This window comes from Cnephaeus nilssonii (assembly GCF_951640355.1).
Source record: "Cnephaeus nilssonii genome assembly, chromosome: 13".
Lineage (NCBI taxonomy): Eukaryota > Metazoa > Chordata > Mammalia > Chiroptera > Vespertilionidae > Cnephaeus > Cnephaeus nilssonii.
The window spans coordinates 79959761-80102498 of record NC_137084.1 but is presented as its reverse complement, the minus strand read 5'-3'; the positions used below and the strand labels follow the sequence as shown (position 1 = coordinate 80102498).

General features: G+C 51.8%; 2 pseudogenes across 2 annotated transcripts; both read right to left on the bottom strand.

Annotated features, from left to right (window-relative positions):
- Positions 1-849: 849 nt before the first annotated feature.
- Positions 850-2248, bottom strand: LOC307110219 (methyltransferase-like protein 25B; annotated as a pseudogene). The gene has a single exon. The product of its transcript is annotated as a methyltransferase-like protein 25B (transcript).
- Positions 2249-22281: 20033 nt separating this feature from the next.
- LOC307110218 (polypeptide N-acetylgalactosaminyltransferase 11-like) lies at positions 22282-118435 on the bottom strand (annotated as a pseudogene). Its single transcript has 3 exons — positions 118343-118435; positions 50198-50289; positions 22282-22824 (listed from the first exon to the last, which is right to left on the bottom strand). The product of its transcript is annotated as a polypeptide N-acetylgalactosaminyltransferase 11-like (transcript).
- Positions 118436-142738: the final 24303 nt, after the last annotated feature.

Sequence of the window (142738 nt, the reverse complement as noted above, 5' to 3'; positions counted from 1 at the left end):
TTTTGTTTTCTGATAAATATAGTTAAAGTCACTAATTTTCCGTAAGTCTTACTTTAGACGTGTGCCATAAATTTTGACATGTAGTGCTTTTATTGTCATTTAGTTCTAAGGAATTTGTAACTTTCCCTATGGTTTCCTCTTTAATACAAGTGCTTTAAGTAGCTTGGATATTCAGTTTCTATACATTTGGGATTAATAAAAACCTGTCTTTTTGTTATCAATTTCTATTTTGTTTACAGTATTTAGAAATGGTTGAATCATCACCCTTTGTAGCCTAGTTCATAGTAGGCTTTTAAAAAAGATTTTAATTTTTTAATAAGTTAAAATAAGCTTTTACATAATCCTATATAATAAAAGGGTAATTAATATGCAAATAGACTGAACAGTGGAATGACCGGTCGCTATGACACGCACTGACCACCAGGGGGCAGATGCTCAATGCAGGAGCTACCCCCTGGTGGTCAGTGCGCTCCCACAGCGGGGAGCGCCGCTCAGCCAGAAGCCAGGCTCACAGCTCACGGCTGGCGAGCGCAGTGGCGGTGGTGGGAGCCTCTCCCGCCTCTGTGGCAGCTCTAAGCTGTCAGTTGGACATCCCCTGAGGGCTCCCGGACTGTGAGAGGGCACAGGCTGGGCTGAAGGCCCCCCCCCCAAGTGCACAAATCTCGTGCACCGGGTCTCTAGTATTACATAACACATGGAGGGAGAGAAAGAGTACGAAGCTGAAGGTCTGTGGGACACCATGATTCCAGGGAGGATGCAGGATGCTGCTTCTCTGGGTGAGGAGCACAGACTCTGCCACCCACTGTGGCACCTGGGTGGTTTCAGATGGGGTCCAAGATGCACCTTTCCTCAGAGTGGATCAGCATCTTCAGTCTCCAGAACAGAGACCAAAACCGAGTTTCTGGGAGGAAGTTCAGGGCTGAAGATGGGCAGGAGCTCAGAATGGAAGCCCTGCTCCTGAAGGTACAGCAGCCAGTCCAGTAGAATCAGTGTCTCCACCAGTGGGGCCAGCAATAGGGCCAGGCTGAAGAAAGCTACCACACTGGTCTCCTGGGCCTGGTGGGCCTACAGAGCAGCCAGATTCAGTGGCAGCTGGGGATCCAGCCCCACCTGCTATGGCCCCCGCTGCACATAGTCTTCGATCTTGAGCTCATGGACCCTGGGGATCCCCGAATGCCTGGCCAATGGAGCTTGGGCTGGACATGCCGGATGACCGTCTCTGGTGCTGCCAGGTAGCAGTGGGTTTGGATGCCAGGGCCTGCTTTCTATAGCCTCTCGGCACTTCCTCTAGGGCATGGCGGGCCCCTCCCGCAGCCTGTAGGACAGTTCATAGCCAGGCAGCGCAGCCACCCACTGACTCAGTGGGTAGCCACCAGGGTCACTCAACTTCATGTAGTAGCAGCCCACTGAGGCCAGAGCCACCACCTCAGAGCAGGAGGAGAAATGCTTCAGCAAGGTGACACTCAGGTTCCCGCAGGCATGGAGGCCTGTCAGCAGCAAGCAGGCCTCACCCCGAGGTGAGGTCTCCAGCGGAAACAGAACCTCCTCACACAGGGTCCTGGGGTCTGCCCACTGAACCACATGGTGTGGGGAGCAGTGAGAGTGAATTTGTACCACCTGTGGGTTCCTCTTCTCCTCTTTCCAGAGCGTGCAGGAGCTCCTGGCCCAGGTGCTGGGCTCTCTCCACCAGTCTCTGATCCCCTTCGATACTCTTCACCTTCAGCCTTAGCGCCAGAGACATGAAGCGGAGGAGATGGCCCTGGCCTGAGCCTTCATGCACAACCTGGGTGCAGCCTGTGCAGTCACTCAGCCTTTTCACCAGCTCTCCCAGCTGCTGGATCTCATGCTACTTCTTGGGCCTGACGTGTTTTCCGAAACGTCAGGCCCAACTTGGAGCTTTAAGTCAGCAGCTCTGGCTGGGGTTCTCCCGAAACTCTGAGGGGGTGTCGGTAAAGGCCAAGGTGTAGGCTGTGGACTTCAGGGCCAGCAGGGTGAGTGGCCACACTGACCTGTACCTGACCATGTCCCCTTCCCCAGGCATCCCCAGCAGCCATGTGGCCAGCTGTGGTGGGTTCAGTCCATCCAATGCTTCCCACCGTGAGCAAGGGAGTGTGCCCCACAGGTTGTCTGTAAGAAATTCGATGATGTAGGCATCCAGGATGGAACGGTAGAGACAGGACACAGGTGAGATCCATAGCTAGCTGCCTCCTCTCCTCCGGAGAGAGGCCCCGGGGGAAACGCCTGGCATCGGGTCCAGTCGGTGGTGCCTGGAGGGAGAACACGGTGAGGAGGGAAGCAGGATCAGCACCACGTGGATCCAGGACCCTGGCTGGGCTCAGCTCTGCAGGCGGGACGAGAAGAAAGCACTCTGCCTTGGCCCAAGATGCTCCATAGTAGGTTTTTAAAAAATGTCCCCAGGTGAGCTAACAATAATAAACACTCCTCATGCTTTGGTTGTAAATCCTTATTCTATCTTAGTTCAAGGTATCAATTGTATGATTCAGATCTACTTGCTTATTTTGTCTTCTTAATATGTAAATCTCTGAGAGGGTATGTGAAATTACTTCAGTATAGTTTTTGATGTATCTCTATCCCCCCATAATATTAGTTGTTGCTTGATAATCTTTGAGTTTCTGTTATTAAACACACATATATTCATTATCCCATGGTCCTTGGGTCTTCCTGATCTATTGTTCTTTACAGTTTATAACATTCTTCTTTGTCCCTTGTAGTTTTCTTTTTGGCCTGGCCTAAAAATAAAACTGTGGTTTATTTTTCCATGGAACATCTTTTCTGTTTGTATTGTTAGGTAGTCAACGAAAACCCAAAATATCAGTGTCCCAAACAAGGTAGAAGTTTATTTCATTAAAGTCCTGAAGAAGCCTAGGGTTGGTGCTGCTTAAATATGATAGTTTATTTCTTCTTTTTTTTGTTAATCCTCATCCAAGGATATTTTTTCCATTGATTTTTTAGAGAGAGTGGAGGGGAGGAAGGGTAGGGGGGTGCGGAGAGAGAGAGAGAGAGAGAGAGAGAGAGAGAGAGAGAGAGAGAAAGAGAAATATTGATGTGAGAGAGACACATTGATCAGTTGCCCCCTGCACATGTCCTGACCAACCAGGGTAGGGCATCAAACCTGCAACCAAGGTACGTGCCCTTGACGGGGAATCGAACCCTCGACCCTTTAGTATGTAGGCTGATGCTCTAACCATTGAGGAACACCAGCCAGAGCAGGTTTTTTTTCTTCTTAATTCAACATAGCCAGACAAGAGCTGCTATGGCAGCTTCGTAAAGTTCTTAGGGATCTAGTGTCCTTCCACCTTATCCTTCCACAATCCCTAACTTACACCTCTTGTCCTCATGATTTGGTAAGAAGGAAAGAGGAAGAGAAAGGAGAAGAGCATGCCCCTTTCTTTAAGAATGTTTTCTGGAAGTTGAACAGATCATTACCATTTACATTCCATGGTTGGGACTTCATCCCAGGCCACTCCTACAGCAAGGGAGGTTAGGAAATGTAGTCTTTATTCCAGGAAGCCACATGTTTAGCCAAAAATTGTTGTATCATATTGAAGAAGGGAAGAATGAATGTAATTGGCACTTATCCATCTATGCCATATGATCTTTTTATTTTTCAATTTTCTGTAGATTTTGCTTTTTTTCAATTGAAATTTTTATGGAGATAATTGTAGATTCATATCCTATCTAATAATAGAGTAATATGCAAATTAACCATCACTCCACGACAAATGGCAGCCCCCATAGCCAGAAGATGGCGGCGCCCAGTCATCTCAGCCCCGCTGCTGGAGTGTCTGGCCTGTCTGACCAACAAACAGAGGCCGGAGAGCAGGGCATGGCGGCTTCCTAAGCACGGCAGCAGGGAAGCCCCAGGCCCTGCAGACAGAGCCCGGAGAGCAGGGCTTGGAGGCTTCTGCGGAAGTGGGGAAGCCCCAGGCCCTGCAAACAGAGCTGGGACAGCAGGGCATGTTGGCTTCCTAAGCGTGGCAGCGGGGAAGCCCCAGGCCCTGCAAACAGAGCCCAGAGAGCAGGACATGGGGAGTGGGCCTAAGCCATCAGTAGGACATCCCCTGAGAGCTCCTGGATTGTAGAGGGTGCAGGTTGGGCTGAGGGACCCCTGTGCATGAATTTCACGCACCGGGCCTCTAGTGTATTATAAAAAACTAGAGGCCCAGTGCACGAAATTCGTGCATGGGTAGGGTCCCAAGCCTGGCCAGCAATCAGGGACGATCTGTGGGGTGACCAGTGGGGCAATCAGGGGGCCCCTGCTGGCACCCGCCTTGGCCAGCCTGGCGCCGCCCGCTTGCTGGCCCTCCTTCCTGCTGCAGCTGCAGCCGGTCACCTGCCTCTGTGGGGCAACTGGTGGGGTGATCAGGGGAGGGGGGCAGTACCAGCCTGCTCGTCGGCTGACCCTGTCCCCTGATTGCCCCGCCACCACCAGTTGCCTCCCTCTGTGGGGTGACCGGTGGGGCAATCGGGGGTGGGGGGGCCCGCTGGCACCCGCCTTGGCTGGCTTGGGGCCTGCGGGCTGGGGCAGCTCCTGCATTGAGTGTCTGCCCCCTGATGGTCAGTGTGCATCATAGTGACCGGTCTTTCTGCCAGTCATTCCGCTGTTTGATTGATTTGCATATTAGGCTTTTATTATATAGGATAATATGGAGAGATCCTATATACACTTTAACCAGTTTCCCCTATTGGTAACATTTTGCAAAACTATCTTATACTATCACAACCAACATATTGACATCGATGCAATCCACCAATCTTACTCCTTATTCAGATTTCTTTAGTTTTACTCATACTTATTTGTGTCTCTGTGTGTGCATGCATGCGTGTGAGCATGCAGTTCATTCTTTGTGTATGGGGAGAGAGAGAGAGAGAGGAAGAGAGAGAGAGAGAGAGAGAGAGAGAGAGAGAGAGAGAAACAGAGAGAGAGAGAGAGGAAGAGAAACATCAATGTGAGTTCTTTACAAATGTTTAGTTATTTACAAATCCATCATGTATGCAGGTTTGTGCATCCATGACCACAGTCAAGATGCTGAAGAGTTCTATCACCTTGTTGCCCTTCTGTAACCACATCTATCTCCACTCTCCCTCCCCCGGCATCCCTCATCCCTGCAACTGCTAAGCTGTCACTGAAAACATGTTATGTAAATGAATCATATATATGTAAATATTTTGGGATTGACTTTTTTCACTTTGTATAATTTCCTGGAGATTTACCCAAGCTGTTGCTGTATTCATGGTTCATTGCTGAGCACTGTTTCATGATATGTGTGCACTGAGTTTGTTTAACCACCCATCTATTTAAGGACAGCTGAATGGATTCCAGTGTTTGGCTATGACAATAAAAGCTGCTATGACCACTCATGCACATGTTTTTGTGTGAACATAAATTTTTATTTCTCTGGACTAAATGCCCAAGAGTAGAATCTCAGGGTTGTATGCATGTTTAGTCTCATAGGAGATGGTTACATTCCCATCAGCCGCGTATGAGGGATCCACATCTTCGCCAGCACTTATGTTGCTCCGGTTTTTTATTTTAGTCATTATGAGTGGTGTACAGTGATATCTGATTGTGGTTTTAATTTGCATTTCTGTGATGGCTAATAATTCTGAACATGTTTTCATGTGAGTATTTACCATCTGTTGGCCTCTTTAGTGAATGTTTGTCCATGTCATTTGCCCACTTTCTAATCCTGCATGTGTGTGCGTGTGTGCACACGAGTGTATTTTCTGTTTTGGGAGTTCTTTACTTGTCATTTGTTGGATATGTGGTTTATAAATATTCCTCTGTCTGTAGCTTGTCTTTTCATGATCGTCACATGGACTTCCACAGAGAAAATGTTTTCATATTTAGGTAGTCCAATTTATCAAATTTTCCTTTTATGGACTGTGCTTTTGATATAAAATCTAAGAACTCTTTAACCTAGTCCCAGAACCAGGTGATTTTCTCCTACTTTTATTTTTTTCTAGAAGTGTTCTAGTTTTACACTGTAAATCCATTTTGAGTTAATTACTGTCTAAATTGTGAAGTTTAGTTCAAGGTTCACTTTTTGCTTATGGATGTCCAATTACTCCTGCATCGTTTGGTGAGAAAGCTATACTTCCTCCACTGAATTGTTTTTGCTCCTTTGTTAACCAGTTGAATATATTTGTGTCAGTCTATTCCTGGGTTATCTATTACGTTCCATTGATCTGTGTGTTTATCCTTCTGCCAATACCACTTTGTCTTGATTACTAGTAAGCTTCAATATCACACAGACTGATTTCTCCCACTTGATTCATCTTTGTCAAAATTGTTTTAGCTATTCAAGGCTGTGCTTTTCTGTATACAGTTTAGAATAAGATTGTTTACTGTGATGATTAATTTTATGTGTCACCTTGACTGGGCCACAGGGTACCCAGATATTTGATTAAACATTATTCTGGGTGTGTCTGTATTGTGGGTGTTTTGGATGAGATTAACATTTGAATTCCTAGACTGAGTAAAGCAGATTGGCTTTATCCAATCCATTTAAGGCTGACTAGAACAAGAAGACTGAGTGAGTGAGAATTGTTTTTCTCTCTGCTGGAGGGTCTCGAGTTGGGACATCAGTCTTCTCTTGTCTTTGGACTCAGACTCAGACTGGAGCTATACTATTGAATTTCCAGCTTTTTATTTTCTTTATTGATTTCAGAGAGGAAGGGAGAGGGAGAGAGAGATAGAAACATCAATGATGAGAGAGAATCATTGATCTGCTGCCTCCTGCATGCCACCTACTGGGGATCGAGCCCACAACCAGGCATGTGCCCTTGACCGAATTGAACCAGGGCCCCTTCAGTCCACAGGCCAACACTCTATCCACTGAGCCAAACCAGTTAGGGCTGAATTACCAATATTTCTAACTGAAGCTCTTAGGGCTTCCCAGCATCCACTCTCAAATTAATCTCTCTCTCTCTCTCTCTCTCTCTCTCTCTCTCTCTCTCTCACACACACACACACACACACACACACACACACACACACACACACACACTGGTTCTATGTTGGCATTTTGATGGGAATTGCATTAAACCTACAGATCAGTTTGGGGAGAATTGGTATCTTTAATATGTTGAATCTTCCAATCTATGAACATGGTATGTCTTTCCAGTTATTGGGTCTTATTTGATTTATTTCATCAGCATTTTGTCATTTTCAGGATATGTATCATGTGCATCTTTTGTTAAGTTTATACCTAAATATTTCATTTTCTTTGGATGATTGTAAATGGTTGTGCTTTTAATTTATATTTCTGCATGCTCATTGTTAGTGTATAGAAATGTGATTGATTTTTGTGTGTTTGATCTTTTATCCTGAAACCTTGCTGAACTCACTTATTAGTTCTAGGAATCTTTTTTCTATAGATACCTTGGGCTTTTCTTTATTTCTTTTACATCAGTGTGCTTTTTGCTTCTTTCTTGATCTTGCCTAATTGCAGTGGCTGGAAAATACAATATTATGATGAATAAGAGTAATGATAGTGGACATCTTTCCTTATTCCTTCTCTTAGGAGAAAAGCATCCAGTCATCCATTAGTGTGATGCCAGCTGAAGGTTCTTTGTAGATGCTCGTTATCAAGTTGAGGCAATTGCCTTCTATTTCTAAATTGCGAAGAATTTTTATAATAAATGGGTGTTGGCCTTAGTCAAATGCTTTTTCTGCATCAATTGATAGAACCAAATGATTTTTTCTTTGTTCGGTTATTGATATGGTGGACTACATTGATTTTTGATGTTGAACCAACCTTGTCATGAATATATTCCACTGTCATGATGTATAATTCTTTTTATACATTGTTGGATTCAGTTTGCCATTTTGTTGAGGATTTTTTTCATCTGAGTTCATGAGAGATACTGGTCTGTAGTTTTCCTTTGTTGTACTGTCTTTGTCTGGTTTTGTTATCGGGGCAATACTGGCATCATAAAATGAGTCAGAAATTTCCCCTCTTCTGTGTTTGGAAGACACTGTAAAAATGGTGTTAAATATTTACATGAATTCTCCAAATTTCAGGAGCTCAAATATCAGATGGTGTGATAATTTTGACCATCAAATATCTTACCTTATAATAGAGAAATATGCAAATTGACCGCACCTCCGCTATGCCCACGATTGGGCCGGCAGGAGGCTGGGGGTGGGACTCCAGGTGGCATATCAGCCGTTGAGAAGATCAAGATGGCGGTGCCCAGTGGCCGGGCCCATGCCGCCGCTCCCGGGGGTGCCTGGGGCTATAGGCACCCCGGGGGGTGTGGCCAGGCCCATGCCGCCGCTCCCCGGGGTGCCTGGGGCGATCAGCACCCGGGGGGCGTGGCCGGGCGATCGGCACCCGGGGGGACTTGGCCGGACCCATGCCGCCACTCCCCGGGGTGCCTGGGGCGATCAGCACCCCGGGGGGCGTGGCCGGGCGATCGGCACCCCGGGGGGGCGTGGCCGGACCCATGCCGCCGCTTCCCGGGGTGCCTGGGGCGATCAGCACCCCGGGGGGGCGTGGCCGGGTGATCGGCACCCGGGGGGCGTGGCCGGACCCATGCCGCCACTCCCCGGGGTGCCTGGGGCCATCGGCACCCCGGGGGGGCGTGGCCGGACCCATGCCGCCACTCCCTGGGGGTGCCTGGGGCGATCGACACCCGGGGGGCGTGGCCGGGCCCATGCCGCTGCTCCCGGGGGTTCCGGGGGTCGATCGGCCACCTGGGGGGGCTTGGCCGTGCCCATCCCGCCCCTCCCGCCACTCCCAGGGGTCCCAGGGGCCGAGGCTTTCCGGGCCTTGGGCACCAGCGGGGATCCTGCACCGATCGCAGGAAACCACTGGGGGTCGGCTCCTGTGATCGGTAGCAGGGACGCTGGGTGCGGCGAGCCCAAGGCCAGGAAAGCCTGGGGCGGAGGCTTTCCCGGCCTTGGGCACCAGTGGGCAGCCTGCAAGGATGGCAGGAAACCACTGGGGGTCGGCTCCTGCGATCCTTAGCAAGGATGTTGGGTGCCGCCGAGCCCAAGGCCACCGCCCGGGGCCAAGCCCCGACCCTGAAAAAGGCAGAAGGCGGTGGCCACAGCCAAGGCCTGGGTCCCTGGTGCCGGCAGAAAACTGGTGCAGGCAGCCAGGTGAATGAAGGTCTATTGCACGAATCTTCGTGCAAACGGGCTACTAGTGATTTATAAAACTCATGAGGAAAGAATAATCTTTTGTATGTACCAATATTTCTGGCCCCCCCATCCTTGTTCTTCCTTCCTTCCTGATAATCCAGGATTCTTTCTTTTGTAAATTTCTGTTTAATGACATTTCTTTAGTTAATCTCGAAGTGTGGGTCTGGAGTCTGGTAGCAACAAATTCGTTTTGTTTTCCTTTGTGTGAAATATATTTATTTTGCCTTCATCCCTGAAGAATACTTTCCCCTGGATATAGACTTCGCACTTGGTAGGTCATTTCTTTCAGCGCTAGACACCCCTCTGGCCTCCATGCTTTCACATGAAAAATCTGCTGTTAGTTGAATTGGTATTTCCATATGGGCAATGTGTCATTCCTCTCTGGCTGCTTTCAAGATTTTAAGTATGTCTTCGGTTTTCAGAAGTTTAATTATGAAGTTTCTTGGCATAAGTTTCGTTGAGTTTATTCTGTTTGGGGTATGCTCAGCTTCTTGAGTCTATGGGTTTGTAACTTTGGCCATACTTGTTTGAAGAGTTTTCAGCCATTATTATTATTACTTTTTTTTTGAATACTGTTTCAGCTGCACTCCCTTCCTCATCTTACTTTGGGACTCTGATTATGTGAATGTTAAATCTTTTGTATTACCCCTGAGGCTCTGTTCATTTTTTCAAATTATATTTCTCTCTGTTGTTCAGACTTGGTAAAATCTGTTATTTTGTCCTCAAGTTTACGGATTTTATCCTCCATCATCTCTACTATACTATTGAGCATATCCAGTGAGGTTTTAAAAACAAAATTTCTGTAATTGCATGGTTTTATTCTATAATGCCAATTGTTTCTTTTTATTTTCATCACTTCAATCTTTGCTAAAATTTTCTATTTTTTTCATTTGTTTCAAAAGAATTTGTAATTAATCATGGAAGCATTTTTATCATAGCTTCTTTAAAAAATGATCCTGTCAGATAATGCCAACATTTGATTCATCTTAGTGTTAGTATAGTTGATTGCCTTTTCTCATTTGAACTGTGATTTTTAAATCTTGGTATGGCAGGTGATTTTTGAACTGTTTCCTAGACATTGTATATGTTAGAGGATGCAGGCTTCTCTTTAAACTCTTTAAACTGAGCAGGTAGTCACCCTGTTTTTCAGCACACAGATCCTGGCCTACATTTGTGGGTGGTTATTGCAATGGAGTAAGGTTTTCAGGACCTTTCCTGGTTATTTTGGTCTGCTCAGTGCATCTGGTCCAGGCTCCTGATGCCTGAGGGGGTGGAAGGATTTCCCAGGCTGGACCCAGGATGCCTCTCAGTGGGGTTGGGGGAGCTCAGGCCAGCAGGAAAGAATTTCCCAGGCTGCTTATTATTGGGGTGACTCCCCACCCATCACCCTGCTGGTGGTGCTGCAGTGACCTGATGTTGTCAGAGGAACTCCTGTTTGATTGGGGGAAGGAATGAGCCTAGCAGGCTGCTCTCTCTTGCTGGTTGGAGTGTAGGTGATGGTGGGTCTGGGTACCTTCTTCTGTTGGACGGGAGACATAAGATGCCCTGCTGCTTGCTCCTCTGGTTTCGGGGCCACAAACCAGTTTGCCTTCTTGACTCATTTCAGTTTTCCTTTGGTTGCATCTGGCATCATTTCCAGAGTTTTAGTTGCATTTGGTGGGGGAGGAACAGAGAAATGGGTCTACACCATTTTATCCAGACGGGAAAGCTAAATTTTGTTTAAATATATCTGTTATAGAAAATATATTACTGCGTTTTGCTCTTTAAGAAAATTCACTGCATATATGATTCCTTATCCTTGTTATGATTTTTATTTATTTATTTTAATACTTCCTGCTATTTTATGTCATGTCTTTTTAATTTCCTACCCCTCCCTTTTATGCCTTTCATTAACTTGAGTAAGTTTTCTTTTCCTGGCTTCAAAGATGTTACTATTCCCCTCACAGAGGATTATGCATTCTGCCCTTTGTGGCGTAACTTGCAGCGTTTCCCTGTGAGCTGATTATACTTTTGACCTCATGAATGTAAGGAATGGCCTGAGATTTGCTTGACAAATAAATAAAAAAATCTGTCCATGATCTGAGCAGAAGCTTTAGCATCTTGTGGTTCCTCTATCGCACCTTTCTCTCAACCTGAGGCTGAGATAAGACCCACTTCCTCAGCTGGGGGCTGGGACGAGAAGGTGTGTAACACACACCTGCACTGGCTGGCCTGCAGCCCACATCTGCTCAGAAATAAACCTCTGCTGTCCCACGCCACTGACGTGGGCTTGCTTGTTACTGTAGATGAACCTCACAAAAGCCGGTTAATCGAAGGTAATTCATTCTATTTTAAATTCTTTTCCTGGTGGTTGCCTTACCTCTGATGATCTTTTTTACTTCAATTTTGAAATAAATCTCTGTTTTTCTCTTCCCCTCAATATGGACCTCAACATATACCTCTCACTGTCATGATTCTCACCTTGTCCCACCATGTTAGGTTTGTGTAAAAACCTTAGTTCTAGATTGTTGTGGGCACACTCTTGTTTTTGATTCCCACTTTCTTCTTGTTTACCCGTATACTTCCCAGCATACTCCTTAATTTATGTTTCTTCTTGCCAGAGTACTTCCTCCAAGAGTTTTCCACAAGGAATATACTGAGGTCTCACCTGCCTGGTACTACCCTTATTTTGATCTTATATTTAAATATAGGTGACTTGGATATAAACCCTGGGTGTGAAGGTTTTCTTTTTCCTGAAACACTGAGTGTATTACTGTTATATTTTACAACTCTTTATCCCTTTATGATACCATTTCACATTAATCTAATTTACAGTTTGTCTATTTGTTCTTTAGCTGAATCCATTCTTCTATCCAACCCATCTATTGAGTTATTTCAACTATGATGTTTTTCACACTGAAATTCCCAATAGCCTCTTCTTTATAAATGTGTGTTCCCACTTCATGCACCAATAGCCTCCCTTATCTCTTAGAGAATCATTATTATAATTACTTTTAATTCTTGTTCTCTCTAGCTTTTTAATTGTTTTGCCTGCTATAGTTTCTTATCCTTTTTAAGAAGAAGAGTTGTACTCATTAGCTATTTCATTGTTTTCCTCTGTGACCCTGTATTCCTCAGAGGCATCAGCCATCTTGGCGGTTACACACACTGAGCGGGAGATGAATCTCAGGCTCCAGCTTGTGCCCCTCCAGTTGGACAAATCACCTCAGTGTCCAGCCAGTGTCCGACCATTGACCATGAACCACCACCATCCCCTTCCCTATTGGTGACCTTGACCCCTACTAGGAACCTCCCTTAGGAGGTGTGTGTGTGTGTGTGTGTGTGTGTGTGTGTGTGTGTGTTTGGAGGGCATCAAGTTCTGAGTGGTCTGGGTACCTATATCCTCACCCTGGTCCTCACTCTATCTGTGCTTCAGCTCCACCTGGATGTAACTGCTGAAGGCCCAGCCTGGCGTACACTGCCCCATGGTGATGACTGAGCAGAGGTCTCCTTCCCAGGGCAATGTAGGGCTCTTCTCCTGCTTCTCATGTCCTCTACATTACATTCTTTTATTTAAAATTTAATCTTTATTGTTGAAAGTATTACATATGTCCCCTACCCCGCCCCCCCCCCCCCCCCCCCCCGTTGACCTCTTTTAGCCTGCCTCCCCTCCAGGCCTTTACTACCCTATTGTTTGTGTTCTTTGGTTGATCTCTTCCAACCCCCTCCCCCGCCCCCGCGTCCCCCCCCCCCCCCCGCGCTTCCCTGTGAGGTTCCACAGTCTGTTCTATGTTTCTATGTCTCTGGACCTATTTTGTTCATCAGTTTATTTTGTTCATTAGATTCCACATATGAATGAGATCATGTGATACTTGTCTTTCTCTGACTGGCTTATTTCACTTAGTATGATACTCTCCAGGTCCCTCCATGCTGTCTCAAAGGGTAAGAGATCCTTCTTTTTTACTGCTGCATAGTATTCCATGGTATAAATGTCCCACAGCTTTTTTATCCACTCGTCTACTTTTGGGCACTTGGACTGTTTCAGATCTTACCTATTGTAAATTGTGCTGATATGATCATAGGGGTGCATACATTCTTTCTAATTGGTGTTTCTGTTTTCTTGGGATATAGTCCTAGACGTGGGATCACTGGGTCAAATGGCAATTCCATATTTAATTTGTTGAGGAAACTCCTTACTGTTTTCCATAATGGCTGCACCAGTCTAAATTCCCACCAGCAGTGCACGAGGACGAGGGTTCCTTTTTCTCCACATCCTCACCAATACTTATTTGTTGATTTGTTAATGATAGTTATTCTGAGGGATGTGAGGTGGTACCTCATTATCATTTTAATTTGTATCTCTCTGATGATCAGTGACTTTGAGCATTTTTTCATGTCTTTTGGCCATCTGTATGTCCACTTTGGAGAAGTGTCTATGTAGGTCTTCTGCCCATTTTTTGATTGGATTGTTTGTCTTCTTTTTGTTAAGTTGTATGAGTTCCTTATATATTTTGGTTATTAACCCTTTATCAGATGCATCAGTGACAAATATGTTCTTCCATACAGTTCTCCCATTTATTTTGTTGATGATTTCTTTTGCTGTGCAGAAGCTTTTTATTTAGATGCAGTCCCATTTGTTTATTTTCTCCTTAGTTTCCTTTGCCCTAGGAGATGTAGCTGTAAACATATTGCTACGAGAGATGTCTGAGATTTTACTGCCTATGGTTTCTTCTAGGATTTTATGGTTTCATGACTTACATTTAAGTCTTTCATCCATTTTGAGGTTATTCTTGTGTATAGTGTAAGTTGGTGGTCTAGTTTCATTTTTTTTGCATGTATCTGTTCAATTTTTCCAACACCATATATAGAAGAGACCCTCTTGACTCTATTGTATGATTTTGCCTCCTTTGTCAAATATTAATTGAGCGTAATGGCTGAGGTAAATTTCTGGGCTCACTTTTCTGTTCCATTGATCTATATGCCTATTCTTGTGCCATAACCAGGCTGTTTTGTTTATAGTGGCTTTGTAGTACAACTTGATATCTGGTATTGTGATCCCTCCAACTTTGTTCTTCTTTCTCAAGATTGCTGTGGTTATATGGGGTCTATTTGGTTCCATATAAATTTTTGGAGTATTTGTTCTAGATCTGTGAAATATGCCATTAGTATTTGAATAGGGATTGCATTGAATCTTCTACCATACAATCTTGTCTGCATTTCTCTCTTTTGTCTCTGTGAAGTCCTCAGGATTAGGTTTGGAGGAGGAAGCCATTGATCCTTGATTGTTCACTCCCTTTCTGCAAATGGGAAGTTGGCACTATAACTTTCCTTTCTATCCCCATAAAACTGTCAGTTGATTTCTCAACAGAAACATTTCAGGCCAGAAGGGATTGGCAACCAAGACTATTCTACCAAGCCAGGCTCTCATTTAAAATTGAAGAAAAAATAAAGAGCTTTCCAGACAAAATTATGTAAAGGAGTTCACTACCACCAAACCAGTATTGCAAGAATAAAATGGCAAAAAGTACATACCTATAAATAACCACTTTAAATGTAAATGGATTAAATGCTCCAATCAAAAGCCATAGGGTAGCTAAATGGATAAGAAAATGAGACCCATATATATGCTATGGGTCTACAGGAGACCAACTCAGAACGAAAGACACACACAGACTGAAAGTAAAAGATTAAAAAAAAGTATTTCATGCAATGGAAACAAACATACAAAAAAGCTGGGATAGCAATACTTACATCATACAAATTAGACTTTAAAGCAAAGTATAATAAGAGACAAACAAGGCCTTCACCAGTGTGGCTCAGTTGGTTGAGCATCATCCTGTGCACCAAAAACCCACCGGCTCGATTCCCAGTTGGGGCCCATGCCCAGGTTGTGGGCTTAGTCCCTGGTTGGGGTGCATGCAGGAGGCAACCGATTGATGTCTCTCTCTCACATTGATGCTTCTCTCTCTCTCTCTCTCTCCCTTCCCCCCTCTCTCTAAAATAAATAAAAACATATTAAAAATAGACAAAATGATAAAGAGATTGATTCAACAAGGGGCTATAGTCCTTGTAAACATTTATGTACTCAACATGGGAGCACCTAAATTTATAAAGCAAATCTTGATAGACATAAAGGGAGAGATCAACAGTAATATAGTATTAGTAAGGGACTTTAACACCCCATTGACACCAATGCCTAGATCCTCCAGACAGAAAATCAACAAGAAAACAGTGACCTTAAATGAAACACTAGGCCAGATGTATTTAATTGATATTTTCAGAGCATTTCACCCCAAAGCTGCAGGACGTACACTTTTTCCAAGAGCACAGAATACATCTTCTAGGATAGATCACATGTTAGGACACAAAACAAGTCTCAACAAATTTAACATGATTGAAATTATATCAAGCATCTTTTCTGACCACAATGGTATGAAACTAGAAATCAATTAAAAGAAAAAACTGAAAAGCACATAAACACAGGGAGGCTAAATATCATGTTACTATACATTGAATAGGCTAACAATGAGATCAAGGAAGAAACCAAAAGATACCTTGAGACAAATAAAAGTGAAAATACAACAACCCCAAATTTATGGGGCACAGAGAAAGTAGTCGTAAGAGGGAAATTCATAACATTACAGACTTACCTCAAGAAACAAGAAAAATCTCAAATAAACAATCTAATCTTACACCTAAAGAAACTAGAAAAAGAAAAAAAAATCAAGAAAAGCCCAAAGTGAGTATAAGAAAGGAAATAATAAAGATCAAAGCAGAAATAAACAAAATAAATTCTAAAAAACAATATAACAGACCAATGAAACAAAAAACTGCAACTTTGAAAAAATAAAGGTTGATAAACCTTTAGTAAGACTCATCAAGAAAAAAAGAGAGAGGATCAAAATAAATAAAATCAGAAATGAAAGATGAGAAGTAACAAGATACCACAGAAATACAAAGGATTATATGAAAATATTATGAACAACTATATGCCAAAAGATTGGACAACCTGGAATAAATAAATAAATATCTAGAAACATACAAACTTCCAAGACTGAATCAAGAAGAAACAGAAAATCTGAACAGAACGATTACAACTAATGAAATCAAAGCAGTAATTTAAAAATATCACAACAAACAAAAGCCCTGGACTGATGGCTTCACAGGTGAACTTTACCAAACATTCAAAGAAGAAATAATACTTAGCCTTCTCAAATTATTCTGAAAAATTCAAGAGGAGGGAAAACTCTCAAGCCCATTTTATGAGGGTAGCATTATTCTAATTTCAAAATCAGATAAAGACACTACCAAGAAAGAAAATTATAAGCCAATATTCCTGATGAACATAGATGCAAAAATCCTCAACAAAATATTAGCAAACCAAATTCAGTAATACATTAAAAATATCATACCATGATCAAGTGGGATTCATTACAGAATGCAACTTTGATTCAATATCCATGAATCAATTAACATGATACCACATAAACAAAGTGAAGGATAAAAATCCTATGATCACATATATTGATGCAGAAAAAGCATTTAACAAAAATCCAGCATCCATCCTTTATAATAAAAGCATAATATGCAAATTGACTGAACGGTGGAATGACCGGTCTGCAGGGCGTGGGGCCGGCGAGCAGGCAGCACCAGGCCAGCCAAGGCGCATGCCCGCAGGCAGAGGGAGGGGACAGCAAGGGGGAGGGTGGCAATGACCAAGGGTGGCAGAGAGGTGATGGGGGGTGCTGGGCTGCCACTCACCGGCCAGCGCTGTCCCCTGATTGGCCCGCCCAGTTGCCTCCTGAAGAGGGAGGCCACTGATGACAGTAGTGGCGGGGCAATGTGGGGCAGCACTGGCTGCTTGCCGGCCAGCACTGTCCCCAGATCGGCCCGCTGGGGTTACCTCCCTCAGAGGGAGGCCAGACTGCGGCTTAGGCCCATTCCCTGCGGGCTGAGGGACCCCCCCCCTCTACACCCCCCAGTGCACAAATTTTTGTTCACTGGACCTCTAGTTTATGATAAAGACTCTCAGCAAAGTTGGAATAGAGGGAACATTCCTCAGCATAATAAAGGACATCTGTGACAAACCCATAGCTAAGATCATACTTAATGTAGAGAAAGTATAGCATTTCCCTTAGAGAAAGAATAAGACAGGGATGTCCACTTTTAACCACTTTTATTCAATATAGCACTGGGCATCCTAGCCACAGCAATCAGACAAGGAGAAGAAATAAAAGGCATCTAAATTGGAAAGGAAGAAGTAAGACTGTAATTATTTGCAGATGACATGGCACTGTATATAAAGAACCCTAAAGATTCCACCAGAAATCTATTAGAACTGATAAATTAATTCAATAAAGTAGCAGGATACAGCCAAGAACGGTTTGGCTCAGAGGATGGAGCGTCGGCCTGCGGACTGGAGGGTCCCAGGTTCGATTCCGGTCAAGGACATGTGCCTTGGTTGTGGGCGCATCCCCGGTGGGGGGTGTGCAGGAGGCAGCTGATTGATGTTTCTAACTCTCTCTCTCTCCCTTTCTCTCTGTAAAAAATCAATAAAATATATTAAAAAAAAGTAGCAGGATACAAAATAAACATTCAGAAGTCAGTTGCATGTTTATACATCAATAATGACATCAGAAAGGATAACTAAGAAAACAATCCCACTTACAATTGTTTAAAAAATAAATTACCTAGGAATAAAGTTAACCAAGGAGGTAAAAGGCCTGTATTAGAAAAATTATAAGACATTGAAGATTGAAACTGAAGAATATGCAAATATATGGAAGTGTATATCATGTTCATGGATAGGAAGAATGAACATCATTAAAATGTCCATACTACCCAAAACAATCTATAGAGTCAATGCAATTCCTATTAAAACACAATGGTGTATTTTACATAACTAGATAAAATAATTCAAAAATTTATATGGAACCACAAAAAATAGCTTAATCAATCTCGAGAAAGAAGAAGAAAGTTGGAGGTATCACACTACCTGATATTAAACTATACTATAAGGCTATAGTATTTAAAACAGAATGTACTGGCATAAAAACAGACATATAGATTAATGAAACATAATAGAGAGCCCAGAAATAAACCCATGCCTATATGGTCAATTAATATTTGACAAAGGAGGCAAGAACATACAATGGTATAAAGACAGTTTATTCAATAAGTGGTGCTGGAAAAATTGGACAGATACATGCAAAATTAAAACTAGACCACATTCTTACACCATATACAAGAATAAACTGAAAATGGATTGAAGACTTAAATATAAGATTTGAAACCATAAAACTCATAGGAGAAAACATAGGCAGTGAAATCTCTGATATTTTTCTTAACAATATTTTTTCCGATATATCTCCTCAGGCTAAGGAAACAAAAGAAAAAATAATAAACAAATTGGACTACATCAAACTAAAAACTTTTTGCACAGCAAAGGAAACCATCAATGAAATGTGGTTTAGTTTTAATTTTGCATGTATCTGTCCAATTTTTCCAGCACCACTTATTGAATAAACTGTCTTTATACCATTGTATGTTCTTGCCTCCTTTGTCAAAAAGACAACTCACTGAATGGAAGATGATATTCACTAATGATATATCCAATATGGGGTTAATGTAAAAATTTGTAAAGAACTCATACAACTCAACACTAAAAATCAAACAATCCAATTAAAAAATTGGCAGAGGACCTGAAAAGATACTTCTCCAAAGAGGACATAATGGATGGCCAATAGACATATGAAAAGATGCTCAGCATAACAAATCATCAGAGCAATGGAAATTAAGATATCACCTCATAGCTGTCAGAATGGCTATCCTATCTAATAAAAGAGTAATATGCAAATTGACTGTCACTCCAACACACAAGATGGCTGTCCCCATGTGGACACAAGATGGCCGCCACAAGATGGCCGGTAGGGGAGGGCAGTTGGGAGGGACCAGGCCAGCAAGGAAGGGCAGTTGGGGGCGACCAGGCCTGCAGGGGAGGACAGTTGGGGGGGACCAGGCCTGCAGGGGAGAACAGTTAGGGGTGACCGGGCCAGCAGGGGAGGGCAGTCACAGGGGACCATGCCTGCAGGGGAGGACAGTTGGGGGGGACCAGGCCTGCAGGGGAGAACAGTTAGGGGTGACCAGGTCAGCAGGGGAGGGCAGTCTTAGGGGACCAGGCCTGCAGGGGAGGGCAGTTAGGGGTGACCAGGCCGGTAGGGGAGGGCAGTTAGGGGAAATTGGGCTGCCAGGGGAGCAGTTAGGCATCGATCAGGCTGACAGAGGAATGGTTAGGGGGTGATCAGATTGGCAGGCAGAAGCAGTGAGAGGCAATCAGGCAGGCAGGTGAGCGGTTGGGAGCCAGCAGTCCTGGATTGTGAGAGGGATATCTGACTGCCCATTTAGTTCCGATCCCGGTGGGATTGGGGCTAAAAAACGGGCAGTCGGACATTCCTTGAGGGGTCCTAGATTGGAGAGGGTGCAGGCTTGGCTGAGACACACACACACACACACACACACACACACACACACACACCCATGCACGAATTTCGTGCACCAGGCCTCTAGTAAATTAATAAACAAAATAGAAACAGACTCATAGATACAGAGAATAGACTAGAGGGGAGGAGAATTGAGAGTTGGGTAAAAAAGGTGAAGGAATTAAAAAGTACAAATTTGTAGTCACAAAGTATTCCCAGTGATATTAATATCATCATAGGTAATAACATCAATAATACTGTACTAACTATGTATGGTTCAAGTGGGTGCTGGAAATATCGGGGGACCACCCTCTAAAAGCATATGATTGTCTAATTACTATGCTGTACATCTGACACTAATACAAAATAACATTGAATGTTAACTCTATTTGAAAAAAAAGATTTATTGAGCACCTATTAGGCACTGTTTGGATGCAAGAGATACCACCAGGAGTAGGACTTTAAGATGCTGCCTGATGGAGCTGACAGTCTAGGGTGGGGATTGCAGAGCCATGCTGTGTTGAGGGCCCGGGAGCAGATCCTATTCCTCGGGTAAGCACGGGCCAGAGTCCTCCTGGGGAGCTTAGTTTCTAGAGGAGAAACATCTTGAACTATAGCCTCAAGGAGCCTCGAAGTGCAGGCAGGGCGTACATCTGGGCTGTTTGTCAGTACCTTTCAGTATGGAAGGTGTTGCCACTGCACACAGAACCCCTGACTGACCAAACAGAATTTCCTAGGCCCAGACTGAGAGTGGGGGAGCCATCGACTTGATGGGCACATGGTGGCCCAGTGCTCTGGTTCCCTAGATATGTGGGCTTACGAGGTCAAGGCAGCTTCTGGATCTCAGTACATTCTTGCCCTGGTCTGCATCTGTCCAGAAACTAGATGGGTCAGAGCCTACAGGTGGAGAGTATCAGGGCTTCTATCTTGAGAGAAGAGGGCCCCAAGATGGCAGAGCCCTTACCCTCCATGGGATAGAGGGCCTGTCCTGGGCCCCAGCCCTCCCCAATGGTCCACATACTGACAGCCACTGTGACTGCTATAGGCTGAATGTTTGTGTCTCCTCCAACCCCCAAATTCTAAGTGCTGATATGTTAAAATATCCCCAAGTGATAGTATTTGGAGGTGGGACCTTTGGAGTGATTAGGTCACGAGGATGAAGCCCTCATGAATGGGATTAATGGCCTTTTAAGAAACCCCAGACAGCTCCCCTGGCCCTCTGCCATGTGAGGACAGAGAAAGAACAAGAAGTGGGTCGTCACCGGACACTGAGTCTGCTGGCATCTTGGACCCCCAGCCCTGGAACCGTGAAACATAAACTTACGTTGTTTGTAAGCTGCCCACTCTACAGTAGTTTGTTATAACATCCTGAAGGGACTAAGATAGTGACCTTGGGCAAGTCTCTTCACCTCTTTATCTCTCAGTTTTCTTTTTGAGCCTCAAATTCAATGACCAACTGTGGGGACCTCTCCAGTCCTGAGATTATAGCAGAGACCCCCAACTTCACCCTCCCCGACCCCCCTTCTCCATCTCCGGAGCCAGGGGTGGAGCCCTCTGCACACCTTTGGTGTGACATGTGATTGACAAGTGCAATCTTAAGCCCCAGCTTCCACACTCACCCTTCCTGCTGCTGATGCGCAGCTCAGAGTGGGTTGAGTGCCAAGTCAAGTAATCAGGAGGTAATAGCCTGGTATCGGATGAGCCCCCAGGGCTGGCAGCCGAGCCTGGAAAACTCCATCCCCATGCTGCCTGTGCCATTCACAATCAGGAAAATAATCGCATAAAGCAGGCTGGCTCGGATCATACCCAGCCTGACATGCACAGTGTAGGAATTGCTGGCACCCTGGTCTGATGTGGTTATTAGGACCCTGCTTGGAGCTAGGGCTGCCCAGAGTGCCAGGCGTGCTGTGATTCACTTGCCCATGCAATCGGACGCTGTTCCCCACCTGCAGGGAGACTCTCACAGCCTCCTTGCCCAGCACCCCTGCTGCTCCCCTCGGTCTTCCCTGCCACCTGCACTCGTTGCCTCTGTCCTCCCCACGCCCCCCCCCCACCCCCCGTCTGTCCATCCTTGCTGAAATTCTCACGAAGTGCTGATTTTATTGCGACAAGTGGCAGTTCATTTTTTAGGTAAATAATTAAAAGGATCAGTTATTTTAAATGTTGATAGTACCATAATTCATCAAAATAATTTATAATAGTTAACTGCCTCTTAAATATGATCTTATAAATGATGCCTTCTGAAGCTAAAAGTCATGTGGATTCAATCAGTTTGTTTAAAATTAACTGTCTGCTCTGAAATCTCCTAAGAAGGAAATCATGACAAATTCCTGATCAGATAAACACAATTCCATTATTAAAGAGGATTAAAAAGAAGCATGAACTAATTTGAATAGGCCTAGCAATTTCCTGGGTTTTATTCTTCTGTATAAACCTGACTGTTTGTATAAAAACTGTATTCTGGTTTCCTACCGTAAGCAAGAGATTCCTTAACAGCAGCCTAGAAACCATGTTGGTGACACATACTTCATCTGATGCACACTGGGTGCTCCGAGATGGACAGTGTACCTGCTCTCACCTCTGCTAATCTCCCGTGGCATCCCCATAGCAGGACAGGCATGATGAATCACCATTCCAGCCGCGGCGTTCACCCTAACCTTCCAAATGCCATTGCTGAGAGGAGGAGCTATCACAGATTGCCATAGCAACATGGCCGTTGTGACTCAGTGGATCTGCCACTCTCAGGCACTGTCCAACGGACACCTGGGACAGCCGATCACTCTTCCCAAAGGCCCACTGCTGGGATCCTCCTGACCGTGGCACGTCATGAGTCGTGGTGGGTCTGATGATTGAGTTTCCGACATATCCAGGCAATGGAGATTACTTAACACCAGGTCAGACTCTCCATTATATATGTAGATCTGATTTGGGTCACTGAAGTCACATGCCTTAAGCGGTGCCTTCTGACTTGGGTGGCCCTGGGCCACCAGACCTTGCTGGTCTGTAGGTGACAGAGCCTTCCATGTTGAAGGACATTGGGGCATTTTGGCCTCTGTTGATAGAAATGGGTTGCTGGGTTTGGCAGTGGGCCCAGATACCTGCATCTCTGGGCAAATGCTATCCAGATACCACTTAAGTGATTTACAATCTAACTTCTTCCTCAATTCAGCACGCTCACTGACATTTCCATAGCTTCTTGTCCTCAGATCAGATTTTTACAAAACATATATTTTCAATGATTTCAGAGAGGAAGGGAGAGAGAGAGAGAGAAACATCAATGATGAGAGAGAATCATTGATTGGCTGCCTCCTGCATGCCCCCTACTGGGGATCAAGCCCACAACCCGGCTTGTGCCCTTGACTGGAATTGAACCTGGGACCCTTCAATCCACAGGCCGACGCTCTATTCACTGAGCCAAACCGTTAGGACCAGATCAGATCTTAAGGAAAAATACTGCTCCTCCTATTTATCCAACCAAACACATGCCAGCCTCAGGGAGCTCTGTGTCACAGTGTCCTGGCCTTCAGGAGAACCACGTCGCCTTTTCCCAAAAATGTGTCTGACTCCAGAGCAAGGGACCACAAGAGTTTACTCCACACACCCAAATCCGAAAGGAAATGTCTACGTTTTCTCCCCGCAGATTTCCCTGCCACTGTCACACTGCCCAGGTCCACGGAAACAATCCTCCAGCCATTGCAGGTGACTTCACTGGTGCAGTAGCTCCTTCCCGTCCTCTGAGCTCAGAGAGGGGAGCCAGACCCCGTTTGAAGTGCAGCCCCCGCTGACCCTCCGCACACCCCGGGGGAGGAGCTGTGGGCCAGCGTGTCCGCACTGATGTGGCAATCACTGAGCCCAGGACCGCGACTGGTCCTCCCAAGTGGCGGCCAGCCCCTCACAGTGGCTGCCCAGGGGCCCCAGGGCTTCTGCTGCGTGGGCCGTGCCAATCCCTCTTCCTCCAATAATCCCTCATGCTTTGTTTCTTGTTATTTACTTTTTTAGGGAGGTGTTTTTGGACGAATTCACCTAGTTCTCCTTTCAAATCATGGAAGCCACTGTCATCAGCCAGGAGGGTGACTCGTGGAGAAGTGGCTGGTGTGCGGCCCCGGACGCTGTGCGCAGTCCGGAGCGGAGCAGACAAGGCTTTGTTGTAGAAACAGTTAGTAGCCCTGGTGACGGCAGCTCCGTCGGGTAGGACTCCCCGGGGCGCTCCCCGGTCTGCCCATCCTTAGGGGAGCCCAAGCCGTGGCTAATGAGCATGTGGAAGGCATGCTTCTGACACGCAGGTCTCTGAACTCCCGGTCATGTTGGTTAAAAGTCACACCCAACGGAGAGGAGAATTTCCTGCTGCCTTTTTTGCATCTTCAGTCTGATGATCTACCGCATCATCAATCTTGTTTGCTTTGAACTGTAATTCTTTAAAAAATAAATATTTTTATTGATTTCAGAGAGGAAGAGAGAGGGAGAGAGAAATAGAAACATCAGTGATGAAAAAGAAACATTGATCGGCTGCCTCCTACACACCCCACACTGGGGATCGAGCCCACAACCCAGGTATGTGTCCTGACCGGGAATCAAACCGGGACCCCTCAGTCTGCAGGCTGACGCTCTACCCACTAAGCCAAACCAGCTAGGGCTGAACTGCAATTCTAACACTGGACTTGGACCTCGGGTGAGGTGGGGGTAGAATTGTTTGGGGAATTGTCCGTGGAGCCCAGACCCTTGATGGGCACATTCTTAAGTGGCTGAGCCACTTCACTGAAGTTGAAATAAACAGAAGGCAAAGCGGTCCAGCTCGCAGATGCAAAAAGGCATCCATAACAGAAATAGAGAACTTGACGCTTCCCATTATGGACCTCGCAGAGTTGAAGGGCCATTTTCACTTTCCTGGAGCAAAAGCTGCTGGAGCCTTAAACTGGGGCCGGAGGATGGGCGTGAACTGGCTTGAGAGTCAGACACTCCAGGGATGCAGGCGCTGAGGTGGGGACGCTTCTGTGGGCGTTACCTCCAGGAACCCCACCAGGTCTTCAAGGTGAAGGTAAAGATCCCAGAAGACCCTCTGGTGAATCCCGATGCAGCAAGGCAGGATGCCGGCCCTCTGGGACTAGGGCTGTGGTGTCTTCCTCCCACCACAGACCAGGCCCACTCAGCAGGCAGAGCTGGTTTGGAGGAACCGCAGTGCTGGTGACCAGTGACCAGTGGCCTATGTGGTGGCAGCCAGGGTTTTACCCAGGCGGGGTGGAGGTGTGGCTGGTGGGGTGCTCAGAAACCCTGGATGGTGGGGCTGGTGGGGCACCCAGAAACCCCATCAAGCTGAGGAGCAGCACCCTGCGGACCTGATGCTGTCGGGGTGTCTGCTAGGGAAGGGTTTGGGGAAAACCTGGCCACTCCCTTTAATAGGGCTTCCAGGCTGGATTGGGTGCAGGAGTTGGCCCGTACTAGGCTGGTCTTCCTCAGGAACCCTCAAGATTTGGGCCCCCAAGAGTTGCTTGACTCCACCTAGAGTTTTAGGGAACAGAACCCCTTCCTCTCTCTATGCGCCTCTTCTCTCACTCCTCCTAGAACCTCCCTTCCTGGCCTCAGGTCTTCTCAGACTGACATGGATTTTTGAGCGGAGGGATCAGAGTGTTGGCCGCGGGAAGAGAATCTCAGAGACAAATGTGAGCTGCCTACCAAGAACCCTGCACCTCATAGTCCACCAAGTCCTTCTAGGCCAGCTGGCTAGACGCCTGCCTGTGGTTTGGGACAGAGGACTATGTGGTCCTTTCAGACCCAGGTGGGGGAGATGTTCACAGAGAGAAAGGACCCCTGGAGCGGACGTGCAATTTAACAAACACGTGTTAAATACAGGACCTGTTTTGTGCTAAACCAGGGGTGGCACTTAGCTGGATTTGTTCCTCTAACCCTTCGCTGCTTCTTTCCTCATCAGACATCAAAATTGATTATATGCCCGGCTGGAATGGCTCAGTGGTTGAGCATCGACCTATGAACCAGATGAACCAGGAGGTCCTGGTTCGCTTCCCGGTCAGGGCACATGCCCGGTTTTGGGCTCGATCCCCAGTGGGGGACATGCAAGAGCCAGCCCATCAGTGATTCTCTCTCATCATTGATGTTTCTATTTCTCGCTCTCCCTTCCTCTCTGAAATCAATAAAAATATGTTTTAAAAAATTGATTATGGCATTTTTTCCCACTGAGTCAAGAAGTGTCCTCAGAATTCTCCACAGCTTCCAGTGGCCACTGACAATCCATTGGCACTGGCTGGGGAAGTGAAACCTGTTTCCCACCCCCGTCAGGCATTGGGGCAATTGAAAGGTTTCTGTTGAAAGACAGGCTGCTGAGGTGAGAGGTGAGAGCACATTTGGGAAAGGAAGCAGCTGTAGAATGCGAGCTGGAGACTGGGCGGTGTTCATTACACGCACTCGTACACAAGGAACGCCGTCGCTGGGTGTTCCACCTGTGGGCCCACACCCTCTGCTGCAATGAAGGAGGGAGAGGCGATCGGAAACAGGTCCCCAGGCCTCTCCTTCCCCGGGTCTCCAGCTCTCCCACGGGGATGGCCTGTGGGGTGGTGGAGATCAGACGTGAGCTCTGGAAGGCCTACCTGGGACGGGAACTTTGTTCGCCTGTTCTGTGGGTTCCCTGCCAGGCAGGGGAGCATGCCGTGTTGCAGGCCCCTCTAGGAAAGCTTCCTGGGGTAGCTTCCCATCCGTGCACTGTATTTGCCTCCATCTGTGACTCTGGCCACACAGTTTCATTTCCTGATTTCTTCCTGTTGCCAGGAAGCTCTTGACGTACACGATTAGCCGGTGCCCCTAACCCTTTGCACAGGACGAGGCCGAGCCTCCTCTCAGCCCTGGCCAGCGTTTCCTGGTCTCCCAGCTCCTCATTCCCATCCTCTCATCGCCACTCGCCCTCTGAGGAGGGGGTTATGTTAAGGCTGACCATTGGGGAGGCCGTAGGAGTCCCTGGCTGCACGTGGAGCAGGGACCCCTGGCATCAGAATCGGACTCCTTCTTCACCACAAATCTCCTTTTTCTTTGAACCCCCCTTTTTTGGTTCCTGGGTTCATAGCCTCAGGCCCCAGCACTCACAGCCCAGTGCTCTCTGATTCTCTGGGCCAGAGACTACTGGTTGCCCTCCACTAACCATCTCTCACTTCTTCCCAGTGACAACAGAGACACTATCTCCCATCCTCCTTTGCAGCTGGTATTGGCACGTGCCTAAGTTCTGGACAATGCGATGTAAGAGGAAGTGTTCTAAGAGAAGGTGTGAGGGTTCCTTAAAGGGAGCTGCCTCAGAGGGAGATTTCTGCCCTCTCCCCGTTCCTTCCTATTGTTGCTTAAAGGGTACACAGGATGGAAGAAGCTTCAGCAGCTACTTTGGTTAATGAAGTGACCTTGGGGATGGAAAACATATGCTGGGATGGGATGTTAGAACAGAAAGAGAAGACCCCTGGGTTCATGATAAGTCTGGAGCTGCCATGCCCTCCGGGGACTGGCTTCATCCAGGTCTCTTTTAGGTCAAAACACGTTACCTTGGGTTTCTGTTGCATTGGCCACCTAACCCTACACATGCTCGTCTTTGTTTTCCAGCCTCCTAGGGGGTAGTGACTCCAATGGGCTCTTCCTCCAACACACCTCCTGCAGCTCCTGGCTATCTCTCCCCCCCGCCCCCTCCCCACCATGGTTCTGAGCACGTCATTATCCAGTGCAGTCGGAGCTGGGGTTCAGCACAATCTGGCGCTTTTATCTCCTTCCCGCCAGAGAACGCCAGCCAGGCGGCCAGCCGCCCCTTCCTCTCTGGCTCCGGCTTCTCCGCACGCGCGCGGGCTCGTGTCTCCGCCCGTGTCTCCATACCTCAAGCTTTTACGGCTTCTCTGATTTTCCTTGTGGTTTTCTTTTTCCTTCTAATTGTGCGCATTTCAGTCAGCCAGCTTTCCTGTGGTTCTGGATGATGTCCGTTTTGACTTTTAGTTGTGTTTTTGATATTGTTGTGCCCGGCTGTAGGTTAGGTGTTTAACCTATGCCGCCATCTTGGTTTCCCATTATCCAGATCTAATATCTTTGAGAGACCCCATTCTTCTCAATAAAGAACAAACGGCTTCTTCTGGCATCCAAGACCTTCCGTCACCGGGTCTCAACTCACCTTTTTAGTCACATCTCCTGTGTCCTAAGGTTTAGCCAGGTTGAGTCCCTGAATCTCCAGCGACCCCACGCTGCTCTGCCTCTCTTCTGTGGCTCCAGTGGTTCTCCTGCCTGTCAAAACCCTACCCATCCTTCTAGGTCCACCTAAAAGTTGCTTCATCCATGAAGTCTTCCCACTGCCTCTGAGCAAGGAGTGATGGTCTCTCCTCTGTACTCCCATTGTAAGTTGTTTGTGGCTGTCAGTGTTTACCTGATATTATTGCTACCTCTGTTGTTTACCGACTAGGGCCCTTATAGGGCTGGATTAGTCTTGTTCATTCCCAAATTCCCAAAGTAGACTGGCCTAGGATCCACACATAGTAGGTCCTTGGTAAATGTCAGCTTACCATGGTGACCCCCACTTTCTATCTCTGACCTCTGCCAAATCCAGGGCTCATGCAACTGCGCCAAAGTCCTGCCTGAGGTGGGGGCTGGCCCAACCCCGGGATTTGTTCTCAGCTGTCCCTCTCACTGTCACGCAGCCGTTCGTTTGGCACCGGCTGCAGGAAGATTGGATGGGAGGAGGCAGGGCCTGGACCAGCAGACAGACGGTGCTGCTGCCTGAGCAAACAGAGATGTCAGCGTTGATGTGGGGGAGCGGGGCTGCTCGTTAGAGCTGCTAAACTGCTGTCACAGGCTGGCTCCTCTTCAGTGACAGGGTCACCTCTCCCCACCTGGGTCCCCTGCTTGCTCACCACCCCTGTCCTCTCTGCTGACAGCACTGACCTGTCAGGGCGCTGCTCTCACTCACTAATCCAAAGGCCACAGAGCGTCAGGGCCGTCTCCACAGAATACAAGGCCATTTGTCTTTCAGGAGGGATGGCCTCTCTCTCGGGGGACTGCTTACAGCCTCCTGTCACTCTACAACTGCAGTCAGAGGAATCAGGGGAGAGTGCTAGCTTGGGCCAAGCTTGACCTTGGATTTGGGGTGTCTGGAACCTTTTGCACTTGAGGCAATGAGCTCTACCTAAGTGAAGTCTCAATTAAAACAGTAACTCACTACCTGGATGGAGTGTGGCAGGCCACAGAGAGTTGAATCCACATTTGAATCCCACAGGCCTGTAGATTACAGAGATGCTGGTCACTGGGGCCCCGGGGGTGAAGGTGGGTGCGCACCACCAGCTTTGGTGCAGGCAGTTTGCACAGTCACTTTTGGGAAGATATATGTCCTTTGGAACTTTTTCACATTGACCTAATGCAGTAATAAAGCAAGTGAAAGTACACAGCCTTTGAAGTTGAACTACCAGGGTTCAAATCCCAGCTTGGCTAAGTGATAGGTGAACTTGAGTATGTTTCTTAACTTTTCTGGATGCATTTCCTTATCCATAACGTGAGCATTCACAGACCTTGTGCAGATGATACGAGATAATACAGGTAAAGCACATGGAAGAGTTTCCAGTGTGTCGTAAATGCCTAATAAGCTCTGCTTATCCACTAGAATGGAAGCTTCCAGAAGACAGGAATCTTATTCATATCAACCATCTCAATGTGCCTCGTGGGATCTCAATTAACGCTGTGGAGTGAATATATGTTCATCTAGCAGTAAGCTTCAGGATGACTGGACAATACATTTCCCCCTATTCTCCTGGGTCCCACAATATCTACTCTATCACTCTGCATGCAATAGATGCTTAATGACTAATGATACATTTAAGCACAAGGCATCCTGGCAATTCTTAACCAATGACCACATTTAGATTTCTCAATCTTCTGGAGCCACTCTTAGGCTCTGGCTAAGTCACCCCTCCCAGAGCTCAGCAGCTTGACCCAACATAAGGAAGCATGGGAAGGGTCCAGGACTAGATGTTAGGAGACTTGAGTACTATCCTAGATCTTTTTAATATATTTTATTGATTTTTTACAGAGAGGAATGGAGAGGGATAGAGAGTTAGAAACATCGATGAGAGAGAAACATCGATCCTACTGGGAATGTGCCCGCAACCAAGGTACATGCCCTTGACCGGAATCGAACCTGGGACCTTTAAGTCCGCAGGCCGACGCTCTATCCACTGAGCCAAACCGGTTAGGGTTATCCTAGATCTTTAATGATTTCACCATTTGGCGCTGGACAAGTCACCGTCTGTCTCTGAGCCTCAGTTTCCACATGGGTAGCGTGAGAGGTTGGTCGGATGCATTTCCAGATTGACTTAGTGTGAGCCTTATAGCATTCTGATTTTAAGGTGTGGGACTTTTGCCAGGACCTAAGTCTGGGCCCGTGTGTGATTCTGCAATTCCTTTCTCTGGATCAGGGACTCAGGAGCATACTTTCACTTGTGTCCTCAGGGCCAAACCAACATGAAAGTTGGAGGAGGTGTTATGGAGGCAGGGCCACCATCCCTTCGAGCTGACTCTGGATGAGAGGGCCACGGTGGAGAGGTTGAGGGCATTGCTGCAGCCACTGGCTGCCTGGTTGGAATGGTAGTGAGGGTGAATAATAACAAGAGTCCCATTTTCTGAACCACTCAGACCTAATCCCGGGCAGGAAACTCCATAATACCTCTTGGACAGCCCCTTACTCCCAAGAGGAAGCCAATGGTGGAGCATGGAGGGTGGGGCATGTGGGGGACATGATGAAGGGACTAAGAGCCAGCATTGTCAAGGGACCATGTTCTGTGCAGAAGTCTCACTGGAAAAGATCTAGGTGGAGCCCATTGAAAAACCCTCTTTCATCACCTACTGCACCTTGTAGCCCACATAGCACCCTTCAGCCAGCTATGACCTCCCTTTGGTACTGAAGTCTGGAAAACTCTGGAGTCTAAGGCTTTTCTGCCTTTGGAGTCTGTAGAGCAGGCACCCCATTTTCTCAAGTCTAATGGAGTCACCTGCCCCAACACAGTCATGCATGTCTGAGGGTAGGGCAGCTGCTGAAATCTCTGCTCTCCCAGCTCCCAGGGACTTTTGTGTCCTGTGTGATGGGGCAGCTTGGAGCCTGGACATGGCAGGGAGCACCCTGATTGCCAGGGTCAAGCTAAGGCTCTGTTGTGTGACTTTGGGTCATTTACTCTCTAAGACTCAGTTTTATTATTGACTAGAGGCCCGGCGCAGGAAAATTCATGCGGGGGGGGGTCCCTCAGTCTGACCTGTGCCCTCTTGCAGTGTGGGAGCCATCAGTTGGACATCCTTAGTGCTGCCAAGGAGGCGGGAGAGGCTCCTGCCATCACTGCTGCGCTCGCCACCTTCAGCCTGGCTTGTGGCTGAGCGGAGCTCCCCCTGTGGGAGTGCATCTGCCCCTGGTGGTCAGTGCACATCATAGCGCATCATTCAGCCATTAGGGTCAATTTGCATATTACCCTTTTATTATATAGGATAAAATAGGTAGTGTCCTGTTAAGAGCAAATGAAATACAGAGCATGAAAAAGATGTTTCAAGCTGTAAAGTGCTGGGCTTAATAAGAGGTGCAGTCCACCTCCTGGAGGGGGGCCCTCCCTTTGGAGCCATGGGCTCATTCTGACAGAACTTATTGTCTTCCCCAAGCAGCTCCTCCCTCCCTTCTAGAGCTCGTGGTTACAGTCTAATCCACCTAATTGAAAGACTGCTGGAACAGCCAAGGAATTTATCAAAGGGAAAGAGGAGATCCTGGTGCCATTTGGCTCCCTGCACATTTGTCCTTTCAAATCCTTTTACATAATTCCATTTCTGCATTAGAGGCAAGACTGGGGTTTTACATGAGAGGAAGAGACAGGGAGAGGAAAGCAGAGAGCAAGGGATGGGGCCAGATGCTGGGGGAGAGCTGAGGCTGTTGGGGTCTGAGGTTGGACCCATTCGGGGCTGTCTTGGGTGGGAGAGGCCATGGCAATGGCAGGAAGCAGCCAAGACAGGGGAGCACTGCCCAGCTAAGAAGGGAGCTTGCTTAGAAGGTAAGGGGAGGTGATGCCAGGCAATTGCAGCTCTTCTGTCTCTCATGGATGAGGAGGCTCAGACTGCCCTGGAGCCAGCTTTCTCACCTGCCACTCCCTGCACAGAAGTCAGGATAACCCTTGGTACCCATTCTCAAAAGACTATGCCCCAAATGAGGGTGGAGAGGTGGGGATGGTGGTAGAGGCCTGACCAGAAATTCTTCTAGGAGGATCCAACCCAGTCTGACATAGGGAAGACAGAATTTCCAGGGAGGAGACTGAAGGCCATGGACATTAGGAGAGGAACTGGATGGAGGGGAAATGCAGAGTGTGAAAAGGACAGGGCCACACCTACTATATAGTGGATGCTATTTACAAACTAAAAAATTCCATCCCAAAGTAACTCCAGGAGGGGGTTACTGATCTCTCTTTAGGAGAGAAGAAACTGTATGTTGGAGAAATGTGTGTTTCCCAGCCAGCATAGCTCAATGGTTGAGTGTTGACCTATGAACCAGGTCAGGGTTCAATTCCCAGTGGGGGGCGTGCCAGAGGCAACATATGTAATTCTCACAATGACTATTGCGAGTCATTATTCTTACCCCTGTTTACAGAGGTAAGTATTGAAGCTTACCTAGGAAATGTAGATTGTGCCTTTCCCACCTTGATCCACTCTCTGAGGCTCCACGTTCATGGGCCCTATTGTTGGAGGGAGTACTGGTTACACACGAGGAGACTATGCCAACCAAGAAAAACATCAGCACCGTGGACAGGGTCCAAGGACTGCTCAAGACCCAATACTCTAACAGTGATGGCGAACCTATGACACGCGTGTCAGCACTGACACGCGTAGCCATTTCTGATGACACGCGGTCGCTGAGGCGGCCGCATGCCAAGGATGAAACATTTGCTGCTCCTGAGGATGAAACATTTGCGAAATGTTTTTTCCTCAAAGTGACACACTACCCGAGTTATGCTCAGTTTTTTGGCGAAGTTTGACACACCAAGCTCAAAAGGTTGCCCATCACTGTAATCTAATAGATAAGGTGGTGGAATCCAGGGCTATGGCGTGGCATTAGTAATTCTAAGATGATGTAATTTGGGGTACCAATGAACTTGAGCTCACAGACCACCAGGATGGCCTGTGTCTGTTGTATTTGGAGATAGGACTTTTCAAGCAGAAGAGATTAATAAAAGTGTTTCAGAGAGGCTCCAGGCCATCCTACCTTTGAGAGGCTGAGAAAAGCTTTACAGAGCCTATAAATGAAGATATATTAGCCAAGAGGAGATATAGCACAGGTGAGGTACATATTGAAGGGGGGGTGGTGGTGGAATGGGCTGGGAGAGTGCCAGAATAAGACGCCTCTGACTTCTGAGGGGTAGCATGGGAGGTCCTGAGCAGGTCACTGAAGATAGCCTCATAATTTTGCCTTTGGCTGGGACCTGTGTTGGAGTCAGGGTGGGGTGGGAATATTGGTCAGTGAATTCTCCATTACTGAGAAATCTGTTCATGAAAGTGGTCACACAAAGACACATTCACAAAGGGGACACCAGGGGAGAGAGGAAGGCACATGGACACACATAGCACTAATATGCATGGAAATGTATGAAGGACCTGCTTGCACTTTTATCCACACACATGCTGTTGGCTGGCCATCACAGGATGGTACCTGAAGGCCAAGAATGATGATGATGATGACGATGATGATGATGATGACGACTTCCAGCTGGCTAGGTCTTTTGATTTCCTCCTAAAAATTCTGTGAAGTAGAAAATATTCTTGCCATTTCTCAGATGAGAAAACTGAGGCATGAGGAGGGTTAAACAACTTGCCCAAGATTATGCAGGTAGTAGGAGCATAACTGCAACTTGAGGAGTCCAGGTCTTTCAATTTCACGTCAAGAGCCACTTCTGCACCTCAGATGAAGCTGGTGGTCCAGGCAGCCCTGTTCCGTGGGCCCAGGTCAGCTTCTCAGGGCATGGGAGAGTCAGGCCAAGGGGAGTCAATGCAATTGGGAGGGTTTCTCTAAAGCAGTGGTTCTCAACCTTTCTAATGTCGCGACCGTTTAATACAGTTCCTCATGTTGTGGTGACCCCCAACCATAAAATTATTTTCGTTGCTACCTCATAACTGTAATTTTGCTACTGTTATGAATCGTAATGTAAATACCTGTGTTTTCCGATGGTCTTAGGCAACCCTGCTAGCGGTTCTCAACCTGTGGGAAAGGTTGAGAACCACTGCTCTAAAGAGCACAGGCCCTGGAGAAGGTAGACTCAGGCGTGAATATTGCTCATAGCTGTGTGATCTTGGGCAAATTCATCAGCTTCTCTGAGGTGATATTTTTCAGCAGCAAAATGGGATGAACAAAATCCATTCCACAAGTTGTATGAAATAAGAGGAAAAATACAAATGGCTCAAGTCAGTGTGAAGAGTTACAAAGGAGTCTGTCTATCCTGAGTGTCCATGAGGGGTGAGGTCTATCGAACAGGTGGTGGCGAGGGGCAGCAGAGTGTCAGTGGAGGAGAAGTGCAAGGGGACTTCAAAGGGGTTTTCTCAACCTGGGAGCTTGACTTCTTTCAGACCCAAAGGATCTCAGCCCTCGAGAGGCCAAGTAGGACCTCAGGCAGATACCTGTCCGGCTGGAGGCCAGCGCCGGGCAGTGACAGGGCTTGCAGGGGACAGCCTGATGAGGTTTTGTGCCTAGAACCCCAGGTAGGGGAAGAGACACCAGGTTCTCTTGGGGCTCTGCCTGCAGTTTTCTGCCATCAGCAGGCAGGACACAGGCTCCGCATGGGCCCCGGTGCATATGAGGCACCACCTCTTCAAGGTTTAACGTGCTGAAGAGCCATTGGACCCTGACGCGGACAAGTTCTCAGTTGGTAGCTTTGATTATTGTTAAGACTAGGTCACACTTGCTTATTAGCAATTATGCGTGGCCTCTCCAGGGTGCTATGGCTTTCTGCCTTCCTTCCTTTCTTCTCCTGGGGAGGCAGGTTTGCGGTCTGTGGCCTTCAGGTGGCTGGGGAAGCAGCATAGACCACACAGGTGGCCCCCCTGCGGCCCTTGGCGGCCTGGCCTTGCTTAGATCCCAGGGGGCTGCCTGCTTCTTCTCAGAGGGAGGGCGTTCTGGCAGGAACTGGGAGGCTTGGAGGGCTGACTGCTAGCCCAGCTCCCTTCACAGAGCACCTTTGCTCTCATGCCTCATTTCCTTCTGTTGCCATCCCCATTTTACAGCCTTAGAGGGGTAAGCAGCAGTCACCTCTTAGAGAGCCTAGCCGGTGTGCACCCCCTTCCTGCTGAACTGGCCCCTGAAGGCTTGGGCCTGACCTCCATGGAAATACCACATGGCCTCCACCCTCCCCTCCCCTCACTCCATCCCTGTAGCTGCCTGGTCCCATGGAAATACCACATGGCCTCCACCTACCCCTCCCCTCACTCCATCCCTACAGCTGCTGGTCCGGGTGGATTCCTGGCCCACGCTGGGCCACTCAGGGGCTATCTTCGGGAATTGGAGAGTCAGGACACAGTTGGTGGAACGTTGCATCTGGGAGATGATGGAGAACAGGAACTGGGGTGGCCCATTTGAATCATAAAGAAAGCCAGTCTCTAGGGAGAGACATGAGAAATAGATTCACAGAGGCAGGGAGAGGGGGGAGAGAAGGCAAAAGAGGAGAGGGAGGGAGAGGGAGAGAGAGAGGGAGAGGGAGAGAAAAAGAGGGAGCGGGAGAGGGAGAGAGAATGGGAAGCCACGGAAAGACCCAGAATCACCCCTGTCCTTTGCACCACTTCCTTGGGAGTCCTGGCTGTACTGGCTGCCCTCAGGTTCCCAGAGGTAATCTGTGTCCTTTTCTTGCTTGAGAGCTTCCCAGCCCTAAGCCCTTAGCAAGCCCAGCCCTGGAGGTCAGAGGCCAGGGGGCTCCAGTGTCCCTTCAGAGGCCGGGGGCTGGCTAGGCTCCTGGAGAGGGGCAGGTGCAGCTCTGGTTCCAGCTGCAGAAAGGAGAAGGGAGGTGCCCACCACAGACCGCCGCAGTGGCCATTATCCCCTGAGGAACCTTTCGGAAGGACCGGCCCCCCGCCCCCAGCCCAGGAAAGCCTAGCACAGGCGACACTCAGGCAAACGGAGAGGGAGGCACGTGCCGGCAGCCCTGCCTCTGGCCTGGTTTTTAAGAAGGGAAGGGAAAAGTGAACATGAGTAATGGGCCTGGAATGAGGCATACGAGATAACACTGAATAATAACACGTCAAAAACTACAAGATGTATTTTTTTATTTCCCAGTGGAGTTTCCATTGCGCTAATCCATCACTGTAGAGCAGGCGAGATTAGGCTTCCCCCCAAAACCTCTGGGAGATAAATGTGAGTAAATTAGGGTTTATTATATTATTTGGGGCGATATCATTCCAAGTGGGCCCTTATTAAATCACTGCCTCCGGCCGGCTCCGCCCGCCGGCCCGGCCTCGGCACCTGGCTTCCCTCTCCCGCTGAAGCTGCTCTGTGTTTCTGTCTCTCCCGGTTTCCGGGTGGGGGCGGGGTGCCCCCGGCGAGAGCTGCAAGGGAGGCTGAGGCGCTGCTGGGGGGCCTTCCCAGGAGCACAGAAGCACAGACTCCTGCGTTGCAGAGAAGCATGTAAATGGAGGTACCCAGCCTACACCCTCACTTCAGAGCTGGGAAACTGAGGCCCAAGGAGGGAACGCGAGTGTCCTTAGGTCACTCATGGCTGGGGATGGAGTCGAGACTGGCACCCGTGCTGACTCCCAGACCAGTGTGCCCCGGTCTCCCGGGCCAGCAGCAGAAGCGCTGGAATCTCGGGGATCTGCTGGTCCACCGTGGGACCCTCCCGTCACCCAGAGGAGGCAGGACAGATGGTTGGGTGAACTGAGGCGAGTGACTTTCTGAGCCTTTGTCTTTATGCTGAAAGGCTTGCAAGGACTGGGCGGTTTCCAGACGGCGGTTAGCAGTGGCACTCTGTCGGGAACCTTATTGGAAGTCTAATATGTCCCATCGTTAAAGAGGAGCCACCCGGACGGAAGAGGAGGACTGGAGATCGGGAGGCCCTTCCTCAGTTTCCCCCTACCGTTCCCCACCTGGTTTGAAACGAGTGGGCCCAGTTTCAGCTTCTGACCCTGGGTTCACCCTGCGGGGCCCTGGCACCCTCATGGAGTCCTGCTCACTCTCCCAGGACGAATGCCACGTGGCTCCCAGCGCTGAGGCTGCGGGAACTCCGCAAGACCCACCCCTGCCGCCTCGGTCCCGGTGCGATTCCAGGAGCTCAGCCCCGAGGTAAGCACGCGGGTCTCCATTTCCTAGCTGTGTGATCCTGCCAAGTTATTGCTACTCTTTTTAACCTCCGAGTCTTGCTTATCATCTCTAAAATGGGCTAATAATAATTTGAGCTCATAAGGCAGTGAGGTTTAAGTGAAAAAATACATATAAAATAGCCCGGAGCCCAGCATGTGGTGAGTTATTGTTACGGTATGCTTTTCATTATGAACACCTTGGTGTTTTTTAGTGAGGCTTACATAGGACTTATTACAGAATGCAATAGATGCTAACAAATGGATACATGGTAACTGCCATTCTATGAGTTATTATGATAACAGCCACTACGGGGAACCAATTGTGAATACATTCCTGTCCCCACTCTCAAGGGACCTTCAATTCCTGCTCACCCACTGGGACACGGGCACTAATGCTGCCCCCGACTGGGCTCTGGGCTTCAGCGGGGACAGGGGAGCCTGGGCGAGGAAGGCAGGCGCTCAGCACAGGCGTCAGCAAAGGCTTCGGAGAGGAGGCGATTGCTCTTCTCTCGCTGCGCCAATGGCACAAACCACGCAGTGCAGACAGTACCGATGCACGAGAGACAGCGTGCGTGGCCACCTGGTCTGGGGGGCGTGGAGGGGGGGGGCGACGGGAACTGGTGCCCAGTGCGTGCTGGGCTCCTGTGTGGCAAGAAGGGAGGAAGTACAGGGCCAATGTCCGTACCAGTGCTAACCTGAACTTCAGAAATGGCTGCAATGGCAATTCTTGTTATGTGTATTTTACCACAATTTAAAAAATAAAATGGTGAAAAAGCACACAACAAGATCCCATGCACCACGCTTGCTGATGCCCCTGTTCCCGAGGCCAGAGTCTGGCCTGGCGCAGCACCCTCAGGGGGAAGTCTCACAGGGGGCCCTGGGGGAAACCCACTTCTACACTCAGCGGCTATTGGATGCTGTCAGCCTGAGGTCCCTGTTTCCTTGCTGAAGGTTTGCTGGCGGTCGGTCGCTGTGGCTCCCAGAAGCTGCTCTGGGGTCCTCTCCCCTGGGCTCCTGCCACCTTCACCCCTGGTATCAGGGCCAAATCCGGCTCTGCTTCCCTCGCCCCCACTGCCCTCTGTGCCCAGCAGGAGGAGCTCTGCTTTCAAAGGCCGGGTGCTGAGGTCCGCCACCTGCATCGCCTCTTCTCTTAAGGTCACTGATTTGAGACTTCAAGTCCATCTGCCAAGTTCCCCACAGTGGCACCTCGGTTAGAGTTTGAAGGAATGATCGGGGGAGGATCTTGCGGGGTGTTTTAGAACCCTGTCTCCCAGGGGATGTGTTCTTAGACGGGGGGTGGAAGGATAAACAGGATTTCAAAGGGTGAAGAAGGGCATTCCTGGCAGAGAGCCCAGAGTGTGAGATGAGACACGCCCAGGGCTGGACTGAGTGCCTGGGGGTGGGGTGCTGGGCTGGGAGGTGAGGTCAGCCTGGGTGGCCGCATGAGGTGCTGAAGCTCCCCGCTGGCCGGGCGGGGGCGGGGGGACTTTGAAGGTGTTTAGGACAGGAACAACCACCTGGGATGGCTTTGGATGAGACAGAGTGCAAGTGTGTGTGTGTGTGCGCGCGCGCACACACACACACACACACACACACACACACACACACACCTGAGTGCACTCCGGGGACCTCTTTGGACCAGAGCAGTCTGGGAAAAAGCAGAAATGTTCTCCTTTTCCCTGCAGAAGAGGGGTGTGGTTTCTTTCTCCCTTCATCCGTTATTCTCCATCTGTTCATTATAGAGTGCCTACTGTGTGCTAGACCCCTGAAACAGTGCTTCTGAGGACACAGCAGTGAGCAGGATGGGCGTGATCCCTCTCCTCTACGTGCAGCTCAGAGTCTGGAGAGGAGAGAGGAGATGCCTACACAGAGCGGGGTGTAGTGACAGGGGAGACATTGTGTGCTATGGGAGCCCCGAGGGGCCCCTCACTCCAGGGCCTGGTTTGAAGTGGATGGAGCAGGAGCCCCCAAGGGTCAAAGAGTGGGAGAGTGAGGGAGGCCAGTGCAAGGCCCTCCAGGGGGTGCTCGCCCTTTGCCAGGAGGTCCATGCCGGCCTGAAATGCATGATTCTGGGGGGGGGAGGGGGCAAAAGGAGGTACAACACTGTTTGATCAGAGCCTGGCCCCCAGGAGAGAGCTAAGTGTCGCTTTGCTGGCAGCTGCAGCGAAGGGTACGATCATTAGAAGGTGGCATTTCACATGGAAATGGTTTCCATCAGCCAGTGACATTTTCCTGTTCCTTCTGGTCAGGAGACCTTTCAGTGCCACAGACTCAAATGACTCAAGCTCCAAAACTCCCTCCCGCTGGGAAAGAAACCCAGACGAGTCACCCTGGGGTGACATCTGCATTAGCCGCGGTTAAAAAAGCAGATGAACTAGTGGGTACAGCAAGGCCGCAGGGTGTGTGTGAGGTCCCAGAACACAGTGTCTGCGTCCTGTGCAAGCCTCCCCCAAGCCTGGGCCGCTGGGAGGAGGGACTTAGGACTCAAGCCTCTGGGGAAGTTTACAAGGCTCCTCCCTCATAGAGCCCAGAGGATTGTTCTGGGGAGACCCTAGGAAGGAACAGCACTTTCTGAGCGGCCAGGACTGGGTGAACCTCGAAGGTCCTCACTCTCAGGGGATATTCCACCAGAGATACAGAGAACAGTGATGCAGACAAGCACAGAGCAAGTGCCAGGGGCGGGGCCATGGAGGGCCCTTCAGGGATAGGTCAGCTGGGCTGGTCCAAGCTGAGCAAGCAGGGCAGCTCGGGCTATAGGTGGCGGGGGGGAGGGGGTGCACATCGCAGTAGAGAGACCTGGGGAGATGCAGAGGACAGCATCCTGGACCTGAAGTTGCAATCAATGGGCTGCAGTCTGGCTGTGCCACCTCCTAAGCACACACCTTGATGGGAATCTCACATCCGTCCGAACCTCAGTCTTCTTACCCACACAGGAGGAGTCCGGGGATGAAGCTCTGTGTGTGCACTATCTCACTTAACCTTCAGGCACCTCTGTGAGCGAAGTGCTACTGGACTTGCCATTTCACAGATGAGGAAGGTGAGGCTTGGGCCAACTAATTGGTACCTAGCCACACAGCTGGCGCAGGGACTTGGCCTTGTGCTCCGTCTAGCTGTTAAGCCAGGCCTCAGCCACTACTCCACGTTGCCTTCCAGTTCCTGCCAGGCCGTTCCTGCCAGGCCTCGTTCCCAGGATCAATGTGAAGATCTGAAGAGGTCATGACGGCACACACAGTGGAAGGGACCCAGCAAGGTTCCCATGGAGGACACGGCTGTGTGGCCTGGGGCCCAGGACAGCCACTTCTCCGGGCACCACCCCCTCCCCTGCAGCCCTCGCTGGGCCGCTCCTGGGGACCGTGCCGGCTGGTGCCCTCTCTGCCTGCGTCTGCCGCTGCTAAACTTTACACTGGGCTCTGTCATTAGCCCAACAACAAGCTCCCTGTTTGACTAGCCCTGTCCAAATTTGCTTGGCGTGAGCAGGCGCCCATGGTGAGTAAACGGTTCTCTGTTGATATTTGAGCACTAATGAAGAGGCAGCGAGCAGGGCCCATTAATAACTGAGGAGATGATTGTGTTTGCAGAAGGCCTGTATACAGCATGTCAGCCTGCCCAGACGGGCCGCCTCCTTATTGATTTCCCAATAAGCCGCTGCGGCACAGCCCGCGGCATGCTCTGGGCATCCGGGGCCGAGTCTCCCTTCCCTGGGTGCTGCAGCCCCACAGAGGCTCTCAGCCTGGTCTCTGGTGAGAGTGGGGGCTTCATCCATTCTCCCTTGGTTCATTCAACATGCATGGATCGAGCATCTTTTATTCATGGGCTTCCTTACAAGTCCCTATTCTGACCCAGAAACAAAGCCACCCTTGACCTTAACTGGGATCATGGTCCCTGAGACCTCTGGGCAGACACATGGGCAAAAGCTGATTCTGCATGGACCTCTGACCGTCACTATCAGCTGCCCATCAGGACCAATTGCCTGACCTGTGATGGGAGGTGGCCCTCTGGCGGGCCTTTGGGGGCGCCATCTTTCTTCCCATGTTATCCTTTGGCCCTGAAATCCAACAGGCTCAGCTTGAGGATAGAGATGGAGAAGGGCTGCAGGGCAGAGCTGGGGCCCACTCCTTATCCCCACTGGGAACCTTCCAGATCCTGGTTCTGGGAAGATGGCATAGCAGGTCCAGGGCCAGGGCCCCAGGAGGGCTGCCAGGACCCCCAGACAGAGCCTACTGTGGGGGGGATTTCTAGTCTGTCTTGCTGGAATGTCAGGATGACTAAGGCCTATCTGAGGAACCTATAGTCTAGTAGGGGAGGTCGACCAGTGAACAAACAACTGGAGAAAAATGTAATATGTTGAAAAGCATGAGCCAGGGCTGTGGGAGCAGAGAGGGGGGTGCTAGAAGGCAGGGTACTGCACCCCAGAGGAGAGGACATTTGAGTGGGTCCTTTATGGCTGGATAGAGGTTTGTAGAAGCCACGGTGACTGCTCCCACTGGTGGGGGAGGAAAGGAGAAAGTCTGCCATTGACTGTGTCCTGCAAAGAGGCCTGGACTTGTGTCCACTGACCAGAGTAGGTTTTTTGGGGGAGGATTTTGTTAGGCAGGTCCTTGACTTGGAGTTGGGGTGCTGGGGTTGAACCTAGGGTGAGAGGCCCCTAGAAAAACACCTCCTGGACTGGGTGTTGGTGTCCATGGCTCCCCTCCATTAGATTACCCCAGGGAAAGATGGGGGCAGGTGGGGGTGGAGAAGGAGACTCAGGCTCCCAGCAGCCCTGCCATTCGTTCGGAGAAGGAGCCCCATGTCCTGATCTGTAGGATGGAGCAGACAGCACCAGCTTGCCCAGAGGAGAGCAGCCACTGGGCCATAGAGTCAAAAGTGCTTTAAAGAAACAGCGCAGTGCTGAGAGGCGGCCAGGACTCCAGAAAACAGCAGCCCAGGCTTCACACACACCTACACACTGGCTCCTTCCCCACCTCACCTCACCGATCTCCTCTTGCTTCAGCGCTGGGCAGAGCCCACCAGCAGATAACTGAGAGGGAACTGGATTTGCAGGAGCCCAGGGCCAGATTATGATGCTGGAGACCAAGACATGAGCGAGAAGGGTGAGGAAGACGCCTGCGCTCACCCCGAGGAAGCCAGCCTGGCACTGTGTTCCTTCTCCTGGGACGCAGAGGCCCCTGGCAGGGCTGCGGCTTGAGGACCCTCAAACAGGGCCGGAGCTCCTGGGATCAAGGGGGCTGTCGGAGTCCCCTGGGGGGCCTGGAGGAGTTCTGAGGAGCGAGAGTCTAGCCCACGGGGCCTGCTCCCTCAGCCTTTGGTTCTGGCCCAAACTACCTCCCTTCTTCTCTTCCACCGTCTAGTTCCAGAAAGCCCAGCCAGGGGCTGCAGAGGGGCGGCCCTTCTGTGGCCGAAATCCCTCCGTCAGTGGCAGTCTTCGACCCGATTCTGACGGATAGAGGAGGTCCCATTAGCAGTAGTGATCGCCTTCCCACCGCCCTCATGGCCACACTCCTTGTGCTACTTGTCTCTCATTGAGAGCTGGAAGCACCAGCCCACTCCCCCACCAACGCCTGTGCCCTGGCCCGGGTTGGCACCGCAGTGTGAAGTGGAGCCGTGCTGCTTCCATCTGGCCCTTCCCGGGATGGGGCCTTCTCTGTGCTGGGCTCCGGCCTGTATCAGCACCAGGAGCGGGTCTTTGGTAAGAGAGTGCAAAGCGAAAGGGACCCTGTTAGCAACAGTGGTGAGTCTCAGATACGCCATGAGGGGTGGTCAATATCCCGTGGGGGGATGGCTTCCCCCCTCAGCGTTCTCCCTGGGCCCATGTGGCACTGCAGCCCTTTCAGCTCCTTCTCTATGGTTACCCTTTAACGGCGCAACCCCCAAATTTCTGGCATCAAAGTTACTGTCTTTCCCCTCCCCACCCAACTCCTCCTCGTGACTCCCCAGCTTCTCAGAAGGCCGCCCACAGTGCCCGCGCAGCCAAATGGAAACCCTGAAGTTCCTCGGGCACCTGGCACTCTTGCTCTCTCGCTCCTCCCATCTAATCAGGAGCCAGGTGTTTAGATGCCTACAGTTCTGATTTTGGTTATGCTTTGACCCAAACACACTGTGTGGCTCCCCTATGGCTCCCCAGTGAAGTTCAAGCTCCTCAGCTGGGCAGGCCAGGCCTGTGGTCGGCCTCCAGCCTCTCCTCCCAGCTGAGCTTGTTGGTCGCCTTCTCCTGGGACCCACACCGCTTGGCTCAGGCCGCCTCCTCTCCTGGTGGGTCAGGCCACCTTCTCTTGTGTGCTCTGCCCCACCCACTGTCCGTGCTTGGCGGTCTGGCTCAAATATCAGTTCCCTCCATGGGAACAGGAAGAGCTCGCCGCTGACCACTGAGAAGGCTGGGCTGGCAAGCGCCGCTTAGAACACATGCAGATGCACGGGCTTCTGATACTTTCACGTGGGATGAACTTTGCACTCCAGAGCGCAGGCCTTTCCCTGCCGGGGCAGACTTTGCCCCGATGGAGAGAAGAGCAGTGCGGGCTCATGGAAGGCAGGGAGCCCAGGCCACTCTTGGGCTCATCTGGAGAGAGGCAGTAACTGGGAGCCGGAGGGGAGGCAGAGCCGCTCTCACTGCTGTGGAAAGCGCTTCGTGCGGGCCTGCGGTTCCGACGTGAGCCTTGGCTTACAGAAGAGCACAGCCACTGGGAGAGAGGGCGGAGACCGCGGCTGGAGACACAGTGAGCGGCCTCTGCCTCGGGGCTGGAGGAGAGAAAGGGGCTGTGAGGAGCAGGGGGCCATGGCAGAGCCTCCCTCTGCAGAGCCGGATGGGGCGCGGGTGGCAGCGTGGGTGTGGGCACATAAGGCTCAGTGGAAGCAGCGGGCTCTCCCTCTGTCTTTATGTCCGTGTTGTGTGTGTGTGTGTGTGTGTGTGTGTGGGGGGTCGTTCTGGGCTGCTGGGAAGGGATTGGATTCGTCCTGTTTATCCACATGCGCCTGTCCTCCTTACACCGCCCAGGGCGAGGCAGCAATCACTGCCGTTCACCTGCGTCCCCGCCTGGCCCACCTCTAAGTTCCTGAGCCACGGCAGATGCCACGGACAGCTTCAGGGTGCTCAGAAAGCCCGGGCCAGGGCTTCTCCTGAGAAGGTGCAGCGATGTTCCCGTTAGAGATACCCCAGCTGCTCCCAGCTACACCCGACCCCCGCCCCTTCCTCAGAGACACCTCCCGGAGCGGCTCCTCCGCTCCCACTGGCTGCAGTTCAAGCCCCTTACACAGCGCGGGGGCCTCGCCCCGTTACCCTGCTCATCTTCTTAATCGGGTTTGGTGTATGTTCCTCATGTGCCAGGCACTCCAGCCCCGCCAGGCAGCTCCTTGTCCTTGACCGTCCTGCTGCGCTTTTGCAAAGGCTGAGCCCAGCACCCTCTGTCTCACTGGGAACTGCGCCCACGGCCAGAGACCCAGCTCTCAGGTGGCCTTCCTCGCAGCTCTGCTGGCTGCTCTGTCCTGGGGTCTGTCTCGGACACTGTGGGCAGCCTGCCAACCCCCATCTTTGTCTTTACAATCCATGGAGACCCTGCTTGTCTGGCACTCACCCCTCTCCTGCACACGCACACGGTGGCTCCGGGGGAGCGGCTCCCATCACTGAAGTAAGCCCAGTCCCCTGGCCAGCGACTGGGGAGGAACCGGGAGTGCAGTCTGCATTGTCACCAATAAGACGCACAGAGCCAAGGAGCTTCTGAAAACAGGCTGCTTGCTTCTGGAAGACTCTACAGGGAGAGGTCTGCCTTCTTTGTGCACTGCGTGCTGTCAGGTCTGGAGGGATGCCTTGACCCACGGCAGCTCATCTTGTCACCAGACAGGAGAAGTCCAAGCAGGGGCGAGCACAGAGGGGGTCCGCTGGGCGCTGGGACTCCTGCCACACCCCTGAGCCCTGGGGGAGCCAGCTCGGGTCCCTGACCTCTGCTCTTCCTGCCACGCGAACCAGCAGGGCCCTTATGATTGAAGTCATTCTTGCAAAGGGACTTTGTGACTTGCCACAGCATGCTGACTGGTGCAGTTCAATAGGACCCGGACACCCTGTGAGATGGCAGCATATTCCAGACCCGCGGTCCTCCCAGCAGGCTGTGGTGGTCAGGGCTCTGCCCCGGACCCGAGGCCACCAGTGCAGGTGGGAATGAATAAGCGAATGGGTGAACTCCAGGCTCACTCGGTCTTTCTCTGTAGGGTATTCTGCCTTGTAGCCTGTTTTATTATCAGTTCTCTCTCCCTCCAAAAGTGTCAAGTCCTTCACAAGCAGCCTGTCCCCGCTCCCCTCTTGGGGTGGCTGGCATGGGGCAGAGAAGCCCAGGCAGGGGCTTGCTTGCTGCTGTGCAGTGGGCTGGGATCAGCAGGGGTCACAGATCGGGACCCCTGGCTCCCAGGTGGGCACCGCCATGTGCCAGGAGCTGTGCTAAGTATGCAGTGATACATGGCAGACAGCCCCTGCCTTCAGATCTGACTTTCTAGTCAGACAGATACCGGAGGAAACACGGGAGTAGGGTCTAAACCATAGCAACAGTGTGAGCCGCTGCATACACTCGGGGAGCAAGCACACCCACACTTGAAATCAGGTTGCCTGAGAGCATGCCTTCCTGACTAGCAATAAGCCTGGGATTCCTCTCTTGAGGCTCCCCCAGGCCCTCGCACTGCTCAGTGATCCTGGGGGCATCGTGGCCCAAATGGGGTTGCCTTCTTGCCATCACCTGGCGCAGAGAGAGCTGCAGCCTGAGGGCCAGCATGGCTGTGACTGGCTGTGGCTTCTCCTACTGACAGAGCCCACAGGCTCTTGTCCTCTGACCCTAGGCCTCCGCCAGACCATAGTGGAGCCTCAATTTTGGGCTTCAAACCTGCAGCACTCATGGGTCAAACTCATATCTCAGCCATTGCTACCAAAGTGCCAGCTGTGCAAGGCTCTCCGGCCCGGAGGACTTGTGCACCTACACAGGTTTGCCCACACCTGCCCTCTCCTGGGCACTTCTGTGTCCTTGACTCAGGCCGAGGTCACTCACCTGGACACCCTCTTTCCTTAAGATAATTCTACTTTAGGGGCCTGGGTTTGTAGGCCGTTAGTCCAGCCTCAGACCGCCCTGACGCCATTCAACCATCTCCTCCCCAAAGCACTGGCTCCAGGAGTCCAAAGGTGAGACACATTTCGCTAAATCGCTAAAACCAAACCCAACCCCCAAAACACAGGTTTTGTTTTCTATTTCAATCCCTTAAACAATACACTTCTTCTAGCCTCAAGTGACCCTGGGTGGGGCAAAGATCAGCCTTAAAGGGACGCGGCCTATGTAAGGTCAACGAAATTAGTAAAGAGGACGCAAGAGGTCTTTGCAGAGTGGGTGTGTGTGGAGTGAGAGGAAAGCAAAGGAGAGAGGACCGAGGAGCAAGGACTCCCACCCCACCCCAATGTTTATTATGAAAATTGTAAAGTATACAGAGAAGTTGAAAGAAATTTTCAGTGAATACTCAACCCACCTACTCCATCACAAATCTATCTATTCATCCATCCATCCATCCATCCGCTTTACTGATGAACAGCGTAGCGTTTAATTTTTTTTAAACCATAAACTTTACCTATCGTAAGTGTACACGTCACTGAATTTGTATGTTTAAGCAGTTGTGCCACTATTACCACAAGCCTGTGCGCTGTCATCACTGTTCCCACCCAGCACCACGCTGCTTTCAGCCTCTGTGGGTTTAGTGGAAATTTAGTGCAAATAGAATCATATAATAGATGGTCTGTGTGTCTGGCTGATTTTCCTTGGCATAGTGTTTCTGAGGCTCACAAACAGTGGTCTGTCCCTCCCTGTGGCTGAGGCATGGTCCGTTGGCCGGATGTACCACAGTTTGTGCATTCACTGAATGGTGGACATTTGGACTGTGTCCAGTTTGGGGCTGTTATGAATTATTCTGTTGCGAACCTTCCTGTATAAGCCTTTGTGTGCACATGTGTTTTCCTTGCAAGGTTTTAAAGACTAAACAGGAGCTGACGAGGTTGTTAAAGCCGAGGAAAAGATTCCTGGCAGGATGCGTAGTATGCGCAAATGGTCAGAAAATGCAGGCGCCTGGTGTACGCAGGGAGGCGGTAGCTCAGTATTATAGGGAAGGCAAAACAGCAACAACTCTTTTCCTCTACCAATCTGGGGTTCCTTGCCTGGGGACATGAAAATTAGAAAAAAGGTAAGTTAACAAGAGAAAAACAGTTAAAATACACATTGCTCATACACATGGGGTAACTCGGTGATGAGTAACTCAAATGAGGTGGTTAGAACTTGGGCTTATGTAGCATCTTAACAAAATAAAAATTTTTTGTGTGTGTTTAAATAATTCTGTATTGTTGAAAGTATTACGTATGTCCCCCTTTCCCCCACGTTACCTCCCCCTCTGCCCCCCCCCCCCCCGCAGGCCTTCACCTCCCTATTGTGCCCATGGGCCATGCATATATGCACACAAGATCTTTGGTTGATTACCTCCCACCCACCCTCCCTCCCCTGCCTTCCCTCCGAGATTCCGCATTCTTCCATGCTTCCATGTCTCTGGATCCACTCTGTTCGTCAGTTTATTTTGTTACTTAAGTTCCACATATGAGTGAGATTATGTGATATTTGTCTTTCTCTGACTGACTTACTTCACTTAAGAAAGCAATAAATTTGTAGAGAAGTGACAAGACAAAGAACAGGGTTTAGGCTTTTACAGGTGGCCCGCCGTGGGAAGGTAAATAATGGAAGGGAAGGGTTGTTTAGTGAGATTTACTATGTAGATTCCTCTGGTGCCAGCTCTGGGCCGATAAGAGCCGGAGTTGTCTCCTGTGATTAAGCATCATCCTGCCTTCCTGCCGGAGAGGGAGGTGGAGGGTTTGTCCTGTGTCTGTTTTTTTAAAAATTGCCTTCAGCTTAAAGGAATCCTGATGCCACCGTAGCACGTTTTGGGGTAGCACACTCTGAACCCCTTCAGTGCCATGGGGGAGTGTCATAGAGAGGGAGGCAGAGGCTGGACCTCAGAGCCTGGGGCGTTGTGCTGGGGACAGGGTGTTGGATTGTATCTTGACGGCTCTAAGGAACCTCAGCGTTTTATAGGGATCAACATGGTCAGATGCGCTTTGTAGAAGGAGCACAGGCCTGCAGCACTGAGTGAGGGCCAGCCAGGATGGCTTATAGTTATTCGGTGAGAGATAAAAGGCCCTAAACCCGGTTTGGGGTGGAGGTCTATAGGGGGGCGTCAGAAGGGTAGTGGTGGGGGGGGCGGTGAATTGGATAAATTGAGACTCTGTGTTTGTGTGTCCTTGGGGAGAGAAGGCATGGGGTATGGAGAGGACAGCCTAGCAATTCAACCTGCCCACAGCCCCACAGCACCCCGTCTCCAGGGAGGAGGCAGCCCCCAGCCCTCTGGGCGGTGTATGGCTCTCAAGGTTAGCGCCATGGGGGTCAGCGCTGTTTAAATGTTGATGATGGAGACGGTGGGAACAGCTCAGATTTCTAATTAAGATTGAAGAACGTACCTGGCTTACAAGTGGTTCTGAGGAATGTATGATTTGATTAGCCTGTTTTCTCCGGGCACTTTAATTTCTGGATTAGTGAATGGGGCCTCTGACTACAGTGGGGCCACTTGCTCACCATACATGGTTGGAACCTTGCCGGGAATGAGGATGGAGGGGGAGGGGAGGCAGCCAGCGGTGAGGGAGCCCTGACCAGAGTGAGGCTACTTTCTCCCCTTCCTGCACTTCAGAACAAGAGTGAAGGGTGCCCACTGGGGCTAGAAAGTGCCTGTATCCCTGGCTGGTCAGGTGGTTGGGCGCGGTCCCATGCATCAAAAGGTCGCAGGTCCGATTCCAGTCAGGGCACATGCCCAGGTTGTGAGCTCGATCCTCAGTAGAGGCCGGGCAGAAGGCAGCCCATGGATGTTCCCCTCTCGCTCTCTTTCCCTTCCTCTCTCATGACTTTTTAAAAAAAGTGCCCACATATTGACTATCAAACGTGCTCACCTGCATCTCATTTATTTCTATCCAGAGCCACCAAAGGCAGGGCCATCTCACTCCTGAGAGTTGGAGAGGCCTGGTGCCAGGGAAGGTCTCCTTGCCTCTGTCCTTCTCCCAGGCCCCAGGCTGCTTGCTTCTCCCCATTTTACCCATGTCCGCTGGGAATTCAACCAACATTGTTAGCACTGTTTTCGGAATTACGGGGGAGAAAGACACGTGTGGTCTAATCTCTGCTTCCCAGAGGGTGGGTACTCCCCTCTATCCAGCCCCTCCCACCCCATTAGATTTCATCTAATCTTTTCCTGCCTTCGAGGAGGAGGGCGAGGGGCTCAGCCACATCCACGAAAACAACAGGACGTGTCTTTGGGCAAAACTGCTTGTGGATGGATCAATGCTCACTTTAAGGAAAGCAGCAGGAGCAACAGTGTAGGCAAGAGCTGCATGCATTTAAAAGTCTCATCCCAGACACGCTAAGGGTGGGCTGGAGGGACTGCCAGGACCTGGAGAGGGCACCCGGGCTCTGCCTCAGCATTGCTACCAACCAGGGGGGACCCAGGGCATACCCTCCCCCCCCCCCCCCCCCCCCCCCCCCCCGCCGCAACACCTCTGAGCCCCAGTGGCTCGTCAGGGCCTACTGAGATGATGTATATTGCCGCACTTGTAAATGGCAATGAGCTCTGCCCTCCATTCACTGTTACTTTTCTAAGCATCACTGTGGTTATTCCGAGGGAGCAGTGAGGTGTGTCCACTGCGGGGACCCGGGCTTGGCTGCTTCCAGCTGGTTACCTGATGGGAGACCCTTCCCAGCCTGGGCCTTGGAGTCAGCATCCCCAAGAAGATGGGAGAAAGAACTAAATATTCAGCCTGGGTTTCAGACGCCCAGGGCAATATCACTCTGAGCATAAGGCTGAGATCTGCCAGAATCACTGCCTGGTACACCGCCTGGTAAACCCGCTCTGAGTTTGTGTTTGCGCCCAAGAACCTTCAGTCCTGGCCTGGGCCTTGGAGGAGGCAGGGATTGGGCAACAAGGTCTCTAGTCAGTGGGGGCCATGGTTCTTGGGGCAGCCAGGGATTGGGCGGGGGGAGGGGCAGTGGCAGGGGATGGGCAGCAAATCCTGCAAGATTCAGGAAGACATGGCTTAGGGCGGTGGGTGTCAGCACGGAGAACCACTGCACCCCCACCGCGCCCACTCCCTCAGGACTCCTACACCTCAAGACCCACAGCGCCTCCTCAGAGCCCTTCCTGGGCACCCCCGTGCCCTTACCGGAGCGGGATGGGCACATCTGCAGTTAGCTGTGTCTGTGCCTGCTCCTCTTCCTCCCCATCGCTGTCCTCGCGTCCGGACCTCCGGAGGGCCTGGGAGAGGCAGAGCCGGGAGGGGTGGGGCGCACACAGGCGCAGTCCCCGCACCGTCCTCCGCGCGCTCCCTGCTGCGCAGCGCCGGCTGGCCAGGGCCACTGGGGCTCCCGCGCTGGGGAAAGCGTGTTGGGACAGGGCTAAGGGTAATGATCACTTCGGTCGCGTTTTGTCTTCGCAGCGCTTTACAAGCGCCACCTAATTAGCCCGCGGGGAGGAGCGACGCCACCAAAACGCTAGCTCTGTTACCCATTTCTACCCGGCCTGGAGCGCTGCCAGGGCTGGGGGTGGGGGTGGGGGTGGGGTGGACGGGTGCCTTGGCTGAGGCGCCTCCTCCCGATCCTCCCCGCTCCCCACTCCCTGTCTTTCCCGCTCTAGATGGCGAGGACCCCGCGGCGAGTTGGAGTAACTTCACCAATTTCATCCAATCTCCGCGGCGATCACGACGCTGGGCTCTGGGCTCAGAGTGGTTCAGTGACACGTCCAAGACCTCACTGCCCATATGGGGGCGCTGGGATTCAAACCCGGATCCCCGAACCTAAAAGCTCCAGGTTTCACTACCTCCCTGGAGCCTCGCGGTCCCCGAGAGGCGAGGTCGTGGGCAGCGGCGACGGCGGGCGGCGGGCGGCGGGCGGCAGTGCGCGCGCTCCCGGCCAGGCGACACTGTTGCCAACGCAAAGCTCCTCTCTACACCTGAGGCGGGACAGCTGTGCATCAATATTTATTCGGAACTCCGGGGAAACCTGGAAGAAATGTAATTATCTCAGCTCAATCAGTGCGGATTAGCATAACATCCAGTCACCCATCAGACGGAGAGTTTGATTTCGGGGATCAAAGCGCCGCGCTGTAGCCGCTGATTAATCGGGAAGAAGAAGGCGGCGAGAAGAAAGCAGCGCGCGCTCCGCGAGCCACAGCTGGCCCCTGGGGTGCGCGCATTGTGCCAAGTTAACTTTCTGGGCGCTTTCCGCCGTCCACAGCTCTCCAGACCCGCTGCGCCCCTGGAAGGGGGTGCTTGTCTGTCGATTTTCTGCTCCGGGGAGCTGGGTGCTTCGGAGCTGGCTCCATGGAGCCCGGCCCGCCGGGGCGAGGACGGGACGCTCTCCCCTTCTTGTCTCAGGGCCTTGGTTGGCTTTGTTTGCTGTTGATCCTCACCCTAGGGTATTTTTCCATTGATCTTTTAGAGAGCGTGGAAGAGAGAGGGAAAGACAGAGAGAAACATCATAGTTGCCTCCTGCCGGCACAGGCAGGGCCAGGGCAGTGGAGGAGCCTGCAACTGAGGTAAGTGCCCTTGACAGGAACCCACCTGGGACCCTTTGGTCCACGGCGGTTCTTTGGAGGCTGCAGGAGGCTGAGCCCGGAGTGAAATGCCTGCATCAGGCCCTTCCCCAGCCGCTCAGGCCAACCTTCTCCCCTCGCCTGTCCACCTGCTCCTGCCTCACAAAGAAGAGCTCAGGTTTTCTTACCTAGCCTGCTCCTGGAGTCTGTACCTGTGTGCCCCCCGCCCCCCGCCCCCCACTGGGATGTCCTCCTGCCTCTTCCCTTGGCTAACCATTCTGACATCAACTCAGCCCCATGGAGCTGGCCCTGCAAAGCCTGTCCTCTGTGTCCAGTTGTTTCTCAGGACCCAGGGCCCAGCAAGGGGAGCCTCACCAGGCACCTTGGCATCCTGCTGTCCTGGTTTGAATAACCTCCCCCTCCCCCGCCCCCCCCCCCCCCTACAGCAGACTCCACTGCCCACTAGGAGGGCCCCAGGAACCCTGGAGAGACATTTTCTGGGGGATTAGGATGGGCAGCAGGGTTAGATTTCACTGGCGATTCGTGTCCATGTCAAGACTCGGCCTCCTAATTTGTATTGGCTTCCCCCTCCCCACCAGCTGTCCCAAGGGCAGGAACCCCGCTTACCCAGCTCGTGCCCCCCCCTCCCCCCCCCGGACAGTCATTGGCACAAAGCAGCTGTGGATTCTGGCTCTGGCCCTTTACTGACTCTGTTTACTTGACCAAGTCACTTGGCCTCCCAGGAACTCAGCCTGCGCAGCTGCCTAGGTCTTTGTGGCTGTGACGGTCTGTGTTCCGTGATCTTCCTTGGTAGACTGTTCAGCGAAGCCCTCCCAGGCACAGTGCCCCAGTGCCTGACAGAGAACCCTAGAGTCCTAGGGTTGAAGGGGAGCTCCTGGGCCCCTTCCCCATCCTCCTGACAACTAGTCTTCATCATTTGCTGGATGAAGTAGCTGGCCCACTTGGGAGCTTCCCAGCCTGGTGGGGCCAGAGGGCCTGGATGACCCACGTGACGCTCTCTAAGGCTCTCTGGCTGATGGGATGAAGGCAGCAGCCATGGCATCACCGAGGGTGTCTGACTTCTTCCTGTGAGAGCACCGGAGACCCAGGGGAGTGGGCGGGGTTTAAAGCTGAGACATGTACCTATCCATTGGCATTTTTCTCTGCAGTGTAAGCCATTTGAGGGCAGGGACCATCTCTTTTTTATTCTCTACTGTGCCCCAGAATCAAAGCTCAGTGCCTGGCACATAGTAGGTGTTCAATAAATAGACGAGGAATAAATAAAAGAAGAAGGAATAAACGAGGAAGAAAGGAAGGATTAAAGGACTGCCTGCCCTGACAGGGGGCTGTCTTGAGAGTGGGTGGGCATAGGTCCAGGTTAGGGACCGGGAGATTATCTCCATTCCAAATCTCTGCTGTGCAACATCATGAGTTTTCTCTCCCCTTTAATTAAGAACTAAATATAGATCTTAATTAAGACACTGATGAATTTAATTTAGAGTGGCATTCGGGCCTTAACTTGAGAGCTCAATGCCGTGTTTGTATAATGTGGGCTATAAGCTAAATGAGTGCTTGCTTGTTAGCACCATAAGTAATTCCCTGGCAGATCCCTCTGAAGCAGCGCTAACCCCACTCTGCCCTGCCTAGAGGAGGCTCTTGGATGCCCACTGCCCGGCCCCCCTGCATCTGTCTGCATCCCGGGATGGCCCTGTTCTCTCCCGAGCTCTGGCCAGGCCGGAGCCTCCTTTCCCCACTCCAGTGTCTTTGTTCACGCAAGTCCCTCCGCCGGGAGTGCACTTTTCCTCACTTCTCACTCCGAGTGTGTCAGGAGGACTCGTCTCATTCCTTCAAGTTCTAGTGCAAGGGTGTGGGTTTGATGACGACCTCTCTACCATCTTTTCGTGTGTCCTGATCTCCAAGGTCTGAGGTGTGAGCTCCAAACTCCCACAGGGCTTTGTTGATTCCAGCACGTACTTGCCATGCACCATTAATATTTTGTTACCTCCCTGGCCCAAATCGGGTTGTGAGTGCCAAGGACCTGTGCACAGTAGGAAGACACTGTGATTTTGGCTTTCGCCCATGGAGCGCAAGGAGTCAGCCTCCCCATCTCAGTCCCAATGCCAGGCACAGAGCTAGGATGTGGCAGACCCTTCCGGTTCTGCAGGGAGTCAGGGGCTGAATGAAGATGCCTGGCAAGTCTAGTTGTATGTGGAGGGGCAGAGTAGGACCTGGGCCCATTTCATTCATTGTTCAGGCCCCAGTGTGACACCAAGAGGAAGTACTGCATGGTGATTAGGTGCTGCTCTAGGTTCTGATAGCCTGGGGCTGGACTCAGTTACTTCATCTGTAAAACAAGGTTGTTGTGAGGCTAAATGAGATTTTGCCTTTAGTGCAGTATGTGACGCATAATAAGTGCTCAGTAAATGGTAGTATGTCTATGAAGGTGTTTGGCTGCCTCACTAACCTCTTGGAGACTGGGCAGCTTTCAGTGAAATGGAGCAGAATGTATCATTCATACTTTGTACGTGGGAAAATAGGGGTGCGGGGTGACTGGCCTTGCTGGAGCTCCATGCTTTTTGCCCACATTGTCTGTGGCTCAGAACCTTCCTCTCCTCTAAGCTTCTCACCTGTGGAAGGAGGGAGTGGGAGGGGGAGATTTGTAGCCTGGGGTGATTCAGCCCCTGGCTCCTCCCCGTCTTTCCTAGCCTCGCATCAGTGCAACTTCATCACAAGTGTCTAGGGCGCGGGGATTCCGTCCTTCAGCACACGCCCCGGGCTGCCAGGCACACTGCTCGTTCACGTGGCTGTGATTTGAAGAACTGAATTCCTTCCCTGAACCTCAGCACTGCTGTTCCCAGCTCTGAACAATGGCGCCCCTTTTGAAACTTGTAGGTTCAGTTCCCTCCCTCTCTTGCTGTCAGTATGTATTGGCACTGTTCTGTGAGGCTCTAGACCAGGGCTTCTCCACCTCAGGGCTGTTGACGCTTTGGCTCTGATGACCCTTTGCTGTGGGGCTGTCCGGTGCCCGCAGGATGGTTAGCAGCATCCCCGACCTCTACCCACTCGATGCCAGTAGCACCCCTCACCCCAGGTGTGACAACCCAACGTGTCTCCAGACACTGCCGAATGTGCCCCGGGAGGACTTGCCCCAGCTGGGAACCAGCTGTATACTAAGCCCAGGCTGTATTCTAATCACAGGCCGTCCGCAGTATCTTATGTGTCTACCTGCCCAACACTGACTTAGAAACTATTCAAAGGCTCTTTTAATAGACTAAGAAGCAGACTGAGTGGGGGTTCTGGAATCAGGCCTGTTGCCAGCTGGAATGTGAGCACCAACCTCCTTTAACCTCAGTTTCTCACCTGGGATATGTTGATAAGCACACCTCTCTCTCGGGGTTATTGTCAGGTTCTTAGCACAGCTGGACACTTGGTAAGTGGTCACTATATATTAACATGTATATTTTTTAGGTGCGCATCCCGACGCAACCAACATTTTCATGCCTACTGTGCTCCCGCGATAGGAACAGCCGACGTTCGCGAGCACAGTCTCTGCAGGGCACTGTTTACATGCAGGAGCTCATCGGCCCTCAGAGGAGCCCAGGTAGACATGCATTCTTGTTACTCACGGGAACGGAAACACAGCCTTTGATGACCGGCCAGTCAGGTGAGACACGGGGCTGCTAAGCCGAACGTGAGCTCATTGTGACTGTGCGGCGCTGTGGCCCAGGCTCTTCACAGGAGCTTCCACATGCATTTCACTCATGAGCCCATCTCCAGCGACACCTCTTTCTAGAACTGTACCATCCAACTTGGCTCTTCAAATGAAAATGAATTAAAATTAAATTAATTAAAGTGTAAAAGTCAGTCCCTCCACCACACTAGCCCCATTTCAAGTGCACTCAGTAGCTAGTAGCTGTGTGCTGGGCAGCCCACACATAGAACATCCCCTCATGGCAGAGTTCTGCTGGGCAGCACTGTCCTAGGACTGTGGACAGTGAGCTTCTTTCTCTTAAGAGGTTTTTGATGTCCCTTTAGGTGATTGGTGTCCATCGGCACTGTGTCCAGAATTGTACAGTCACTAGAGTATGTTACTCATTTAACATTTATTAAGGCCCTACGATATACTAGTATCTGGAACAGTATTTGGGACTGAAGATATAACCGTAAATAAATAAATAAATAAATAAATAAATAAATAAATAAACACGGTCCATGCTCATACATGTAATTTATCACAGCATTAGATCGTTAACGTGCGGAGCTCAATGCTGTTGTGTGTTATGTGGCCCAGGAGCTGAGTAACTGGGAGAGGTGCTAAATCTGTGCAAGAGCCAATGCCATGGTAGCAGGACAGGGGCAAACGGTTCTCTCAGAGGCGGGTCACGCGATGATCCCTAGAGGCGGGCCTCGGGAACCCGCCCTGAAGGACACTTGGTGAGCCCTGGGCAGGCAGAGGCTGCGTAATGCTCTTTGGGTTTTGGATTTGCTCAAACTCTCTTTGGCCGGAAACTCCCTGTTGCAGGAACTTACACTGAGAAGGCTGAGCTCCGAGGGCGTGTCATCATTGTGTAAAGGAGATGCTAATTGGTAAAGAACTTACGTCCCGGTGAACGCATAGGTGAGCAGAGTGAGTGGGGTAGGAAGTGCAGAGGCAGATATAATATTAGGGTGTCACCTCTGCTTGCACCTCTAGGCCCCAGCATCCTTCTTTCTTGATTCCACTCTGAGCCCTTCCTCCCCCCTCCCTGGGCTCTCACCCCCACTCCCACCATGTGAGCTGACCCTGACCAATTGCCCATCTTCCTACTCCAATTCAACACTCCCCTAGCTCAGAAATTGCTTGGTGATATTGGGAACAATGAGGCCTGACTTTGTTAGTTCAGAGCAAAATGGTTTTCCTTTTTTAAGGGTATTGCATTCCTGGTGATGTATGGACAAGTCAGGAGAGTGGGGATCGGAGGAGAAAGTGAGCTGGGACTGCAGAGCCGCTGGAGCCCGGGGGCTGTTGCTGCTGATGCATGGGCTTGTGGGCCTGCAGAGCAGGCTGGGGCGAGCCTGGCCAGAGGAAAACCCCAGGAGGGATGTAGCCATCTGGGCTGCTGAAGAGCTAGGGGCCGTGGAGAGTGTCTTCTTCCTTGGAGGCAAGAGAGGGATCAGATTTAGCTCCATCATCTTTCTTCTCATCACAGGAGTGAGAGGGCTGGAGTGAGAGGCCCAGAAAGTGCTGGTGGTTTGTCTGGGGCCATACAGCAAGTTATGGCTCTGTCACTAGAACTCAGGGCCTTGTGTGTGTGTGTGTGTGTGTGTGTGTGTGTGTGTGTGTGTGTGTGTAAATCAATAGTTCATTTCTTTTATTGTTGAGCAGTGTTCCATGGTATGTATCTACCACAGGATTTTTAACCATTCACCCAATAATGGACATTTGGGTTATTTCCAGATTTTGGCTAGTATTATTATTTTTAATTAATAGACTTAATTTTTAGAGAATTTTGGCTTTAAAAAAAATGAGTTGAAAGTACAGAGAGCTCCCAGATACCCCCTTTACCCTCCCTTACAGTTTCCTGTATTATTAACATCTTGTATTAGTGTGGCATATTTGTTAAGACTGATGAACCTGTACTGATACACCATTATTAACTAAGGTTTATAGTTTACATTAAGGTTCATTCTTGGCTTTGTATAGACTGTGGGTTTTGATAAACGTGTAATGACATGTATCCACCATTACAGCGTCATCCTATCTAATAAAGAGGGAATATGCAAATTGATCGCCACACCGTAACAAAATGGCTGCACCCACAGCGGATGTAGGGATTCCGTAACACAAGATGGCTGCACCCACAGCAGAGGCTGAGTTCCTGTAACGAGCCTTAACAAGCAATCAGCAGGGATCTGAGGCTGTGCCCCCTGCCTGGTGGGGCTTCACAGGGGACCTCAAGCTGTCCCCCCCACCCACAGGGCTTGACAGGGGACCTAAGGCCACTCCCCCAGCCTGGTGGAGCTTGACAGGGACCTCAAAGCATGCCCCCTGCCCAGGCTGGGGGACCTGAGGCCATGCCCCCCCACCCGGCAGGGCTTGACAGGGGTGGGGCTGGCTGGGTCTGAATCTAGCCCAATGGGGGTGGGGCTGGCCGGGTCTGGATCTTGTGCAATTTTGAGGCGCACGTGGGTGGGCAGGACTTGACTTTGTTTCCCATGGTGTGCCCCAGACTCTGACAGGAAGAAGATTTTCATATACTTTTTACTAATTTTCTTTCATCTCTGACACTTCTATTATAGAGAAAGGGCAAATAGCAATATTAAAATATTTCCTCTAATTAATTCCCTTATAATGTGCATGAATTCCATTCACCAGGCCACTAGCACAGAATAGTTTCACTGCCCTAGAATCCCCTGTGCTCCACCTGTTCACCCCTCCCTCCTAACCTCTGCTGACCAGTGAGCTGTTTACCAGCTCCATGGCTTTTTCATTTGCCTTTTTATAAGGATTTTCTACAAGTCTTCCCTCTTGGATCTCTAGACCAACCATGCCTAGCCATAGCGCCTACTTGGAATCCAGCCCTGTGGGGAGCTGGGTTAGGGGTGTGTGAGCCGCCTGCATATGAATTTGAATTGCTTTCTTTTAAAGACCAGCGATTGCTGGAACTGGCTGATCTGGGCCCATTTCAGTGGTTGAGCTGTGGCCTGAAGGGAGGCCCTATATGGGGGTGAGGGAGCACAGAGAAGGGAGGCAGTGGCCTTGTCAACCGAGAGCTTGGCTCTGGGGCCTTTGCCAGCGCGGGCCCTTGGAGACCCCACGTGCTCAGCTCCTTCACCACGGTGCCTGGCAGCCAGCTGCCAGGCCTTCCCTCCCAGTGCCTCTGGCGCAGCCTGGGGCTGCCTCCTGGCTTGCAGGTTCACTCTGTAAATCCCACTTTCATTTCTAAATAGACAGTAAAATGAGCAATTGATTTTGGGTATTACATAAGTCAGCTGAGGGAAACTTTAATAAAGAAAAGAGCAGAGGGAGGAGTCTGAAGATCTTAAACTTGAAACTACAAAAAGCCCAGCATTTCCAACCCCAATGGAAACAGCTACACACCTGCTATGATCAGAGTCGGTGCAGGTGGCCGGGCCCTCAGCAAAAGCCTGGCCCAGCTGGCCAGGGCGCTGGGCTGCTCTGCGGAGGCTGAGCCCAGGAAAGACGGACCTCCCGCCCTCCTCCGACGGTGGGGCCCAGGGTCACCCCTCGGTTCCTCAAGCCATGAAGCCCCTCCACACTCACACCTTCATCTGGTTCTCAAACTGCCCTTGGAGGCAGACAGGGACTTCAGACAGTCAGGGACACACAGGATGTGGGAGTGGCCGGGACCACTGCGAAGGAGGGAAACTGAGGTGGTGCTGTCAGTGCACAGGGGGGCTGCGCTCAGGTGCTCCAGAGTCCGGCAGTGCCCGCGCCACTGTGTCAGGAGAGGGGAGGGATGCGTGCGGCTTTGCAGGGTGTCTATGGTCAGCATCACCGTCAACACTATCGATGCTCCTGCGCTCTAGACGAGGACACTGAGCGTGGGAGAAGTGGCGCTCCCGGGCCCGGGCCTTTGGATTCCTGATTTGCTGGAATTATCTCATGTTTTCTTCATGCTCCTGCCCATCTAGCTCATTTCCAGCTGGGTGGGCTGTTCAGACCAGGTTATTGGTGTGTGTGCGCGCGTGTGCATGAGTGTGTGTGCATGTGTGCACATGTGTGTGCATGTGTGTGTGTGTGTGTGTGTGTGTGTATGTGTGTTGGGTGAGAAAATCCAAGGATTTGGGGCATAAGTGGTAGGGAGAGGTAACTGAGGCCTGGAGGAGGGGGTGGAAGGTTAGTGAGGAGCTCAGGGACGCTGCTGTTCACTGGCTTCCTGCCTGGGAAGATTCTTATTTAGAACACTAGAAGCCCGGTGCACGAAATTCGTGCACGGCGGGGGGTTGTCCCTCAGCCCAGCCTGTACCCTCTCCAATCTGGGACTCCTGGAGGGCAGTCGGACATCCCTCTCACAATCCAGGACTGCTGGCTCCCAACTGCTTGCCTGCCTGCCTTCCTGATTGCCCCTAACTGCTTCTGCCTGCCAGCCTGATCACCCCCTAACCACTCCGCTGCCAGCCTGGTTGATGCTTAACTGCTCCCCTGCCAGCCTGTTTGCCCCCAACTTCCCTCCTCTGCCAGCCTGGTCACCCCTAACTGCCCTCTCCTGCAGGGTTGATCACCTCCAACTGCCCTCCCTTGCAAGCCTGGTCCCTCACAACTGCCCTCCCTTGCAGGCCGGGTGCCTCCCAACTGCCCTCTCCTGCTGGCCATCTTGTGTCCACATGGGGGCAGCTATATTGTGTGTTGCAGTGATGATCAATCTGTATATTACTCTTTTATTAGATAGGATAGAGGCCTGGTGCACGGGTGGGGGCCAGCTGGTTTGCCCTGAAGGGTGTCACAGATAAGGGTGGGGGTTCCCTTGGGGTGTGGGGCGGCCTGAGCGAGGGGGCCTGTGGTGGTTTGCAGGCCGGCCACGCCCCCTGGCAACCCAAGCAGAGGCCCTGGTATCTGGAATTTATTTTCCTTCTACAATTGAAACTTTGTAGCCTGGAGTGGAGCCAAGCCTGGGGCTCCGGCAGCCATTTCTGTGGCAGTTAATTCACCTTCTACAATTGAAACTTTGTAGCCTTAAGCGGGTGAGCCCTGCCAGGGTGTGTGGAAAGCTTTGCTTCCCCTGTTGCTGCCGGCAACCCTGGCCTGCTCTCTCAAGCTCCATTCTGCCGCCATTTGTTTGAATTTGTTTACCTTCTATAATTGAAACTTTGTAGCTTGAGTAGAGGCTTAGGCCTGCAACGGCTATGGAAAGCTTGGCTTCCTCTGTTACCTGGGAAACCTTGCTCTCTGTGGCTGTAGCCATCTTGGATTGGGGTTAATTTGCATACTTGCCCTGATTGGCTGGTGGGCGTGGCTTGGCTGGTGGGCGTGGCTTATGTAGCGGAGTGATGGTTAATTTGCATATTACCATTTTATTAGAGAGGATATGGCCCCGCACAGCCACACGGACCCGGGTGTGGCCTCTGCACCCGCTTCTCTTAGACGCTGCAGCTCTAGAGCCTGAAGAATGCTGGCAGACAGGCCTGGGAGGCCCACGTCTCTCCCACACCTGCAGTCCTGTGAACAGGACCCAGATGGCTCCTAGGCTGGGCAGGTGAGCTGCCTCCGTGGCCCCTGCGAGTCTAGAACCCTCATCCCATCCTCTGCGCCGAGGCTGGGGCCTGTGGGAAGCGCAGCAGGGAGCGCAGGCAAGGAATGCAGGCTTGGAGTCAGGTTTGGAAAAAGCAGCCTGAGTTGTAGGAGTCAGTGAAGAAGTCACACTTTTGAGATCCTGTCTGTGGGCAGCTGTCCCTGCCCCCGGCTTTCTCTCCCACGCCGCCCCTGGTGGCCTCACTGAGTGAGAGGCTTCTCCCGTGGTGGCCCTGTCGGCTGCTTCTGAGATGGGACTTGGCGAAGGGAAAGATGATGTCGTGCTCCTGGTCTGCCCTGAGGCACCAGGCGCAGGGGCCTGAGAGAGGGACTCCAGCCCTGCGGGCGCCACCCCCTCTGTCTTCCTCCATCTGAGGCCGTGGGGAGCCCTCCGGCTAGCACTCCACCTGCCCACGCGGAGGCCAGGCTGGCTCAGCCTCCTTAGTTTTGAACTGGGAATCTCACCCTGGACCCAGGAAGGCTGCAGTCGTGTATAAAAAATCCCAGTTTTGATCCCCTGGGGTGGACGGGGGGAGGGTCAAAGCTGTGGGGAGATGGGTATAGAACAGACAAAAGATAAGCAATAATTAGGACCGGGCAATTTGACCCTATATCTCTCCCACGTCCCCAACTCTTGCATTTATTCAAGTGACGGAAGGCTAAGCTGCCAGTGGTTGCATCTTGGGAGGGAATGTGAGTGACTCAGAGGAGTCTGCAGCCCCAGGGGCGGAGCAGAGCCATGTGACAGTCACATGCACATCCTGTGAAGTGTGCCTGCCTCTCTGGGAGAGACCGCCACCTCCCGTCACCTCCTGTGCAGCCGGCAAAGTGGGTGGGCACACCCTCCGGAGCTGGCTCTCGCATGGGCTTTGATTTGTCGTGTCTCTTGGCACCGCTTCACGAGGGGTCTTTCTCCCTCTGCCCAAGGGTGTGCCAAGGCTTTAATGCTGCCCTCAGCCTGAGCGCATCCTCAGGTGACTCAGCGCCGACTACAGAGGGCCCAGTCTCAGCACCGGCCCTTGGACAGAGCTGGCATTGAACTCGCGCTGGGACCACGTCAGATCTCTGAGCCTAGAAGCAGGGGGGAATGGGTGCATCCCGTCGTGGCTCCCCGGGTGGTGATAAAGCCCCTTTGGGTTAATCTGGGGGCAGCCTGTAAGGGATGGGTGTGGAGCACAAAGTGTGAGGGCTCCCCCAGACCCAGGACTGAGACCCCCGCATCCCGGATACCAGTGAGTGTTTCTGCATTCCCCACGCACTTGGGAGATGAAAGCGCACCAACAGCCAGCCCCATGGCCCCTGGGACTCACAACTGAAGAAGAGGCTGAATAATGCATGCGGCCAGAGCACTTCAGAGAGGCGCCTGGGGACAGCAGGGGGAGGGGCATGGACAGGCAGTGTGTGTGGGGTGTGTGTGGGGGGAGGGGGGTCCTGGCAGGAGAGAAGACAGGAGCCCTGATGAGGTCTGTGGCTGTGGCCTCCACAGCAGTCAGAGCTGTTGACCACACGGAGAGCTGGCATCTGGACTGGGTGGTAAGCTCTGCCCGTCCCACATCTAACCTTCTGGTGCTGTCCCTAAGGGACCTCCCAAGAAAAGCTACTACAGAGACAGTTTGCGGGGCTGGATTTAGGCTGCAGCCGGGATCCTCGCTGTGAGGAGGCAGCACAGGAGACTTTCCCGGCCTTTAGAGAAGGGCCGGACTCGCCAGAGGGTGGCTATGGGACACGTGACCCCCGGCCAGTGCTGTGGGACAAGGACAGTGGGCATGGGATCCCGCAGGGCATCCCCGTCGGGTCCTTGGTGAGATCCTCTCTTCTCGCGAGGCTGCCCTTTTCATCCACGGGTCAGCTCTGTGGGCATCCACACATGCCACCTGGGGACTTCCCCCTTGTTTCCTGTCAGCTCCACGCGGTGCTTACCCTGTCCGCGTGGCCTAAAGGGGGCAGCAACTCCCTGAACGCCGCCTGCAGAAAGAGGGAGCACACTCTGCATGCTTGCCGTGCGCCTGCTCTTTCCTCGTGGACTCCACAAGGTATGCAGAAATGAGTGTCTCCCCTTTTAAGGAACAAGCTGGGTCCAGAGAGACTGACAATTGGAGGGGGTTCTCATTCTCGTCCTGGGCTCTGAGGGCCTTTCCGTCAGGCTCCCCATTGGGCAGACTCTCAAGTGATGCCCACTGCCCCACCCTACAGCTCTCTCGGGCCCTTCTGAGCAGAAAGTAACAACTAGAGCGCGTTTGAGGCCAGGGAGCTGCCTGCTCCTAGACCTCCTCCCCAGGAGACGCCTTGCAAAGCCAGGCTGACCCAGTGGGGGCCTGCATTGGCCAGGTGAGTGGGACCGTGTGATCGCCCTCCTCCTGGTCTTTCTGCAGGGTGCCTTTCTGGGCTTCACCCTCTGCCAATGCCAAGCGTGCCACCAAAGCAAGTGGGGGACCCCAATCCTTCAGGCAGCGGGCAGCATCCCTGGGCGATGATTGGCTGGGGCCTTCCAGCACACTGCTGCCACGGCATGGTAATCAAATGCCGGCCCAACCAAAGCCCACCCAGCCATATGGCCTTCTGCCCAGAGAAGAGCTGGGCCCTGTCTCCCGCTCCCCGTATAACTGACCCAAAGGAAGGAGGTCGGAGCCCGACTCTGGTCCTGGGGAGCTCGTTTGACAGAAAGCTTTCAGCTTTGGTGGCAGCCGGCTGGGTCTGCCAGAAGGTAGAACATCCTAGAGAGCTTTTCTCTACACACAGGGTACGCTGGCTAGGAGGCGGGGGAGGCGGGGGAGGCGGGGGAGGCGGGGGATGTGGGGGAGGCTAGGGGAGGCAGGGGCAAACCCCATCAACGGAACTTGGCTGAAAGTTCAAGGCCATCTGCCCCACATGTTGCTGGAAACATGCCTACTTTGCTGGCCCACCCCCCGCAGCTCCTCCCCCAGGCTGGTCCCCTGGGACAGCGCCTGAGTCTGACACCCACCTGCCTTGGGTAGGGCGGGCGCCCAGCTGGTCTGCACAGGCCAGAGGCCCCGCTGGGCAAGGCCATGCTAGCACAGCCCTCCATGCTCGGAGATCCCCTTCCACCCAACGCACGTGTCACCACGTCTCACAGCAGGTCTCACTGTCATTCCTGTCTTATTAGTATCCCTGCCCTCAAAGTAGATCAGAGATTCAACTAATTTGCTCATTAGTAAAAGGAAATTAGCCATTTGAGATCTGTTCTAATAAAATTAGCCTGGTGACAAACGCTTTGTTGCCATGTTTATTACATTACCACACTCCTTGCCTTTTAAAGGCCAGAGCAACTCTTCAGGGTATTTTCCAAGCCTCTCTTTTCCTTGCTTTTATTCTTTTTTTCAGGCCTATAGAGATTTTTTTTTCCTTTTCAAGGATAATTGGGAAGGTGGGACCCAAATCCCAGTTCCATTCACACACCCCACAGGCCAGGGACCCTTAGCCTTTGTTCCCTCGCCTACAGTCCCCTCCTCCCCAGCCTCTTGGCTTGGTCCTGCCCCCTATCCCCACCCTTAAAGGTTTCCTATGTTGCTGGTCCTTTAAAAGCCAGCATCTCCCTGCCAAGCACCCTCTCCACCGAGTCCAGCCACAGGCTGGCAGCAGCAGCCCTCTGTCCACTCCCCTAATTGCCAGCTGGGCCTTTCACTCCTTGCTTGGTCTCCCTGCCTCAGAGCCTTCAGCCTTATATTGCAGTTTAAGGCCAACCTGGCTCCACCCAGTCACTTGTTTGTAGTCCTCTGGAATGACCTGTCTGTCTAGAGTGGCCAACTTACCCATTTACTTCTCCTTCTTCTCTTTCCCCTTCCCTTCCCCCTTCCCCTTCCCCTTCTCCTCCCCGCTCCCCCTTCCCTTCCCCCTTCTCCTTCTCCTCCCCCTTCCCTTCCTCCTCATCTTTCCCCTTCCCCTCCTCCTCCTCCTCCTCTTTCTTTTCCTCCTCCTTCCCCTTCCCCTTCCCCTCCTCCTTCTTCTCCTCCTCCTTCCCCTTCCCCATCCCCTTCCCCTCCTCCTTCCCCTTCCCCTTCTCCATCCCCTTTTCCTTCTTCTCCTCCTCCTTCCCCTTCCCCATTCCCCTCCTCCTTCCCCTTCTCTTTCCCCTTCCCCTCCTCTTCCTCCTCCTCCTCCTCCTCCATCCCCTTCCCCTTCCCCTCCTCTTCCTCCTCCTCCTCCTCCATCCCCTTCCCCTTCCCCTCCTCTTCCTCCTCCTCCTCCTCCATCCCCTTCCCCTCCTCCTTCTTCTCCTCCTCCTTCCCCTTCCCCTCCTCCTTCCCCTTCCCCTCCTCTTCCTCCTCCTCCTCCTCCATCCCCTTCCCCTCCTCCTTCTTCTCCTCCTCCTTCCCCTTCCCCTCCTCCTTCTTCTCCTCCTCCTTCCCCTTCCCCTCCTCCTTCTTCTCCTCCTCCTTCCCCTTCCCCTCCTCCTTCCCCTTCCCCTCCTCCTTCTTCTCCTCCTCCTTCCCCTTCCCCTCCTCCTTCCCCTTCCCCTCCTCCTTCTTCTCCTCCTCCTTCCCCTTCCCCTCCTCCTTCCCCTTCCCCTCCTCCTTCTTCTCCTCCTCCTTCCCCTTCCCCTCCTCCTTCCCCTTCCCCTCCTCCTTCTTCTCCTCCTCCTTCCCCTTCCCCTCCTCCTTCCCCTTCCCCTCCTCCTTCTTCTCCTCCTCCTTCCCCTTCCCCTCCTCCTTCCCCTTCCCCTCCTCCTTCTTCTCCTCCTCCTTCCCCTTCCCCTCCTCCTTCTTCTCCTCCTCCTTCCCCTTCCCCTCCTCCTCCTTCCCCTTCTCCTTCCCCTTCCCCTTCCCCTTATTCTTCTCCTCCTCCTTCCCCTTCTTCTTCACCTTCCCCTTCTCCTCCTTCTCCTTCCCCTCCTCCCTGTCCTCCTCCCCTCCCCCTCCTCTCCCCTTCCTCCTCCTCCTCCTCTCCTCCCTCCCCCTCCTCCATCTCCTTCCCCTTCCCCTTCTCCTCTTCCTTTCCTCCTCCTCCTTCTCCTTTTCCTTCTTTAAACATCTTTCACATTTTTATTCATCTTGTAAGCAATACTTTCCTTTGAAATAGTAGAGGCCATACTCTTCTTTAAGCAAAGAAGTTTAAATTTTATTTTGCAATTATAATTTACGTTCAATATTATTTTATCTTAGTTTCAGGTGTATAACATAGTGGTTAGACAAGCACATACTTTACAATGTATTCTCCCCATATTTCCAGCACCCACCTGGCACCATACATGGTTATTACAACATTATTGACTATATTCTCTATGCTGTACCTTATATCCCCATGACTGTTTTGTAATTATCAAATTATACTTCTTAATTACTTCACCTTTTTCACCTATCTACCCAATTCTCCTTCCCTCTGGCAACTACCAGTCTGTTCTCTGTATCTATAAGTCTGTCCTTATTTTGTTTGTTAGTTTATTTTATTCATTAGATTTCACATATAAATGAAATCATATGGCACTTATCTTTCTCTGACTGGTTTATTTCCCTTAGCATAATGCTCTCCAGGTCTATCCATGCTGCCACAAAGGGTAAGATTTCCTCCTTTTTATGGCTAAGTAATATCTCATTGTGTAAATATACCACAACTTTTCACCCCTACTCATCTACTGATGGGCACTTGGGCTGCTTCCAAATCTTGACTATCTATATATATAAAAGGCTAAGTGACGGTTGCATCTGAAACACCCGAACTGATGACCAAACAGGCGGTGTGGGGCGACCAGGCCAGCAGGGGAGTTAGTGAGGGGTGACCAGGCTGGTGGAGGGGGCAGTTGGGGGTGACCACACCAGCGGAGGGGGCAGTAAGGGGTGACCAAGCCAGCAGGGGTGGGCAGTTAGGGGCAACCAGGCCAGCAGGGGAGGCAGTTAGGGGTGATCAGGCAGGCAGGCAGGTGAATAGTTAGGAGCCAGTGGTCCCGGATTGTGAGAGGAATGTCTGACTGCCGGTTCGACCGAGGGGTCCCGGATTGGAGAGGTTGCAGGCTGGGCTGAGGAACCTCCCCCCACAAGCATGAATTTTGTGCACTGGGCCTCTAGTTGTAAATAACACTGCAATGAACAAAGGGGTGCATATATCCTTTTGAATTATCGTTTTGGGTTTCTTTGGATATATTCCCGGAAGTGGAATTGCTGGGTCATAAGGCAGTTCCATTTTTAATTTTTTGAGGCCCCTCTATACTGTTTTTCATAATGGCTGCACCAGTCTGCATTCCCACCAGCAGTGGGAGGGTTCCCTTTTCTCCCCATTTGCTTCTGTCCTTGGCAGTTTGGTGCTTGACTGGCATGAATAGAAAACTCAGGCACATTCCATTATACGTACAAACACGGAGCTGCCTGGAGGGTCCCACATGGGTCTGAGGAGGGGAGGATGGTGGACTGGGAGGAGTGGGAGGATGGTGGGCTGTGGGAGGCAGGGAGGATGGTGGGCTGTGGGAGGCGGGGGGGATGGTGGGCTGTGGGAGGCGGGGGAGGATGGTGGGCTGTGGGAGGTGGGGAGGATGGTGGGCTGTGGGAGGCGGGGGGGATGGTGGGCTGTGGGAGGCGGGGAGGATGGTGGGCTGTGGGAGGCGGGGGGGATGGTGGGCTGTGGGAGGCGGGGGGGGATGGTGGGCTGTGGGAGGTGGGGAGGATGGTGGGCTGTGGGAGGTGGCGGGGGGGCATGGTGGGTTGTGGGAGGTGGGGGGATGGTGGGCTGTGGGAGGTGGGGAGGATGGTGGGCTGTGGGAGGCGGGGGGGGGGGCGGGATGGTGAGCTGTGGGAAGCTCCCAGCTGACCCGGGCACTGTGATTCAGGGGCCAGTGCTCCTCAGCGTGTCCCAGCGCTCTGCTGGCACCTCCTCCAGCAGCATTTCGTACCTGGTGTCATTTTCACAACCGCAGTGAGCAGTTGCTCTGCGCCAGGCAAGGGCATCTCTTCTTTTAACCCGGATGACATCAGGAGGTAGACCAACCCGTTGCTCTCATTAAAGACCAGTGTTTGGAAAGGGTCCGGAGACTGCGCTGCCTGCAGGCTGCGGAGGAAGAATGTGAGCCAGGTGTGTCTCTAACCACTGCACTTGCTGGGTAAATGCTGCCTGCCCGGACCGCGTGGGGTGAGATGGTGGGCTGTGGGAGGTGGGGGTCTGTGAACCAGCATCTCCCACCCTTCCCAGGCTGGGCCCACACCTGGCATGTGGTGAGGGCTCACAAGCCGTTACTGAGGGTTCACAAGGTGGGTAAGGGAGGGACAATCAGGCCGCTCCAACTACCCCAGGAGGCCTGAGGCAGGGGGACCTGGGCTGGTCCAATAGAACCGGAGCACTTTCCCCTCCTTTTGCCTCCAGCAGCCCTCATCCCAGTCTCTCCCTGCCCCTCCCGGCTCCCTCCTCGCCTGATACAAATCACTGGTCAGGCAACAGCGACGGGCTTATCCCACAGGATGTGACTCTGAATATTAGAATGTCAGAAGTGGCTGCATTTGCAATAATTTGCTGTCAGACAGGAAATAAAAGAGGAGTTGCAGTTATTTAATTTGGAGCGTGCACACAGCAGGCTGAGCCTCGGGACTCACTGCTGTCTCCTCGGCAGCCTGGGCATCAATCCCTCAGATTCTCATCCTGGCCACACCTTCCTCCAAACCCTATGTCCCACCCACCCAGCCTTTATTCCCGTCCCCACCCTCCAGGCTCTCCTGCTCCGTGCACTTCCCAAACCCCGACCCCTCACTTGTCTTCAGCTGAGAGTGAAGGCTTGGGGAGCGGTGGTCACCCTCTGAAGGAAGACCCAGACTGACTGCGAGCCAGGTCAGGCCAGGGCTGTGGGCCTGGTCTCGAGGGTCAGGCTGGCTGAAGCTATTGGGAATCCTGAGGCTGCCTAGAATCGACTCCTGTCCAGCCCCAGTCCCTGCTGGTGAATCAGCTCCTGACAGATGGGGTGTGGCTTCCTGGGGAACCGACAGCCCATCCTGGCAAAAGGTGCACTTGCTGTGGAAAGAGGAGACAGTCCTGTAGACTTGTGGGTGCTTCTGTGCTCACACCTGTTTCTGGTCTGTTCCTCCGCTCAGTGCTGCACTCTGCCTGGAGTCACATCAGTCTTGCCCCCAGCGCTGGGTCATCAGGGCGCTGTGGGAAAGGCCTGAAGAGGGACCTGGGTTTCAGTCCTGGCTTTGTGCGCTGGGCTGCTGCTTTACCTCGCTGAGCCTTTCCTGCTTCTTGAGACTGGGACTATAGAATGGCTCACAGACTTGCGAGGGCAGTACACTGGTGGAAGTGTGAGCACTGCGCCCAGCATGAAGTGGGTATAATGCCTCCTCCTTGAGAGGCAGCTCTGAGCTGAGGCTTGCAGGAGCTCTCACCCCAGCACCTTCTGAGCTTCCTAGCTCACTTCCCCAAATCCAAAGCAGAGTAGTGGAGGGGACTTCAAAATTGGGGCCTCTTTTGATTCTTCAAATATTTTTCTGCCCTCTCCTCTCTGTCTCTCCTCTGGGCCTCACATTGCAGGTATGTTGGTACAATTCATGTTGTTCCTCAGGTCTCAGTGAGGCTCTGTTCATTTTCTTCAATAACTTTTCTCTTTGTTATTCAGATTGGGTAATTTCTATTGACTTCAAATTTACTGATTCTTTCTTCTGATATCTCAAATCTGATGTTGAACCCATATAGTGAATTTTTATTTTTGTTACTATAATTTTCAAAACTATAATTCCCATTAGATTCTTTTTCATAGCTTCTATTGCTTTTTTAAAATTCCCTACTTATTAAGTCATTGTCATCATATTCTTTAATTATTTAAACACTAGGGGCCCAGTGCACGAATTCACGCATCTTGAAAGGAACTGTGGGCCGCGAGGCTGCGGTGGGCACAGGGGCGGGTCTCGGCCCATCCTCCGCGCCCCTGCCCAGCCCTTCCCGCCATGGCCCCCAGTCCCCTGTCTGCCGGCAGCCCTGCTCCTGCCACTGTTGTTCCCATGCACTGATGGTGCCGGCCCTGCTCGCACCCACTGACAGTGCAGAGTGATTGGGGCTGGCGCCAGCAGTGGATACAAGCAGGGCCGGCGCTGTCAGTGGAAGCAAGCAGTGGCTGCTGCCCTAATTATCCTTCAGGAGCAGGGGGAGGTGGAGAAGCCCTCAGGGGTGATCGGGGCCAGCAGCCGCCATTTCCACCCACTGACGGTGCTGAGCGATAGGACCAGTGCTGGGCACCGGCAGCAGGTGCGATTGGTGGTTCCGGTGCCAGCTGTGCACACCTGTTCCACCATCCTGCCATAGCCGACACCCGTGATGTTCTGCGCGCACCCCCTGGTGGTCAGCTCACGTCATAGTGACCAGTTGTTCGGTTGTTCTGCCGTTCGGTCTATTTGCTTATTAGGATTTTATATATATAGATAGCTTCTTTTGAGAACCAAGATAGTGGCATAGATAAACACTGGTACTCACAGTCTCCCACAACCACATAAAAACTACAACTAAAATACAGAACAACCATCATTAAGAACCACTTGAAATCTGGCTGAATGGAAGTCCTACAACTAGGGAAATAAAGATGAAAACACATTGAAAAATGGTAAGAGGTGTGGAGACATGGGACGGGCTGCTCCAATACCCATGCCTGGCATTCTATTTTAATCAGGAGGGATATCTCAGCTGCAGAGGCTTCCTGTGAGGAGCAAAGGGTCCCAGTCCCACACCAGACCCCCAGCCCAGGATTCCAGAGCCGGGAAGAAAAGTCCCCATAACTTTAGGCTGTAAAAACCAGCATGGATTATGGCTGAGTGACACAGAGGCTGCTGGAGACCCAGGTGTTCCTCTTAAAGGGCTGGCTCACAAAGTTACATGGATTTGCTCCCTCTGAGTTCCAGCACTGGGGCAGTGCTTGGGAGGAATTCAAGGACAAATGGGGAGGAACTGGACTGTCTGGTATTGGAGCAAGACTTCAGGGGTGGCTTTCTCCCAGACAGGGGTGCTTGCAGGGGTCATTGTTCCTATGCTGAGATCTCCCCCATTGCAGAGCTGATTGGCAGGCATATCTGAGTTTCCATCTGCCTGGCTCACACTGTTCGATCTTCCCTGATGATTCTCTGAGACCCCACCCCATCCAATTTTCAGCCACACCCCAGCTGTATGCAGCAGCTTTACCATATGAATGGCCTGTCCTGGCTCAGGCTTCAGACTTTGCTAAAATCTCTCAAACAGCTGGTGTCAGCATGCCCCATACCAAACACTAAGAGGCCCAAGACCTGGCACTATCTGCTGCCTGCTTTGCTTCACAGCTTGGCCTTGTTTGGACACTTCTAAGGCTAATACAAGTAGCAGTCATCTGCAGATTGTTCTTTAGCTCCTGCCAGTTGGCCCCAGACAGTGGCTGACTTTGCACCTGCCATAAGGCCCCAGAGCCAATGCACCCAGTGGACAGATTCAGACCATTCTAGGTTACAACTCTGCACATCATGAGCTATAGACTCAGTGTGCACCAAAGCCCCACAGAAGCAAGCCCCACTTCAAAGAGTTGTCTCTTTCACAGCAGTTCTGCCACTATAGTCACAGTTGATCCTCACAGCCAATTGGCCTGGAGGTCAATTCCTCCCAGTGATGCCAACATCAATCAAGGCTCAACTACAAGACTGTGCATGCAGCCACTGGGCCCAACAGGACTCCTACTATACAAAGCCACTTTACCAATTCCAGGTGACATGGCAGCTCTACCCAATACATAGAAACAAACACAGGGAAGCCGCCCAAATGTGGAGACACAAAAACATGTCACAAATGAAAGAACAGAAGAAATCTACATAAAAATAATTAAATAAAATGGAAGCAAACAAACTACTAGATGCAGAGTTCAAAACAATGTTTATAAGGATGCTCAAGGATCTTAATAAGAGCTTCAAGGGGCTTAGTGAGAATTTCAAGGGTCTTAATGAGAATTTCAAAAACATGAAAAGGGACCAGTCAGAAATTAAGCATACACTAACTGAAATAAAGAATAATTTACAGGAATTCAACAGTAGAGTAGAGGATTCTGATAATCAAATCAATGATTCGTAATACGAGGAAGCAAAAAACACCCAATCAGAAGAGCAAACAGAAAAAAAATCCAAAAATATGAAGATAGTGTAAGGAACCTCTGGGACAATTTCAAGTGCACCAACATTTGCATTAAGAGGATGCTAGGAGGAGAAGAGAGAAAGAGCAAGATATTGAAGACCTATTTGAAGAAATAATGATAGAAAACTTCTACCTGGTGAAAGAAATAGACTTAAAAGTCCAGGAATTACAGAGAGCCTCAAACAAGAGGAACCCAAAGAGGCCCACACCAAGACACAGCATAATTAAAATGCCAAGGACTAAAGACAAAGAGAGACTCTTAAAAGCTGAAAGAGAAAAGCAGCTAGTTCCCTATGAGAGAGCACTCATACAACTGTCAGCTGATTTCTCAACAGATACTCTGTAGACCAGAGGGAGTGGCAAGAAATATTCAAAAATATTGAAAGTGATGAATAGTAAGGACCTATAACCAAGATTACTCTGCCCAGCAAAGCTATCATTTATCATTGAAGGTCAGATAAAGAGTTTCACAGACAAGAAAAAGCTAAAGGAGTAAATCGCCACCAAACCAGTATTACCTGAAATGTTGAAGGGTATTCTAGGAGAAGAAAAAGAAGAAAAAGAAGAAGGAGGAGGAGGAGGAGGAGGAGGAGGAGAAAGAGGAGGAGGAGGAGGAGGAGAAAGAGGAGGAGGAGGAGGAGGAGGAGGAGGAGGAGGAGGAGGAGGAGGAGGAGCCCTAGCTGACTTGGCTCAGTAGATAAAGCGTCAGCCTGTGGATTGAAGGGTCCCAGGTTCTATTCTGGCCAAGGGCACATCCCCAGTAGGGGCATGCAGGAGGCAGCCAATCAATGATTCTCTCTCATCATTGATATTTCTATCTCTCTCTCCTCCTTTCCTCTCTGAAATCAATAAAGATTAAAAAAAAGAACGCCTTTATATTAAAAGAAGAAGAAAAATATGAACAATAAAATGGCAATATATATATATATATATATATATATATATATATATATATATATCAACAGTTGAATCTAAATATCAAATAAATGAACAAAGAACCTAATGAACAAAATAAACTGATGAATAAAATAGAACCAGAAGCATAGAAACATGGAACAGACTGATGAATCTCAAAGAATTTATATGCATACTAGAGGCCCAGTGCACAAATTTGTGCACCAGTGGGGCCCCTTGGCCTGGCCTGCGGGATTGGGCCAAACCAGCTCTCCAACATCCCCCAAGGGGTCCTGGATTGCGAGAGGGCACAGGCCAGGCCAAGGGACCCCACCAGTGCAAGACTGGGGCCAGGGAGGGATGCGGGAGGTTGGCCAGCAAGGGAGGAACCATGGGAGGGCTCCAGGGTGTGTCTGGCCCATCTCGCTCAGTCCTGATTGGCCGGACCCCAGCAGCAAGCTAACCTACCTGTTGGAGCATCTTCCCCCTGATGGTCAGTGCCCATCATAGCGAGGATTGAGTGGCCTTAGCATATCATTAGCATATTATGCTTTGATTGGTTGAACAGCCAACTGGTCAACCAGACACTTAGCATATTAGGCTTTTATTATATAGGATAGGCATTACCAATGGATACAGGCAATAGGATGGTGAAGGTGTGGGGCAGGGCCGGAACCAGGTGGAGAGGGGTAATGGCAGGTGGGAAGACTAGGGGACATCTGTAATACTCTTAACAATAAAGATTTAGCTTTTTAAAATTCTTTAACCACATTTAGAATAGTTGCTTTGAAGTCTTTATCTGCCAAATCCAATATCTGCACCAACTTAGTGTTGGTTTCTATTGACTGTTTTTTTCTTTCTTGAATATGGATCACTTTCCTGTTTCTTTCTATGTTGCAATATTCTTGCTGAGAATGGGACATTTTAGATAATATGTTGTAAAAACTTTGGATTCTGATTTTTCACTTGTGAGGGTTGTTGTTTCTAGGTATTTTTTAGTAACTTTATCTGGGGAATCTGTCTCCTCAATGATACATGCTGCTAATATCTCTACTCAGTTTTTAAAATAAAAATTTTTATTTTTCAAGCACAGTTGCTATATAATATTATATTAGTTCCAGGAATGCAGCCCAGTGATTAGACATTTATATAACTTACAAAGTAATCGCCCTGATAAATCTAGTACTCACCTGGTGCCATAGATAGTTATTAAAATATTATTGACTATACTAGAGGCTCGTTGCACGAAGATTCGTGCAATAGGCCTTCCTTACCCTGGCTGCCAGCACCGGTTTTCCTCCGGCACCTGGGATCCAGGCCTTCGCTCTCGCCGCAGCGGAGAAGTCAAGCCTCTTCAGTCTTCAGTGTTCGCTCGGGCCGGAGCCTTCAGTCTTCACTCTGCACCTGTGTATGCAAATTAATCCACCAGCTTTGTTGGGTTAATTTGCATACTCAAGCCTGATTGGCTGGTGGGGCATCACGGAGGTATGGTCAATTTGCATATTTCTATTTTATTAGTGTAGATTCCCTATGCAGTAGTTTATATCTCCATGGCTAGTCTGTAACTATCGATTTGTACTTTTTAACCCTTTCACCTTTTTCACCCAACTCCCAACCCCTCTCCCATTTGGCAACCATCAAAATGTTCTCTGTATCTATGAATTTGTTTCTGTTATACTTGTTTATTTATTTGTGTTTTTTTTTTAATTCCACATAAAGTAAAATCATATGGCATTTGTCTTTCTCTGTCTGACTTATTTTACTTAGCACAATAGCTTCTAGGTCCATCCATATTGTTAAAGATGGCAAGATTTTATTCTTTTTTTATGACCGACTCGTATTCCATTGTTTATATGAACCACTCTTTATCCATTCATCTATTCATGGACACTTAAGCTGTTTCCACATTCTGGCTATTGTAAATGCTGCTGCAATAACATATAGATGTATATGTCTTTTCAGATTAATGCATTGAGTTTCCTCAGATAAATAATACCCAGAAGTGAAATTGCTGGATCCTTCTTTGTCTCTTGTTATGCCTTTGTTATAAAGTCTATTTTGCCTGGTATGAGTACTGCTACTCCAGCTATTTTTTGTTGTTTCCATTTTCATGAAATATTCTTTTCCCTTTTTTTCTTTCACTATGTGTATCTTTTGATCTGAAGTGAGTTTCTTGTAAACAGCATATATAAGGGTCTTGTTTGGTTATTCATTCAGCCACTGTATGTCTTTTGATTGGAGCATTTAATCCATTTTCAGTTAAAGTAATTGTTGGTACATATGTATTTCTTGCCATTTTATTATTCATTTTAAAAATCTTTTTTTCTTCTTTTTAAAGAAGAGCATTTAATGTATCTTTTAATACTCATTGGATGGTGATGAACTCCTTTAGCTTTTTCTTTTTTTTTAATATATATTTTTATTGATTTTTTACAGAGAGGAAGGGAGAAGGATAGAAAGCTAGAAACATCGATGAGAGAGAAACATCGACCAGCTGCCTCCTGCACGCCCCCTACCGGGGATGTGCCCGCAACCAATGTACATGCCCTTGACCGGAATCAAACCTGGGACCTTTCAGTCCGCAGACTGATGCTCTATCCACAGAGCCAAACCGGCTATGGCTCTTTTAGCTTTTTCTTGTCTGGAAAGCTTTTATCTGTCATTTGATTCTCAATGATAGCTTTGCTTAGTAGAGTAGTCTTGGTTGTAGGTGCTTGCTTTTCATCACTTTGTTGTTTTGTGTTTGTTGTTTTTTTGAAAGCAGGCTGTCAATTCTTTTTTATTTTTAAGAAAAATGATCTTAAATATAATAATTTTACATGCAATAAACATTAATGTCTCAAGAATAAAAGAATTTTAAGTATAATAATATTACCAAAACTGTACTAACATAGTATTATACCACAAAAGTTGTAGGAAATATTAAAAATCTGCAAATAACAGGATTACTTCTATTATATTCTAGTATATATCCTATCTAATAAAGAGGGAATATGCTAATTGACCCTCACACCATTGCAAAGATGGCGGCACCCACAGCCAATAAGGAGGGAATATGCTAATTGACTGCCATGCCCTCAAAGATGGTGGCACCCACAGCCAATAAGAAGGGGATATGCTAATTGACTGCCATGCCCTCAAAGATGGCGGTGCCCACAGCCAATAAGGAGGGAATATGCTAATTGACTGCCATGCCCTCAAAGATGGTGGTGCCCATAGCCACAAGATGGCAGCTCCCAGTCCCCTCAGCCCCACCAGGGCGGCAGGTGCGCAGCTGCTCCGCATGCCTGCCTCCGAAGTCCCCCAGTCCCCTCAGTCCCCCAGCCACCCAGGGTGGCCTGAGGCTCAGGTAACCAGGGCTGGCCAAGGTTTGCACTGCTGGCAGTGGCAGCAGCAGAGGTGTGATGGGGGTATCGCCTTCCCCTGAGGGGTCCCGGACTGTGAGAGGGTGCAGGCTGGGCTGAGGGACCCCCCCCCCCCCGCTCCAGTGCATGAATTTTCATGCACTGGGCCTCTAGTATATATATTTTTTCCCTCTAGCTCTATTTTTGTTCATCAGTTTAGGTTGTTCATTATATTCCACAAATGAGGGAGATCATATTATATTTATCTTTCTCTGACGGTTATTTCACTTAGCATGATGCTTTTAAAGTCTATGAGTATTTCTACTCCAGCTTTTTTTTTCTTTTCCATTTGCATGGAAATACTTTCCATCCCTTCACTTTCATCCTGTGTGTGTCTTTTGTTTTGAGGTGGGTCTCTTGTAGTTAGCTATAGTTGGGTCATGTTTTTGTATCCATTCAACTATCCTACATTTTTTGATTGGAACATTTAATCATTTTACAATTAGGGTTATTATTGAGAGGTAGTTATTTATAGCCATTTTAATTCTGTATGGATAGGTTTTCCTCTCTGTTTCTTCTTCTCAGCAATCTCTTTAGCATTTCTTGTAATGCTGACTTGGTGGTGATGAACTCCTTTAGCCTTTTTTTTTTTTTTTTGGTCTGGGAAGCTCTTTATTTGACCATCTATTTTGAATGATAGCCTTGCTGGATATAGTAATTTTGGTCTCAGATCCTTGCTTTCCATTAACTTGAATACTTCATGCCATTCTCTTCTGGCCTGTAGAGTTTCTGATGAGAAATCAGATGTCAGCCTTATGGGAACTCCTTTGTAGGTAACAGTTTTCTTTTCTCTTGCTGCCTTTAAGATTCTCTCTTTGTCTTTAATTTTTGGCATTTTAATTATGATATGTCTGGGCGTGGGTCTGTTTGGGTTCTTCTTGTTTGGGGTTCTCTGTGCCTCCTAAACTTGTGTGACTTTTTCCTTTACCAGGTTAGGAAAATTTTCTACCATTATTTCTTCAAACACCTTCTCTATTCCTTTCTCCCTTTCTGCCTCTTCTGGCACACTTACTATTCTAATATTGTTACATTTCACATTGTCCCACACCTCTCTTAAGCTGTCTTCCTGTTTTTTATTTGTTTTTTTTTTCTTTTTGGTTTTCTAATTGAGTGATATGTTCAACTCTGTCTTCTAATTCACTGATTCGATTCTCAGCTTCCCCTAATCTGCTGTGTATTCCTTCCAATGTGTTCTTTATTTGTGTTATGTCATTCTTTATCTCAGACTGTTCTTTTTTCATAGTTACTATAGTTTTTTTCATATTGTTGAACATTTTTAACATCATTACTCTGAACTCTGTTTCAGATAAATTTCTTATCTCTACTTCATTTATCTCTTCTTCTGGAGAATTCACTAGTTCTTTCATTTGGGGGTTGTTTCTTCGTTTCCTCATTTTGGTTGTCTGCTTGGTTTTGTGACTATGTTTTAGGTAGATCCTTTATACCAGGGGTCCTCAAACTTTTTAAACAGGGGGCCAGTTCACTGTCCCTCAGACCATTGGAGGGCTGGACTATAGTTTTAAAAAAACTATGAACAAATTCCTATGCACACTGCACATACCTTATTTTGAAGTAAAAAAACAAAATGGCAAAAACACCCGCATGTGGCCCTTGGGTCGTAGTTTGAGGACGCCTTCTTTATACCTTTCAATCTCTAGTGCAGGACAATGTTAAAGGCTTTTTCTGACTAATTGGATAAGGCAAAGACTCAAAGTCTCCAGAGACCACCTCTGTCTACAGACTAATAGGATTCTGACTTGAATTGCCCCCAAGCAATCATCATTAGGTGTGGTGAAAGTTGTTTTTTTCCCCAACAGGATGGGGCAGTTGCTTCTGTCTGGAGGCTAATTATTAGTTTTAATCTCTTAAGTGGCCTCAGGGCAAGGTGTTTTCCAATAGGGTGTGTCGACTGTCTTTCCCCCAGTGTACGTGGGAAAGATGTCCTCCGCTGTGTAATGGAATGACTCAGCCCAGGAAACTTGGGTTGTCTGCCTTCTGAGCTCTATCCCCTGAGTCCCCAGTCCTGGGTTCTGCTCTCAGAGTTCCAGTCCACTTCACCCTCCCTCTGCCAGAGCACAAGGTGGGTGGCTCCACAGGAAATTTTTGTGCATTGACCCTTTAAGAAGGTGCCAGAACTCTCAGCTGCCACTCCCTGGTAGATAGCACCCCACTGCTTTTCACAGCTAGATGTTATGTGGGTATCCTCCTCAGTTTGGTGCTTTCTGCTGGGGAGCCCAGCTTCAGGATTAGATCCCAGAGTTCCCAGTGGCAACCTCCCACAACTGAGATATCTCTCTGGGACTTCAGTTGCTGTCTGTGGGTGCTTGGCCAGCCCTTTCGTGCCTCTGCCCCTCTTACCAGTCTCTATGCGGTCTCCACCTTCAGTCCTTGGGTATTTTCCATTGTGAATTTTCCATTGATTATTCAAGAAGCCTTTCCGTATTTCAGTTGTAATTCCAGCTTGTTCCTGGGAGCATGTCCATGCAGCATCCTCCTACTCTGCTACCATTTTTAATCCCCACTTTTCATCACTTTGAATATTTCATGCCACTCCCTTCTGGCCTGAAAAGTTTCTCCTGGGATAACAATTGACAGTCTTATGGGAGTCCCTTGTAGGTAACTGACTTCTTTTCTATTACTGCTTTTAAGATTTTCTCTTTGTTTTTAACTTTTGCAATTAAAAAAAATGGTTTATTGTTGAAAGTATTACAGATGTCCCTTTCCCCCCTATTGACACCCTCCATCCCACTCCCATTCCCTCTCCAGGCCTTCATCATACTTTTGCTGGCAATGTGTTATACATATATGCATATAAGTTCTTTAGTTAATCTAACTGCCCCCCCCCCCCATGTCTTGGTGCAGACCTCTTTGATTCATCTTGTTTGGGACTCTCTAGGCTTTCTGTACTTGTGTGCCTATTTCCTTCACCAGATTAGGGAAGTTTTCTGTCATTTTTTAAAAATAGGTTTTCAATTCCTTACTCTCTCTCTGTCTAGCACTTGCATGCTGTGAATGTTGGTATGCTTGTTGTTGTCCCAGAGTATCCTCACACTATCCTCATTTTGTGGGGATGCTTTTTTTTTTTCTTTTTGTTGTTCTGATTGGGTGTTTTCTGCTTTCTTATCTTCCAAAACACTGATTTGATTCTTGGCTTCATCTATTGTTGATTCTTTTTTTCCCCCACTTCTTTTTACTGTTGATTCTTTTTAATGTAACATTTCAGTTATTGTGTTCTTCATTTCTGAATTGTTTTTCTTTTTATGTTTTCTACCTCCATTTTTGTGTTGCCTATATCTTTGTTGAAGTTATTACTGAGATCACTGAGCATCCCTATAATAAGTGTTTTGAACTCTGCATCTAGTAGACTTCTTGTTTCCATTTTTGTTTAGCTCTCTTTTTGGAGTTTCATTCTGTTCTTTCATTTTGGACATATGTGTTTTTTTAATCTCCTCATTTTGGCTGCCTCCCTATGTTTGTTTCTATGTATTAAGTAGAGTAGCTATGTCTTCTTGTCTTGGTAGAGTGGCCTTATGTAGTAGGTGTCCATGGATCTAGTGGCACAGCAACTGTGCCCTCATGAGGGTTGTGTATACTCTCCTGTTACAATTGAGCCTTGATTGCTGTTGGCATGTCAATGGGAGGGATTTACCCCAGGGCAATTGGTTGTGAGGACTGGCTGCAAGAGTGAAAGATATGCTATGCAGAGCAGGACTCGCTTCAGCAGGGCTCTGGTGCCTGATGAGCCTTCCCCTAGAGTGTGCCACTTGTGGAAGTGGTTGGATGGTCTGAAGCTGTCCATTGGTTGCACTGGCTCAGGAGGTGCAGGCTAAGGTCAGCCACCACAGCATGAGCTACAAAGTGATCTGAAGATGGCTGCTACTTGTGCTGAGCTTGTAGGTACCTGGGAGAGTCCAAGCTGGGAGCCACATTTGGTTGTGCTAGTGTTGAACCTGAGGTCACTTAGTAAAAGGTATGGGGCACACTGAGGTCAGATGCTACTTTTTGGGGTTTGTGAACTTTTGAGAGATCTTAGGAAAGTTTGCAGCATGAGCCAAGAGAGGCTGTTTGAATGGAAAAACCACTGGAAATGGCTTGGTGGCCCTGAAAGTTGGGTGAGAAGGGTTTCAGGGAATCACCAGTGCAGGTCAATCAGTGTTAGCCAGATTGATGCCTGCCTGCTTACTCTGTAGGGGTAGGGGTTGTGCTCAGCAAAGAAACAATGGCTTCTGTTAGCACTTCTGTCTGGGAGAAAGCTGCTTCTCTTTCTCTTGCTGGACAATTTAGTTCCTCCCCACTTGACCCTGACAGCTTTCAAGCTGCTGCCCCAGTGCTGGAGCTCAGAGGGAATGAGTCTGAGTAAGTCTAGGCATGGGCCCTCTAAGAGGCATGCCTGGGACTCCAGCACAAACCCCAGTGTTTTTCACAGCCAGAAGTTATGGGGACTTCTCTTCCCGGCACTGGAACCCTGCGCTGAGGGGCCTGGCATGGGGCTGGGACCCCTCACTCCTCAGGGGGGACTTTCACAGTTGAGATATCCTTATTTAATTTTTTATTTGTTCCTCACCCGAGGATATGTTTTTATTGATTTTTGAGAGAGGAAAGGAGAGAGAAATATCGAAGTGAGAGAGAAACATGGATCGGTTGTCTCCTGTATGTTCCCAGACCAGGGATCATACTTCTATCCTAGGTATGTGCCCTGACCAAGAATCAAACCTACAAACTTTTGGTGTGTGGGACAACACTCCAACCAACTGAGCCACTAGACCAGGACCCTCCCAATTTTTAGCTGCCACACATGGGTGTGGGACCAGCCTGTTCCACATCTTCACCCCTTCCACCAGTCTTGATGTGGCTTCTTCTTTATATCCTGAGTTATAGGACTTCTGTTCAGCTGGATTTCAGGTGGTTCTAAATGACAGTTGTTTTGTAGTTTAGTTGTAATTTTGATGTGGTTTTTGGAAGATGTGAGGATTACTTTTACCTACTCTGCCATCTTGATTGGAAGCTGCTCTACTCAGTTAACAATTTTTTTTTTTTTTAATTTTAGCCTGGTTTCCTAAGGGTTGTTTCCTTGTCTGTGTAGCTTGGTGGTTAGCTAGTGATTGGTTAGGGGTGTGTGTAAATACTTTGTGAGAATAAACAAGTAATCTTTTCTGTCAAAGAAGGGAGTTTAGGCAGCCACCATTTTGACTTGCATCTCCCCTGGAGGCCACCATTTTGAAATGGCAAAGGTCAACCCCTTCCTTTAAATTAGCCAATCACGCAAGAGTGTGAGCCTAAGCTCTGTGGCCAATCAAGAGTGAAGGACAGATCACATGCATAAAGAATAAAAGCCAGAGCGGACTGCCTGCCCAGTGTATGTGCTGCTAGACTCTGTGTTAGTACGTACCCTTCTGCAGAAGTAAAGATACTTTCCTTGCTGCCTGGCTCCTGAGTATGCTTTGTGTTCTACCAGGACCCCTGATTTTGGGGGCTTGCCTTATTTCTAGCAACCTCAAGCCAGAAACCTCCATCTTCTTTGTGGATTGTGGGGGCAATTACACAGTTCAGATGGTTTTTATGTCTTCCCTGTTGTGACTTTCTGAGGCCATTCTGTTCTTCCCTGCATATGGGCAGCCTCTCAGGATACCAGGAGGGGATGCTTTTCAGCCTTTGTGGCTCTCATATTTAGGAGATCCTTGTTAAATTTCAGGCTGGTTTGCTGCTCTGCTGCTTGTCCCCATGGTGCTGCAACCTCAGTCCAGCAGGGCAGTGGGCCTTGCCCAGGTGTTTCCCCATTTGTACTGAAAACCACTTGGGATCCTCACCTTCTGCTCCAAAGCAAATTGGCCCTCTCCTGCAGTCAAGGTTCTCATTTACATGGTCAAACCTGCTCAACATAGGTGGGGGTGGGGATGGGAATGGTCCCAGGCAGGATTTTGAACATTCCCACTTATCTTACCACTTATCAGTTTTTCATGCACAAAGGCTTCTTGATTTGTGTTTTCCCTTTGGTTGAGTCACAGAGCCCTGAAATGTTGTTTTTGTTCTTGACTATTTTTTCCCCTAGATTTTGGGAAGAGAATTTGCTGGTCTCTTTAGTCCACCATCATAAAAAATCCTGCATTGATTCTAGAGACCTGTTTTAATCATCATATAGCTTGAGTTCAATTTGCAAGTGATGAAGGACCCTCTACCTTTTCCATGTGTCTCATGAGCTTCTTGAGGCCTTTGATGACCTAACATTTTTTCAACACAAAACCAATATGCATGTCTGTCTTGAGCCATGGCTGCTGTCCCCGAGGTCTTCTCCGTTGTCCCCCTCAGACCAGAGGACCAGCCCCTGCACTAGTTACTTCAAGACTTAGAAACCCTCCCCACGAAAGCCTGTAGTCCATCAGCCCTTCCTGTGTATGCCACTGATGGAAATCGAGGAGGTGGCTTCCATCCAGGACCCCTGAAACTGGAAACCCACTTCCTTATGGAACTTGTCTCATGAGCACTCCTCTTAGAAGAAGAGTATCTGTCCAACTCCTCCCTGGTGGAGGGGACACTGCTCTTGGAAGATTCCTTGGTCTTCACTGTCTGCAGGACCCCACAGTCTTTGAGCAGCAGGCTTTATTCTCCCTATAGAACTTTCTAAAACCATGCTCTAACTTATCATGCTCTTGCTTAAAGCCTTATTGGCTTGGCATTTGCTACTGAATAACTTCTAAATCTTTTAGCCTGGCATGCAAGCTCCTTCATGACCTGGCCTTCACTTGCCTTTCTAGCTTCACTCCTGTCACTGCCCCCACACTCTGTGCTTCAGCCCAGGGAATTATGAACTGCTCTTTGAGCATGCCACACCCATTCACATCTCTGCACCCTTGCCCATGTTCTTGCCTCTGCCTAGAATGCCTTTACTGGTACCCCTTCTCCATCTGGTAAAGTCCTTTCTTCATGACCTAAGTTGTTCACCTTATCTATTGATTTCTCTGGGCAGAGGTGCTGTCCCTGGTCTGGCCTTCCATAGCACTGTGCCCCTGCCTATTTCCATGCTTGCTTCTCTCTAGCCTGTGAGTAAACTGAGGGCAGGGGCTGCCTTCAGCTCATCTTTTTATCCCAGTGTCTGACACAGTGCTTGGCCCATGGTGGGTTCCTAATAAATGTTTGTTGAATGTGAGAATGACCTTTCTGTAGCCTTTTTGCCAGAAATGAGTTCACCTGATGGCACACTGTAGGTTTTGAACTCTTTGGAATACAACTTATAATCTTCTCTAATAAAATGGTAATATGCAAATTAACCATCACTCCACTACATAAGCCACACCCACCAGCCAAGCCACACCCACCAGCCAATCAGGGCGAGTATGCAAATTAACCCAAACCAAGATGGCTACAGCCACAGAGAGCAAGGTTTCCTAGGTAACAGAGCAAGCCAAGCTTTCCATAGCCGTTGCAGGCCTAAGCCTCCACTCAAGCTACAAAGTTTCAATTATAGAAGGTAAACAAATTCAAACAAATGGCGGCAGAATGGAGCTTGAGAGAGCAGGCCAGGGTTGCCGGCGGCAACAGGGGAAGCAAAGCTTTAAAGCACACCCTAGCCGGGCCCACCCGCTTAAGGCAACAAAGTTTCAACTGTAGAAGGTGAATTAACTGCCACAGAGATGGCTGCCGCCCCGGAGGGAACAGCAGGCTTGGCTCTGCTCCAGGCTACAAAGTTTCAATTGTAGAAGGAAAATAAATCCCAGATACCAGGGCCTCCGCTTAGGTTGCCAGGGGGCGTGGCCTGCCTGCAAACCACCACAGGCCCCTCGCTCAGGCCACCCCACGCCCCAAGAGAACCCCACCCTGATCCGGGACACCCTTCAAGGCAAACCAGCTGGCCCCCACCTGTGCACCAGGCCTCTGTCTTATCTAATAAAAGAGTAATATACAGATTGATCATCACTGCAGCACACAATATAGCTGCCCCCATGTGGTCAAAGATCCTGCCCCCATGTGGACACAAGATGGCCACTACAAGATGGCCAGCAGGGGAGGGCAGTTGGGAAGCACCCGGCCTGCAAGGGAGGGCAGTTGAGAGGGACCAGGCTTGCAAGGGAGGGCAATTGGAGGTGATCAACCCTGCAGGAGAGGGCAGTTAGGGGTGACCAGGCTGGCAGAGGAGGGAAGTTGGGGGCAAACAGGCTGGCAGGGGAGCAGTTAAGCATCAACCAGGCTGGCAGTGGAGTGGTTAGGGGGTGATCAGGCTGGCAGGCAGAAGCGGTTAGGGGCAATCAGGAAGGCAGGCAGGCAAGCAGTTGGGAGCCAGCAGTCCTGGATTGTGAGAGGGATGTCCGACTGCCCGTTTAGGCCCGATACCACCAGGATCGGGCCTAAACGGGCAGTCGGACATCCCTCCAGGAGTCCCAGATTGGAGAGGGTACAGGCTGGGTTGAGGGACAACCCCCCGCCGTGCACGAATTTCGTGCACCGGGCTTCTAGTCTGATTATATTCTAAAGTAGGATCTACATGACAGTATTCAATTAAATTCAATTTTTAAAATCATTTTGGGTGGTTTTTAATTATTTAATAGTTATTGTCAGTAGCACTGGAAGACCCCACCCTCCTCAAACTCTGTATTCAGGCTCTAGAATTGCTTACTTTAGTTTTGTCCATCTGTTGTAAATAGCTGTGTTTGGAAATGTCCTCTCCACAACCCCACCTTTGCCCCTTGAGATCAGGGAGCTTGGTATTCATTGCTATCACTGTGGGCTTTTCTGGGACAGTTCGTGTGTGTGAGTGTGTGTGTGTGTGTGTGTGTGTGTGTGTGTGTGTGTGTAGGAACACTTGTGTTTAGGAGGAAGGAACCTCATCAAATGGTATAACATCAGCTTGTTATTTTATTGTTTCTTCTTTGAATAACCACATTTCTGGTGTTGGCAAGTACAAGAAATCAATCCCATAAAGTCCTATCTGAGCTGACGCGGTCCCTTAACTGGGCCCCTTTTTTGATGAAACATGTTCCAGGAGGGAGACTCCAGAACAATCCTGCCCTTGTGAGGGACTTTGGACTCCTAAGTTGACACCCTTAGCTGGAGGGTGGCAGACTGGGAGGGAGCCATGGGACACTGGCTGTGACCCTGCTTCCTAGCCTCCCCTCCAAGCCAGCGGCCCTGGGAGAAATGGTGATGCTGCAGATTACTGCACCTCTGGGTGCATCGATGGGATAAATGAAGGACATCTATTGGGTGTTCAGTTCTCAGAGAATGATTGACAGTGCCCCCTCTGCCGCATGGTGAGCCTTCTCACAGCCCTCCAAGACTCTGTCCTTAGTTCTATGTATGTCTGACTCCCACCAGACTGTGAGCTCCTTGGGGCAGGAACTGTGTCTGATCTATGTTTATATTTCAGTACCTCGCACTCTGCCTGGAATGTAGAATGGGCTCACTAAGGGCTTACTGACTGAGAAGAGGCTTGCGTGGATTGGTTGATAGATACAGTTCTGGTTGGAGGTGGGTCCAGACAAGAGGACCTTGACTCTGTAACATAAGTAGTGCATTGACTCCTGTGTCTGCCTGGTGACCCTCTTACTTGTGAGGATACTAAGATGCCTCATATTCTCTGCTGACCACCGGGCTCCTGTCGTCCTCACAGCAGCTAGGGCTGAGGACAGGGTTCCTGATTGGTCCAGAACTAGGAGTAGGCCTGGTCAGGGTCCCAGCTGGAAGCAGATCATCCGCTCCAGAGGAGTAATTAAAGAGGGGGTCTAGGAAGGGGCGATTGACAGAAGTGTAACCAGGGTTATGGAATCCAACAAGGATGACAAAGCACCCTAAGGCGTAGAGGGGAGCTTAGGTAGAGTTTGCAGGGGAGGGAGCCAGGAATCAGTAGCCCAATTTCTCTTTCCTTCCACCTCCACTCACTTGCCAGTGTTTCCTTGGGTGAACTCAAATGGAAGCCAGAGAGCAGGGAAGTTTGGGTGCTGTAACCCATAGATGTGGGTGTCCTGGGTCGCGTAGCAGGTGGAGAAGGTGCAGCTAGGATTGGGGGAGGGAAATGATGATATGCAGAGCACAGGGATGGGGTGTGCTGAGTGTCAGCTCAGAGAGATGTGGGAGTCCATGGGCCTCACCTGCTACAGAGGCTGCTGGGTTGCAGGTGGGCAGGTGTGTCCTTGAGACTCTGCCCCAGAAATGTAGAACTACATCTACAACTTGTACAGAGCTCATCCATCCTCACCTGGCCTTCCTGGCCTCTGACTCTGTGACCCAGCAGACTTTTCCTCTTTCTCTCTTAGTAAGGACAAGGCAAGAAAGCCAGCTGGCTGTTGATGAAACACCAATAGCCTTGCACTCTCCCAGTCAATACCAGAGTGGAGCGGGAGGCAGTTAGTGGCTTTTTAACCTCCAGGGAGTAGGCTATGCTTTATGCCAGGTAGAGGTAGAGGTCACCTGGCTGGAGACACCGAAGTGCTTCATAAACCAAAAGGTAGTGATTTATGGGTCTTATGAGGTTGGTGGACACTTGCAGAGTTGATGTCTGGGTTTGACTGGGGTTGGGGAGTGGGAGGAGAGGTGATCTGGAGACCCTTGTCCTGAAGAAGTAAGTTTGGAACTGAGGTAGGGAGAGAGGCACCAGGGTTCCAGGGACGGATGGATTTCCTCGGCCCACACCAGGCTTGGCTGTGAGTTCTCAGGTCATAGAGTGAAGGGCTTTGGAGCTTGAAGAACCTTAGTAATGTATGGACAAACCTCCTCATTTTATAGGGGAGTCACTGGGGGTTCATGAATACAATGACTTTCCCAAGGCCACACACCAGCTTGTGAGGTAAGCTCTATCCAGCCTGTTTTATAGCTGAGGAGGTGGAGGCCAAGTAGCTGGCTCCGTCACACAGCCAGTGAGTGGAGAAGCCCAGCCCTGTCCGTCCCCTCCCACCAGACGTGCTGATATAATCTTGCCAGGCCCACCTGGGGCCATCTCATTGTCTCACCCTGGGAGCAGAGCCGGGATTTTTATTTTGACAACGTAAGTCCCGTATCACTAACGGTGGTTGTCTGTCAGAAGGGGCACTGCTCTGTGCTTGGGATGATGCATGAACGTGGGCCTATGGGTCATTGAAGGGAAACATCCTCCTTTCTTCTGCTCAACTGAATTCAATTAGGGTGATTTTCATTAGTCCACCTGGAGGCCTCCATCTCCCTCCCCCCAGGGAGGGAGGCTAATGGGCCAGTCGTATCCCAGGCACCTGAGCCTCCCACCGCATGGCAAGTGGCTGACGCAGTCCCTCCTCATTGTCAGGGGCCCCTAATGTAGAAACACCCTGCTCTCCAAGGAGCAGGAGGAAGTCCTGGATGTGTCCTGCTCTGGGCCCGTGCATGTGCTGGGGTGGCCATGCCTCCCCCTTCCAGTCCTCCCTGGATCCGGGATCTAGGAAGCTCTGAGCTGAAAGAGACCAACCTGCTTTCTAATATCTGAACCCCTGCAACACCCTTTCTCCCCAAACCCTCACCTGGTCTATATGCACATACCCCCAGTGACAGGAAGCTCACTGCTCCTACAACAGAGCGTCTCCAGTGCACTCACATTGGGCACATTTTCTAAGTTATCCTCAGCCATAGGACTGCCGCATGGGTGGTCTGAATCCCATCACTGATGACCTGTAGCTGTGGGTACCCTCATCCGTTCCTCTTCCCAGGGAGTGGGACAGACACGATCGATTTCTGTGTGAGTCGTGGTGTGAACAAGGTTGGAAGCACTGCTGGATGTGCCTGTCCGCCCTGCCTGCTCTGTCCTCAGAGGGCCCAGCTCATCGTTTTCTACAGTTTCCAACGATAGACAATTTATGGGCCACCTGGTCAAGTCCATGTTATAACAGCTCTTTAACTACTGGGTAGTTTGTCTCTGTACCTTCTACAGGCTTAATGTGCCCAATTCCTTCAATATTTCTCTTCTGACATCATCCATCCTCATACTGGTCACCTTCCTGTCTAAATCTCTCTAGAGCAGCAATTCTCAACCTTTTTCATCTCACGGCACACATAAACTAATTTCTAAAATTGTGTGGCACACCAAAAAATATACTATATATTTTGCTGACCTGACCAAAAAAATAGATATAATTTTGATTCATTCACACCGGGTGGCTATTATTGTGTTGGTTGTTGTCATTTTTTTATTTGACAATCTAAGGGAAGAGGGGTCAGTGCATGTTGTCAAAATTCCTGCGGTTTCTCTCGCTGCTCTCTAGAGCATGGACCTGGGGCACACCGGTTCCCTCGCTGCTCTAGAGCACAGACTTGGGGCGCACTGGTTCCCTCGCTGCTCTAGAACACAGACTTGGGGCGCACCAGTTCCCTCACTGCTCTAGAGCACAGACTTGGGGCGCACCAGTTCCCTCGCTGCTCTAGAGCACAGACTTGGGGCACACTGGAGACCTTGCTGCTCTAGAGCACAGACTTGGGGCGCACCAGTTCCCTCGCTGCTCTAGAGCACAGACTTGGGGTGCACCGGTTCCCTCGCTGCTCTAGAACACAGACTTGGGGTGCACCGGTTCCCTCGCTGCTCTAGAGCATGAACCTGGGGCACAACGGTTCCCTCACTGCTCTAGAGCATGAAAAGCATGAAGCCCACTTCCGGGAGGGCTCACCTGCATACACAGACAATCACCCCCTTTATTTGGGACCTGTGTTCCCATGAAAGCAGCCCACACACACCGGCTTGGCTGGCTACCCCCTCACAGAGCCGGCTTCCCACTGTCAGAGCCCTGAGTCCTTTCCATGAGGTCCAGGTCACCTCATCCCAGGCCACCATCCCAGGCCACCATCCAGGCCCCGGAGACGCCTGTGGAGGCCTCAGCGGACTCCGCCCTCTCCCTTAACTAAGGAACCTGCCAGCAAACATTTCCTGAGCGGTCACCAGATGCCTGGCCTTCTGCTGGTTCAAAGGAGACATGGCTTCTGCTCCCAAGAAAAGAGAGGCCGTGAGGGTGAGGTTGGTCATGGGAGTGGCCTGGGAGGCAGTGCCCTCTCTGGCTTTGGCTCCCAGTCCCTTAGCCTGTCCTGCCTTTCTCCTGCTCTCCCTGCTGTCCTGTCCCGCTCATGCAGGCCTACATCCTCTTTTCTCCTTTCCAGTTGCCAGCGGATCCTTCCTTGGCCTTGGTGGTGAGCAGGGTGAGGGGCAGGGGGATGCAAAAATCTAACCAACTCTCACCCGACATCCTCACGCAGGCTGCATTATTTCATCCCAGGCTGGTGGTCAGATGCTAGGGAGAGGGATATTGCTATTGGCCTTCTGATATTCACAGCGTCTGTCCATGGTCCAAGCCGGATTCTGACTGTTGCAGCCATATGCCCTCAGCCAGCTCAGTTTGTTGTGATTCCCTGAGCTTGAGTCAGACAGCGCCAGGTCCTAACCCAGGCTCTTTGCTTGTTAACTGTGTGTCCTCAGGAAAGCGCCTTAGCATCTCCTAGCCTCGGTGTTAAAAATTCTCTACCACGGGGATGTAATTTCCACCTGCCAGAACTGACATGAAACTTAAAAAAGATACCATGTGGCCCAGTGCTTGCATAGTGCCATGCAAGTCGTAAAGAATCAATTGATTAGTTTTAATTGGAATTTTGTACCGATGGTGCAGTAAACACTCTCCAGGGTGAGGAGTCTAAGCAGAGTGGGGGTGAGTTGGAGGTCGGGCGGCAGTGGTGTGGTGTGCGGGCAGCATGGGGCCTGCCTGCCAGGCTGGGGGCTGGGGGGCTCTGAGAGCAGCCGGGGCGCCTGGTGCTTTAGGTCCTGCAGGAGCAGTTGGCTCGCTCGGCTCTCGGCTCCAGTGACACTGCAGGAGAACAGCAGTTGTCAGAGTTGATTTAACGTTGATATTTTTATCACATATCAGGGCCTGGCGCCATGGCAGGAGATGGCAGAAGCAGGATGCTAAATCATTTCTCTAAATAATGAATGCTGCTGGGCTGCCTGGAGGGGGAGCTGGGGAGGCAGGGTCCGCACTCAGTCCCTCATCCCCAGGGGCCGCGCTGACAGCCACACATGGGCTGGCTCCAGGGTGCATGCCTGACCGCAGGGCCCCAGAGGTGGTGGGAGTCCAGGCCAAGGGGAGACAGTCAGGGAAGGGAGCAGAGAGAGACAGGGATCAGACTCAATAAATGTTTATTGATTTGATTTGAAAGGAGAGAAGCCGGGAGGAAAGGGAGGACACACAGGCAGAGGCAGCGCTGAGAGCCCGGCTGAGGCTGGGAGGAGAGAGTGAGGCACAGCTGGAGGAGACAGGAAGGGCAATCCCGGGAACCCGGAGGGAGAGAGAGGGAAGTGGAAAAGACCGAGAGGGATGCGAGGGAGAATGACCCAGATGGAGCTGCCACGGAGAGCAGGAAAAGGGGGTGGGGCCAGGAAAGGAGGAGGGGTGGCAGACATAGGCACTGGAGCAGGCCGAGATGTTGTGGGTTCGGTTCCAGACCAACACCACAGAGTGAGCACTGCAATGAGAGGAGCTGTCACCTATTTGCTGGTGGGTGGTCTGGCCTCCAACTTGTAAAAAATGCAACGGCGGTGAAGCACAATAAAGTGAAGTGCAGTAAGACGAGGTGCCTGCATTAGTCCCCTTCTTCACCGTAATCCAGCAGCCACTCCCTCGGTGACGTCTGAATCTTATTGTCCAGAACGGCCCCGCCCCCACTCGGACATTCTACATCTGCACTTTGACCACAATTTCCCATCCCCCGAGCCCTCTTGCTTAGCTTTTTTCTTCCACTAAGTGTGTTTTTCACCCTCATGGAGGGTCCCTTGCTTTCTTTACCTGCCCTGGCTTCATTCCCTTCCCACCCAGCCGAAATCCTCTGGCTCAGGACTTGGCCACCAGAGCCAAAAGGAGATTTATTATAAGAAATTCACCAACACAATTATGGAGGCTGAGAAGTCCCAAAAGTCACGTCAGGAAGCTGGCGTCTCAGGAGAGCTGACGGTGTAGTTCCATCTTGAAAGCTGGGGGGATCAAGCCCGGGAAGAGCCGGTACTTCCGTGGCAGTCGGCCCGCAGGGAGGAGCAGGGGCCGCCCGGAAGGCCCTGGGCAGGAGGGTGTGGAGGATCAGCCTCTGCTCCAGTCAGCTTCCCGATGCCGGGCCAGGCGCCCCGCCCTGGAGAGCGACTTGCTGGACTCAGTCCACACGTCAAATGTTGAGCGCATCCAAATCACCCGCACAGACACTCAGAATAACGTTTAACCAAATGCCCGGGCACCCCTGGCCCAGTCCATTTGACACATAAAACCACCCGATTGGAAGCACTGGGCTGTCACCCCACCACACTGCTGCGGTCACTGCCACCTGAGTGTCACCAGTGCACGTGAGCTCGGCTCTGGTCCTGCTTGAGCCTCCAGGTCTCCGGGCCTCGCTGACCTCTGCTTCTGGTTTTCATGGCGCGGCTCCTTCCGTTCTCTTCCCACCGCCCTGACTGATTCTCGGTTGTGAGCGCCTCCTCTCCTGTCCCTTCGCTTAGGGCTGGGATGTTTCTCAGGTTCAGTTCTCTGCCTGGTCACTGCTGCGTCACCCCCCCCCCCCCCCCCCCCCAGGTACTTGGTCCCATCCCAGGGCTTCAGTCCTGATCCGCCAGCTGATGGCCCTGGCATCTCCCTCTCCCTCCACCTCCTGTGTATCCTCCTCTTCACTGGGTATCCCCCAGACTTAACTCATAACCCTTCCCGCCACGCCTGCTGCTCCTGTGTTCTGCCCTCAGGGAGTTCGTGGGCAGCACGGGCTGTGGGAGGGCCCGCTGTGCGCCTGGCGCTCTAGGCTCCCACGCCCGCCCTCTGCCTGGCTGCCCGTCAGAAACCCTGGCGCCTGCGTTGACGGCTTTCACTTCCCATCTTCTAAACATGCTGAGTCTGGCCACATGGCCCCTGCAGTCTCTCTAAATACTTCCCCGTCTCTTCATTCCTGTTGCTCCTTAGCTCCCAAATTTACCTCGTTTTCGGCTTTGCCTCCTCTGATCGCTGTCTCTGTTCAGACCAGATGGCTCTTACCTCTCCGTGGCATCAAACCCTTCAGTAGATCCCTTTGCTCTCACGCCCAGTTAGCTGAAGGCTGGCCTCCCTCTGTGCGGCGTGGCCTCTGCTCCCCCCTCCGGCGTCCTCTCTCCTGGTGTGCCCCCACCTGGTCTCTGCTGCATCCAGATGAGACACTTACAGTCCAGGCAGAAAATGCGTCCCCCGCCTGGGCCACCTGCCTCCGCCCCTTCGCCTGGCCACCCTTTCCCAGCGCAGGTAGCATCTTCCAGGTCCCTTTTCTCAAGAAGCCTTTTATCTTCCAAGACCAGTCCAGGAGTTTCACAGCAGAGCCCCCTTGCTTCTCGTCATGGAAACCCCCACAGAGTGACTGCACCCTGCTCCCAAACCGCGCCCCCCCCCCCCATGAGGCTCCTGACAGGCTGGACTGGGATCACTTGTATTCCCAGCCGCACACAGTACCCGGTACAGGGGCGGTATCTAAGGATGTACGTTAAGTGAAAGAGTCAGCAGGGCGGTGAGGCAGGCAATGCATCTAGTGACCAGAGCCCAGCTGGGACCACGATAGACAAGGGCATCCTGACAGGAAGGGCTCGGGGGGTCTGGCCTGCGATGAGGCCGCCAGCAGAGGGGACTGCCTGGCACGTGTTTGGCAGCACCAATGATGTGGCAGCAGGAGTGAGGATTCTGCCAATCATTAGCTATGAATGACTCAAGCCCCTAGTTTTCTCATTTGTTATATGGGGACATGAAGGCCGATCTAGTTAAACTAGAGGCCCAGTGCACGAATTCATCCACCAGTGGGGTCCCTCGGCCTGGCCTGTGGGATCGGGCCAAAACCGGCTCTCCGGCATCCCCTGAGGGGTCCTGAATTGTGAGAAGGTGCAGGCCAGGCCGAGGGACCCCACAGGTGCATGATTGGGACTGGGGAGGGATGCGTGAGGTTGGCCAGCTGGGGAGGGACCACAGGAGGGCTCCAGGGAATGTCCGGCCCATCTCACTCAGTCCTGATTGGCTGGACCCCAGTTGCAAGCTAACCTACCAGTTGGAGCGTCTGCCCCCTGGTGGTCAGTGCATGTCATAGTGAGCTGTTGAGCAGCCTTAGCATATCATTAGCATATTATGCTTTGATTGGTTGAATGGATGACTGGACGACCAGACACTTAGTATATTAAGCTTTTATTATACAGGATTATATAGGACTAGAGGCCCGGTGCATGAAATTTGTGCAAGGGGTGTGTGTGTGTGTGTGTGTGTCCGTCAGCCCAGCCTGCACCCTCTCCAATCTGGGACATCCCTCTCACAATCCAGGACTGCTTGCTCCCAACTGCTCGCCTGCCTGCCTTCCTGATTGCCCCTAACTGCTTCTGCCTGCCAGCATGATCACCCCCTAACCACTCCCCTGCCAGCCTGATTGATGCCTAACTGCTCCCCTGCCAGCCTGATTGCCCTTAACTGCCCTCTTCTGCAGGCCTGGTCACCCCTAACTGCCCTCCCCTGTAGGCCTGGTCCCTCCCAACTGCCCTCCCCTGCAGGCCTGGTCCCCCCTAATTGCTCTCCCCTGCAGTCCTGGTCCCCCCAACTGCCCTCCCCTGTAGGCCCGGTAACCCCCAACTTCCCTCCTCTGCCAGCCTGGTCACCCCTAACTGCCCTCTCCTGCAGGCTTGATCGCCTCCAACTGCCCTTCCTTGCAGGCCAGGTCCCTCCCAACTGCCCTCCACTGCTGGCCATCTTGTGGTGGCCATCTTGTGTCCACATGGGGTCAGCCATAGCCATCTTTGACTACATGGGGCAGCCATCTTGTGTTGGAGTGATGGTCAATTTGCATATTACGCTTTTATTAGATAAGATGAGGTCAGAGTTGTGGAGGGGTCATGTATTTCACAATTGTGAAGAAGGTCTCTTGCACATTCACTAGGGACTTGTGTGAGAGACACCCTTAGACGTGCTCTGCTAGTCATGCCCAGGAACAAAGCAGCTATGCCTGGCCTAGGGCTGGAATCTCAGCTACTTCAAGGCTCCTGGGGCGCCATAGTGGGGAGCAGGCTCAGGGACTCACTCAGCTCCTGCGGCCGGGCCTCCTGTCTGAGCAGACCTTCCCTGCATCCCTTAGGAGGGGAGCATGGCTTGGGGTGGAGAGAGCAGGACAGCCAAGGTGCAGTGGGAGGCCCCACCCAGGGAGCCAGGCAGGCTCCCAAAGCCCCTCCCCAAGGCTGCTTCTTCCTGGACCTGCCTGACCTCCCTTGATCCTGATCCCAGGACCCCAGGTGATCACCTCTGAGCCTGAAGGGGCACCCAACTGTGGGCCAAGAGGCAGTGCTCCTGGAAGGAAGCCCAGGGAGAAAGGAAGAAGCTGGTTTCTGTCCCAGCTCTGCCACCTGCCAGCTCTCTGGCCTGGGCAGCTGCCTGGGGCCTTTTCTGCAGTTCAGGAATGGAGTCTAAACCCCACACAGCCGTGGTGCAGGCCAGAGGAGGGAAGATGTGAAACTCCTCCGTGGGTCATAAATGCTACTCAGATAGTGAGAGTGATGGAGACATGGGCTTGTGAAGGCCTCTATGGGACGAGGGGAGGCTCAGCCGGGCCTGTTTGACTCCTCAGCCCTGTGCCAGGACAGTGGTGGGCTGGTGAGAAAGGATTCCCAAAAGGAGCGTTTCCCTGCTTCGTGTCCTCCAGGGCTAGGGCTTCCTGGAACAGGCCCATGGGAAGGAGGGCTCCTGGCATGATCATGAGTCCCCAGGAGGGACGGTGGGCACCTGGGAAGGTGGCCAGGCTGATGCCAGGGCTTGGCTGTGCCAGTGTCAAACTGGTTGCTTATAGTCAAGTGTTTAAAGCAGTTTACTCGTGGTGCCAACTGTTCTTGGATGATTTTCCCTAAATGTTTTATGTTTAGTGCTCATGCCCAGAGGCAGTTTTATCTGGTGGGAGCCCTTCTGTCAATCTGTCACCACGATGATTAGAGGCAGCAGGAGGAGAGACAGGGACAGAGCGAGAGGAGGAGGAGCCCTGTCCACAGCCGGCTGGTCTGGGCTGCACTCAGTCTGTCGGTCAGGCAGATTGTCCTGTGGTCAGTCCATTGCTTAAACTCCCTGAATGCAGCTGGGCGGGGGTGCCTGAGAAACGGGCTCACATCTTTGCCTTCAGGGCACTTAGGATTGAATGATGGCGCTCTCTCTCTCTCTCTCTCTCTCTCTCTCTCTCTCTCACACACACACACACACACACACACACACACACACACACGGACTCTCACACAGAGGAGGCTCCAGTACAAGCTAACTTTTGCAGTGAGTGGTTCCCTACAGGGCACAATTTGGGGCATTCTGGGAAGATGCTCCACCCTGAACCCTCTCCTCCATGCTATTTCCTGGAACTCCCCCTCCCAGAAGCAGTGACTCTGACTCTCCTCAAATCTCTGGCAGCCCCTCGGAGGCCAGGGAGAGAAGGTGCCTACTCTGGGAGGCAGGCAGGCCTGGCCCCGGCTCCTCTCTCTTGGTTGCAGACTTGAGTGGTGGCACTCGGGGCTCTGAGCCAGGCCTGGTGCAGCTTCTGGATGGACCAGAGGACCGTGACCAAAGGCCAGCATGTAAGCTCCCAAGGCGCAGGCTTGTGTCAGTGTGCGCAGTGCCTAGAACTGTGCCTGGCATTTGTCGGCACAGAGTAAATGTTGGATGGACGGATGGATGGATGGATGGATGGAGACCTTTCAGGATTCCAGAGTCCAGGTTTAACTGTTGAGCAGGCTTTTTGAAAACGCAAATGCCTGGGGGAGAGGCAGGGCCCCGGCTGCCCTGAGTCATGGAATGTGGCCTAGCCTCAAGTTCTACAGGTCCAGGTTAGACTCTCACTCTAACTAAGTCTGTGACCTCGGTTTCCTCATCTGTCCCAAGGCCTCACAAAGTCGTGGTGTGGGTTAAATGTGTAAGAATGGGTACGTGGGGAACGAGAGAAGGCACGCGGACGCTTAAACAGAAGTGGGGCTGGAGAGGAGGAAGCTTAGCCTCAGAGACGGGTGGTGTGAGGCGTGTGGGCTTCCGAACCCCTGGCTGCCTGGGAGCCAGACCCAGCTCTGAGGTCTTCGTCCCATAGTGGGGGATCGGATGCAGCAGGCGGAGGGTGGAGAGAGCAAGCCATTCCTTAATCGGCCCGAGTGCCCCTCCCTGTTACCATCATTCTGCTTCCCTATGTGCACGTTTGCAAAGCCCTCCTTGCCTTCTGACCAAGGATAGACGCTGTAATGACGTGCCATGGAGGAAGGAGGACTATGTGGGGTGTGGTGGGGACGCGTGAGGAGGCTTGCAAAGGGCACGCGGGCCTGCGGAGCACCGGACACAGGTCGCTGAGGATCCGCTTCACCGGGACTCACTGGCTTGAGGCCTGGAAAAGCAGACAACATCGTTCTCCTCAGAGTGCTTTAACCCAGCAGCCACCGCAGCTTCGCAAAAGCGCAAAGAGACTTTCGTGGAAGATGCTCTTTCCCATTTTGCAGGTGAGGAAACCAAGACCAGAGCCCCGAGGGTGAGGTGCACGCAGGCTTGCTTTGTGGATGCCTGCCGCCCCCTGGAAAATGGGGTCTCGGCTGAAGGGACCGTGAAGCTAAAATAAGCAAATGGCCATTTGGGAGCTTTGCTCAACAAGGGCCAATCCTTCCAAGATGGGCGAGGAAGACTGTGGCCAGCAGGGACGGGGCAGTGCAGACACTAGCCTCTGACTCCGTCACCACCGTGGCCGTGGACCGGGGTGGGCCCCGGGGACACTGAGCAGGCGGGGCCAGATGCCGGCAGCTCTGTCCCCAAGTCCAGCTGCCCCAGCTGGTGGCCTGGCAGCAGTGTTGCCAGCAGTGCAGGGCAGGGAGCCCCCCCTGACTCTAGGGTCCCTCTAGCACCTGGGTCCAGGGTCCAGTGTGTGTCCTGCTGCTCACTGCACAAGCCTCTGTGGTGAGCACTCCGGGGGGTCGGGGGGCTGTGCCAGGAAGGGAAGGGGGCTGGACAGAGGAAGGCAAGGCCAGGAAGGGCCTCCTCTGACCAGGACGGTTTGGCTGCTGGATTGTAGGCGACCCCCCGGAAGGGGCAGCGTGTCTGAGAGGTGTTTGTGGAACCCAGTGCACGCTGGCTGGGACCAGCCACATCCTGGGGTCTCGTCCGGTGCAAAATGACAATGTGGGGCCCTCATGCAAGATGATGAAGAATTTCAGCAAGGTGACCCGACTGTTAAACACAGCGCAGGCAGACTCGCTGGGCTCACCTTGGTCTGTGGCTCAGGGTGGGGCAGAGAGCTGCTGGGGTTGGGGGGGGGGGTCCCTCCTCTTTGTGGGGGCTTATATTTGCCCAGCACCAGCACATCCTCAGCTTGGCTGGGGTAGGAAGACTCTGCTTATAGGCCCACCTCCCTGAAGAGGCTGGGGCTTAGACTGGGGGCCGGGGAGTGTGGGTGTCAGCCGGGATGGGGGGGGCTGCCTCTGCTCTGAGCAGCCGCAGGGGGAAGTCGCCCCACTTCCCACCAGCCCTTCCCTCCCCGCTCCAAAGGCAGCACAAGGTAATAGTTTCCGACACATTTCATTGAAATATAATAAAATATTTGCATGGTGTTATTAGATAAATAAGGGTTGACTTGAGGCAGTGCTTGTTGGGAAATGTGATTTGAAAATTCATTTACTATGAAAGAATGTGGACGCTTAAGTTTATGGTAATGGATTGATTGCAGATAGTATCTAATGGCTCCATATAAATCTATTTCAATCACAATATCCGTGGGGTGGTCCTGGCTCCAGAGGTGTAGGGGTGATTGTATGCCCGACCTCTCTTCCGGGCCAGATTAGAATTAATTAATTGCTAGTATCATGACATTACTTTTGTAATTAAGGAGCGCCATCCTTTCCAGTGGCGATGGGAAGGAGAAGTGTTTATTATTGTCTCTGATGAGGCTGGGGAGGAAGAGAAAAGTAACGGCAGGGAGAGCAAACTAGAGAGGGAGACGTGTCATTTCATTCCTCGGGCCTGAGGCTTTCTGTCCTGCCTGCAGAGTGGGGAGCCCGGGTCAGGGGCTGGGCGGGCTGGGCGAGGGCAGAGGCTGGGCTCCTGCCCCTGCAGGAAGGGTCCAGGGCGGCTTGCTGATCCAGGAGACAGAGCGGAGCTGTGGCTCAGAGTGTGGCTGGGGGAGCGGCAGGGGCCAGGGGCCGGGGGGGGGGGGAGAGGGGAGCAGGGACCAAAGGTGGGTCACAGTTGATGAGTCATGACACGCCCCTCCCTCCCTGGATAAGCTGTGAAATCCATTCGTCCTTGGCCCTTGGCAGGGATGAACCCCAGGAGACGCTGTCACTCTGGGGCTGCAGAGGGCCTGCAGGAGGCGGGCAGGAGCGCATTAGGGCCCAGATGCTGGCCTCTTTCCCAGTGCATGGCCCTGGGAGCTTGCTTGTCTCTGCTTTTCCTTTCCTGGGCAGCAAATGGAAATCACTGACTTTGAAACGTGACATTTCCTAATCCGCGGTCGGTGCTGACAGTAGGAGTAGTGTGTGCGGCTATCAGGCCCGGCTGACCACATGTCCCTACTCCTCCCCCAACCCCCACCCCACCCCACGCTGGGCTGCAGGGCCAGGTGAGCCTCCCGGCTTCTCTCCACCCAGTCTTGAGGAGCTGCTGTCCTGGATCCCTTTCCTGGCGTGTGGTGGGGGTGGCAGGGACAGTGGGGGCAGGGGGCAGAGTTTCACCCACCAAAAGCTGTTAGTCTTGTCACCTGAAAGGAGGGAGCAGAAACCAGGACCTGAACAAGGGTGGGGTGTCAGCTCTGTGTGACAAGCGGTGTGAGCCGGGCTGTTCCCACCCCGCTCTGGGCTTTGGAGTGAGAGTATGGCATTAGACTGTTTCTACCCTCCTGCTTCCAGCACTCGCTCACTTTCTCATCTTCGTCAAAGCTCTTTGCTAAACATCAGAGCCCACAGAACCGCAGGAGTTCAGCAGCTGTCCTGGCAGACGGCCCTCAAGCCCCGACCACGATGGGCAGTCTTACAGGGACATGGTCCTCCTTCCTTCCTACAGACGAGGAAACAGCATCAGAGGGCTAGGACTTCCCCACGTGATTAGCTCAGGCAGCTTTGAGCCCAGGCGGTCCAACTCCAGATGCCCTGCCCCTCAGACTTCTGGTCCCATCTCACGTCTGAGTCTGAGCCTTTCTTTCCCACCCCATCTGCACCCGCTGCTGCGCCCATGAACTCTGAGCTGGGCTGCCAGCCCCAGGCTACCCTGGCTGTGTGTGTGGTTTTTACTTTTCCCATCTTGTGGGGAGCAGTCTAGTGTAGCCCTCTGCCCCACAGCCTGGAGCAGGCATTGTGATCTCCAGACCGGCCCTTTGGAGATGTCCCCAGACGCAGGATGCCTGACCCAGATGAGAGCTGCCCATTCCGATGAGGCAGCCCAACAGGAAGGTGCACAGGGGTTTAACCCATTCGCTGGGGTGGCTTTTCCTGAGCTTTATGCTGGAGGCCTCTCGGCTGGGCTTTGAACCAAGAGAGGAAGCAGGGGGAGCCCGGGCCCTGAGTGGGGAGTTAGCCAACGAAAGAGGGAAGCGGGGTGTGCCTGGGAATTGCCTAACCGGGGCCATGGCTGCTCTGGGGTAGAGTTTCTTCCCTCCTCTAGGTCTCAGTTTCCATATCAGTCACTTGGACACCGGGCTGGACTCTGAGATTCAGGTCCCTCGGAAGCTCGAGACCAGTGCATGGAGGAGAGAGGTCCTGCAGGTACGGCCCCCTTCCTCCTCACCCCTCCTTTCCTCTGTGGCCAGCGTTGTCACACCACCTGAAAGCCTAAGAGCATTTTACTTAGGGGGCTGAGGTGTTTGTGGAGGGAACTGGGGCGGGGAGTTGAAGGGCAGTGGTGGCTGTAATGGCAGGAGAAGGGTGTGCACAGTGGCAGGAGAAGGGCGTGCACAGTGGCAGGAGAAGGGCATGCACAGTGGCAGGAGAAGGGTGTGCACAGTGGCAGGAGAAGGGCGTGCACAGTGGCAGGAGAAGGGTGTGCACAGTGGCAGGAGAAGGGTGTGCACAGTGGCAGGAGAAGGGCGTGCACAGTGGCAGGAGAAGGGTGTGTACTGTGGCAGGAGAAGGGCGTGCACTGTGGCAGGAGAAGGGCGTGCACAGTGGCAGGAGAAGGGTGTGTACAGTGGCAGGAGAAGGGTGTGTACAGTGGCAGGAGAAGGGTGTGTACAGTGGCAGGAGAAGGGCGTGCACAGTGGCAGGAGAAGGGCGTGCACAGTGGCAGGAGAAGGGTGTGTACAGTGGCAGGAGAAGGGCGTGAAGGGTGTGTACAGTGGCAGGAGAAGGATGTGTACAGTGGCAGGAGAAGGGTGTGTACCGTGGCAGGAGAAGGGCGTGCACAGTGGCAGGAGAAGGGTGTGTACAGTGGCAGGAGAAGGGCGTGCACAGTGGCAGGAGAAGGGTGTGTACAGTGGCAGGAGAAGGGCGTGCACAGTGGCAGGAGAAGGGCGTGCACAGTGGCAGGAGAAGGGCATGAAGGGTATGTACAGTGGCAGGAGAAGGATGTGTACAGTGGCAGGAGAAGGGCGTGCACAGTGGCAGGAGAAGGGCGTGCACAGTGGCAGGAGAAGGGCGTGCACAGTGGCAGGAGAAGGGCGTGCACAGTGGCAGGAGAAGGGCGTGCACAGTGGCAGGAGAAGGGCGTGCACAGTGGCAGGAGAAGGGCGTGCACAGTGGCAGGAGAAGGGCGTGCACAGTGGCAGGAGAAGGGCGTGCACAGTGGCAGGAGAAGGGCGTGTACAGTGGCAGGAGAAGGGCGTGCACAGTGGCAGGAGAAGGGCGTGCACAGTGGCAGGAGAAGGGCGTGCACAGTGGCAGGAGAAGGGCGTGCACAGTGGCAGGAGAAGGGCGTGTACAGTGGCAGGAGAAGGGCGTGCACAGTGGCAGGAGAAGGGGGTGCACAGTGGCAGGAGAAGGGCGTGTACAGTGGCAGGAGAAGGGCGTGCACAGTGGCAGGAGAAGGGCGTGCACAGTGGCAGGAGAAGGATGTGTACAGTGGCAGGAGAAGGGTGTGTACAGTGGCAGGAGAAGGGTGTGTACAGTGGCAGGAGAAGGGCGTGTACAGTGGCAGGAGAAGGGCGTGCACAGTGGCAGGAGAAGGGCGTGTACAGTGGCAGGAGAAGGGTGTGTACAGTGGCAGGAGAAGGGGGTGCACAGTGGCAGGAGAAGGGCGTGTACAGTGGCAGGAGAAGGGCGTGCACAGTGGCAGGAGAAGGGCGTGCACAGTGGCAGGAGAAGGGTGTGTACAGTGGCAGGAGAAGGGCGTGTACAGTGGCAGGAGAAGGGTGTGTACAGTGGCAGGAGAAGGGCGTGTACAGTGGCAGGAGAAGGGCGTGCACAGTGGCAGGAGAAGGGTGTGTACAGTGGCAGGAGAAGGGCGTGTACAGTGGCAGGAGAAGGATGTGTACAGTGGCAGGAGAAGGGTGTGTTCACAGCCCCGCTCATCCCTCCCTTGCGGGTCTCCAGTGCAGACTGCAGTCAGGCTCCCTGGTCTCTGCTGGAATGGCAGGTCGGGGGCAACATCTGTAGCGCAGGGCCCAGGGCAGGAAGGCAGTTTGGTCCTAGAGTGCCTGACTGGGAAGTGGTCTTTCCCATTGGCGAGTGGAATGGCAACACTCACAGCAAAATCCAAACACCATGAGCTGGGAGAGCCGAGCCCTGAGTGAGGGTGTCCCCCGGGACACGGTCCCACCCCTGCTGTGGGTGTTCACAGCATCTGCTGCTTTCCTCGCCCGCCTCTGCTTCTCCGCTTTGTCTTCTGCTGCTCTGGTTTCTCTCCTTCTTCAGTGGCTCTGCCCCTCCCCGTTTTCTCTCCCCTGCGCCCTCCCACATCTCTGACCTCGGGTGAGCATTCACAACCTCCGCACAGCCACTTGGGCCAGGGAGACCGCCCCTTGGAAACACAATCGAAATGTTTTTATAAATGACCAGCGGAGTTTGAGTGACATGCCCTTCTGAGGCTAAACGATATTACAGTTAAACCTTCGAAAACATGCCCAAGCCAACACCCCTGCCCATTCATGATGCAAATGCCGCCGCCTGCACACACCCTGTCCCCTTCCTGGGCTTCCTCTCTCTTGTCTCTGGGTTGAGCGGAAAGCTCTGGGTGGGCAGCTGGAGCCGGGGGAGAGGCGGGAGGCTGCAGGGTGGGAAGGGCAGCTACCTCCTGGTTTCCCTTTGTTTCCTTTCTTCCCTCTCTTTGGGGGGAGGTGAAGGGGGGGGGCGCAGCGGTGGTGAGGAAATAATGACTCCTCCCTTTTCTCTTCCCCAGCCGCTCTGCGGGGTCTGGCCAGGAGAGGTCAGCCCAGGGCTGGGAGTGAGTGCTCCCTGGAGTGGTGCTCAGCAATCTCTCAGGCCGGTGGCCCGGGACCCTGCAGCCACAGGGTGAGCTGGCTGAGGGGAGGCAGGCCACCTCCGTCCCGGCCCAGGCCCTCTTCTCCAGGGCCTCAGGCCAATGGAGGACATCTTTTCCCTATTGCTGAACCCCCATGACAGCGGGAAAGCGTGAGCAATGTTCTAGACCGGGCATCTCCTCTGCGCCCAGGGGAGGGTTTGGGTTTCATGCAGGTGGAGAGGGGCACAGTGAATTCGGGAGATTGGGGGTAACACCGCCCCGGCCCCCGCCCAGCTGACCTGGTCACGTAGGGGAGACTTTGGTCCTTGTAATCTTCCCTGCACTGGAAGGGCACCAGCAGAATCACTGTGTCCCCGTCCCCTCAGGGAAACAAACACTTTCCGTGAAGGGTGGACGACCTCCCAGACTCTTTGCATTCAGGTGGATCTCAGGGTTTCCTGCTTCGGGCACAGGCATGAGACAAGCATGTGCGCTGGCATGGCCGTAGAACGGGCTCCCACTCCCACGCCCTCCACGCAGGGGCGCCACGAGCGGGGCACAGAGGGAAGAGGGGAAGGGGGTATGGCGCAGGAAGAACCGCTGAGACGAATGGCACCTGGAGCTCCCGGATCTGGTTCTGCCCTGACCCGGGGCATGGGCAGCACATGGCCCTGCTCCCAGGCGTCCTGCTGTGCGTCCTTCCGTGGTCCATCCACTCGGACACGCAGGACCGGGCACGAATTCCAGACTGAACTCGCCCTCCACTCCTGTCTCCCGGCCATGCTGGGCGAGTCCATGGGGTCTGAGTTGATGTTGCCCTGCTGTCCTCTCTGAATTTAGCAGGAGGGCGGGGTGGGAGGGCGGAGGGGGGAGAGTGGTGATGGACGGACACAGTGAGTAGGCAGTGACGGCGGAGACCAGCGCGCTCTCCTTGCCCTGCAGCCTCCCTGGCCTAGACCTTCCTCCCCGTAAGCTCAGCTGGCCCCATTCTGACCGCCTTCCGCAGGTGCTGGTGCCATTCCTGTTCTGACTCCCTCTTGTCAGTCACTTTCTTCCTCGAAAACTTTAAATGTCCAGCCTGGTGCCAACAAACATGTATTGAGCCTCAGCTACGCGCCAGGCATTGAGCTGGGCACAAGGGGGCGGTGCGGGCACAGGAGGCATGGGCCTGCCCTCCTGGAGGTTATAACCTGGGAGGGAAGCGGCTGTGGGTGTGAGGGAGATGGCAGGGGCCACAGGGGCCCAGGGGCAGGTGTGGGTGCGACCGAGGGGCAGACATGCTAGCTGTTTACTAACCCTCCTCCTGCTCCTTCCTGGGCGGAGTGAGACAGCCCGGCCCAGTCTCCCCGGCTGGCCTGGCTGTGTGGTGCGGTCCAGCTCCTCGCCCCTCAGGGCGTTGTCACCAGGCAGCAGCATCAGCATCCCCGGGGCGCTGGCGGGGACCGCCAGTCTCAGGCCCACCGCAGACCCTGCACCCCGTCTCTGGCGCCCAGCCTGGAGCTGCAGGTTCAGTGTGACAAGGAGCCGTCCTTGCCAAGGGCGTGCGAGGGGCAGTGCCATGCTCACGCAGCCCAGCGATGCCCACGGTGCCCTCCTTTTCCTGCTGTCTATTGGCTGCAGCTGCAGGGAATGGAGGAATCATGCCCTGCGGGCTGTGGCAGCGGGCCTCGTGCACCTGGAAAGGCCCTATTTGTTTTGTTTCATTATTTGTTTTCACTTCACCCCATCCTTGTCTCCCTAATGCATACCACGTGTATATCTTATGTATGTATATGTATACATGTGATATAGGCCAAAAAAGTATACTTTTACATTCTGTCTTTTATAATGTATATTATATATCAAAGAGGTACGTATTTTTGGTCTGTTTCTTCCTTTTCGCACTCAGCCCTGTTTTCCACATTAGCTCATGCTGCTGTGTCACACCTGCTCACCACTGGGCGCCCTCTGCATGCTGCTTCTGACGCCCAGTGATGGCCGCCCAGCCGCCTCAGTCCTTGGCTGTGAGGAAGCTTTAAGCACGTCCTCTGGGGGCGCCTGGGGAGGTTTCCGTGCAGGTCACGCCCAGGAGAAAGCTTGGGTTTCCTTAGAGCTGCTGACGCTCCCATCGGCAGTGCCCGCGGGCTGTCTCCCACCTTTTCCGGCACTTGGTGCGAAGGTTCTCTCCTGCTGCCAGGCCGGCGGGTTCGCAGGGCTGCTTCTCTGGCGTTGGCATCTCTCTGACCACTGTGTACATCTCTTCGGTGTGCCCATCACAGGGAAGGAGGAGCTTTGCAGATCCTACCTGCTGTGAGTTACCTAGTCGTGTTTTTTAAAAAAATATGATTTTATTGATTTTTAGTTTTAGAGAAAGAGGAAGGGAGAGGGAGAGAGAGATAGAAACGTTGGTCGGCTGCCCCCTATTGGGGTTTGAGCCTGCAACCCGGGCATGTGCCCTGACCAAGAATCGAACCGTGACCTCTTGACGTTCAACCACTGAGCCACACCGGCTGAGCCTTAGTTGTATTTTTTGCCCTTTCTCAGTTGTGTCTAATTTTTTTCTTGTTGATTTGAACTGCTTCAAACATATATGATATGTACTAGTCTATCCACATTCTCTATTTTAATTGTTGCAACGTCTTCTCCTGGTTGGTCCCCTGCCTGTTAACTCTGTGTTTTGGTTCTGCCAGTGAAAAGAAAACCTCAATTTTATTCTAGTCAAATGCATCATTTCCTCTCTGCCTTGTGGTTTTAGCCTTTAGGGGTCTTATTAAAGAAATCTTGCTACACTTAGGTCACAAAGATATTCTCCTTACATGTTCCCCATCAGCTGGGTGGTTTACGGCTCCCATTCGGGGGGGGGGGGTTCACATTTTTAAAATTTGTTTATTGAATTTTTTGAGGTGACTTTGGTTAATAAAATTGCATCAGTTTCAGGTGTACAATTGCATAATACATCATCTGTATATGAAGTCTCCTTCTGTCACCATTTATCCCCCTTTACTCTCTTCTACCTCCCCCCACCCTCCCTTCCCTGTCAATCACCATACTGTTGTCCATGTCTATGTTTTTTTCTTCTTAATGCCTTCACCTTTTTCACCCAGTCCACCACCCCCTCCCGCCTCCCCTCTGTCAGCTGCCAGTCTGATCTCTGTATCTATGAGTCTGTTTCTATTTTGTTCATTAGATACCACATATGAGTGAAATCATATGGTCTTTCTCTGACTGTCTTATTTCACTTAGGATAATGCCCTCCAGGTTCATTCATGCTGACACAAAAGGTAAGATTTCCTCCTTTCTAATGGCCGAGTAGTATCCACTCATCTACTGATGGGCACTTGGGCTGCTTCAAAATGTTGACTATTGTAAATAATGCTGCAATGGACATAGGAGTGCATATATTCTTTCAAATTAATGCTTCAGGTTTCTTCGGATATAGTCCCAGAGGTGGAACTGCTGGGTCATAAGGCAGTTCCGTTTATGATTTGTTTGAGGAAACTCCATGCTGCTTCCACAGTGGCTGCACCAGTCTGTGTTCCAGGGGGTTCACCTGTATTCCACATTTATCAAAAGAATCTTCTGAACAGTGACATTGTCTCCTAAGAGGAATTCTGTTGCCAGATGTTAAGATAATGCAAAATTATACACTGGTTATAAATACACTTTGCTGGGGAAATTGAGAAGGTGGTGAGGGTGGTGCAAAGACAGACAGATGTACATTCAGATACATATCTCCTATCTTAATAGAAGAAGAAGAAATGCCATATGGATAAAGAAGTTTACTGGGTGGGGGAATGGGTGAAGGAGGTCAGAAGGTACAAGCTTCCAGTTGTAAAATAAGTGAGTCATGGCGGTGCAATGTACAGGACCATAGGTAATAACACTATGCTGCAAACTTAGAGTTGTTAAGAGAGTAGATCTTAAAAGTTCTCATCACAAGAAATAAATTTTGTAACTATGTATAGAAATGGATATTAAGTAGACTTTTTGAGATGATCATTTCACAACATGTTATAGTTCAGGTATGGAATAATCATCTGAAACTAATGTGTTATATGTGAATTATCCTATATAATAAAGAAGTAATATGCAAATTGACCATCACCCCAACACACAAGATGGCCGCCCCCATGTGGATGCAAGATGGCTGCCGCCAGCAGGGGAGGGCAGTTAGAGGAGACCCAGGCCTGCAGGGGAGGGCATTTGGGAGGAACCAGGCCTGCAAGGGAGGGCAGTTAGAGGTGACCAGGCCAGCAGGGGAGGGCAATTAGGGGTGACCAGGCCGGCAGGGGAGGGCAGTTGGGGGCAACCAGGCCTGACGGGGAGGGTAATTAGGGGTGACCAGGCCAGCAGGGGAGGGCAGTTGGGGAGGACCAGGCCTGCAAGGGAGGGCAGTTAGGGGTGACCAGGCCTGCAGGGGAGGGCAGTTAGGGGCAATCGGGCCAGCAGGGGAGGGCAGTTGGGGGTGACTGGGCTGGCAGGGGAGCAGTTAGGCGTCGATCAGGCTTGTAGGGGAGTGGTTAGGGGGTGATCAGGCTGGCGGGCAGGCGAGCGGTTGGGACCCAGCAGTCCTGGATTGTGAGAGGGATCCCAGATTGGAGAGGGTGCAGACTGGGCTGAAGTACCCCCACCCCCGTGCACGAATTTTGTGCACCAGGCCTCTAGTACCTCAATAAAAAAAAAGTGTGCCTGGCTGGTGTGGCTAAGTGGTTGAGTGTCAACCCATGAACTAAGAGGTCATCAGTTTGATTCCTGGTCAGGGCACATGCCCGGGTTGTGGGCTTGATTCCCAGTGTGGGCCATGTAGGAGGCAGCCGATCAATATTTCTACCTCTCCATCCTTCTCCCTTCCTCTCTCTAAATCAATAAAAACATTAAAAAGGAAGTTAACTATAAAAATTAAATAATGAAAAATAGAATAAATATCTGATTTCAGTTTTTAACCTTAAAACTAATGGAAGAAATCATACTCAAACTGGCAGACCTAACTTCATTAAAATGTAAAACTCCTAACTGTCCAAACAGTATAAACAGAATTCAAGGGCAATCAACAAGCTTGGAGACATTTTTTACAAACCTGACAGGAAAAATGTTGTAAGTTTAATAACATGTTCATCAAATCAAGAAAACGCAGTGATACTCTTAAAAAAGAAGGCAGTCGTATCAATAGGCATTTCCCTAAGGAGGAAATCAAATATACAGAAAAATACTCAGATTCATTCATAGTAAACTAAAAACTAAGCAATCCTGCTGGAGTTTTGTCCAGAACGGTGTTGAGTTGGTAGATGACTTTGGAGTAATTTTCTCCATGTATTTAGGTCTTCTGTGTGCTCTTTAACAGTCCACGTGTTTTTCTGTCTAAAAGTCACTTGCACCTTTGGGGAGGTTACTTCCCAGCTACTCTATATTTTTGGTTGTTACTGCGACTGGCACCTGATTTCTGGTTGCGTATTGAGGGCGCTGGCTCCAGCTGCCTGCCTGGAGCAGGAACGGTCCGCTTCTCCTTTCCAGCCGGTGCTGCTCCAGGTGCCAGGTGCATTGCCCAGGTGCGGGAGGCGGCGGGAGAGCCTTCTTACCTGACAATGCAGTCAGAGACATGGGTGGGTCTTATAGTCACCCTAGCTGAGCTAGAACTAAGTTCCCCAGAATTCCTTTCCCTGGATGATTCTGGAGTAGGATTTACCACAAGAGAAAGCTGGGCAAGATTTAGAAGGCAGAGGAGAGCAGTGACCATTATGCTGGAATGGTCACTAGCTGGGCCCAGGTGCCACTGTACCTCACCTACGCTGGTGGCAATCCACTGCCTGCCTCATTGGGCACCCAGATCCCACTGGTGCCCCCTCAGCTTTCTGAGTCCTGGGCCAGGTGTGTGTGTGTGTGTGTGTGTGTGTGTGTGTGTGTGTGTGTGTGCTTGAGTCCTGGGCCAGTGTGTGTGTGTGAGTGTGGGCCAGGTGTGTGTGTGTGTGTGTGTGTGTGTGTGTGTGTGTGTGTGTCTGTAGCCAGGGCTCTAGCTCTTCCGCAGCTGGTCAAGGTTGAGGCAGTGAGAGGCTGGTGCAGGCTCCAATGTGTCCTGGCTCTCCCTTGCTTCATGACCTAGTATAGTGACCTCGGGCCCAACACCAGAGAGGAGCAACAGCCGTCCCCAGTCTTCCTCACCAGCTAACAGCCATGTAAGCTCTAATTCCCCTTCCTCTCAGCAGCTCCACCTGCCTGAGGACTCTCGCACAGAGCTCTGGGCGCTCTGGGTCCAGCAGATGGGAAGCAGACTCCTCTGTGGCTTCCTTACTGGCTCCTCTGTGGCTGCAGCTTCTTCCATGGGCCACCCCTGGCTGTCCTTCCTCCCCAGAGCTCCCCCTTTGTACCCAGTGGGTGTCTGCTTGGTGTTGGAGACCGGCTGCCCTCCCAGGACCTTGTGTGTAGGGCACCGAATGGCTCCAGATGGCTCTCTCCCTTCCACGTGGCTCACTCTCGCCCGGAGAAAGGCAGAAGCATCGTTTGTCCTGACAGTCCTGGCGGTGCAGGCCTCTTCATCCCAGAAGCAGCTCTTCCTCTGCCCCCGAAGCAGCTCCTGGGCCTGCTCTCTGCTCTTTACATCCCGGCTGAAGCTGGATACCAGCTCCCTGCTCCAGCTCCGAGCAAGAGTGCACAGAGCCTCTGGACAAGTTGGCTGCGGCTGGAACATCCTTTGGGTCAACCAGGCGGAGGCGGTGCTGGACCATGCTGAGAGGGCGCCAGTGTGACTGCTGAGCATTGTGCTCAGTGCATAGGCTATCCTTTAAATTCTGACAATAATCCTAGGGACAGTGCTATGAAGTCTCAGGGTAAGAAACTGGCTGGGAGTCAGAAGATCCAGCTAGTGACACCCCATGGAGATCTTATCAAATCATGTTTCTACCATCAGAACCTCCTGAACAACCATTTCTCTATACCCTTTCCTACACAGGGATGTGCACCGTTTTGACCTTTGAACATATGTGAGGCAAAATGGGTCTTAATGTTACCACTTTTGCTTATGACAGGTGAGGGCAACCATCTTTTCCTGTGCTTGAGAGCCAGATCCATTTATTGATTGATTGATTGATGTATTTACTAGTGGCCTGGTGCACAAAATTTGTGCACTCAGGGGATGGGGGGTCCCCCAGCATGGCCTGTGCCCTGTCACAGTGCAGGAGCCCCATGATCCATCACCCCAAAGAGGTAGGCCTGCCCACCCATCAGGGGCTCCTCGATGGATTGCCCCAAAGAGGTAGGCCGGAGCCGGGGGAGGCCTATGGACCTCTGGCACAGGTGCATGGAGGCCTGAGGACCTCTGCATGCCTGCAGACCCCCAGCCGGGCCTGCAGAGAAGGGGCCTCTCCATGTGCCTGTGGACCCCTGGGCTGGTGCAGGGGGATGGGTATGCGAGTCTCACGTCCCAGGGCCCATTGCCGGGGTCGGGCATGTGAGCCTCATGTCTCTGGGCCAGCTCAGGGGGCAGGGACGCGAGCCTCATGTACTGGACCTGTTGCCAGGTTGGAGACACGAGCCTCATGTCTCTGGGCCAGCTCGGGGGGCAGGGACGCAGCCTGCTGATCGGTTGCTACATGACGGCGTCCCGACCAATTTGCATATTATCCTATTATTAGATAGATTTTTGAGAGCCAGATCTTTTTACATGAATGTCTGTTTGTATCATTTGTCCAATTTCTCATTGATTTAACAATCTTCTTTCTCCTTTTGGAAAGGTAACTGTTTATGATATGGTTTTCAAACATTTTTTCTCCCGGTTTATCATCTTTTTGGCTTTGTTTATTCTGTTTTCACCCCACCAGTCAAAAACTAGCTGATTTGATTTTTAAAGGGTTCAATTAATCAACTTTTTACAAAGGAGTCTGGGTTTTTTTTAAAGGTCTACCCTACTCCAAGATTATAACTGTAAAATTCTCCCATTTTTTCCTTGAATTTTATGGTTTCGTTTTGTAAAAATGTATTTTATTCTTCTTGAGTTGATTTAGTATCAGGTGCAAGATAGGAATCCAACTTTTTTTTTTTTTTTTTTTTTTTCACAAACAGCTACCCAGGTGGCTAAATGCCAGTTATTGAAACATTCCGTCTTCGCCCTTTTGAAAGGGGTCTTGGGGTCTCTTCTGTCCCGTTGATTTGCTCCTCTGGACGTGCCACGTCCTGTGGTGCTTTCGTTATTATATCTTGGTCACTTCATATTTTATTTATTTCTAGAGGTGATTATTTCAGAGTCATCTTTTTAGTTAAAAAGATTAAAATTAAACAAAATTAAAAGACAAATCCCAACTCTATTGGTTTTTGAGGGCAAGATTAGATTGAATCTGTGTATTTAACACAAGGGCAGTGTCTGCTTCTGTGATGTGGAATCATCCTATCCAGGCCTTCTCTAGGTGCCTCGTCTTGTTTTCAGGTTTTCATCCTCTTAGATCTGTGCCTCTTGGTTTACTTCTCTGCACCTGATCTTCTGCTGCTATTATACTAGTAAAATGGAGTCTCTTCCATAATATCTTCTAACTGGTTGTTTGTATACATATTTTCACATGTTAATTTTATAACCAGCCAACTTAATAAACTTTGGTGTTGTTTGTAACATTTTTAGTTGATTATTTTGAATTTTCCAAGTAAACAATTACATTAACTAAAAATGATAGTAATTCTATCTTCTCCTTTGCAATTCTCACACCATTGAACAATATAAAATAACAGTGGAGATATTGTATTTCCTGGCTGACTTTAATGAGAATGCTCGTAGTGTTTCCCCATGAATGTGGTTATTGCTTAAACACATCTTTTAGCATATTAAGAACTTATCCACCCATTACTATTTTATACGACACTTTACAAAATCATGCATGGGTGTGAATTTTTCAAATGTCTTTTTAGCCACTGTGAGAATGATCTATGTGATTTTTCTCTTTTGATCTATTAATATAATGAATTATAAAATGATTTTTAAATATTCAATCATTCTTAAATTCCTGGATAAACTCCACGTGCCCATTATTTTCTAATGTGACCCTGATTTCTGTTTTCTAATATTTTTTATAAATTTTGTTGTGATATTCATCAGTGACAGTAGGCTATCGTTTCATTTTGTGCTCTTGGTCAGGTTTTGATTGTTCTGCTATTTCCTTTTTTATCTTCAATCCATTGATTTTATTTTATTTATTTATCTTTAATTACAGTTTACATTCAACATGGTTTTGTACCAGCTTCAGGTGGGTAGCTCAGTGGTCGGGCAATCATATATCCCACCAAGTGCTCTCCCTGTTATCCCGAGCACCCACCTGGCTCCATACATAGTCACCACAACATCATTGACTATATTCCCTATGCTGCACTTTACATCCCCATGTTTCTTACGTACCTGCCCATTTTCAGTCCTTAATCTCTTCCCCTTTTTCACCCATCCCTCCAACACCCTCCCCTCTGGCTATCATTGGTCTGTTCTCTGTGTCTGTTTCAGTTTTATTAGTTTACTAGTAGCCCATTTGCAGGATTCAATCCTGCAAGCGGCCGCTTCAGCCGCGTGCACTGCCGCTGCCGCAGCCGTTGTGGCCACCACACCTGCACCCGCGCCGCTGCCGCCCGCCGCACTCCGCCCCGCCACACTCCACCCCGCCGCGCTCTGCTGCACTCCGCCCCGCCCCGCTCCGCCCCGCCGCGCCCCGCCCGTGCTTTCCCTCTGGCAGCCACCTTGCTTTCTGCTTTTCCTCCTTCTTCCTTCTAAGTTGTCTTCAGTCTTCACTCCTCCCTCCCTCAGCATATGCAAATTAACCGCCATCTTTGTTGGGTAATTTGCATACTCGCCCTGATTGGCTGGTGGGCGTGGCTTTGACTGGTGGGCATGGCTTGGGTGTAGCGAAGGTGCGGTCAATTTGCATATTACTATTTTATAAGGTAAGATTCTGTTCATTAGATTTCTCATATAAGTGAAATCATATGGCATTTGTTTTTCTCTGACTGAGTTATTTCTCTTAACATCATACTCTCTAGGACAATTCATGTTGTTGCAAATGGTAAAATTTTAATCTTTTTATGGCTGAGTAATATTCATTGCATATACTATGTACCGCCATTTTTTTAATCCATTGGTCTATTGATGGGCACTTGGGTTGCTTCCATATCTTGGCTATTGAAAATAATACTGCAGTGAACATAAGGGTGGAATATTCTTCTTAGTGTTTTGGGTTTCTTTGGACAAATACCCAGAAGTGGGATCACTGGGTCATAGGGCAGTTCTATTTTTATTTTTTTTTTTGGGGGGGGGGGGGACTCCATACTATTTTCCACAGTGGCTGCCCCAATTTGCATTCCCACCAACAGTGCATGAGGGTTCCCTTTTCTCCACATCCTTGCCAACTCTTGTTTGTTGACAGGTGTGAGGTGATATCTCATTGTGGTTATTGTTATACTACTTTCCAAAAAAGCATGGTAATTTTTTTTTGTATGTTCTGACAAAGTTTACAAAACATCGGAACTACCTATTTCTTAAAGGCACGTTAAAATTCTTCTGGGACACTCTCTGGGCTTGGTGCTCTTTGATGGGCGGCATCTCTTTGACAATTGTCTTTCATTTTCTATAGCAATTGATCCATTAGGTTGCTTAACTTTACTATGGCTAGTTTTGGCAACTTATATTTTTCTTAAATGTTTCCTTTTATCCACATTCTCAAATTATTTTATATAACGATAAGCAAAACAGTGTCATACTATGTTTTATAAATATATTTTTATTGATTTCAGAGAGAGGAAAGGAAGGGGAGAGAAAGATAAAAACATCAATGATGATAGAGAATTATTGGTCAGCTGCCTCCCGCACACCCCATACTGGGGATCGAACCCATAACCTGGGCATGTACCCTGACCGGGAATCTAACCGTGACCACCTGGTTCATAGGTCGACACTCAACCACTGAGCCACACTGGCCGGGCCATACTATGTTTTAAATCTGATCAGTTTCTATGATTATTTTTCCATTATAATTACTTTGAGTATTTCTGTTTCTTCCCTTTGGTTTAATAATGTTAGTTAATGTTTTATCTCTCCTATTACCTTTATTATTTTAAAAAATAGAATCATATCTTGGATCTATATATATATTAATTGTACAATTTTAAATTAAATTAATTGTTTTCTGCTTTCATATAACTCATGTCTTCCTTCTACTTTCCTTAGTTTTTTTCTAACTTCTTGAGTTGCATGCTTAATTATTTACTTTCATTTTCACTGATGAACATTCTTTTAGCATAGGTCTGACATAGCATAGGTCACTAGGGTTATTTAAAGTTATTTTCCAATTTCAGTTTTGATGTCCTCTTGGTCCCAACTGCTGTTCAAGAGAAAGAATTAGCATTTTTGAGTGAGAAGGATTTTATTTCAAAACTTTAATTTTATTATATTACTAGAAGCCCGGTGCACGAAATTCGTGCACGGCGGGGGGTTGTCCCTCAGCCCAGCCTGTACCCTCTCCAATCTGGGACTCCTGGAGGGATGTCCGACTTCCCGTTTAGGCCTGATCCTGGTGGGATCGGGCCTAAACGGGAAGTCGGACATCCCTCTCACAATCCAGGACTGCTGGCTCCCAACTGCTCGCCTACCTGCCTTCCTGATTGCCCCTAACCGCTTCTGCCTGCAAGCCTGATCACCCCCTAACCACTCCGCTGCCAGCCTGGTTGATGCTTAACTGCTCCCCTGCCAGCCTGTTTGCCCCCAACTTCCCTCCTCTGCCAGCCTGGTCACTCCTAACTGCCCTCTCCTGCAGGGTTGATCACCTCCAACTGCCCTCCCTTGCAAGCCTGGTCCCTCACAACTGCCCTCCCCTGCTGGCCATCTTGTGGTGGCCATCTTGTGTCCACATGGGGGCAGGATCTTCGACCACATGGGGGCAGCTATATTGTGTGTTGCAGTGATGATCAATCTGTATATTACTCTTTTATTAGATAGGATAGAGGCCTGGTGCACGGGTGGGGGCCAGCTGGTTTGCCCTGAAGGGTGTCCCTGATCAGGTGGGGTTCCCTTGGGGCATGGGGCGGCCTGAGCGAGGGGCCTGTGGTGGTTTGCAGGCCGGCCACGCCCCCTGGCAACCCAAGCAGAGGCCCTGGTATCTGGAATTTATTTTCCTTCTACAATTGAAACTTTGTAGCCTGGAGCGGAGCCAAGCCTGCTGCTCCCTCTGGGGCAGCAGCCATTTATGTGGCAGTTAATTCACCTTCTACAATTGAAACTTTGTAGCCTTAAGCGGGTGGGCCCCGCCAGGGTGTGTGGAAAGCTTTGTTTCCCCTGTTGCTGCCGGCAACCCTGGCCTTTTCTCTCAAGCTCCATTCTGCCACCATTTGTTTGAATTTGTTTACCTTCTATAATTGAAACTTTGTAGCTTGAGTGGAGGCTTAGGCCTGCAACGGCTATGGGAAAGCTTGGCTTCCTCTGTTACCTGGGAAACCTTGCTCTCTGTGGCTGTAGCCATCTTGGATGGGGTTAATTTGCATACTCGCCCTGATTGGCTGGTGGGTGTGGCTTGGTTGGTGGGCGTGGCTTATGCAGCGGAGTGATGGTTAATTTGCATATTACCATTTTATTAGAGAGGATAATCTCAGAATAGTATTTGTATGCTCCCTATTTTGGGGAGTACATTGAGGTTGCCCTTGTAGCCAGTATTTTCTGTCTTCAGGGTACTGAAGGTACTGTTTTCAGAGGATCAGTTAGAATAGCTTGGCTAATTTGATTGTTTGCTGTTTGTCTCCTTAGTTATTTTTGTTGGCCTCTGTCTTGGGCAGGGTGGTCACCTGTGACCTCTGACTATGAATACGCTTAATTTCTCCTTGTTTATCCTGCAGTGCGCCTTTAAGGAGGTTGATAGGATGATATTTGAAGCACAATGTTCATAACTGTTATTTGTCCATGGAGATGGAGCCCTTTTACTAGTGTGTCCTCTGCATCTCCGCGCCCTGCCTGGACTTAATCTTCTCAGCTACAAATGTGTCCTCCTTTCTGTCTTTTTGTCTGTGCTTGCATGTTATACTTTGTTCATTCTTTTGTTCTCAACCTCTCTAAGTAGTTGTGTTTTAAGATACATAAGAAATTTAGGCCAGTCTGAGAATAAAAATATTTTAGCCGGTAAATGATCCCATTCACATACATTAATATGACAGATATGCTTGTTCTTAGTTTTTTTTCCTTTTAAATCATGTTTTATGTTCTACTTTCTGGTTTTATTGCTGCTTCATTTGTTTTTAGTCTTTTACTCCATATCCTGTTTTATTTGGTTGTTGTTGTTTTTTTATGTGTGTATTTCTTCTAATAACCTAAAGGCTTTTATTTCCCCCAAGATGTTACCTTTGGGGTAAATATATATTTTTTCTTAATATCTATTAACCACTTTCCCCAAGAATTATAAGATTTCCCCTGAATCCATCCTCTCCCCACCACTTTATTTTAGTTGATTATTTTATCACTAATTTTCATAATGTTTTTCTTTTCTATAACCATAGTTGCCACATTGCTTTAGTCTTGGGCTTAGTCTCAGGTACCTGGGCTTATTGGTGTCACCCAGTTGTTCTACTGTACTTTCTCCCACTCGTCTTTTGATTGGCCTGAAGTTATCCTCTTGTAGATTCTTCAGGCTCAGGAGTTTGATGTTCTCATGTTCTTGCATGTTCATAAATGCTGCCTTTGTACTTAACTGGCAGTCTGCCTAGATATAGCATCTTAGGTCACACTGGTTATTTCTTTGCATCGTATAGCATTGTGGTGATGTCTGAGGCTATCCTGATATTTTTTTCTCTCCCAGTGAGGCAACTTGACCTTTTGGGCTGAGTGTGCCAGAGGATTCTTTGCCTTTGAAATCTTAGATTTGATCATTCATTGCCAGTATTTTCCTGGGACACAATAGACATTTCTAATCTGTAGATTTAGTTCTTTTTTATTTTGAAATTCCTTATAAATCTTATCTTTAAACATCAGTTCTTTTTGTGGGGACATGAATTACATATACATTTGTTTATCATACTGCCATTTTTTCTCTCATCTTTTAAAATGTCCTATTAATTTGTATTTTCTGTCACCATTTTCTATCATGTTTTCTATATAATTTCTTATGTTTTCAATAGTGTCTATGGTTGGTTTTACGTTTTTCTTTCACTTATTTTCTGAGCTCTACCTTTTTATGACTCATATCCTTTGCTTGTCTTGCCATGTATTTTTTCTGAATATCTGGATCCCTTTTGTGCCCTTGGTTTGTAGAAAAAATTGCTTCATTAAGTTAAAAATATTTTCATGATAATATGTTTGCTCATTTTTCCCCTGGCAATATTTTTCTGGTGTTTTTTAAAGAATATATTTTTATTGACTTCAGAGAGGAAGGGAGAGGGATAGAAACATCAATGATGAGAGAGAATCATTGATCACCTGCCTCCTGCACGACCCCTCCTGGAGACTGAGCTCGCAACCTGGGCATGTGCCCTGACCTGGAATTGAACTGTGACCTCCTGTTTCATAGGTCAACACTCAACCATGGGCCGGGGTGAGTGTTTTATCTCCCTATTTCCCCCGGTATTTCTCTCCTTTTTACATTGCAGTATATTCGTTGTATAGTTTCTGTGGTGGTTTCTTTTCGATTATTCATCTCTGAATAAAGCAACTGCTTGTGCCAGCTGTGTGTGAGCTTCTGGAGTGGAGGAGGGGGCACGGCCATGGCGTCGCCGCCAGGACTCGCCTAGGGGGTGGGAGCGTGGGTGAGACGTTTCACGTTGACTTCTCTCGGGCCACCTGACCATGACGCTGCAGATGTGCTCGCGATGTGGAGCCTCACCACCCCCTCCCTGGACCGCTTCCTGCAAACACGGCTTCTGCACATGACTCCTCATCGGGCCGCCTTGCTGCTTCTATTTCATGGTAAATAAGTTCAACCCACATACCTGTCCTTTCCTCCCTAGCAAGTGCTCTTTCTCTGACCCCGGGCTGTGGCCCCCTTGGAGGGCTGGGTTTGCCAGCTCCTGCTGAGGCCTGCACCACAGCGCCTAAGAGGTGTCGGTCTGCACCCAGTCAGGTGCATGGTCTCTGCTTATAGACCTTTGCCAGCTTTGTCTAAGAAGGGGCTTGTTTCTTATTCTCCTTTTGCTTCTAGGTGATTTTCAAGAGAATTATTTTCCTTTTAGAGGGAGAAACACCAACCAGAAGTTCTATAGATGTTTTCTTTATTTCGTGTGGTCTGCTTAGCTCATAGTTTCTGTTTACCCCTAATTTCTGCTTACTCAAAGCACACAAATAATGCTATCACCTCACACCTACTGGTATTTCCATACGTCTTTTTAAATTTTACGGTACTTTTATTACAGATGACTGACACCCCCGGCCCCCTGTATTTTCCTATTCAAACTTCTGAGACGGTTTGACTTGTCCAGTTATAATCATTATTCTTACTTGGATAGAACTTTTTGTCCTCAAAAACAATCCTAGGAAACCTTTGGATTAAGCTCCTTTCACTGGCCAAAGAGCTGTGGATGAAGGGTCTTAAATAACACAGCAGAGAGCACGCGGTCTTGGGCTGTGCTCTCAACAGGAGATATGGGCATGAGGGCTCATGTGGGCCGGCACCGTCCAGACGGTGACCTGGGCTTAGGACTGAGCTGGAGATTGGGGTGGAGCCCCTACAACAGGCCTGGATGAAGTGGGATGTGCTGAGGAGTAGCTCCAGGTGGGATTGGACAGTAGAGGGGGTGGCTGGCTGCATAAGGCTTTAGCATTCAATGCTGAGGAGTTTGGACTTAAACGCATAGGCTGTTGGGAGTCACTGGAAAAGAGAATAGGGCAGACAGAAGGAGGAGAGAAGTAAGCAGGACAGAAGGGCGTCCCCTGCGGGCTAGGTGCAGGCAGCGGGCTCATCACTAACTCCAGCTGGGCACAGCAGCTCCTGCCGCCGGGACATGCTGATCCCGGCGGTTCCATCCGGCAGGGCCACAGTGAAGGAGCTGTGCTTCCCCATGTCGGCTGAGCATCCACAGGCCGGGGTGACACACACACATGATGCGAAGGCCTGCAGAAGGGGTTTCCCGCAGCCCTGGGCCAGGGGCGGAGGGAATAGGCAGGTCCGGATGCCTAGTTGGCTGGCTGTTCCAGGGTTCAAGTCTAAGTGTTTGCCCAGCTGAAATTCTAAGGAGAACCAGACCCAGCTGAAGGCCTCTGGGCCTGGCTCTGCACGCCTCCCGGAGATGAGATGGGAGGCCGGTTCCCAGTGCTCACACAGCGGTGCTTAGGCCTCAGCGCTTCTCCCTCCCCCCTCCTCCTTGCCCTGGGAACTGCCCCGAGAGCAGCAGCTCTCACTGGCTCAGGACCTGGGTGGAACTCAGCTGGGCGGGCAGCTGGGGCGGGCTGGGAGGGCCGGGCTCAGGAGTGAGAACACATAAGGACGCACCACAGGAGGTGAGGCTGGAGGAAGAATCCAGTTAGGAGGCTGTGCCTCTCACCACGGGGGTGCACGTCCCTGGAACTGAGAAGAATGAACTGCAATGGTCCAGAGGCTGGAGAGTCCCGAGACTGGGGTAGTACTGGAAGGGGGACAGGAGGGATGGAGGCAGGGTCCTGTGCTAAAGCAGAGCCATAGAATGCCGCAGGTGCAAACTGCCGTGGGCGAGGCGGGGAGCAGCCAGAGAGGCTGCCTCTGACCCCAGCAGGGAGGGCCCGGGAGCAGGAGGGAGACATGGCAGCACTGCAGAACTGAGCCAGAAAGCAAACTGGTTTGTTGTTCCCGTTTTACTTATTGCAGTAAATGTTTTCTCCTAAGTGACTGATAGGAACACCCCTGACAGGCGAGGGAGTTGCTGATCCGGCTTGGCCTCCAGATCTGAGCATATTAAGACTGCCCCTGGGGTGTGGTCAGTGTAATGGGGGGAGACCTGCTCCTTCTCTCTCACTTCACCCCAAACTCCTCTGGCCTCTCTCTACTCCCACGGCTGTTGTTCCACTCTGCTCTTCTGCAGTCTAGGATTACGGGGGATCGGAGAGGAAAGTACCTTAAAGGCAGTCCAGTTCAACCCTCTTCTTTTACGGAGAGTGACTTTCCCAAAGCCACAGAGAAGGGCCCAGAACGCAGAGCTGACGTTGGCCGGTGTCCTCCCACTCGGCTGACCCTCGCTCCTACCAGGGTGGAGATGTCCTCAGGGTGCATGGCCGGCACCGCATGTGTGTTGCTTTGGAGATGTGCACACCGCGTGTCCCAGGGAGTCCCAGAGATCAGTGTTTTAGAGAAGCCCGTGGTGACCCAGCCTCTGATCCTGTGAGCGTGCGCCACTCTGAGGAAGTCCTTCCGCGGGCCGCTCCCATGCCCATCTCTACTCTCTCCGCACCGCACCTCTCCAAGAAGCGCCTTCCTTTTTTTTTTGGGGGGGGGGGGGTGGCCACTGAAGTCACTGGTCTGACTTGGGCCTCACCACGTCTTGCCCAATCCCAGCAACAACCGCCCTTTTTCTCCAGTCCTGTTACCTGCTGTCCCTCTGTTATGTGTCATATGTGTGCCCCCCCCCTCCATTTGTATGTTGAAGTCCTAGCCCCCAGCACCTCAGCATGTCACTGCATTTGGAAACAGGTTGTTAGGGGAAATTAAGTTAAAATGAGGTCATACAGCTGGGCCCTCATCCAGCTACAGCTGGTGATCTCCTAAGAAGAGGACGCAGGCGGGAACCCTCAGAGCGCCATGCGAGGACACAGGAGGAGGTGGCACATAGCCGAACCCGCTGTTCAGGGCCCACAGAGGAGTCTGGTGTGGCCCCAGCCCGTCCTCATCGGCCTGCCACCTCAGCCTCAGCTCCCGGCACACAAGCACTCTTCTCCAGTATGTAGATGATCTCCTTCTCTGCAGCCCCTCTTTAGACATTTCTCGGAGGAAGACAGCTGGTCTCCTCGACTTTCTAGGGGATAAAGGATACTGTGTGTCCCCTGCCAAGGCACAAATGCCAGCCCCCGTCACTTACTTGAGGATCTGTCTGACGCCCAATTCCTGAGGACTGACAGTTGACCAAACGCAAGCAATACGAGACCTACAGCCTCCCACTTCTGAGGAACAGATTTTGTCTTTTCTAGGGCTGGTAGGATTCTTCTGCCATTGGGTCCCAAACTTTGCTCTCCTAGCTAAGCCCCTATATCAGGCCGCTACAGAAACACCAATAGGCCCCCTCTCCTCACCCTCCCTCGTTCACCAGGCATTTTCTAAGCTCCAGGATGCCCTTCTGGCCTCTCCCCCTCTCTCTCCCGGATATCTCTAAGCCTTTCCAACTATTTACTGATGAAAGACAGGTAATAGCTATGGGGGTCCTCACCCAGCCCCTATGGCCAGCCTTCACCCCCGTAGCCTACCTGTCTAGACAGCTTGATCCCACGGTTCGGGGATGGCAGCCCTGCCTCCGGGCTCTGGCTGCAGCCGCCGCTCTCACCAAGGAGGCCCAGAAGATCTGCCTCCAACAACCCTTACAGGTCTTCTCCACCCATAGGCTACAGGATCTTCTGTCCCACCGATCCTTATCTCTCCTTGCCCCCTCTCACATGCAGGAACTCCATCTCCTGTTCCTCAAGAGTCCTGACATCTCCCTGACCCAGTCCCCAGCCCTGAACCCGGCCACTCTCCTTCCCTCTGCCTCCACCCGACCTGTGGCAATGCACTCCTGCACCGAGGACGTCGAAGCCCTCACTCAACCTCGGGCGGGACTCTCAGATCTTCCTCTCTCTAGTCCTGACTTAACTAAACTACACATACCCTACTGCCCACAATCATCGGGTAAGATCGAGAGGATCTACGGCCTCCTTAAAGACCATCTAACTAAACTCTCTCTCTAGAAATTCGCAGCTCCTGGCCGTACCTCCTGCCCATGGCCCTGACCAGAATTGGGGCTACACCAAGGAGCCCCACCTTCTTACGCCCTTTTGAACTCCTATATGGGAGACCCTTCTTGCTCAACCATCATCTCCCTACTGACCCTCCTCTCCTGGCTACTTATCTTCCATACCTGCCCTTACTCAGGCAACTGTTCCGGGAACACGCTGACAGGTTTCTGCCCAGGCCAGAACCAGCCAACCAAGACTCCCAAGGACCAGCCCTCCAGCTGGGGGACTCAGTCCTCCTCAAAAACCTTACCCCCAGGTTGTATTTCGGCTCCAGGCCCGGGAAAGCAGCAAAACCAGACAAGTGACGCTGTGGCAGCCTCAGAACCAGCTTTTACCTCCCAAGTGACTCAACAGGATCGCTCTCGAGACTTCACCAACCAGTCCCTTGGGGAAATCATGCTGCTGCACCCCTCATCCAGCATGGAAAACACTCCCTGTTTTTCGCTCACTTACCCCATGGATCCTCCCATCATTAGGCCCACTGGTATCTATTCCTTTAATTTTGCTCTTTGGCCCCTGTCTCATGCGCTGTTTCACTAGTTTTTTGCAGATCAGAATGCAGGCGTTCACCAACCAGAAGGTGGGAGAGATCTATCTGGCCTTGAATTCAGATCCTAGAGACACCTATGTCACCAGAATCCTTGAGAAACTGGATAGACGCCCCTGACAACGCCCCCTATCAGCAGGAAATAGCTACGGAAAATGGACCTTCACCCCCTGACCTTGCCCGGACTCTCAATTTCTTTTTAATATCACCAAAAGCCTGGAATAATAGATCCTCCCTTCCCCCAACTGGTGGGCGGAGTATGACATAACCTGCATCTGCCGCCGGGACATCCCCGAGACATTGAACCACCAATGAGCGAGTGCCAAGTGCCCTGGGCCATGCCCTTTCCTGTTCTGCCCTGGGCCCCATCCCTTCTTGTTCCTCCCCTCAAAAGGCGTGTCCACCTCTGCACGTGTTGCTGTCTCCCCAGTCTATGAGACAGCCAGGCGGGCCCTTTTCCTCCTCCTTCTCCTCTAATCCTGGTTTTTCTATCTCACTCGTTAGTGCAGAATAAACTTCCTCTTTTAACATGCCTTGGTCTCCGACTCCCGTTTCCTGCACCTTGAACCTTACATTTGGTGCCGAAACCCATAACATCTCTGGGCCCCTGAGCAGACCATGCCCTTCACACCTCTGTGTCCTGGACACCCTTTCCCACTGCTCACTCTCCTGGGCCGCAGCCCCTCACTCACCTGTTTGTGTGGCTCACAATGATGACCGCCCCTTGTCACCTCCCCCCACCAGAGAGGGTGTGTCTGGAGGGCCTTCTCTCTGTCTCTGGCTTAGGATGGGCAAGAAGGTTCTCAATACACTTTTGTTGACCTGAGCTGAATCTTGGACCCAGGGGCCATGGGCTGGACCCAGGACATGAAGGAGAGCGCCTGGTTAGGCTGGCTCCAGCCAAGCTGGCATTAGCCAGTTTCCTGAGGTCCTATGCTCAGAACCTGTTGGCCTGTGCGGGGCATGGCAGGTTGGGTGGGTGTCTGTCTCCATTTCTATAGGTTGGACAAGGACATTTCTGGTCCCAATTGTGTCTGCCCTGGGCCAGCACAGTCCAGTGGAAGGCACCAAGCAGGTTTAAAGGGCCAGAGACCAGAGCTGCAGAGTATTATCCCTCACCTCAGAGAGAACCCCAGCTCCACGCTTAGTAGGTGTGTGACTCAGGTAAGTTACTTAATCTTGCTGTTTTTCTCATCCAGAGAATGTACATACCAACTCCTTAGTGCTGTGAGAGGACTAAATTAAATGTGACAATTTTTCTCTCTCTCTCCTTCTCTCTCTCCATCAATATATATATATATATATATATATATATATATATATATATGTATATATATATATATACATATATATACACACACACACACACACACACACACACACACACACATGCATTAATCCATCGATTGATCTATCTAGTGCTTTGCCCAGTTTCTGGTAAACACCAGTGCTCAGTAGATGTTTATAAGCTGACAAGGGAATATTTTCTTCCTGCCCCTCAGCTTAAATGACAGGGCTCAGAGAGAGGGGGGCTTTTCCAAAGGTGTTCATATATTTTTTTGCCTGTTCATATTTTTTTACTGTGCCCCTACATTAACCACCACAGGCCCAGAATAATAATAGCAATAATAATAATAGTAATAATAATAATAATAACAATAATAATAGCAATTGCACACTCTGTGGAGATCTGGTAGTTCATAAAATGCCCCTGCCCACCGTTCTGTGACATGCACCCAGAAATCCACTCAGCCCACGGCAGGAAGACCCTGGCATCCAAGTAAGAGAGTGAGAGCAGCACAGGCCGCACAGCCTGTGCCCCCTGCTGCCTCTCTGGCCCATCACAGTCAACTCTTTTCCTTGCCAGGGGGCCTGACTAGAGGAAGCTCTGCCAGGGGCCAATGTGCTTTTAAAGAGTTTGACCTTGAGGGTCCTTCACCAGGGCTTGGAGGAAAAGTGGAGGTGAGGTGGAGGTGGCTGGAGCCTGGGCATCTTTCCCACCTGCCCGCTCTGCAGAGGTTGGCTCTCTGGCAGCCAGCCCAGGCAGCCAGCCCCTCCCTCGTGCCATCCCAGAGGGCCCTGTCCTTGTTCACGGGCCATTGGGTGCAGGCTGCTGCTCTCCCTTGCCTAATTGTCCTTGTCCTTGTTAACACCCTCCCTCTGCCTTCGTGCCTCACACCCCCTCACGGCTCTGGGCTCCCCCCACGAGTGTCTCCTACTTGATGAACAAGATGTAAGTATACAAGTTATTAATCTTCCTACCAAGGCAATTACAGCCCTGCAAAGTTGCTCCTCAGCCACGCTGGCTCTTCTATGACAACCTTATCAGGTTTGCAATTTCAGATCCGCATTAAGTGTTCAGAAATCAATTTTCAGCTTATTTTGTGTTGCGAAGTTTGCCATGCCTGAAACCGCACTGCTAATTGAACAAGAGCAATTGATGTTTTAGCAGTAATTAAAGATGGTAATTATGACCAAATCTCCCCCATGGCCCTGCCGTGTTTGCTTTTGGACCTGTCAGAATGGCGACAGGCCAAATCAATCTTAATAAAGTTGGTGCTTCAGAAGTCTCCCCAGAAATAGCATTACCCTCAGGGCTGGGAAGAGGGAGCCATGAGGAGCTAGGGGAACAGTGTGTTTGGGGCCATGGGGAGACCAGATAGCTGGACAGTTGGACAGTCATCATGTATGGCCACACGGGCCCTCTGAGCGCCCCGCTAGCAGCGAGCTGGGGCTGGGTAGGGGGAGCACCCCAACAACGCAGATGGTACTGTACTCTTCCACTGAGATGCTCCCAACGTGTTTTGGAAGATACAGTGTACGTGCACGCACAAAACTTCAGAGCACTCGTTTCATTCATAAACATCACCGAGTACCTCCTATGCGCTAGGTGCTGGGGAACAAAAGTAAAAGACATCATCGCAAATAAATCCACACACAAGCAGACGTGGCTATGACTTTTGCATCTTTTATCCAGGACTTGGGGTCAATGTGTCTGTTGGAGAGCAGTCTGAGGGGCGAGGAGGGCGAGTGGTCCCCGGTAGGGAATGGCCCCATCCGGTTTTGAATGTCAGCATCAGTTCTGAACGGGCCCTCACGCTGCCTCCCCGTGAGGATGCTCCTAGGTTGGCACTCACTCTGTGTGCCAGGCACTGTGCTGTGTGCCCAGGGGCACAAAGATGACCTTTGAGTAAAAGGCAAATCCCAGCGACTGTTGTACTTGTGGGCAGAGCATTAACATATAAAGGGCCCATGTGACCCCGTCTTTCCGGATCCCAGGGAGAGGTATGCTTTGCCTTAAAATGTAGGTTTTGTTGTTATTTAGGTGTGACGAGGCCAGCAGATCAGGAGATGATGGTCACTGAAAAGATAGCTTGTGGCATTTCTCTGTGCCTTGTTGCACGGCCACAGGGGGAAGCACCCGCATCGGGCAGGAGGTGAGGGTGCCAGGGGAGCGCCGGGCTAGAGCCGGTACTGTGCTTTCTGTGGGAAGAAACAGGTGCGGCAAGACAAGCAGGTTAGGACTGGCCGTTGGAACCATTTCAGCGGCGGGGACATAGGGCTGTCCCTGGTTGGGATGGCCTTGGGGTGCTTAGGGCAGGAGCATGTGTAAGAGCCAGAGGATGCGAGCCCCACACAGGTGGTGGCGGGGGTGTGGCTCCCATGGTGGGTTTGCATGGGAAGGCTCCCTCTGGGGGACTGAGCACTGGGAGGGGCTAGGAAGTAATCTGCCCTGGAACCTCAGAATAAGAGGGCATGCTTACTGCATACTTACTACACGCTTACTACATGCTGGGCTGGCCATGCGGGTGCTCCAGGGCTGTGCTCCAGGAGAGGAGGCAGGAGCTGCTGTTCTGCTGTTTCATGGAGAGAACTTGAGAGCAACTTTGCCAAACAATCGAAACGTGGGTGCCAGCTGCTCGAGGGACCGAATTCCAGCGCCCGGCATTGTAGCTTCTGCAACCGCGGGAGCCACTCCCCTCAACCAGCTCGTGCAAGGCAACCCGAGAGCCAGCCGGCCACTCCGTGGGCACCCCTGCTGGCATCTCCACAGTGACTAGGATGGTGCTGACCACGGGAGGGGAGGGCAAGGGCAGATCCGCCCACTGGGCCTGGTGTGGGGAGGGGGGCAGGTTCCTGCCGCTGCCTGTAAGGATGAGCAGAAGTGGAGTCACTGGGTCGGAGGAGTCGCCCTCCGGCAGAGGGGCACATGAGCAAGGGCGGTGCTGGGAAAGGGCTCCCCCAGAGCAGGGAGCAAGGAGAGCAACTCCTGCCTCAGGCCTGAGCTCCAGCCTCTGCTGGATGCAACTGGTTGGCCGCAGGGGTGTTTCAAAGCGGGGCCCAGTGCACACATTCAGATCTGCTGACACACACATGCCTACACGTATGTGAGAAACACACATACCCAGCTGAATGTGAACTCACTGGGCAGCAGAGGCCCACACAGTCATAGGCACGAAGCAACGTATACAGAGGCGCCTAAAGGCATGCATTTCTGTGTGCTCACGGGAACACCCGCGAGGGCGCCAGTGCAGCCAGGTGGCAGCAGTTTAAAAAACGAGGTAATTTGGGAGTCAGACAGGTCTTCAATCAGAGGGCTTAGCTCTCCCAGGGAGGCGGTGGGGCTGGGGAGGGGAGCAGATGCAGAGGAAGGGGTGGGGAGGAGCTGAGGCTGGTGTCCATCACTCTGTTCATATCCTGGTCTCTGGGAGGTTGGGGGGGTGTTTAGGTCCCTCAGGTGTGTCCACCTGGTCTTCACACTTCCAGGGGTCAGTCCCTTCCCTGTCAGGGTCAGGCCAACCTTTGCTGACGGCCACAGGGTGCTGGTTGCTTTAATGAGAAGACACTGGGTCCACGCGCACAGTGGTGAGGAAAGCCAGGCAGAGTTTTGAGCTTAGAGCTCATCTTGCTCAACTGTGCGTATAAGTGACTTACCAGCGGCCACACTGACGCCCTTACCATAGCTCTGAGCAGCCTCTTTAGCAAACCATGCACCATGGCTCGGAGGGGCTCTGGTGTTAGTGTGTCCAGCCCAGGCTTAGAGCTGCATGCCAGCGCAGATTCGATCGGCCAGCTTGATGCCACTTTTAACACAGCTTGGTACAAGGCGCGGGTCCCTGTAGTGAGCCCTTTGCCACCAGACAGACCCCGCTTGCTCATCAGCCACCATGTGCATTTGGCCTTCTGCTTTAAAAGCTCGTCATGGGTAGGACTCTTCTCTGGCCCTTCAGTACTGTCCTGAGTCATATTTTCTTCTGGTCAGCTCCCGCCCCCCGCGAGCAGCTCCCTCTCCCCAGCTACTCCAGCTGCCTGTGGCAGCTCAGGCTCCGTTCCTTCGCTCCTTTGCTGCCAACTCAGGACAAGAGAGAACAGCTGTCATTTCTCCCTGCCGGTCATCGATGCTCCTCCTCCAGGCTGGTCCAACGTATAGACATCTAGTACCCCTCGCAAGCACTTCCTAATCTCTGACTTCTTAGGACACAGCATCAGGGGAGAGGTCCTGGGGGTGCTGTGGGGTTTCCACTCTCACCCCTGGAGCAGACTTTGTACCTTGATGGGCCCTGTCCCCTCTCCTGGCTGGGGCTGCAGGGGCAAGAGCGCGTGGAGGCCGCTGATGCAGAGCTGGAAGGTGGAAGCCCAGGCCAGGGCTCCAGGACCAGATGTGCCCTTAACGCTTGTGTTTGATGCCCACTGAGTTCCTCCATCACGTTGGACCACATGCCTCGAACGCTTCCCTCTCAGCCAGCCTGTCTGTGTTCCCGAAGCTCCTTCCCTGGATGGCTGATTGATTAATTGATTTACATATTTATTAAAATGTATTTTAGTAGCATCTTTGCCTTTGATGCCAAATCTCATTTCCTATTGTGGCGCTGCTGACAGCCGGCATTGTAAATGCAAAGACACTTTACAAAACAATTTAAATAGCAATTGCCACCCGCTTAAAAAAATGAGCAAAACAGACAAATAAAAGACTGATGAGGAAATTGGCAGCTTGAGGACAAGGAGGGCCAGGGGTTTCTAAGCAGCAGCAGCTCCGGGATGGTGAAGACTGTGTAATTGTGCCTTTAGAATGACCCAGATTTTAGGTGTGGATGCAGGGAGGTCAGCAGCGGCTGCTCAGGAAATAAAAGTGCTTTGCCCTTAAAGGCGCCCCAACCTCAGGGAACTGGTCTGAGTCCAGGGGGGCACAGCTGAAGGGAGCGCTCAGGTTTTGAGCCCTAGCTCTCTGCCCTGCAGGTCTCTGCCAGCGAGGTCATGTCTGCTTGCTCTGGGAGCACTGAGTCACCGAGGCCTGGAGATCTGGGAGGTGGACAGGCAACTTGTTCCTGTCCAGGCAGTGGGGCAAGTGTGGACAGAAAACCCAGTCTCTGGATCCCGGCCAGCTGTGAGTCTTGGGTGGGCTATGTTCCCCCCACCCCTCCCCGAGCCTCTGCTTCCTCTGCGGGTAACACTGTGGTGGAGATCCAGGAGGGTGGGCGGGCCTGGGGCACACTGGCATCTAGTCCCGCTCTGCCCTCCAGCTGTGTGATTCCAGGTTCGCATTCCCTCTCTGGGCCTCGTCTGTAATCTGCGAGAGCGAGGGACGGGGTGCTTAGGGAGGGAAGCCTTGCAAAAAGCCTGTGCTATGCTAGGCCCGTGCGGCCCCACAGATGGCCTGGCTGTGTGTGGAGAGGGAGAGTGGGGAGGCGTGGCTGTGTGGCAGAGGGGCCTGCAGAGCAGGAGGCCCGGACCTGCTGGAACTGCTTGCGCTGGTCCTGAGAGGAAGCAGAGATGTAAGCTGTCAGAAAAGAGGGCAAGAGTCCCCAAAGGTGAGTACGATTTTGCTCCTTCTCTTTGTCCTCCTATCCATACTGTCTCTGGTTGACTCCTACCTCCCTTCTCTGTCTCCACTGGTTCACTTCCTTCCCCGGCCCGTCCAGCGCCTCCTTTCCCTGCGGCCAGATGGACTTCCTGTAGGAGCTCCTTTTGCAGCTACTCTTTCTTTCTCCAAGATGCACAAGTGTTCATTTCCAGTCCTGAGTCTCATAAACCCAGCAGCGGTGGGACATCTCTCCTTCAGTCTCGTGCTCCACCACGAAATGTCTCAAGTCACACGCAGCATCTTCCCTCGAACCCAGTGCTTCTGAACCCTGAGCTCCCAGCACTCCTTTTAAAAAACGCATTCTTTTTTTGCTTAGTCTCCTATATCCAGACAGTTATCAAAAGAAACCTTTATGTGGTATTTACAGCTTTCAAGGTGCCTTTCTGCGTATGATCCTATTTATTTCAGCGAGTGTGTACTGAGCAGCTATTATCTGCCGGCACCGGAGCTGGGAATAAACCAAGCAGCTGCACCGCCTGCCTCTCGGGCTTAGGTACCAGGGGTCCCCTCTCCCACAGGCTTCCGACTGGGGCTGCCTGTCCCATGGACGCCGAGACAGGGCTTTGCTGCTCCTGGGAAGTTTCTTGAGACTTTAAGCACAGAATTTGGTTCAAAGCAAATAATCCTTACTTACGCATGTATGTATGTATGTATCTATGTACGTATTTATTATTTTTTGGAAAAAATGTGGGTCCCGGCCTCCTGCTCTGCAGGTGTGCCTCCGCCACCCAACCCTCACCTTCCCGCTCTCCTGGGAGAAATGCTGAGGGTCTGAAGGCAGGACCCCAGCGCTTAGGGAGCCTGCAAACTGGAGGAAGGATGAGTCCACCAGAAGGTAAGCGGCAAACCACAGCGATGGTGCAGGTTATTCGCGGGGCAGTGTTACTTGTTCATTCATTTGCTCATTTAACAAATGCTGTTTTCATCAAGGACCCAAAATGGGCCACACACGGTGCCCGTGGCAGTACGTGGAGAGATAAGGAAGCAGCCCCTGCGTGGTGAGGAGGTAAGTGAGCAGAGGTCTGTGCGGTGACAGGAGGCGAAGGTGAAGGGGACCGAGGGAGGCTGCGGGCAGAGGGGAGTGGCCGGGGAGATGGAGGGCTTCCTGAGAAGGGAAGGCTTAGCTGCCCCTGAGGATGAGCAGGATTACAGAGCAATGGAAGCCGGGCTGGTGGGAGGGAGGGCACTGCCACGGAGCAGCACAGGTGCCACGGAGCAGCACAGGTGCCAGGGAGCAGCACAGGTGCCACGGAGCAGCACAGGGGCCAGGGGAGCAGCACAGGTGCCAGGGAGCAGCACAGGTGCCAGGGGAGCAGCACAGGTGCCACGGAGCAGCACAGGTGCCACGGAGCAGCACAGGAGCCAGGGGAGCAGCACAGGTGCCACGGAGCAGCACAGGTGCCAGGGAGCAGCACAGGTGCCACGGAGCAGCACAGGTGCCAGGGAGCAGCACAGGTGCCAGGGAGCAGCACAGGTGCCAGGGAGCAGCACAGGGGCCAGGGAGCAGCACAGGGGCCACGGAGCAGCACAGGGGCCACGGAGCAGCACAGGTGCCAGGGGAGCAGCATAGGGGCCAGGGGAGCAGCACAGGGGCCAGGGAGCAGCACAGGTGCCACGGAGCAGCACAGGTGCCACGGAGCAGCACAGGTGCCAGGGAGCAGCACAGGTGCTAGGGGAGCAGCACAGGTGCCAGGGAGCAGCACAGGTGCCAGGGAGCAGCACAGGTGCCAGGGGAGCAGCATAGGGGCCAGGGGAGCAGCACAGGGGCCAGGGAGCAGCACAGGTGCCACGGAGCAGCACAGGTGCCACGGAGCAGCACAGGTGCCAGGGAGCAGCACAGGTGCTAGGGGAGCAGCACAGGTGCCAGGGAGCAGCACAGGTGCCAGGGAGCAGCACAGGGGCCAGGGAGCAGCACAGGGGCCACGGAGCAGCACAGGGGCCACGGAGCAGCACAGGTGCCAGGGGAGCAGCATAGGGGCCAGGGGAACAGCACAGGGGCCAGGGAGCAGCACAGGTGCCACGGAGCAGCACAGGTGCCAGGGAGCAGCACAGGTGCCAGGGAGCAGCACAGGGGCCAGGGAGCAGCACAGGTGCCAGGGAGCAGCACAGGTGCCAGGGAGCGCGGGCATGCCAGTGACGGAGCAGCTCTGACGGAGGCTTCCCTTTAGCGTGGCTGTGACTGTGAGGGCAGAGCAGCTGGAGGAGGAGCCTTCTGCAGGGGCCGAGGCTCCCTGGCGGGCGTGGGTTTCCAGTGCACGTGGCAGGCCACGAGGATCTGGACTGGGGTGGGGGAGAAGGAGAAAGGCACTTGCTCTGAGGGCTCCTCTTGCTCCATCACAGCCCAGCGCTCTGGCCCCACCCACCTTTGGCTCTCTTTCCTGCGGACCCTCCTTGGCACACTCTGCCCAGGAAGCAGGACAGCTCGAAGCTCCTGGGGCTTTCTTCGTCCGTAGATCACTCGGCCGTTCCTTCACTTAGACGGGCCTTCTCTATGTTCCTCAGCGTCAAGATGAGAACCATCCTTTAAGATCAGGGTGCACAAGCCTCTTCCTCTGGCAGACGGCTCTCTTCCCCTGCCCGCAGCCCTCCTCTCTGCTGGCCGTGGCTCCTCTGCAGCTCCCCGGGCGGCCGGAGGATAGGTATCTAGAGCTTAACGCACCTCCTTTGCTGGATTGCAGGGCAGGGCCTCGGTGGGCATCCTAATGGCTTCCTGGGCCTGGCTCAAGGTTCGTGGGCAACCACTGGGCCCAGAGTGATTGGTCAAGGTGTAGAGAGGGGAGCTGAGCCTGTCATGGGGGGACTTGGCGGCCTGGATCTCTTGGCTCAGATCCAGGTGACCATGTGTAAACTGTTACAAACGTGTGTGAACTCTTGAAGGTGCACTGGGCAGCTCCATAGCGAGCCTTTAATGAGTGTGGGGAAGTAGGCCTCACATGCTGAGGAAGGGCTCTCTTTGTATGCACGTCAGTGTCTGCCCTTCTCCCTGTCCAGGGGCCCGGGGCCCTCGCAGACTGGAACGAACAGCCCAGCTGGGTAGGAAATGTGTCTCTTAGGATTTTGTCTAGTAAGCAAGCAAGCACTCCATTCCTTCCTTCCTTCCTTCCTTCCTTCCTTCCTTCCTTCCTTCCTTCCTTCCTCCCTCCCTCCCTCCCTCCCTCCCTCCCTCCCTCCCTTCCTTCACTAGTGAGTTGGTGATGATGCACACACAGGTGCTGGGACGCAGAGGGAAGTCACGTGGTATCTGCCATTGATATTAGCTCTCATTATTTACATTTGTTGAAAAGGCCAGGCTGCCTCCACTGTGCCACGGGGAGGGAGTGGGTCCAAGCGTCGGCTGGCACTTTGGGGCCTGGAGGCAGCGGCACCCCTTGAGCCAGGAAACTGAAGGGAGGTGGCCTTGGCAGGGCGGCAGCCCACCCTCTCGCCCGCAGATCTGCTGCCTGAGCCTTTCTCTGCCGAACCCCTGGGCACTTGGGGCTTGTCTCTAACCAGGGTCCTCTCTTCTGGAGAGGCAGGGTGTGGAGTGGCCCACGCATAGGCTCTGAGCGGGCGCGCCCGGTCGCCTCTTCCCAGGAGCCCATCACTGAGCCGGCGTCGCCCTCGTAGCGCGGGTGTAAGGATGATGAAGAGCAGGGCACGCCATAGCGAGCCTTTAATGAGTGCTAGCTGTCATTGTCACACCGACATGAGGTCTCTATTGTCAAGGAGAGATAAGTAAAAGTGCAGAAGGAGAAGTGTTGTGTTTGCTAAGACAGCTAATGTAAGTGGCAGGCACCTCTCCTCTTCTGGGCCCACCCTCCAGGGGCCTTCGTCATACCAGTGTGGGCGTGTGACAGGCTTATAGCAGGCCCTGAACACAATGAAGGACTAAGTGGCCACGGCGAGGATCGAACCTGGAACCTTGGCTTTGTCAGAACCACAGCACACAGAGCAGGTAGGCAGCCCTGGAGACCCTCCAGGCACAGGGGCTTCCCTGAGTAGCAGACTCCTCTAAGGTGTGGTTGGGAGATGGCTGGGGTTTCACAGATGACCCTCCCAGCCGCCCGCCCAGCTCCTCTCTTCAACGTCCCAGAGTGGAGTCCCTCCTGCTGCCGTCCCAGGGAGCACCATCCATGGCCATCCCCATGGCAACTGTGATGGGAACCTTGGAGGGGGAGGATAACAGAGGGATGAGGAGGGAGAATAATTAAGAATCCTTTTTTTGGGGAAAGAGAAAGGAGTGGAGAAGGAGAGTGGGAGGGGACAAAGATAGGAAAGCAAGGAGAGAGAGGGGATAGATAGATAGATACAGAGAGAGAGAGAGAGAGAGAGAGAGAGAGAGAGAGAGGAGAGAGAGCCTTCTCTTTGGGGAAAATGGAAATTTAATCAGATCCGTTTTTATAGTGCAAATAGAAAATCAGTTTTAATAAAGCCAAAAGGGATGCAGAACAGCCTCTTGAGATGGAGACTGTGGTAGACAGACAGCTCTTTAGGAGAGCGAGTCCGGGTGTTTATTGTGCACGGACAGGCTCGGAGGGCGTTTCCAGCTGAATTTCAAAGAGGCGTTTGCGGGGCATTGGCGGTGGGTGATGAGCCTCTCCATGACCGTCCTGCCACCCCCGGCCCATCTGTCCAAGGCAGGAGCTCTCCCAAAAGGAGGGGGAAAGAAGGAGGGAGCGGAACACAGGGCCACCTCCCCCTGGGGAACAAAACGGTCGCCTCCCCTGTGGATGGGGTGCTGCCCCCCAGGATGCTAGCGGTCCAGCCCACTCCTCCTGCCCAGAGCCTGACTCTGCCCTCCACTGGCACACCCACTGCTTTCAACTCCCAATTCTTAATTACGGTTCTGGCCCAGCTCTTGGTTTTATTGCTTTCATTTATTATAAAAGGACCAGTGTCTGTTTTTTGAAACGGCTATCTGGTCAAATCACGGTTGATAAGCAACACTGAGCTGTCTTTTTAAGACAGGCCAAATTTATCACACTTAAAAAAAAAAGCAAGCCTTCGATGGCCTATTAGAACCCGCCCCCCCCCCGCCCCCCACCCAGAGTGACATTTTAGTAAAAGGCTTTATTTTCCCGCTCAGCTTTCACAAAGCCTTCGCCTTGAAAAGGAGGAGGGAGGCGGGAGGGAGAGGAGCCGCAGAGCACTTTGAGGCCATTCCATGAAATATATGGCGAGGGCAGCGAAGAGAGGGATCTGTGCTAAGGGGCTGTTAGCGCGGGCGGGGGCGGGGGGGGGGCTGGGGTGGAGGGGAGGGGCTCTGGGATGTGTCTGTCAGCTGTTATTTTTGTAATTAGGAGAGAAACTGCACTTTGCATTTTAGAAACACAGCTATTTGAGGCTGCAATGAAGATAGGGGGTCTGGGCCAGGAAGACAGGGCGGGAGAAGTGGGGGTGGGCAAGACAGGTGGGCTGGCCTGGTGCTCCTGGGGCTTGAGCCCCTCTGCCACCTTTGAAGCTGGCTCACAAGGAGAGGGGGGCCCAGAGGGCCGGGCAGGCCTGTCCTTGCTGAGCCACTGCCACCACCCTGCATTCAGGAGTCAGGGCAAAGCCAAGCAGTGGGCCCGCCGGGCTGGGCTGGGCAGGCTCCAGAGGCAGGCTGCTGGTGCGGGGGGAGCCTCTGACCAGTGCCAGGGCCAGGCGGACCTGGGGTGAGGCCATTCTATGGGCTCTGCTAGGAGCAAATGCTCATTCTTTGCTGCTTGCCGGGCAGGCTAGAGGATAGAGGTCTGGAAGGAGGGCGGGCCCCTGCTCCTCCTGAGTGGGTGGGGCACCCTGGGGAGCAGGCCCCCAGAGCAGCTGAAGGGGTGTTGATGGAGGAAATCAGCAGGTGGCTGGAAGCTCACGCCCGGGGCGATCAGGACCTATGCCCCTTCTGGACTCCATGTGCCCTCCCTGAAGGCTGTGCCACTCCTCCTTTGCTTCTTTCTGTTCTGCTTTCCTCCCTCGACATTTCTCTGCCTGTCATCTGAACAAGGCAGCTTCCACGGTGACACTGTCACCCCCCTGTGTCCTGGCCCTGAGCCTGGCTCAGAGGAGGGTGCCCACAGGGCCCGCCCCACCCTGCTGGCCGCTCTTCCCTCGAGTGGTGCCCTCAGCCTGCAGCTCTGTCTCCTTCCTTCCCTGCGCTGAGCGCCTGACTCCGCGGCAGGGCGCACCTGGCATCTGCCCGGACAGCCAGAGGGAGCCGGGCCTGGAGGGGCCCGGGCCGCAGGCTCGGCTCGATGGAAGGTCTTGGGCTCCGGAGCCAGAGGCTGCGGGTTAGAAGCCAGCAGCACCGTGAGCTGGATGACAGCAGACACATTGTTTGAGGTCTCCAGGCATCAGTTCTGTCTGTAACTGACAGGCTCGTTGGGAGGGTTAAATAAAGCGAGTGTAAGCTGTGCCCAGAGCCTGGGGCTCAGGAAGCACTCGCGTTTCTCCCCCTGCCTGGAGGAGGCGGCGGGGCAGGTCTGCGGGCATGCCCTGGGTCTCAGGGCAGAAGCGTGGCTCAGCAGGGCAGCCCGTGTCATGGTCTAGGACTCCCCGCGTGTCCCCATGTCACCCCACAATGTCTCAGTCTCCCAGGTCATCCTGGACAGGCCTTCCATTTCTCCAGGCCTCAGTTTCCTCATCCTAGACAACCTCCACAGCGGGCCCGCTCTGGAAAGCCCCAGTCCTCTGAATGCATTCTGGAACTCTCCAAATCCCTCCACCAGTCTGGTCAAAACCACTCCTGTAAGCTGGACAGCGAGCTGAGCCCCGCTCCCTGCAGACTCATGGCATGGTGACCAGCCCTGAGAGCAGGTCCCACACTATTTGAGGACTGTGACCTTCAGTCCCCAGCGAGAGGCTCAGAGAAGAGCCGCCGGCCAGCCAGCCAGGGACCCCGGGATTTCCGAGGGCAGAGGACTTGCGGCGCTAACACGGAGGAAGTCGGGCACACTGGCTGAGCTGGGCACCCTGGCACAGGGCTCACACTCAGTTTCACAGCTGGTGGTTCGTGCTCAGCCTGGCACCAGGACACAGGAGCCACGGAAACAAGCCAGCCTCAAAAGTGCTCAGAGCCCAGAGAAGGAGCAGCGAGAGGGACAGACTGACTGCCTAACACAGGGTGAGAAGGGCGAAGGGCCTGTGCCAGGCCCGAGAGGCTGGAGGAGCGGAGGGAACTGGTGTGCTGGTGGGGGGCAGCCAGCACGGCTTCCCAGAGGAGGTGGTAGTTGAGGTTTTGCAGGTTGGAGAGATGTGCGTAGGCCTGTGGTCTGCAAACGGCGGCTCGCGAGCCACTTGCGGCTCTTCGGCCCCTTGAGTGTGGCTCGTCCACAAAATACCACGGCCTGGGCGAGTCTATTTCGAAGAAGTGGCATTAGAAGAAGTTTAAGTTTAAAAAATTTGGCCCTCAAAAGAAATTTTAATCATTGTACTGTTGATATTTGGCTCTGTTGACTAATGAGTTTGCCGACCACTGGCCTAGGCCAACAGAGCAAAAGGCAGGCGGGGATGAAGCTCAGAGGCAGGGCTCGAATGCAGTTAGACTTGGGAACGAAATGGGGTGCCGTGGGCGGGAGGGCAGGAGCTGCCGGAGATGAAAGCGAGCTTTCCCTGTTGGTGGAGCAGGGGCCCTGGAGTGCGTGTGGCTTGGAAGGCAGTCCTTGGGACCACCTGAGGATGGAGACATCACTTCTACAGTGCCCTGCCTCCATCTCAGCCCTCCCAGGCCTGGGAGGATGGCACAGGCTGCTCCGTGCCAGCACAGCTTGGCTCCCTGGCATGGCTGGGTGCCTGGCCCAGGGCTGGAGGCCAGTGGCCCAGAGCCCAGGGAAGCCAGCTGGGGACAGGATAGAGCTGTCCTGGCTCTGGCCAGCAGACTGCTGGGCTCTGACCCAGGCTGTGATCCCTACAGGACCTCTTCTTGGAGATACTCAGCTCTGCAAAGAGGCAAAGCCGCTGGCCTGGCTCTGCGAGAGTGGCCTCTTGCCTCAGTCACTAGCACAGGGAACCTGAGGGCCCCACCTCTTTGGAGGTAGGGCTGAGGCAAGCACTGGCCAAGGTTAATTCTGCCTCTCTCCACCCTGCAATCAGAGGGCCTGGGGAGACTGAGGAGCTGTGAGCACTGGACCTCCACCATAGACTAACACCAGGGCTGGGACTGTTAAGTGAATAGAACAATGACTGGTGGGCAAGCCAAGCCTCTTCCTTGCACCCCTGCAGGAGAGGATGCCTTGTCTTGTTCCATCTCAGATCCTTTTTGGAAGGAAACAGGGTATTATGAACCACCAACCAGTCAGTTCACCCATCAATCAACCATAAGAACTTGACCAGAAGCTTCCACACAGCATCTCACAGGAAGGACCCCCAGGTGCCAGGTGCCCAGAGAGGACCAGGCCTCTGCGTCCACTCACACAGCCCTCTGGGAGGAACAGGGTCACAGAGGGGCAGTGCTCTTGACCTTGAGAGTTTGGTGTCAGAGGCTCCCACCTTTTTGCTCCTAACCTCCGACTTTTACCAATGGAGATCATTTTGGGGACCCAAGGCTTGAAATAAATTCTTATGGACACTTAAAAAAATAGGTCAGGTGAAGACAATGATGACAACGTAATAATTTGTGTGTGGGGGCGGGGGCGGGGGCACATCCGTGGAGCCCAGCGGGCCAGTGCGGTGGGTTTGGGCCTGATCCCAGCTCTGTCACTCAGCTGTAGTCGGGTGGCTCAGCCTCTCTGTGCCCCCTGTTCCTCCCAGGAAGTGGCACACGAGGTCCCTTAGGCTTTTTAATTTTCTGCTTCCTGAGCAGGTCTCCCCAGCAGACTGTGAATTCCGTGAAGAAGGAGGACTCCTTTTTTCTTGACTCTGTATCTCCTGGGGCTGGCACAAAGTAGAAACTCAATAAATGTTAGAGGAATGAATGAATAAACATTTGAATAACAAAAATACCTGCTCTACCACCTCTCTCAGGATTATTGGGAGGATCAAATGAGATAATGCACATGAAAGTATTTTGTAAATTGCAGAGCTCTATACAAATGCAAATCATTCACAGCGTTGGTGGAAATTATTATTCAAGTTATTATTATTATTTTCATGTGAAGAAGGACAGACCAGTGAGACAGTGGATCAGGCCCTGGTGGGGGAGCCCCAGCTCCTCAGCTCAGGCAGTGGGGTGCCGTGGGGCGCAGTGGGGCGCAGTGGGGCCACGTTCTCAGGCCTGCCTTGGACCCTTCAGCCCTCCTTCAGCAGGCAGCCTCCTGATAAGGGGGGCCTGGCAGCAGCTGCTTGGGTTGGGGCAGAAGTTGCTGCTGGAATCCTGGCCAGTGTGGGGCGGAAGCTACTAGCACATCTTACCCTGTACAAAATGAATTAAACGCCAAGGTCTAAATGAAAAAGGTTTTCTTTTCTCTGCTGCTTAAAAAAAAAATGTCAGTGGAAAGGTGGCTTGCTAGAAACAGAGTGATGGCAGCCAGAGAGAAACAGAGACCCCTGGGGGCACCCCCCTGAATTCACCCAGTCTCCCCTGGGAAGCTCCTGCTTCCAAGGTTATCATCCCGCTTCTTCAACCCCTGGCCTAGGAGAGGGAGGCGAGCGCTGGGCAGCGGAGACTGGGAGCAAAGGCGTGATTGATAATTGGTGACTGTAATTCTATAATTCATCTCCCTGCACCGCAGTGAAATTAAAAGAGTTTAGGTTCCCAAGCATAATGATCATCAATTAAACGCCGGGGAGATTTAGTGTCCTCATTTGAATTTTGTTTTATTTATTTAAATCTGTCTCTTTTGGGGGGAGGGGTGTGTCTGGAGTGGGGAGCTTGGGAAAGAAGGACTGGGGCGGGTGGGAGGCAGAGGCAGGGCCAGGGTGCCTCCAAGGCGCCCAGTCTGGCTGCACTGCCTGGGGGCGGTAGAGGGTGCAGTGGCCAGGACGTGGGGCGGCTGGCGTAGTGACAGGGGATCCATCATCCGGGTCTAATCAGTTAATACTGATAAACTGCCAGCAATAACTGCCAATTGCACCGCCGTTCGGAACTGCCAGTTCATTCATTTAGGATAAGAGTGCAGCGCACACGGGGGGCGGGGGGGGGGGGCAGGGAGGAGCTCCTGCCTGCACCTCCTGTCTGCTCTCCGCAGGGGACGATGCATCTGGCGATGGCCAAGGGCCCGCCAAGGAGGGAAGGCTGAGCGGCCTGGCCTGGCCTGGCCTGGGCTCGGGGGAGGGGCCCCCTCGCTCTTTGCCCGCTGGCAGGGAGAGGGCACAGTCTCCTGGAGCCTGGCCAGAGAAGGGAGCTGCTGCTTTGGCCCTGCCACGCCCAGCTGGTGGGAAGGAGGGCGGGGCTAGGTGCCTCTCAGGGTTCTCTGGCTTTAGGGAACCCTGTTCTGTGCTGGTCTGGAGGTGGGGGGGTGACACCCCCCGCCCTCCCTCTTTCCCACCCCTGGGGAGTGGAGATTTCCTGCTGCCCAGCTGTCCCTGTGCCCCCCCCCCCCCCCCCCCCCCCGCTGTCCGTTTTTCTGGGTTGGTTACTGCCATTTCCTGGAACTCTGATTCTCCCTTCTCACTTGCAATCAAGAAACTAAAAATAGAGCATAAAGGAGCGCTCCAAGGGGGCGGGTGGGGGTGTGCGGAGGATGAGCAAAGTGCTCGCTTTCTCCTAGGAATGAGGTTTCATCAGCTCTGCATAGGGAGTTAGAAATCCAATGTAGACCATTGGCTAGGGGCACTGGTGGGGAGACGCCCTGATCACCAGTGGGGAGCTTGAGAGAAAAGGGTGTGTGTGTTAGGGGTGTGCCTGGGAGTAGGGATGGGGGAGAAGGAGGGTGGCTACTCGGTCCTGGGGGATGAGGCCCAGGGCATGCCCAGCATGGTGGCTCCCCACCCCTGGGTTGAGTGAGAACTGAAATCCACAGAGTGGCATCTATATAATCTGACAGGAGGGGGCGCTCTATTCTAATTTTCGCAAGTGCATCTGGTGCAAACTGAGCTCTGAGGAGGCGTGGCACTGCTACCAGCATGCAGTTGTCCCTTGGGCTTGTAGACAAGCAGGACCCTGGCAGAGGGTTCTTTGTCAGGACCTCAGAATGGTGTCGTTTTTTGGTAAGGAGTGACTGTATTCCAGCTCGGCAGGATAAGATTGGACACTTGCTCAGGGTCGGCCCACAGAAGTGAGGGCTGAGGGCGAGTCTGGCCTCTCCGAGCTCCCTGAAGCTCAGGGAGGTAAGTGGGCCCGTGTAAATTACCCAGCAGGCACTGGGGAGAGAAGCCTGATTCTGGGGACTCCTAGGCTACAGAGCTAGCTATGTCAGTCCACGCCCTTGGGTTTGCCGCTTCCCCACCCTGAGCCTCCGTTTCCCCTCCTGCTTAATGGGATGTATTGCATAAAAGCTGTGGGGGTGGGAAGGGGCTCCAGAAATGCAAAAGATCGCAGCTACAGCTTTCATCTCTCACGTAGAATAATGGGCCCGCCTTTCCTCCCTGGGTTCAGCGCAGGGGGAAGACTCCCCGCCCTGGCCTGGTGCTGCCCCCAGGCCCCTTTCTCCACGGGCCTATCTTCAGGAGCGCAGGCTGCTTCCCCCACAGGGAGGAAGGGGAATGGCTGATATTAGAATCCAGAGACTTGCCATGTTTTTGTACCACTGATTCAAATCAAGATACTGTCTTCCAGCCTCCTTTCAGTCTTACTGAACTCATTCCAGTTCACTTACAAGCCCATGGAGAGAGAGGGGGAGAGAGAAGGAGAGGGAGAGAGAGAGAGCCCTGAACATGTGGTGATTTCTCCAGTGAGGGAGGGCTGATTTCTCCAGTGGGGAGCCAGGCCCTGCTAGGTGGGGGCACCAGCACACCCCATGAGCCCGTCCCTGGCTTCTCTCGATCTCATGGACAAGGCTGCCTTCAGGAAGGCCGAGGGTGCCCTGGGTTGATGGAGTTGAGGTGAAGGGAGCCCCAGTTCCCAGGGAACATCCACCTCTGTCAAGGCTCCATCATTCCCGTCCTGCACCGGGACCATCACCCCGCGGGGTCCCCTCCTTCCTGACTGGTCTCCTGCCAAGGGCAGTCCTGTGGCTCCCCAGGAACGTCTCTGGACTCTGGGCAGGTCGGCGGTGCATTTGGGCGAGGAGCTCTGAAGGGCAAGGACTGTGCATTTTCCGTGTGAAATCTGTGAGAGCACCAAGCCCAAGTGGGCACGAAGCCCCACAAAGCCTTTCTAAAATCACCATGTGCTGTCCTTTCTCTGATTACAAAAGTAATACATATTCATGGTCAAAAACTTGGGAAACACAGAAAAGCACAAAGAAAAAAATTCATGCATATTCTACTACCTGGACACACCACTATTGGTATTTGCGGTGCATCACCTCACTGTCCTTCCCCTTCGTTCTGTCTCTGCAGCTCTGTGTTTCAGTAACACTCTCACACAGTAATACTTTCTTGTCACCCACCTCATAACAGCGTGCTGGGAGCGTTTCCCCACACAACAAACTCCGCACAAAATGTGTGTGTGGGGGGTGGTCTGGGAAGGCTGGGAGAGTGGGCTCTCAGGGGACCCTCAGCGGGGCAGAGTGGGGCTCTCTCCTGCATCCAGGGGAGATGGAGACCATAGCACCATTGGCTGGTGGGTCGCCTGTGAGGCAGGGCAGGGTGCCACCCACAGTGTCCCATGACGTCAGGGGACTGTACCATGCCCATCCTTCTGCCTCACTAGGTCCCTTTCATTGTACCAGCTTCGTTCCACGCGGGTTCCTGCCCAGCCACAGCGGGCCAGAGGAGGTAAAGGGAGGGCCATGATGCTGATCACTTGGGATCAAAATGACAATAGAAATACAAAGGGCTGCCCCTCAGTCACTTGGAATAGGGTGCCTTAGTGTCCTCTCCCCACAGGGACATGCTTGAGAAACTGCAGTAACAAGGAAGACCATCTCCTTGGGCTGCAGAGCTTCAGGTTAGCTAAGTAGGGTAGGCATGTGTCGAGGGCTCAGCCTTCCAGATGCTGAACAAACTGTCACAGGGTCTTGGTTTGGAGACACTGCCCACATTCATGGGCCATTGGGTAAGCATGGCACACCAGAATCCCCTTTCTTAAAGCATTCAGACTGGGTCATCCAACTCCATACTGGACAAAAGTATATCTCCTCTCCACCTGTCCAGGATTCTTTATATATATATATATATATATATATAAAAGATATATATATATATATATATATATATATATATATATATATATATATATATATATATATCTAGTAGCCCGTTTGCACGAAGATTCGTGCAATAGACCTTCATTCACCTGGCTGCCTGCACCAGTGTTCTGCCGGCACCAGGGACCCAGGCCTTGGCTGTGGCCACCGCCTTCTGCCTTTTTCAGGGTGGGGGCTTGGCCCCGGGCGGTGGCCTTGGGCTCTGCAGTACCCAACATCCTTGCTAAGGATCGCAGGAGCCGACCCCCAGTGGTTTCCTGCCATCCGTGCAGGCTGCCCACTGGTGCCCAAGGCCGGGAAAGCCTCCGCCCCAGGCTTTCCTGGCCTTGGGCTCGCCGCACCCAGCATCCCTGCTACCGATCACAGGAGCCGATCCCCAGTGGTTTCCTGCGATCAGTGCAGGCTCCCCGCTGGTGCCCAAGGCCCGGAAAGCCTCGGCCCCTGGGACCCCCAGGAGCGGCGGGAGGGGCGGGATGGGCACGGCCAAGCCCCCCCAGGTGGCCAATCGACCCGGACCCCCGGGAGGGGTGGGAGGGGCCGGGCCACGCCCCCCCGGGTGGCCGATCGACCCCCGGGACCCCCGAGAGCGGCGGGAGGGGCGGGATGGGCCTGGCCACGCCCCCCCAGGTGGCCGATCACCCCCCCCCCGACCCCTGGGAGAGGCGGGAGGGGCCGGCCACGCCCCCCCAGGTGGCCGATCGACCCCCGAACCCCCGGGAGCGGCGGCATGGGCCCGGCCACCCCCCCCCCCCGGGTGTCGATCGCCCCAGGCACCCCCGGGAGCGGCGGCATGGGTCCGGCCACGCCCCCCCGGGGTGCCGATCGCCCGGCCAGCCCCCCCGGGGTGCTGATCGCCCCAGGCAC